This window comes from Balaenoptera ricei, chromosome 9, assembly GCF_028023285.1.
Source record: "Balaenoptera ricei isolate mBalRic1 chromosome 9, mBalRic1.hap2, whole genome shotgun sequence".
Classification (NCBI taxonomy): Eukaryota; Metazoa; Chordata; class Mammalia; order Artiodactyla; family Balaenopteridae; genus Balaenoptera; species Balaenoptera ricei.
This window is the reverse complement of record NC_082647.1, coordinates 96997225-97141403: the sequence shown is the minus strand read 5'-3', so window position 1 is coordinate 97141403 and position 144179 is coordinate 96997225.

Below are 144179 nucleotides of genomic sequence, written 5' to 3'. Positions count from 1 at the left end.
TGAGACCAAGACTTCATTTGAGAAGAAAGTGATGTGAGGAAGCAGTCACCGTCTGGAATCCATGCTTTGGAGGCAGTGGTTGCAACTGCGTTCTGCTTTGCAGGGGCAGAAACAGCTTGAGCCTGCGGCATCCAGTGCACGGTGTTATCCGTGCAAGCTGCCTGTGTGTGTGTGTGTGTGTGTGTGTGTGTGGCCCTGGGGCACATGGCATTTTAGGGAGCCGTCCTCTGGTGTGTTCTGTGTGTTGTTTCCAGTTGGGTAGCCTCCAAGCTCAGTTTTCTAGCTCTACTGGAGATTTTATGAGCTACCTAATGACTACTAGTAAATTCATTTTTCAAAACTAACTGGAGTGGATTCTGCTGTTTGCAACAAATTACAAGACTTTCCAAAATTCTGCAGAGGCATGCTATCCCCTACCTTTCAAACAAGAAGATTTTCTTCAGCAGGTCAAATAGGCGATGTTGATGTGTTTCATTCACAAAGCTCTGTCGAGTAGACCTCAGTAGGGTAGCTGTTTATTTGATAAAATGTGAGGTAGTGCTAACTCAATAAATTGTTTAATGCCTTCTATACCTTTCAGGCCTCCTGTCCCTTTCTATGCTCATCTATTACATAATGCTTTCATTCAGTAAATATTTGTTGAGACCCAACTATGTGCCCATCACTGTAATAGGTGCTGTACCTACAGCAGTGCCTGCTACAGACAAGGTCTCTATCCTCACACAGTTTACAGTGGAATGGAGGAAGCAGGCAATTAACAAGTAAGCCAATAAACAGTGAAACTGATTTAAAATGTGGTAACTGCTTTAAAGAAAATCAAGTAATAAAGTGGAGTGAAATTGCAGATGGAGGAGACATCTACTTTGGAAGGATGGTCAGAGAAGGCAGAGGACATTTAAAGTTAAACTTGAATTTTACATTAATAAATAAATCTGTTGTTCCCATTTGCTCCAAACGAGGTATTATAATGGGAAAGCTAATTCAAAACAAATCTTGGCCTAGTTTTCTTTATAAATGAAGTATCCTTGCTATAGTGTATAATTCCCCCCAAAGGCAATCTTTAGTGCCAGTGAGCATAACCCACCAGGTAAGTAGGACTAGTTAGAAAGCCCTGTGTTTCAAAGTGACAATTTTGTCCAGCTATAGCTTTCAAGTCAATTGAGGTAATTGCTAGATCCGAGATGTAATAACTATGGCTTTTCTCGTAAACCCCCAAACACATGCAGATGCCCAAATATATAGGATAACATTCTGTCACAGGGGTATGACTGCCTTGGATACTGACTGCCTACTATATACCAGCCACTGTGCTAAGTGCTGGGAAAATAAAGACAAGTCCTGACTTTATGCAGTTTCCGCATTCAGAGTTTCCATCAACATCTAGTACGTGATTATTGCCGGAAGGGGGGGATATACCAGGCTCCCCCGGCAGGCAAGTTCCTTATGTGAAATGGATATACAGTGGCCCGTGGTTTCCACAGCTTCTGCATCCACGGGAATTTGATCCATGGTTGGTTGAATCTGCAGATACGGAACATGCTGATAGCGAGGGCCGGCTGTATATCCAGACTCAAGTTCAAAACCTTAGAGGTTATTGTTTATACCTCTCTTTACTTCACTTTTCACATCCAGTGCATCAGCAACCTCTGCTGACGCCACCTTTAGAGCCGCGTGGAACCACGCCACTGCCTCTACTTTCTCCTCCACCACTCATTCAAATTGCCGTCATCTCTTACACAGACCGCTGCTCTTCCTGCTTCAGCGGGTCTAATGGTGAATGTTCAACAGCCGCCTCTCTGGGGTGAAGGCGGAAGCCCTGCGGTGTAGCCTTTGCCAATTTCCGTGGTGTGAGTAGCCCCACCACTCCCACCATGGCCAGTGGCAAGCTTCCGACACGACCCCACGGTGCCCTGGTAGGTAGCATTTTCATCATACTGAGAAAAAGGTACAAGGACCCTCGAGACTGTAGATAATGGTGAAATCTAGTAAAATAATTAGGGAGGGATGAGTTTTTATTATTTATGAGCATTACTTTAATATAATCTAATTGTGAGTTGTATATATTTACATATATATATATAATTGGATTTTTGAAGAAGTGATTCACGAGATTCCTGAATATTTGACAGCCAGCCCTTGTGCCACTAATTCTCGTCTCAGGCACCTGTGGTCAGTGATTCCCACACTGCAGCCGGAGGGACCTCTGAAGAGGGTAAATGGGGACACATCCCCCCAGCCCCCCACCTCCATGCTTAAACTAAAATGCAAACTCCCACCGTGACCTCCAAGGCCCTTTGAGGTCTAGCTGTTCCTCGGAGCTCTCAGATCACGCCTCCTAAACATTCTTCCTCTTGCTCTATCCCCTCCAGTCACATTGACCTTCCTTCCGTGTCCTCAGACCCACCGACAATGTTTCTTCCTCAGGAACTTGACACTTGGTATTCCCCGCGCCTGGGGAGGCTTTTCCTTCTGAGATCCATATCGCTTGCTCACTTCCTTCAAGAAAGTCTCTTCCCTGAGGACCCTGTAAGAAAGTCAACCTTCTCCTCCCTTGGCTCCCTCTATGCCATCTTCTGCTTTGCTTTCCTCGCTGGACTCTCAGTGCCTAGAATTTACTATCTCTTTGTTTGCTTACTTGGTATGGTCCTGTTGCCCGAAAACCGGATTCGCCTCTTGGTGGGTGTCGAGCCAAAAGACACAACCAAGCCAAAGACGGGGAGAAGGAAGGATTTATTACTTGCAGCAAGTAAGGAGAACATTATGGATCTTTCCCAAAGCAGTGTCTCCCCAAACGGCAAAACTGGGAAAATTTTAAGCTAAGGGTACATGCATATTCATGAAGGGGCTTGGGCGGTGGACGGAGTCCAAGCTTTAGTTGACTGACATCACCAGGGTCAGAAAAGCCATCAACCCTTAGGTTCCAGTTGATCTGGTGGTTGAGCGCTTCAGGCTAATCTTTACCGATGCAACAGAACTGGGAGTCTTCACAACTGATAAGTTATTTTTGCTGCTGTTACTTCTCCTGCCTGATAACAGTCATCTGTTTCTGCCTTCTTTTGTTCCCTTAAGATCGTTAATTACTGAGACCTGTTCAAGGACAAGCATTGTGGCCAGGCTTAGATCACAAAATGGCTTAGGCCAAAAATGGCTTCTCTTATGTCAAGAAATCCATGCCTGGTTCTCTCTCTCTGGGGATCCTACCGTATCTGTGTATAGTTCCACTAGAATATAAGTCTTGTGAGGGCAGGGCCTTCTTCTGTCTGGTTCAGTGGTTGTTCCCCTTGGGGCCCAGACCAGTACTTGGTCCCTGGACAGCACCATGCCTCCACATTGTACAACTCCAGGGGATCCCATTCCTGAGGTAGTCTCCGTGGATGGTGTCCCTCTGTGGAGCGCCATTCATCTGCGATAAATCAGCATTAAATACACCTTCAATGACTGTGTTCTCTGCCAGGCAATACGCTTGACTTGTATTTTGAGCTCTGACATTTCAAAAAGTCTGTCAGAGCCTTCATGCCTCCCTGGGTTGGAAAGGATGAGAAATCTTCAAGATCAGAAATCATAAGATTGAGAATAAATGTCTGTCTTAAAAGAGTCTTCTTATTCCCAGGCATATTTTCATTATAATTGCTTTATAAACTTCTGAGCCCTGAAAGCTCTGACTCTTCCTGCCTGGCTCCTAAAATTTGATCTGACACTGTCTGAAGCTCTCCCAAATTCTAGCTTTGGGCTGTTGGGCTTCTGGATTAGAGCACTTCACTTGCTTTCTCTCTTTTTTTATTTCATCCTTATTGTGAACCATCCCTACACCCCAACTCCAGCAAATTTTTTTGTGCCTTTGGCAGCTGCTTTTGGTGTCTGGTTTTAGCTTGATGTTTCTTGGGCTTTGTTTCTCATTCTACTTACAGCTTATCTCCAGTTGGCTAGAGCGTTCCTTCTAGAACGCGCACCCCACTTTGCTCCAGCCGCCTCCTCCTTCTACTTTAGGGATCTCTGGGCAGGGATTTCCTTATAACCTGCTCACTTCTGCCCTCTCCTGGCAGCTATGTTGTCATTTGAGTGGACTTGACTGTAGGTCTTGATCAATTCTACCATTGATTTACATATTGACTCTAGGTCTTCATGAAGGCATCGTGCTGCATGTAATGGGCAACATTTATGCAGTTTCTGGCTTTGCGCAGCTTGATGAAGAGTACGGAAGAAACTTGGGAGAGCAGACAAGTCAATGCTCTCTCCAAGGGGCTATGGAAGATGATCCACTGGGATGCTGGGAAAGAACCTCTTTTTAAAATTCTGTTTCATTGTTTTAATTTCTATATTTGTGCATGATCCAAGTATCTTTATTGACAAGGATGTGTGACCAGAAGAGTTTGGAGATCACGGCTCTAGATAACAATCCTACTTGTACTTTAGGACTATTAAAGACTGTCATATACACACACACGTGTGTTATGTAAAATAAATCGCATTCACTCTTCCCCCATAACTGAATCACTTTTCTTGCTGCTGCCTGAGCAGTCATCGCATCCTTCATGCGTCTCAAATTGTGAAATTCTAACTAGACACAGCTCAGTTAAGGTATAGCCAGGCCTGAGGAGTGAGGGATTACTCTATCACATTGCCGAGGTGCTCTTTCCAGAGATACATTCCTTATGAAAAAATTACCCTTTTAGAAAAGTGAGCTTCTGCAGATGTTAAAATCTTTCTAATGATTCCAAGCGAAATAATGTGCCATATTATGGGATCAACTAAAACGGCCTTCCTTTGAATCATACTTAAAATAATTTTGGTATTGTGTGTTTTCAACTTTAACTTATCACAAATCTCTTAACATGTATTAGGCACTTGCTGTTTTTCTTTTGTGCTGGATTGTTGTTGGTCAGCTTGATATCATTTCTATTTCTTGGCAGGGTGGTTGGTGGGGGGGGGCTGCTGAGAAGGACTGGGTTAGATGCTGCCAAGGAGAGGAATTTCTATGGCATTTGGAAGGAGAAGTAGTAGGAGAAGCCATAGTGCATTGGTGATGGCTGTGGACAGAAGTGGAGGCAGTTGGCAGGCGTGAGGTGGTGGCAGCTTCGGGGCGCTGCAGGCGGCTTCCCTGCTCTTCCTGAGATTCTTGCAACTCCTAACGTCCCTGCCCTCCTGGATTTCCTGAAAGCCAGCTGAAGATCTGCAGTCTTCCTACCCTTCCAAATATCGTGTAGGCTTCTAATACCCTAGATTAAATCCCTTCCTACCTGAAATGTCTCTAGTGGTTTCTGTTTTCTTAACTGAACCCTGATCCATGGACTGTTTGGTCTTGGAAATGTGCCTGAGAGGATAAAGGGAGATCTGAGTTAGTGGAGAGATTCTCCATTTTTCATGGAGGAAACCACTGAATATTTTAAAGATATCAGTTGCCTTCCTAATTAGTCTACAGTTTCGTTGAAATTCCAATCAAAATTCCAGTAGGGGTTTGGTTTTCGTTTTGGGGTGTTTTTTTGGTAACAAAATAGAGCATATATATATGTGTATATATTTATATGTATGTATACATGTATGTGTGTGTATATATATCTGCTCTATATGTATATATATATAGATATACAGATATCTGTTTCTCAGCTCTATTTTGTTACTTTAGTCTACTTGCAAGTACCACCTTTTTCTTTTTTACTATGACTTTGTAAAACGTTTTAAAATGTGTTAGCATGAACTCTCCTTCTTAAGCTTTTCTTTGAAGCATTGCCTTTGCCAATTGTGGGCCTTTGTGCTTTCTTACATATTTTAGACACAGTTTATCAGGTTCCCTGCTTTCTCCTCCATTCCCTCCCAAAACACTCTCTCTATATAAACTTGGCATAGGATAATGGAAGCTTTCCAAAGTAGTGGGGACAGAGTGGGGTCTCATATCACATATAGAAGCAATCTTCAGTGGATTAAAGACCTAAATATGACAAAATAAAACGATAAAGCAGGGGAGGTGGAGCGGGAAGGTAGGAGAGTTTTTATGAGCTTTGAATAAGGAAGGTTTTCTTTTAAAAAACCTAAAAGCACAAAATTTTACTGCATCACAATTCAAGAGTTAAGTTTGAAGGTCATCATAGACAGAGGTAGCAGCAAAGTGACAAACTGGGAGATGTGTTTTACGTGTGCAATATCCCAAACTGCTAAAGGATTATCAGCCAAGGAATGCCTAAAAGAGCAAAAAAACACCCAAACAACACAAAACAAAAACAAAGCAAGGCAAGAAAAGCATCAGAAAATTGGGCAAAGATTATAAATAAGCCAATCTCAGCAGGGGAAACCCAAATGGCCAAGAAGAATACAGAGAATTGCTCAATTTCCATCAGCCATCAGAGAAAAGCAAATTAGAGCAGGGAGTCATCACTTTGCCCTCATGAGAAGGGCAGATGTTAGAAATGTACAGCCAAGCATCACTGAGTTTGTGGCGGGGGGGAGGCTGGGAACCCTTGCGTGCTGCTGGTGTTACTGAATGCAGGTTCGTGTGCCCTACGCACAGTGAGGCCAAACAAACCGAAACATTGGAGTTTGGAGAAGAGAACAGTTTATTGCAGGGCTGAGCAATGAGACTGGGTGGCTTGTGCTCAAAAAAAACTCTGTACTCCCCGGAAAGGTTTCAGCAAAGAATTTTTAAAGGCAAGGTGAGGGAAGGGTGCCCCAGGGTATGTGACCAGATCCTGCACAATTCTGATTGGTTGATGATCACTCCTTAGGCAGCAGAAGGTCTGGGGACTACGTGCTCATCATCATCAGGTAGTTAATTTCTTCCATTTGGTGGTGGTTTTAGCGTCTGAAAAACTCAGGAAATATGCCTGAGATGCTATTATCTGGGTACTTCAGAGAGGAACTACCCCAGAGGATATAGGGGAAGGGTCAGTCCTGGGAAGGCCCCATAGGCTCCTGCTCGGCTACACAGGTGAGGCACCCAGTTGGGGGAAGCATTCTGATGCTTCCAGGTCCCAAAGTAGACTGTGTGAGACTGTCTGTTATAGTGTGTTTGTGTTTTCTGGGGATTAGAAGCAACCGAAGGGCCCACCATTAAACTAGAGAATAAATAAACTGTGCCAGGTGTCCTGTGGAATATTAAGCTGTAGGTAAAAGCAATGAGATAAATGTATATTCAGGAACATGAATAACACTTAAAAAACATCCTAGTAAGTGGAAAAGATGAGAAACAGAATAAGATTTAGCACTACACCATTCTAGAATCGGGCTGACACATTTTTTTTAACATGCACCCTGTATGGAAAAATTCTAAGTACAGGATTGGAATGGTCTCTGATCGCCTGCTTTTCTCAAAGGATTAAGAATATATTTTTTTGCTGGATTTTAAACTTTGTGTGCCACTAGCTCTTGGCCCGATGCATAGAACAGGGCAGGCTGTTAGTAATATCAGGTTGGCCAAAAGCCCAAAAGAACTTTTTGGCCAACCCAATAGTTAAACACGACTTTGACTTAATGCCCCCCCTTAAATTATCTCGTAACATTTAGACCTGCATAAGTGATGTCCATGGTTCTGCAAAGACACAGAATTGGGAACTATGGTGTTGCTTCCACATTTGTGTGATTGGCTGAGTTCCTGAAAGTTACCAGAAATGATGTGTGAGATTAAGGATAGTTGGAGGATATTTTTCATTTTTGTTGAGTTGTTAATCCTCCAGTTCAGGAGCTGACAAACCATGGTCTGCAGGCTGAGTCTGACCTGCTGCCTGGTTTTATGCAACTGTGAGCTGAGAATTGTGTTTACATTTTTAATGTAAAATCCTCGATTTTGCCTCTTGGCCTGCAGACCCTGAACAATTTACCTGACCCTTTACAGAAAGTGTTTAGCAACCCTTGCTGTAGTTCATTCATTCACTGGATGAGTCTTTACTGAGAAGTATTGTGTATCAGCCATTGTTCTAGGTGAGGATAAAACAGTGAACAAGAAAGGCAAAACTTCCTTCTTTCATGTGCTTAAATCCTAGTAGAGGGAGATAGATTATAAAGGTAAAAAATATAGCTTGTCAGATGAGAAGAAGTAAAGCAGAGTGGCGGAACAGGGGACGCTGAAAGGAGATAATTTCTAAAAAGCATGGCTAGTATTTAGAAAACATTGCTGTCTGTAGTTGTGACTAAATGTTTTATATTATCTGTGGATACAACATAAGCAGTTTGTTTGGGGAGTCTCTGGTTGCTTTTTCACTTTTTCATTTCTGAGAGTCCACTAAAATAAATTTATGAGTGCACAGTCACCCCTCTAGCCTGCCTGTGCAACACCATCTTCTTATTACAAAACCTCTATCAGCCGTTTTCTATTTTTTTCATTTACCTACAGATAAACATCTATGCTTGCCAACTGCTTACTCATCATGGAACTGCTTTTGATGACTTTTCTGCCCTTACCTCCTTCCCTTAAAAAAAAGTCTTAAAAACCCTTACTTTAATTTTATTGCACAAGCAAAATATAGCAGGGAAGCTAAATAGCACACAGAAATGACGAAAACAATTAACATTTCAGAATATTACCTTAGAAATTGTTTTTAAAAATATGTGTACACATACACGTATATGTGTATGTGTACACATATATGTATATATGCATTTGTCATGGGATCATACTTCAGACTCCATAGCATGTCTTTTTTCACTAAATGCTTGTCATGGCTATCGTTCCATAACAATAAATAGATTTCAACCACATCATTTTACTGACTGCTGCATCAGATAGGAATTGCATTCAACCATAAGGTAAAGCACACGTAATTAAAGTGACTTCAGGAGGTAAGCAGTGTTTTTTGGTCTTTTATTTTTGTTTTGTTTCCTGGTGAAACAGGAAATCTGGAGGTAGGCAGTTGGTGGCATTAGTTCAGTGGCAGCTAGCACAAAGATGTCAAGGCAAGTTCTCTGGATCTCTTGTCCTTTTACCTCCTAGTCTCAAAGTAGTGGCTGCAGCTCCCTCCATTTTATCCACAGTCCAGATTGGAGGAAGGAGAAAGGGGAAAGGGAACTTTGTTAGTTTCCTATGACTGCTGTAATGGATTACCACAAACTTAGAGGCTTAAAACAATGCAAGTTTATAATCTTACAGTTCTAGAAGTCAGAAGTCTGAAATCAGTTTCACTGTGCTAAAAGCAAGATGTTTGCCTGGCTGTGTTCCTTCTGGAGGCTCTCAGGAGAATCCATTCCTTGCCTTTTCCAGTTACTAGGGACTGTCCACATGCCTTAGCTGATTGCCCCTTCCAACATCTTCAAGTGAGCAGCATTGCATCTTCAGGTCTCTTTCTCTGACTACAACCCTTGCTTCAGTCATCACATCTTCCCCGATTCTGACCCTCCTGTCTCTCTCTTATAAGGACCTTTGTGATTGTGTTGGACTTCCCTGGATAATCCAGGGTAATTTCTGCATCTCAAGAACCGTAACTTAATCACATCTGTAGTGTCCCTTTTGCCATGTTAGGTCACATACTCAGGGATTCCAGGGATTAGGATACGGATATTTTTGAGTGTGTATGTGGGTTGGGTTGGGGCGGGGGGAGGATTATTCTGCTTACCATAGAAACCAACTTGAATAGGGTAATATTTCTATCAAGAAAATGGAGAGTTCCCAGAAAACGCTGTGGGACTTGTGCCGATGTTTTATTGCTCAAAACACTCTTCAGTGAGGGCTTTGGTTGACTCCAAGGGGAGCCCTGTCAGAATTACCCTGCACAGGGCCAAAATGACCTGATCTTTATACCCACACTTGAGCAGTCATTGTGTGCGGACTACCCCAGGAAGCATGTGCCCTTGGGGGAGGCAGTGCTCTGCAACTTCAACATGCCCTGAAGTGACTGACAGCTGGACGCTGTCTGCAGACATCTCTCCCAGGGCTGGGCAATAACGCCTTTCCTGGAGGGGGATCTGGAGGGTGCCTCACAGTGTTCCCCGCAGTCATAATTTCCTAGCTGGGGTAGGTCTCTATGCATTACTGTGGAAAGGTGTCCACATGTAACATGAGATAAATAAAACAATGTCAGAGAGGTTTTCCAATAGTAACTGAGATGACAACCATGGGGCCCAGGAATGCTAAACTCCTGGATTAGCCCTGCCACTCATTCTTACTTTGAAGTTCCTGAAGAAGCAAGAATCTCAAAGAACAAGTGGAAAGTGTCACAAACGATACCACTCTATTATCACTGCTCATGATTCATCTTCTAATGAAGAGCTTTCTGGTAAACTGGGCTGGATTATGAGGCTTATATTGAAGGTAGGTGGGGGTCTCTCCCTTCTCAAAAGCCTAAATCTTACCACCTGTGACCCCAACAGGCACATGATAAGCTGTTCAACAACACTAATTATCAGGGAAATGCAAATCAAAGCTACAATGCAGCATCACCTGACACCTGTCAGAATGGCCATCATCAAAAAGATAAAAAATGAGCGTTGGCGAGGGTGTAGAGAAAAGGGAACCCTCATGCACTGTAGGTAAGAATGTAAATTGGTGCAGCCACTATGGAGAACAGTATGGAGGTTTCTCCCGAAACTAAAAATTAGAACTACCATATGATCCAACACTTTCAGTTCTGAATATTTACCCAAAGAAAATAAAAGCACTAATTCAAAAAGATATATTCACCCCTATGTTCATTGCAGCATTACTTACAGTAGTCAAGATATGGGAGCATCTAAGTGTCCTTCGATAGGTGAATGGATAAAGAAGATGTGCTATGTACAGGCAGGCCTCAGAGATACTGCGGGTTCGGTTGCAGACCACCACGATAAAGTGAATATGCAATAAACTAAGTCACATGAATTTTTTGGTTTCCCATTATATATACAAGTTACACTATACTGTGGTCTGTTAGGTGGGCAAGAGCATTATTGCTTCCAAAAAAAAGGCTAACCGTCACCTGAATCTTCAGAGAGTTGTGATCTTTTTGCACCAATAACATCAAAGATCACTGATCACAGATCACCATAACAAATGTAATAATAATAGTTTGAAATATTGCAAGGATTACCAAAATTGACAAAGAGACACCAAGTAAGCCAACACTGTTGGAAAGATGGTGCAGTAGACGTGCTTGACACAGAGTTGCCACAAACCTTCAGGTTGTATAAAGAAAAAAAACCACAATATCTGCAAAGTGCGATAAAGTGAAGTGTACAATAAGATGAGGTATGCCTAATATACAACGGCATATAATTCAACCATAAAAAATAATGAAATCTTGCTGGGCGACAACAGGAATGGACCTAGTGAGTATTATCCTAAGTGAAATAAGTCAGAGAAAGACAGATACTGTATAATCTCACATGGGGAATCTCAAAAACAAACCAAGGAACAAACAATGCGAAACAGAAACTGGTTTATAGATACAGAGATCAAACATTTGGTTGCCTTAGGGGAGGGGTTGGGTGAATTAGGTGAAGGGGATCAAGAGGTACAAACTTACAGTTAAAAAATAAGTCATGCTGTCTTGTCTCAGGTAATAGAGAGGCCTAAAGAGAGGGAGAGAGACAGGGAAATGGCTGGTCAGTGGAGTAGTCAGAACACACACAACATTTATTAAGTTCACCATCTTATATGAGCATGATTTGTGGCACCCCAAAACAATTACAATAGTAACATCACAGATCACAGATCACCATAACAAATATAATAATAATGAAAAAGTTTGAAATATTATGAGAATTACCAAATGTGACACAGAGACATGAAGTGAGCAAATGCTGTTGGAAAAAGAGCACCGATAGACTTGCTTGATGTCTTCAATTTGTAAAAACTGGCAATAAACCAAAACACAATAAAACAAGGTATGCCTATATATAAGTATAAAATGATTATTCTTTAAAGGACTTAATTTTCAAAACAAATCATTATGACACCTAAATATTTTATCATGCAAATATATTACATGAGTAATATATAACTGTAGTCTCACTGGAAAAGATTCAAACTGTATAGAAGAATATAGAATAAACACGAAAATTTGCTTTCACCTCAATCCCACCAGCACTCCCTTTCATGAAGGCATCCACTTTTAATAGCTTTGTGGGTGTGCTTTCAATCTTTTTTTCTGTGCATTTGCACATATAACAACATATACCATTTTACGTAGTAGAGTTAAGTTCTAAGTATTCTGTAAATTTTTTGCCTTTAACAATATGTTTTGGACAAATTTCACTTCAGTACATATAGGTCTATACTTCAGTCTTTTGGTGACTTCATACTATTCAGTAATACTGTGATTTATTTGACTGTTCCCCTGTTGATGAAACATAGGTTGTCTCCAATTTTATTACTATTTAAAACAATATTTCAGTGAGTATCATTGCAGATGCATCTTCCATACAAATATGGAAGTTTTTCTGCAGCGCATATTTGTAGAAGAATTGGCTAGTCAAAGGATATATGAATATATGTGTTTTAATTTTGATAGATTTTGCCAGTACTCTTTACAGAAGTTGAACCATTTTATAAATTTCCAACAGTGTGTGACAGTGCTTGTTTCTTTACATCTTTACCAACACAGGTATTATCAATCTTTTTGTTTATATCTGATGGCCAAAGAAAGGATATTTTATCCTTTCATGTGCTTATAGATTATTTATAGTTTTATGAATCACCTGTTATATCCTTTGACCATTTTCTGTTGGACTCGATCTTTTTCATATTGATTGGAAAAATCTTTATATGCATTCCAGATATTAATCCTTTATCTTTTATATATATTGCAAATGTTTTCTGTCACTTGTATTTTCATTTTATTTGTAGCAAAAAAAGTATTTGTCATTTTCATTTGTAATTTACAAGTTAATTTTTAAGAGATCAGATCTCTCCATCTTTTACATTATGGATTCTGAATTTTATGTCTCATTTCATAAGGCTTATATAAATATTCTCCTTTATTTTCTTCCAATACTAATATAGGTTGTTCTAAAAAATAAAAAATAAAAAAAAGACAACAGGCCCAAAATGGAGTCTCTAAGCCCCAGGCCCTCACCAAACTGAAACTTAATTGCAGTTTCAGCTCTCCCACGAATGGAATCTTAGAGTCAATCAGGAATCCCCTGGTCAGCACTAGTTAGGTAATCTGCCTGATAGATGCCCACCATCCCCTAAAGGAAAGTAACTTTGTGGTAACCAACCCGTTTTTTGCCTAGTATAACTTCTTGTGCCCACTCCCTTCTGCCTATAGAAGTCTTTCATTTTGTACAGCTCCTTGGAGCTCCTCTCTATCTGCTAGATTGGGTGCTGTCTGATTTGAATCAATTTTTGTTCAAATAAATTCTTAAATCTTTTAGTAAAAAAAAAAAAAGTCATGGGAAGTGATATATAGCATAAGGAGTGTAGTCAATAATACTGTAATAATTTTGTATGACAGGTGGTTACTTGACTTATTGTGGTAATCATTTTGTAATGTGTATGATTGTCAGATCACTATGTAGTACAACTAAATAACATATTTATATCGACTATACGTCAATAAAAAAATTTTAACAAGAGGTGATATTCCAACATAAGCAATAGATAATTGCCCCAAAATTAACATTTTGAATAATCCATTTATAATCTGTTACAATTTTGTTTAAATAATCCAGTTAGTTTTAAAAAGCAATGTTAATAGTATATAGTCAATTATTTTCAAAAACATACTTTGTAGAAAAGGTACTACCTTTTTATAAATAAAAATGGATATATACAGATAATGTCCTGTGACATATGAATGCAAGTGGATGTCGTTGGTGAACCTTGCAGGAGCTGTTTTGGTGACACTGATGGGACTTGAAGTTAGGTTAGAGCATCTTGAGAAGTGAGTGAAGATGAGAACATAATAGTTCCATAGGTGATTTCTAGGGTCCCTAAAGTTTATAGCACCTTTTTCTTTATTTGTTTCTTGTTTAATTTCTCTTTGAAGTGTGTTGCTTTTCTTTCCTTTGATGTCTCAGTGCTTCTATTATTATCAGCCACCTTTAACCTTGTGTATTAACTTTCAAAAAGAATAATTAAAGGAAAAAAGAAGAGCTGGAAAGACTGTCCAAAAAATTTCCATAAGCGAACAAGAGTTATAAGAAAAAGACTAAGATTGAAAGGGGTTCACAAAGGTATGTCTCTAATAATAATAGAGCAATATAGGAGAGAACCCTTCGGACACTCCTCTTATGTGCAAGGCACTTAGTAAATCACTTTAAATATGATAACTCATACATCCCTACCACAGCCCTAGGAATTAGTTATCATTACCCTCATCTTCTAGATTTAAAGGAATTGGGGCAGGGAGAGGTTGAGTGAATTGCCCAAGGTCATCTGGATAAATAGTGATGAAGCTGGAGTATAAAGTCAGGCGTCTTCAGTCTTTATAACTAAATGAGTATGAGTTCGGTGAGTAGAATCAAGGGATTTCAGAGTGGTGGAAGATATAGAAAAAGCAAGGGCTTTTTCTAACAAGAGCTGAACCACATTGAGGTGAAATGAATGGGAGGATGGAAGCAAATGTCCAGTTGGAGAATGGGTTACCAGTCCCTCTTCCTGCAGATATCCCCAGGCTTTACTAGTCATTCTCTTAGAGACCCCCCATAAGGCTGTTGAGGGCAGGGATGGAAATATTCACACCTCCTTGAGAGGCTGATCACCTCTCATCATACTTAGTCCTCAGTGTATAGTTGCACCAAACTACTTCTTGCACACAGATAGCAGGGTGGGTTACTTGACATAGTATGACTCAGCTTTGAGGTCTTAGCCCCAGCTGTGGGATGACAGGGGGAAGAATCCCACGTGATAACATGTCACAAAGCTATTTTTCTCTTTTGGTACAATGTCTATCCTTCAATAATAGTAGCTTTTATAACATTTATGACTGTAACCTCACAACTGAGAAGAGGACATAGTTCTAAGGATGCAGTAGTCAAATAAGATATGTTTCTGCTCTTCTTGATGGGCAACTTGGCCATATCAGAGTGATTGTTTTTGGCTTGTCTGGCACTGTACTTTCAGAGGGGCTTAGAGATGTTCAGATGAAGGTAAAGGAATTCACAGTGTTGTCATACAAAAAATGGTGGGGGGGAACCAAGGATGATTCACTTGGTACAGAGATGATTTGAAGGGAGCATGATATCCATCTTCAAATATTTCAAGAGTTAACCCTATGAAAAAGGAAGAAAAGGAATACTGATGGGCAGAAACTTCAGGAAGATACATTTTGCCTCATTATAAGCAAGTAATTTCTCACAAAGCCTTTGAAAATTGTAACAGGCTGCCTTAAGGAGCCGTGGGCTGCTCAGCCTTGGAGGTGGTCGACATGACCAAATACTCGCTTGGTAAGTGATAAATAAGTTGTAGATAAATGACTAGTAAGTTGTAGAGGGTAATGAAGCATATGGAGGATGCCTGATAAAATAAGCTTTCAAATGTATCTATTGAATAGATGAATAAATTAATGGAGCTGGAGAGTATAACCGAGAGTCTATGATTCCATACAATTCTCCGTCTTTTGGGAAATCAGTCATGTTTCAGTGAGCATGGATGGTTTGGGATCCAGATGGGGGACAGGTCAGAGTGGGGACACGGGGCGTGGGTTGGGATGGCGTGGTGGGTAGGGGGGTATGAGGCATGAGAATGAGGAGAGTGCTTTCAGCCAAACTGTCAGCTTCTATTTTTATCTTGAATCACTCCGAGCTCTTGGTAGCATAATTACTTTATGAATATCAGGAAAACACACCTTTATCTCTAAAGCAAATCAACGTCGAAGGACAGGGCACAGGGAACTTTAGTCACCCAGGGACAGCAGAACACACATTCTGGCAAGAGAATCAACATTCTTATTAAATAAAACCAAATTTATTAACACTGATATTTACTTTGGACTTTTTTTCCTCTTTTTTTAAATGAAGAAACAAGGAATTTACATGTATACTTCTACCTGTGACCTTCAGCTAACTGTATCTTTCAGCTTTTCTCTGTGGCTTCTCCTCAAACTGTTCTAGGACTCTATGGGAATTTAGAAATCCTGATGTTGCTGATTAAAAGTAGTTTTACAAAAGCCTTGTTGATAAAAGTGTGAAGGCTATGGAGTAAATAGTAGTTCTGAATTGTCAAAATATGTCAGCAGAAGCGCTATAATAATATGTTTTGAACTGTAAAGCTGGTGGGTCAACTCTCACCACATTAATAGATCTTTTTTCTTCCCAGGGATTTTCTTTGACATTAAATTTTCATGGTGACAGAGCACCAGCATTGCCAAATGTATTCTTCATGGCTGAAAAAAAATATAAACCAAATGCTATAAAACAAACCATGGAAATCGTTTAACTCTACCCACCCAGAGCTGACATTCAGATAAAATGAATCAGTCAACTTGAAGGATATATATTTTTGTAGAGTTGGCTACAATGAATGTAGAACTATGAGTCTTTTTTTTTTCTGTAAGATCAAGATCAAGGAGATAAAGAGTTAAGCAAGAAGATCTTTGTGGTTTATAATTCTATAAAGGAAATAAGAACAGCTCCCAAACCAGCGTGAAGATGAAATTAAATAGAAATGATGATAAAGGTCTCCTTTCTGACACACTCTCCAGACTGAGGTGTCATCAGTAGGCGTGCTTTTCCTAGTTCTTCATCCCTCATTCCAGTTGCTGGTAGGGTTATTCTGGCTACCTACAATACAGTTGCTTTATCAGAGAAAAATGATCAAAGAAGGTTGGAACTGAAAGGACTTGTAAGATCTGATAGCCCAACTTCATTTTACCCAAGAGAAAAAAAAAAAATGATGCTCATGAAGTTTGAGTGGTTATCCCTGCCCACACAGGAAGCTGGTGGCATTCACGTGGGTAACAGCTATCACTTCAGCAGAGTCATATTTTAAAAACTTGAAATATGTTAGGTAACTTAATCCTCCCAACAATCTTACAAAGTAGGAAAGTCTTGATCATTTTACAGGTCAGAAGAGTCTGTGTTACTCGTTTCAGGTAAAAGCCAGGAAGTAGCCAAGCAAACACTCACAGGCATCTATGATAGAGAAATTCATGGGTTTTTTGAAGTAGATGAATTTACGTTGTGATTCTTGTATCAGCACTTACCAGCTATGAGATTTGGGGCAGTCTACTAAACCTAAGCCTCTGTCCCCTCATCTGTAAAAGAGGGTAATGTAGGATAGTTGTAAAGATTAAATGAGATCATATGTGTCTTAGCATAGTGCCTGGCACTTAGTAAATACTGAGTAAACAGTAGCTATGATTATTATTATCATTATTTTTATATCTCAGTCCTCTGGAGTCTAGGACTTGCCAGTAAACTGCATATCTTATTGTCAGATTTCTTCCAAACACTTCTATAAATGTGATGCTTGTAAAGCCTTCAGTCATATTTTTCAGTATCGGAGCTGAATTAGGTAAAAGTACATAGCCTCCCCAACCAAAGTAATTAAAAAAATTTTTTTAGTCTTCTTTCTTGTTCTTAGTTTTTTAATGTAATTAAAGGTATACATAGTTTCCAGACTTGTTAAACGCATTTTATTCTTCTCTTACCTCTTTTACCCTCTTATTCTATCCATACCTGAAAATGGCTCCTGTCAATGACTCTCTCCTCACTGCCCCCTTCTCCCACACTCCCTATATAGAAATATATAATTATATAAACATAGAATTCTATTGTATTACCCAAAGCCACCTTAGGTAAAAATGTAAATACATGGTCATCAAATTTCAGCATCTAGAGTTGCCTGGAAGTCATGTCATCCAATGATTTTTGGGGGAGAGTGTGAGTTGAGGGGTGTGGATGAGGATTTATGATTTTAAGTTATACTCCAACCAGCATCATTCCATCATGACAGCATGATTTATCTTACACACAGTTTTAAAGTTTCCTGAATAGCCAGTAATTCTCTCCCTGCCACTCCCATCAAGCCAATAGCTGTGTAGATTTAGAAATGTTAGTCCAGGCATTGATCTTTTGGGGAATAACAGTAGTAAGAGTGTTGGTTCACCTGGATGTGGGGTTCTGTATTATAAAACTATTTCAGGTAAGGAAAGGTGATTAAAGGCAGCAGCGTTTTTCTGGGATCAGTTGTCTTAAAATTTAGGTGCCTTACTATTCCTATGGATTCTGAATCTCGTGAAGGTTGTAACTGTATCCAAAGTTATTCCAAAATACATAAGTCTCTATTATGGGAGCTCTTTGCTAAGGGTAGGATAGAAGCCGGTTTAAGAGCTTGGAAGTAGAGTATGGGGAGAAGAATGATGTTGAAAAACACCTGGAAAGTGTCTTTAGATTTTAAATTTCATGAGGGATAATTTATTATGCTGAATTACTCTAATATTCCTTTCAACTCTATAACTGGATGATGTTGATCATTGATTCCTTTATGCTGCTTCTTGTATCCAAAAGAGTTGGTTAGTGGAGCCAACCACTCTTTATCTATGATTTAAATAGAGAAAACCACAATAATATGGAATCGACAGTAGATCATGGTTTTATCTTCCAAGATATTGAGACTCAAATTCATTTATTTATTTCATCCATCTATTCAACAAATATTAGTTGAGCACACACTGTGTTCCACCAAAACTTGACAGGTTCTGTAGAAGTGACTTAAACCAACCCAAGCAAGAGAACACTCCTTTATTTTTAAAGAGGGACAGTCTTTTCTAATAATCATAATACTTGGGCATGCTTGCCCTGAGGCACCCCAAATTTATCAGAAGGTTGCTTTGAGAATGTGGAATCAGAACAGTGACTGTTGTCTGCTTTTTTTTTGTTTGTTTATTTCCTCGTACTATGGTATCACCTGCAATACATACCTCTGCTATAGCAGCAATGATTATATTCATTCAGTACCCATTCTACACAATTTGTCAAGTGAATGTTATGAGCCCAACACTATATGAGGTGCTGGAAAAAAGGCTACCATTTATTGAGCACTTAATGTGTACCACTCACTTTTACAGATCCAGCAGTTTATGTGTAGAAGAGTTGTGTACCAATAACTCACCCAAGATTACGTACCTTTCCTTACCTGTCTCTTCCACCACTTGATGATGTCACCTGCCTTCTCTTTAGTGCCTCTCCTTACCCTCTGGGGTCAATCCTGAGATATCAGTAAATTGTCAATTAGTCAGCAATACCTAACATCACAGTGCTTACCTTTATGCTCTCCATTTCCCCAAAATTAAAGACTTGAAACTAATGATAAATAGAGCTGGGTTTGGTCTAAAATAAGGCCAGTATTACAGCTGGAGCACCAGTAAGCCATGGTCTTTATGTTCTGTCTCACAGTGGCAGTAGACTTGGAGTGAAGCAGCCAGCCATTCTTTCTGTCTCCCTCCTCCCTCTCCTTTTCTCTCCTCTCTTTCCCCAGAAACACGTATCTGTGAGACGGCTGGGAAAGATTAGACTTAGAGGTATGGCCTGGGAAAGAAATGTTTTTCTCTTTGTCAGGTCTTGGGTGGATAGGACATGGTGATTTCCCTTATCAAGCAACCCTTCTTAAAGAGCTCGGTGACTGCACTTAAACCTATTCTGTGGGTGGAACCTGGGAGGGTCTTGGGAAGTGGGCCAGGTGGTGGGAGGTCTAAACACTACAAGGTAGGTCAATGTGAGACTCGACTTTCCTAATGAGGAGAAACACTGGTCCATGTATGAAACATACAGGTCCTATTGACCTGGCAAATAAAAGCACAAGATTGACATGAAGGATATAAGAGGATGAGAATATAGAAAATCAAATGTAAGGTGGAAAAAGTGTAAAGAAATACAATCAGGTTAAGACAATCACTTTTAACATCCATATGGGAGGATATTACATAATTAATAAGAATAATGTGAAATCATGTTCATTGTCTTGTTAATGCAGACACAAAGTATTGATAAGAAAAAAGTTACAAAAGAGTAGAGAGTGTACAACTGCAAAATAGAAGAAAAATTATGTTTCTATAGAAGGATGGTCCTAACATGTTATTAGTGGTTTTCATTGGGTGATGAGATGACAGATGACTTAATTTCTTCTTTATGCATATTTGTATTTCCTGTAATACATTTATATTTGTATTTTTTAAATGTTTTTAAACAGTAGAACCTGAAAAATAAAAATTTTGTTCCAGTGCTTCTATACTAAAAGCAGGAAGCAGTTTATAACTGTTAAATTTGGCCACCAAGTACATGGGTTATTTTGGTCTCATGACAGATGTTTATAGAACAGGGTGTCCCAGCCTCTCCTAAGTCAGACCTGCCGACTTTGTGCTTTGCACACTGCAGTCTGCTGTGGACATGAGGAAAGTCGAAGCTGAAAAGGAATTTAATACCCCTAGTTCTGTCGGGGCTAGGGAAGAGGCAGAACCAGCAAGGGACTACTTTGGTTGTCAACAAATTCTCAGCATTTTCTCTAGCTCTCGCAGTGTCTGGAGCTGCGAATGTCTTGTAACATCCATTTCCAGCTCTGCTGTACTTCTTCCCCATCATGCTGTGCTAAGTACCATCAACAGTGAGAGAGCTAACAGCAGGAGAAGGCAGGTGTATTTTTTTAAAAAAGTCCCAAGCCCTCTAGTAGCACAGCAGTCTGAGGCCACTTATCCTGACCGGTGCTGCTCAGTACCTGCGTGTGCCAGGATTCTCCGCAGCTTAATACACGGCATCTTTATGGGATAGAAGCATTTGTCTTCATAGTCATAAGCTGAGTGATCAAGAAAAGTTAAAATGTTGGTAATAATATTCGCCGATTTATTGAAAACCTTCCATCGTCAGGATGATTATCAGGGCTTTATAGTACAAGTAGTATATATATAATATGTGTAATTATATATGTGTGTGTGTGTGTGTATATATATATATATATATATATACACACAGTTGACCCTTAAACAACACAGGCGTTAGAGACACCAACCCTCTGCCCAGTTGAAAATCCACTTATAATTAACAGTCTTCCCTCTGTATCAATGGATTCAACCAGCCTCAGATCATGTGCTACTGTAGTATTTACTAACGAAAAAAATGCATGTATCAACCCACGAATGTTTGAACCCACGCAGTTCAAACCTGTGTTGTGCAAAAGTCAACTGTGTATATATATATATATAAATCTAAATACCCACACACATACATACATATTTTTTTTTTCAGTTAATGTGTATATGTCCTGTTTAAGAAGGCAAGCAACCGTGTAATGTTTTTAAATAATTTCCATTCAGAATGGTTTTTTTTCTTTTTTACTTTTCCACTTAAAAGAGAACCACATCAGCCACTTGGAATAACAATAAAAACGAAGATCTTTTCCTTGTGTTCTCTTTTCCTGCTACTCGTTTTATAATAATAAAGCAAGCAGTAAGTTGTGGTTGGAGAGGTGAAAAGAAATGGGACACTATCTGAGTCTTTCTGCTGAGTGGAGAGAAATTACCAACTGTTCTGGGTCCCAAAGCATCAAACACATAAGATTCTATCCACCCATTCCTTTTCCTTTCTTATTCCCGCTGCCCTTGAGGACACAACCGTGGTCCTGGTGGCAGCTGGCAGTCGAAGGGGCTGCTGGGGGTGTCGTTCAAGGCCTCTGCCAGCATCTCACAGCCGCTTGCATGTATCCTGTTCCGAGCAGACGTTCCACCCTCGCCCTTTCATCACCCAACTCTCTCATTTCCTCATTGCCTTGGTCTCATCTGTCCCAGCAGCCAAAGCAGGACCTTTCGATTAGGATTCTTTTGTGGTCTTCAACACAGAAAAACACAAATTTCAATTCCTCTCTTTCCAGTGGTCGTCATTGAGTCTTACCATCCACCTCCACAAGGCCGCGGTAACTGCCGTCGGCATTACCTTGGGGTTCCGTTGTGTCTGTTTCCTCCCTGCACCAGTTCAAACCATTGAAACCATTACTGCCTCTCCCTTTATCCTTTGTTTCCTTGCCTCCAACCCACTTCCCCACTATTCTCCATTCTTAGGCCGAAGTTTTCTCCAGCCCACGCATCCCGCCACTGTCTCATACTTTATGGGACTCTACAGTAGAACCCAAATTCCTATGTGGGACCTCAGGTTCTATTCCCAGTCTCTTCACCTGCTCCAGCCCTTCCTCTGTGTCCTCTAGGTTCAGCCCGAATAGATGTGCCTGGTCCAGAAGGAACATGCTCCATTCCTCTGTGCCTTTGCTCATGCCAGTCCCTCTGTCCGGAATAATCCCTCGTCCTTTTTACCCTGTACAGCCCTTCTGGTCTGTCAAGCCTCGGCTCGGTTGTTACTTCCTCCTTGAAATCATAAACTTGGCCCCCAAATTTATAATTAGTCAAGTGCTTATCTTTGCTCTCAGAGCATTTTGTCCATATCTCTGGTGTAGCTTTTCTCATCATTGACTAATCTTTCCGTGGTTTTCATCTGTAAGATGGAGATAATCATAGTATTTACCTCCTAGGGCTGTTGTAAGGATTAAATCAGTTGATATACATAAAGTTGTAAAAGCAGTGGCCAGTCCATAGCTGTTATAGCGCATGTTGGTAATTGCTGTTAGCATCGTGGTCATCCTCACTCAGACTGTGACAGCCCTGAGAATAGGGGCAGGTCTTATTCACACACATACACCCAGTACCCAGCCCAGCAACTGCGTATGGAATTGAACTGAATTATTTAGTGCCCTCACTATGCCACCTCATGCACAGAGAAGTTGGAGGGAACAGAAATAGGTTGAAATTCAGGAGACTTTTTTTCCTGCTAGAGCAAAGCATTTTGACAGATATTTGGGTGGGAATAAAACTAAGAGATTTGGAGAAAGCCCTGGATGCTATAACACCCTCACCTGTTAGCTCAGACCTTTGCAGTCTGCTGCCAGACAGGACATCAGTGAAGAGCCCTGGAATCCGTCAGTACCTGTGCTTGGAAGTCTCCCACTGTCCTGGGCTTGTCCTACTTCATTGTTTGGAAAGAGGATGCAGCCACACTGAACCTCTGTGCCCCCGGCTGTTGGACGATTTGTATTCTTTGTGCTGATGGGGTAGCCGGGCAAAGCAGGGCTAGATAAACTCTCAGCCTGGTGAGCTTCCACTGTGGGGATTTGTCAGGCTGCTTTGTAGAGACTTTCCCCAGGGGCAGTGAAATATGAATCAAAATAACCTTCTCACTGTAGGTCCCTATTCATTCCACCACTCAAATACCATATAGAATGAAGGTTCCTTAGCTGTATATTCAAGGCCCTCCTTCATTAATATACCCTTGGCTCCAGCCACCCTGTCCTCCAGGCCTGTGCCTTCCTGTCTCCACATCACAGCCCACCCCTGAAATGCCCTTCCCCTATCTGCATGTGCCTATACCTTCCTGATCTTTCAAGGTCATCGAAAATGTGAATTCCCTTTACCAGGTGGGCCAATCTTAGGATGCCCAGCACATCCACAGTCCCTTCTACAGGGATTCCACCGATAACTCTACTTTGGAGGGAAGTAGCCCAAGTGGTCCCTTAATCATAACTTCCTGGTTGTGTAACTTGTGACCCTTCTCCCTCTGCTACTGCTGACTGGTGAGGTAGCGGGGAGCCCTGGCCAGCAGATAACTAGGTGAACAGATGAGAGCTTTGCCCAACAGGGATCTGAATACACTGGGCCAATCATATTCTCTCTTAGGCAATTTTAATGTAAACTAGAGAAACGGAAACACAGTGGTAGAAGGCAGACCAAGAGACCTTGAGGCAGTAGGTCCTGGAGAAACTGCCAGCCAACAAAAGCCATAATTAAGCAAAAGCCAAAAGATAAGTGCAGTAAGGCATGAGGAAATTAGTCGATTGTAGCAGGAATCATAGGGAGACATTCAGGAACCCAGGACCCTAAGAATAATTACCTTGTCACCTGTGCTCTGGTAGATCCATACCCCCAACCTGTTTCCAGCCTACTTTCCTGACCCCATAGGTCCCACTGAGGACCAGCTTCATAATTTACAGGGCCTGGTGAAAAATGAAAATGCTACATTCCTTGTTCAAAAATGTTTAAGAATTTCAAGACAGCAGCCCTACTTTTAGTAAACCAAGTGAGTCTCTGTTCCTCGCAACTATAATAGTTTGGCTGAAATATTCCTTGATCCCCTTCAATTGTAACTAATCTGGCTTTGAAGTGGGTTTCTTTATAACTGTATTTGTATCCTTGAAGCACTTAGCACTCTCCATACTGCGCTGGTGGTTATTGGGATGTCTTATCTCCCCTCCTAGAATGCCTGGTTTATCTTTCTTGCCTCACAGCCTGTTTATATCCAGCTCACTTTGTTATACCAACCAACTAGCAAAGGGATCATCTTGTCTCCTGTTTGAAGCAAGTTACCAGGAGTAGTTACATGACCAAGGTTAAGACTGAACTGTCCAGTTCTTGGGATCATTCCTTGCACAAAATATGCCCCTGGTGTTAGAATTATCACAGCTGGGCGTGTCCCTCTGATAAGGGAGGAATAACATTCTAGTGATCACAGAATCCCTGCTCATAGACATTAGTTTCAGTAATTACCAAAAGAGGCTTTGGGGGCTCTTGAGTTGGCAAAGTAGGCTTATAGGTTATATCACATGTATTAAGCACTTAACTTTGTGTCATTAACTGTACTAATTTACCTACATCAGCTTCCTTAACTTGATTCTCACTATGAACACAACACAGAAAGTGCAATTGTGCCCATAGGACAATAATAGAAAGAACTAAGGCTTTGATTACACGGACCAGGGTGATTAAAAAAAAAAAAATAGCAGAAGGCACAACCAAGAGCATTTGTCCGCACTCTTAGCCTCTACCTCTGTTGCTTCATCAATGTGCAGTTTCACTCAGCCTACAAGAGTGGCCCCGGGCAAATTAGTGTCTACTGCTCCCTTCTCTCCCTCACTTGAGACATTTGTCCCACCTCTTTGGGAATTGCTACCGTTCCCACAGGTATCCATTCCCAGCACGCTCCCCCATCACGCCTGTTATTAAAGAAAAAACATTCTCTGCTAAACTAGGGATTCCTAGTATTTGCATTTTTTAAAAAAAGAGTCCAGAATATTAATCTGAAGCATAATGCTTCTAAACCTTTCCTACAGTAGTGATCTGAAAGGCAGAGGAAGATGGTCAGCCACTCCAAATGGAAGTTTTCTTCAAGTCTTGCAGATTATTTGTAAAATCCATGAAAATTTTGTGTTCTTCTCCATAATGTGTTTATGTTGGTATTAAAATAACAATTACTTTCATCAGACTTGATTGATGTAGAACTCTTACTAAATTATTTAACTCTCCATCCCCACCCACCCCAACTCTTAGTCAAAATGGAGCTCTTAAAACATGTGTCATATCTATTATGTGGTTCTTATATCCACTGGCTCACTTCAGAATCCTGCAGTCTTGTTAACTGAAAAGTAATAAGTTAATAAATTGTTAAAGGCAGAATTTGGGCACAAGAGAGGGAGTGAATGATGGAGGAGAAGGATGTCTTCCCTGTGGGCAATTCACACTGCTGTCCCATTTCCTGGAGATGCCTTTCTGGGTGTCAGAGTCATACGTCGAGAAGCAAGAGCCTTCTGTCTGGGCTGTTGAGCACACACCTGACATATGGCTTGGGGTGGAGTTGTCATGCTGATTAGGACCACTTACAATCAGAACATGTCTAAAAGAAGGAACTTGAAACCATGACAGGACAATGATAGCAAACAATATTAGAGCACTAAAAAATAAGCTAGACATTTGGTAAGTGATTTTTTTTCAATATATATCATTTTATTCAATACATACAGCAGCCTTTTGAGGTATAGTTATCATCTAAATTTTACAGATGGGAAAATTATGGCTCAGAGAGATTGAATAGCTTGTCTAAGGTCCTATAGTCCTATAGGTCCTATAGTAGCTGGTAGATGACTTGACAAGATTGTTGATTATCTGCTCAATTGCCACTCCCTCTTTCTTTGCTGACTGAGCCATGATTGGGTTCATCCTATTCTAAGGAGTCATGTCTTTCTAGAGAGGCTGGGTCCATCTCTGGGCCCATTGGGAGTAAGGGAGATGATGAGCCTTAAAAGTTTAAGCCAGTCGTGGTCATTGCATCAACCTTGTCAGATGACAAGCAGAGGCTTTATCCTTTCCTCCAGTGAGCAGATAGAGTGATAGCTGATCCCTCTAAACCAACCAGGGACTAGGCAGAGTTGAGGCTGGTTGCAGTTTTTGAAAGTTTCTGTCTACATCTGATTCTCTTCTCTTCGTAAAGGATAGTTTTCAAAATCTTTTGACCGAGAGCCTAGTATGTTCACTGGGGCACCTTCGCCTGGTAGCCTTGAACTTGAATCCTAATCCACATCACAGTTAGACCACAGGAAACCCCACTCAATTTTGCAGTGGTTTTCCTCTTAGCTGTTTAGCCTAATACCCTATACAGCTCCAGAATTTGACAAAAGTCGTAGGGAGAGAAACTGGCCTGTGCATTAGGCTCAGTTCTCTGAACTTCTGTTACCACCTGGACATCAACCCTGCAAGTCTTTGATTTTGTCTTTCTGTTGGCTTCATGAGACCACCAAAGGTCTCTGGTTTCTCTGTTCCCCAGCAGTGACCCAGTGTTCGGGCAAAGTCCAGGCTCTCAGCCTCTTACCTTGAGCCCCGATTTGGCAGATACCCCCAAAACAAAAGAGGCTGCAGAAATCAGCGCGTCTCTCCACAGTTCTCCTTGCTCTAGAACCCTGTGCCCTCCAGTCCGTGTTGCATCAGCACCTTTCTGATGCCTTTAAATGTTAGAGGGTTTAAAATTTTTACCCAGTTCAGTTTTTCTCAGTGGGAGCCTTGGTCAGCCACAAGCTTAGCCATGTTTTTCCTCAGAAAATAAAGCAGATGATGTAAACTGACAGTCTTTTCTTATAATTTTTTATCCTACACATTTTCAGTTTTCAGAAAAGTTGAATCAATATCATTACACGCATCGCACACATTCAAAAATTATTACCACTTGGCTATATTTGCTCTATCATCTAATTTCTGCTGAACCATTTTAAAGCAGTTTGCAATCTTATGGCACTTCCATCACAAATAATTCACTATATATCTTCTAAAAATAAGAATATTTCCTTATACCATGGTACCATATTATACCTTAAAAACTAACAATGATTTCCTTATATCATCTACTAACTAGTCCATAGTCAAAGTTTCCATTGTCCTCAAAATACTATCTATAGCCGTTTCTTCCAGCTAAGATAAAATTATGCATTAGCTATAATGTTTGTTTTAATCTAGACTCTTTTTTTCATGACATTAACAGGGTGAAGATGCCAGAGCAGTAGATTCAGATTAAATACTTTTGGTGAGGACAGTGCACGGATGATCTGTGTAGGCATCCTGCATCAACTCAGCAGACACATGTTGTCCATTGCTTCACTGTTAGTGATGCTAATGTCATCACTAGGTTAAGGTGGTGACAGTCAGATCTTTCCACTGTAGAAATATTTTCCCTTTGTCACTGCCAAGTCATCCAGCACTGTGCAAGTGTCCTGTTCCCCACCAATCTTTCACTTACTGGATTTAGTATTTATTGATGATTCTTGCCTGAGTAAATTATTTATTGAAGATTGCAACATGGGAAATTTTTCAATTCTGTCATTCACCCTTCATTCATTACCTGGCATTCGTTTCTGTTTCATACTTGTTTTATAAACTTCCCCTCATCAATTGAGGATAAGCTATAGTTCCTCCCACTTATGGAGGATAAATTCTAGTATTTTTCTGAATAAGGAGATGATATGTCACCCTTAATGCTGATAAATAAGTTTATTTCTTTTTTGAGTATAAGCATGGACTTGTGGACCTTTATTTGTTCGATATGTTCAAGAATTACAGTCATAGTTCTTCTTGATGTTTAAATTATGCCAAATATTACCCGTGGTAGTTCCTCTCACCTGGCTTGTGTGTCATATTTGAGTACTTCTGTGCTTTCTGGCAGAGTAAGATGTTCTATTCTCACCTCTCAACACTCAAGTTATTTCTTCAAGAAGTCTTGGCTCCTTTAACTGGGGAATAGTATGATTAGGGAAACCAAGGTAATCAGACTAGTAATGCTCATTCCTATAAGGATGACATTGCATCAAGGCCCTTTCCATAGACAGAGATACGTTGTATGGTTGACCCTTGAACAATGCAGGGGTTTGGGTACCAACCATCCATGCGGTATAACTTTATAGTTGGCCTTCCATATCCATGGTTCCACATCCACAGATTCAACCAACTGTGGATTGTTTAGTACTGTAGTATGTATTTAGTGAAAAAATCCACATATAAGTGGATCCTACAAGTTCTAACCCATGTTGTTCAAGGGTCTGCTATGTGTGTGTGTGTATTAACATATATATGTTATATTTGTATCTCTTTTTGTTTCCACTGAAAATCTTGGTTGCTAGCAATATATTTCCTAATTTTTCTGTCCTACAAATATATAAAATAATTTCATAATTATAGTACTGTTACCATTAAATCTTGGGATATATTCCACTAAAAATGAACAGTCAAAAGTCAATTGAAATGATTCCTTTTAATGGGTGAATATATTACCAACTTGATATATTCTTAGGTTCATTTGGTTTCAGTTTGTTTTCACTTTTTATAGTTTAATTTTTTTTAAGGTTTATTTTGTTTTTGAATGTGCAAATGTATCCATTGCCTCCTATGCATTCCACTGATGAGGGAGAGATTGTCACGTAGGATTAGGGGAATAGCCAGACACACAATACCTGATACCAGACAGATAAGATAGCAGCCACATACATTCACAGCCCAGGGGAGGACACTGCATGTCCTTCAGGGCCGCATAGGGGTTGCACTCAGGAACAGAGTGAACAACCAGTAGCTGGGGGGGCAAGCTTTATAGTATCAAGAGGGTGAGGTGCCCCTGGTTCCTGTGGGAGGATATAATTGACTTGTTTGAATAATTCTGTTAGCTGGCAGAGAGCTGGAACCCCCTACTCAGAGATAATCAGGAACTGTGCCTGGTCTCTTCACTGTGGAGAGTTGTTCAGCTGAAGGACCTTATCCACAGGAGCAGAGTCTGGGAGGAAGGGGGACTTGAGTTCAAGGCCCTCCTGATTTTGCCAGATGTCAAGGCAGCACATCATATCAAGCCTTAATTTAGGTCTTAGACAACAGTAGAACATTTATGTGGCTCAAAAGTCAAAACTAAAAATGGAAACTTCAGAAAAGTATTGTTTCAGTTCTTACCCCTTCCACTCTATTTTCCATGTAGATGGCCTATTTTCTTTGTTTTTGATTTATTTTTCTAGTGTTTCATTTTGAAAATAATAAGCACATCAGCAAATTTCTCTTTCTACTATGTATCATCTATCTATCTATCATCTGTCTTTTCCCTTCCTTTCTCACACAAAATAAGCATACTATATACATTGCTCTGCATCGTGCTGCTTTTAGCAAGAACACTTCATATTACTACACAGAAGTCTTTGTCATATATATATATATATATATATATATATATATATATATTTTTTTTTTTTTTTTTACAGCTACATGTATGGAAGTAACCATAGTTTATTTAACCAGTCCTTTATTTTAATAGATGTTTGAGATATTTACAATCTTTTGATATTACAAATACTTCCATAATAAATAACATTGTACATATGTTATTTTGTTTTTTGGGGGGTATATCTTCCTGAAAGATACTAAAAGTGGGATTGCTGAGTCAAAATGTAAATTCATGTAAAATTTTGTTAGTTATTGCCAAGTCCCTGTTCATGTGAAGTTGTGCTATTTTCCACTTCCCAACAGTAATTTATGCCTCCCTATTCCCTCACTGACAGTATATTTTCAAACTTTTGGAGTTTTTGCCAGTATGAGAAATGTTACATCAGTGAAGTTTTATTTGTATTTCTCATCTGAATGGGATTCATGGATCTTTTCGTGCATTTAATTCATATTTAGATTTATTTTTCTCTGAAATGTTTGTTATGGTCTTTTGCTTAACATTTTCATAGATTTCTTGCCTTCTAGATTTTTAAGAGCTCTTTATATATTGGAAGATTAGTCCTTTTTTATAATATAAGTAGCAAATATTTACTCCCAGTTGGACATTTTCTTTAAATTTGATTATGATGTTCTTTGCTATACAAAATAATTTTAATTTTAATATATTTGAGTTAAAATTTTTTCCTTTATTGTTTCTGGATCTTCCCCACTCCCAGGTAATAAATGAATTCACCTATTTTTTCTACAAGTACTTGCACGGTTTCATATTTTGGCAGTTAGATCTTTGCATAAACTCCATTTGGAGTTTATCCTGGTATATGGTGTAAAGTATGAATTCAATCTTAACTTTTTCCAAATGGTTAATTGTTCCAGTAGTTATAATGAAAATGTCTATTTTCTCAAATGATTTGATATATCACCTTTATCAAATAAATTTCTACATGTACTTTTAATGCAGTGTTTATCAAATGTATCCATCAGTGTTATACTCATTTGATTAAATGTGTTGGAAGTTTTCTTTCTTTGCGTCTGCTCTGGAAGAGTTCAAATAGCATTGGGTGTGTCTAGTCTCTGGAGGTTGGGTAGAATCTTTGTGAACATACATATGAGCCTGATGGTTTCTGAGGGTTTGTAGCACCTTGATAACTTTCACTATTTCTTCTCTAGAATTTTTTCTTTTTAGCCTTTACTGCACTCAGTTTTGATGAACTCTATTTTCCTAGAAAATTATCCATTTCATCTAGGTTTTTCAATTTATTTCTGTAGAACTGTTCTAAATAACCTTTTATGGCTTTTCATATTTCCTTTCTTTCAATAATATTTTTCCTTTTATCATTCCTTATTTTGCATAATTGTGCTTTTTCCTTTTATTTCTTTTGTATAGCCAACTAATAGTCTGCCTATTTTGTTGATTTTTACAAAGAACAGTCTTTTTAAAAAGTAATTCTACCCCTTTCTATATTTTAACTTAATTTCTCAAGTCAGTCATTTTCAAAACAAAGAAACAAACACCTGCAAATAAGCAATTGTAGAGTGTACCCTTAATTGTAACTGTAAAGATGACTACATCTATTAGACAGATCACTCATTTTCCCCCAAAGCTCAGCCTTTACGATTTTCTCCATCTATATGTTGAACTTCAAAAGCCTGCAGGTCCATGTAACTGAACCATAGACTGTTCCATTTTTCAAGCCTCATCCAGCTTTTACTGACTTCTCAATGGTGATAGGTTTAATTAGTCTTTATTTGTTCATCTCCTTGCTTCACAGGACAATAAGGCAGCAACTCCAGGGACCACGGGCTTAGCCAGGGGTGCTTTTGATAATGGAGGAAAAAGCCACACGCCAAGAATAGAAATTCTGCTTCCTACACTAATGGAGGAATGTCGTCCTTCCTAACCCCAAATCTGAGGCAGTTCTTTGGGGATTCTTAACAGTAAAGTTCTTATGGGCTCTAGAAGAAATAGGCCTGGGGCTGAGAGGTGTATCTTGGACAAATGGGCAATGTGTTCTCACTGGTTTCCCCATTTGCCTTTCCTCTTCCTCCCTCTATACAGGCCCTTCTCTTTTTGCCCACCTTCAATGCACCAGATTATTTGAAATCCAAACCCAGTGAAGCCCTGTTTTTAGATTTCTTCCTGGTAAAGTTTAGTAATCTTTTCTTTTAAAAGTTTTTATTATGGACCTTTTTGCTTATCTTTTCTTCTAGGAATTATATGGTTTCAGGTCTTACATTCAAGTTTTTAATCCATTATGAGTTAATTTTTGTATGTGGTGTTAGATAGTAGTCTAGTTTCATTCTTTTGCATGTGACCATCCAGTTTTAACAACACCATTTAAGACACTATCCTTTCCCCATCGTGTGTTATTGCCTCTTTTGTCGTAAATTAATTATAGGTTGCTGTGGGTAGAATGAACATTTTAACAATATTAATTCTTCCGATCCATGAGCACTTTATCAAGCTAAAAAGCAATAGGTAGGTAGGTAGATAAAAAATAGAATACTACTCAGCCATAAAAAAAGAATAAAGTTTTGCCATTTGTGACAACATGAATGGACTTTGAGGGTATTATACTAAGTTAAATAAGTCAGAAAAAGACAAATACCACATGATTTTAGTTATATGCGGAATCTAAAAAACAATACAAACAAAACAAAACCCAGACTTACAGATACAAAGAACAGATTGGTAGTTGTTGCAGGGGAAGGGGAGAGGGGGGATTGGGGGGCAAAGTGGGTGAAGGGGATTAAGAAATATAAACTTACAGTCATAAAATATGTCATGAGGATGTAATGTACAGCATGGGAAATATAGTCAGTAATGGTGTATTAACTGTAAGATGACAGATGGTAACTAAATTTATTGTGGTGACCATTTTGCATGGCATAAAAATGTTAAATCACTATGTCATACACCTGAGACTAATATAATACTGTATGTCAGTTATACCTCAATAAAAAAGAAAATGCAGACTAATTTCGAATTTAGTCTAAAATGGCCCAAAGTCTGGATAATGAAATCACTTATAAATTCTGCAACTTTCAGACACTTGTAAACATGCAAACCAAGTCAACAAATTATTGCCTTGTTTCACAAATAAATGAGAACATTTTTATTATGTACTATTAATAATTTTTAAATGGCTGCCTTGAAAATGCTAGAAGTACCTGAAAGTAATTTATTCTAAGCTCTAAACTAATAACATTTATTGTTTGTTTTTCTGGTCTTATAAGTCATATAATTTCATGCTGGAATTTGGAAAATAAGAAACTTAGCAAAAAGAAAAGAATAACTAAAAGGTAACAGTAGGCAAAGGTTCATGAAATGACAAAAAAAGAAAAAAAATTGGGACCATTCTACTTCTCTATGAACAAGAAAAATGTGAATGGGCAAACAAGTGGTAGTCTATTTAGCAGCAAAAATGAACTAGAATTATATATATTAATGTCTATAAATCTCAAAAGTATGTTAAGTGAAGAACAGGATTCCGAATAGTATATACAGTATTACACCATTTATAAAGCTTAAAACATGCAAAAATAATACTATGTATTATTTATGGATGTATACATATGTTGTGAAGTTTAAAATATTTGTGGAAATGATAAAGTGCATATTCAAGGTACTGGTTACTTGTTGGGAGGAATATATAGGAAAGGGATAGAAAAGGGATGCAGAGAGAGTCTATTGTGATTATAATTTAGTAAGCTGAGCAGTGGGTACATGAGCCTGAATATATTATTCTTGGTACTTTTTTATATATCTGAAATATTTTTCTTAAAAATAGGTGAAAAAATTGTTTTAGGATGAACTGACTCATAGATTAATCGTGAGTTATTGCAGACCCTGAGAGCAATTTGGGTAATGAAAAGTTCATTCAGCTATGAATATGAAGACCCAAGCTCTGGTCCAGTTTTGCCACTAATTAGCTGAGTGATTCTAAGTGAACCACAAATCACTATAGCTCTCGGTGCTGCATTCTTTTCCGAGATGAGGGACTTGAACCAGGAGATCTCCAAGTCTTTTCCAACTCCAAAGAGGAATTAAATCATCTTTCAACCTCCCGTTTCTTCAAATAGATGCTGTCTTTCTCAAGGACAGGAAACATGTCTTAACCACTTTACATTTTCAGTCTTTTCCAATATCCATAAACTCTCAATACATTTTTAAGGCCTTACATAATAATATATAGCTTATAGTGACTGAATAAACAAACAACTACAACAAAAACAACAAAATTCTCTCTTTTCATCATTAGCTCCTCCTAAGCCAAAGGTGGTACCAAAGTGACCAGGCTCAGTTTTGGGTTGCATGCGTGAAGCAGCATCCCAGAGAGAAACTGTTTTCTCATTCAGCAAGGCACCTTTCTCCTTAGCTAGCCATGCCGATCAAGTGTGCTTTTGATTGCCAGAGACAAGAGAGGAAGGGTCCTTATGTCAACCAATCCCTACAACCAGAAGAGAATTTCACAAGGATGCCTCTTTGGTGATGGGTCCGTGGGACTATCTTCTTAAGGATGGAAAGTTCAAAGTGTCAATCTGATTTTCTCTCCTTATAGAGCACACAGAAACACATCATTTGGGTAACCTACATACATCTTCTTTTTCACTTGATCTCTCTGCTTCTCCCCTCTGCCCACACTGCTCCCGCCCCCCGGGTATTGCTTGAGAGTCACTTTGGATCTCACTTTGTTCTGGAGTTTCTCCGTGCATCTTCTGTTTTGTTGGAAGCCTTGTTGAGAAATAGCAGGAAGATTTAACCAGGAATTGGAGGTGATAAAAGAGTGTGTCCAAATATGAGAAAATCAAGGCTGGGGTCTCATCTAGTCCCCTTTTATGAGGTGGGTGAGCTTTTAAGCCTAGGATGTAATTACGCTTTGAAAAGAGACCATGCTGGGAAGAAATGCACAATCCTCCCACAGACCACTTATACTGGACAATACTTAGAGATTATACCTAAATATGGGGAGGAATTCAATTGAATGGAATCAATGCCAGAAAATGTATAACCTAATTTGTCCTATTGTACATGGAGCACCAAGGGATAAAGCCAGAGAGTACTGAAATGATTAATCATTGAACTTTAAGAATGTGCTTAGGTGCCATTAGGTGAAAACAGACTCAGAAGCTTAATATTGCTGAAGCTACTCTGTAGATGGTGGGAGAGAGTTTATCAACTCATCCTCTCAGCTTGCTGGCCAGAGGAGAAGATTTAAAGGAGCTTTCTAACTCTGGGTGACCTAGTTTTCTCTTGTCATTTTGGGGAAATGAGTCCTCTTCTCCCTTAGGAAAACCAGTAGATTTCTCATGTGACTGGAAGGAACTTACAGGAATACACATTTTGCAGTAAATTAGATTGCATTTGGTTCGTGAAAAACACCAAAGAAGCTAACTGTATGGGAACACACAATAGTTTGCAACCTAGAGTTGAAAGTCAATTAACTTTAACCCTCTGCCCCCTGGTTACACAATGAAAGCATGTCCAAAAGACAAAAAGTGGGACATGTTCAGCAAATATTTCATGATTTGGAGCCTGATTCTTTGTTTTCATAGACAAAAGCTGGCTAAAACCTTGGAGGAAAGTTACTAAGCGAACATCAACGTAAATGTAGAATTAAACTTACTCATGGGGCAGATAGACATGAACCAGTGTGACAAATCAGAGATAAAGGTAGGTCATTGGAGAGGATGGAGAGTTTGGGAACAAGTGACATTGGTCTGAAAACTGTGGACCAAGTGAATCTGGGGTAGAGATTTGAAGAAGTTTGAAGTCTAATTGGAGAGGCTGCAGGGAGAAGGGACTTGACGTAGCTGTGTTGGGCACTGGGATGTGTGACCCACATCCCCCTTCAATGAAGACTCATTGTCCCAGCTCCTGGGAGTGCTGTGGGCCAGCAGCCCTCAGGCGTCAGCTTCTTGAGGGATTGTCCCATCTGTAAAGAGCTGCCGCCTCCAAGGTTATGCCCCTCCCCAAGGTGGCCCGCATCCAATGACTGATCAGTGTGGGGATCTCGGTTAGCGAATCAGCTGCCACACCATGTGAAACCTTAAAGATATAAATGGCACCTTTTGCACTGCAATCCAGAGGTGGTTAAAGACTTCTGCACAGTGGCAAGTTCATAGAGCAGTGGGTCTGGTTTGCTTGGAGCTGAGGAGGAGGATGTGGGCCAGAAGGCCACATCTGGAGGCCCAGCAGTGGCCTAGGAGCTTTCTCAGTGACTCTCCACTCATAATGGGGAATGAGTCTGGGGTGCCCTGTGCTCAGAGGGTCCAGAGGGCAGACTTAGGGTGACAGAGATAGGGCAGTCATTTGCTTGCTGGCCAGTCTCGCTCCACATCTTGGAACAAGTCAGTGTTTTATGACAAGGGTGCTAATTTTAGCTTGACTGAGTATCTGTGGTTGTTTATTAATTCAGCATCCAATAGAATTAAGGAAGGAAACAGTGAGTCAGACGCCATTTATGTGCATCCTCAGCAGTTAGTTTCTTGGAACCAGAGACAGAGAAACAGATAGGTTTTACCGGCTTCTCATGAATTTTTGGAGACAATTTTTATCTGGTTTGCAATCACTTTTAGGTCTAATATTTCAAAGCTGTGATGCCTGGGACCTGTTCACTGCCCAGGGTGATGCAGGCTTTGAGAGGGAGTTGCCTTCAAATTCGAACTCTTCTCTATCAGTGAAGAATCTAAATTGCTTCTGCTCAGCAAACCTGAATTCTACCCTCACTGCCTGGGAACCTGCAGATGTAGTGTGTTGTTGTTCATGGCTCTGGGTCTTTCTGTTAGGAGAGCCTCTTTGGCCAGCTTTTATCCCTTTCGTGTGCAGCTGCATGATGTTAATAATAAATTGCAAAACTAGTCCCTTGGAAGCCAGCCACAGCCAGCTCTAAACTACAACTCTGTTTGCTGCTACCTTCATTTCCACCTGGTTTCCCCTCTTAACTGGTCCTGTGATGAGATCAAGAGTGACTTTAGGAAGACACAGGATGATGAAAAAAAAAAATTGAAGGATTTTTGCGGCTCTCTCGCTTCTGCAGGAAGTTTAGTAAACAGAGGAATCTTTCTTTGGTTTACATCTAGCTTTTCTTGAGTTCTATTTAATTTAGTCAACATACTGTATTCATCAAGGGGAAGAAAAGGAAGCAACTTCCCAAGACTTGGGCAAGTGGAGGTTTAGTGTCTAAGGAGGAATGGGGAAACCACGAATAAGATTTTTTAAGGGAGGGACCAGTGGGTGTGGTAAACATTAGTGCTGCTCTCCAGTATTGCTGGTTCTCCTCTACTTCTGGGCACTTGGGAGGACTGCACTTTCCTACTCTTTGGCCTTCGTGGACATATGATTTGCTTTAGTGAATGACACGTGAGAAAAAGTCATGTGTGTTGCTTCTGGGTGGAATCATTCAAGGGCCAATGCTTCCTTTTCCATGCCTTCTTTTCCCTTGCTATGACAAACACTTGAAATTTCATGATGAAATAGAGGTATCCTTAGATGATTTGGGGTTACTCTGTACCTGGACCCAAGCTCACTACTAATCACCATTGGACATGCAGTGGGAATGATAAATATTTGTTAAGCCATTGAGTTTTAGTCTTTTAAATTTTTACGTATTACTGCAGCTAACCTAGCCTATCCTAGCTAAGCCAACTATTGTGACAATGATCTGCCTCAAAGAAAAGATCTCTGATATTTTGAATCACAAAATAGAAAAATTTTTTTGGCTCTGCAATCAGCAAGTCTTGCCCTCTCTGAAATGTTTGTGCCTCACTGTTATATGACAAAGGAGAGCCAAAGATCACCAGATGGTTGAGAATGCCTTCAATTTGAGAGGCTTTGTACATACAAAGCCAACAGGAAAAAAAAAGAACTCCGAAAAAAACTCAGATAAATCATGGAGCAGGAGAAAAAATATATACATATATCATTTGTATCTTCAGAAATATAAGAAAGATTGCATCCATGAAACAAAACAAAGTTATATAAAAAAATAAGAAAATTTAAAAGAACACTTATAAGTTAAAGACACGATAGCAGAATTTTTCTAAAAAATTCGATAGAATGATTAGAAGAGAACTCTCCCAGAATGAAGGAGAAAATTTAAATAGAGACCATAGGAGTAAAAAGGTCAGTCCCTGAGATCCAGTCTTTAATTAATATGTGTTTCTGGAAGCCTGAACAGAAAGAGAGAACAGGGGAGGAAATTATCAAAGAAATAACACAAGAAAAATTCTTAGAGTAATGGGTTGGTGAAGTAGCCAGCACAGTGAATAAAAGAAATACTCCAAGGCACATCAGAATGAAATTTCACAACACCAAGAATAAAACATTCTAAACTTTCAAAAAGTAGGATAAACAACAAGGTCCTACTGTATAGCACAGGGAACTGTATCCAACCTCCTGGGATAAACCATAATGGAAAAGAATATTTTAAAAAGAATGTATATATGTGTAAAACTAAGTCACTTTGCTGCACAGCAGAGATTGGCACAATATTGTAAATAAACTATACTTCAATTTAAAAGAACTTTTTAAAAGAAGACGCACACACACACATGCACAAAGGATGGCAATCAGAATATTGAGACTTATCAACAGCAATAGGAAACTAAAAACAATAGCACCATGCCCTTAAAATTCTGAGGACAAATAATTTTTAACCTAAAATCCTATACCCAATCAGATAACCAAGTGTTAGTAGAATTATTAAACACAGTGTCTAAAAAATTATACTTTTACACATTTCTTAGAAAACTCCACATGTGCCACCAAAAGCTACTCCACCCCAATGATAGTAGCTAGTATTTATATATTTGCTCATTTGATCTTGAGAACATCTGAGTGAGGTAAGTACTGTTCTTTTCCCAATGATTTTACAGATGGGAAAATTGAGGCATAGATAGGCAATGTCTCCAAGGTGGCACAACTACTAATACAGAGCTGGAATCTGAACTTGGGCAGTTTAATGCCAGAGACCATGTTTTAGGTCACTATTTTACATGACCTTCAAGACAAAGACATTTAACCCAGAAAACAACGTACCCAACACAAGAGAGATGAAAGAAATTTTTAGAATAATAGCTGTACAGCAGACCTAAAGAAAAAATAGTGAAGATTGGAATGGAAGAATGAAGGAGTCTAAGAGGAATAACTCCAGAGGGGGGAAAAAAAAGTGATAGTTTATCTGACATGTTTGTTCACAGTAAAACTTTATTGAGGTGATGGCCTGGGGTGATTTAATCTATGCAAGTGAAAATATGAGGTATTTCTTAACTCCAAGAAAAACCAAAATGAACAGAAAGATAAGTACAGTTTACTATCTACTTCAGATATTAAATCATTTACATATTTACAGTATATTCTGAATATTGATTTAAGCAAAAATTATGGTAAAAATACACTTGGAGACAGGACTTCCAACTATCGTGAACGGATTAGAAAATTCTTTCCCCAAAAAGCAAGTATAAAACTGGAAAAAAAAGTTGTCAAAAAATGATCACTTAAGGGCTCTGGAAGTTAACCAAAGGCAAACAACAAATTGAGAAGCATGTATTCATGAAAATCGCTAGCACTTTGAATAAGAACAGTGGGAGTTTGCAGCCTTCTTGCCTGGGGCTGCTCGCATCCCCTCCAGCTCAGTTGGTGAGAAATGTACCCGTAGCTTTTCTGGAGTAGAACTGGCTATGAAAACCAGCAGCTTCACAGCCAGAGGGGACTGACTTGATTGCGAGCAAAGAGCAAAAATCCATGCCCAGAGTCCTTGTCAGTATAAGTAGCAAACTTGGTAGGAAACAAACAGGAAAAAATCCACAGCTCTGCTAGGCTAAGGTGTGCCCTGGGTAGAGTGAATGGCAAACCAGCCAGAAGTGTATAGAGATACTAGAAATGAAAGCACTATAAATGTATTAGAGAAAATCTCCCTCAAGATTGTTTTGGCTATTTGGGGTCTTTTGTGTTTCCATACAAATTAGAGTTTTTTGTTCCAGTTCTGTGAAAAATGCCATTGGTACTTTGACAGGGATTGCATTGAATCTGTAGATTGCCTTGGCTAGTATGGTCATTTTTACAATGTTGATTCTTCCAATCCAAGAACATGGTTTATCTCTCCATCTGTTTGTGTCATCTTTAGTTTCTTTTATCAGCATCTTACAGTTTTCAGAGTACAGATCTTTTGCCTCCTTGGGTAGGTTTATTCCTAGGTATTTTACTCTGTTTGATGTGAAGGTAAATAGGATTGTTTCCCCAATTTCTTTTTCTGATATTTCATTGTTAGTGTATGGAAATGGAACAGACTTCTGTATATTAATTATGTATCCTGCAACTTTACTGAATTCATTGATGAGCTCTAGCAGTTTTCTGGTAGCGTCTTTAGGATTTTCTATGTATAGTATCATGTCATCTGCAAACAGTGACAGTTTTACTTCTTCCCTTCCAATTTGGATTCCTTTTATTTTTTTTCTTCTCTTGATTGCCGTGGCTAGGACTTCCAAAACTATGTTGAATAAATAGAGTGGACATCCTTGTATTGTTCCTGATCTTAGAGGGAATGCTTTCAGCTTTTCACCTTTAAGTATGATGTTAGCTGTGAATTTGCCATATATGGCCTTTCTTATTTTGAGGTATGTTCCCTCTCTGGCCACTTTTTGGAGAATTTTTATCATAAATGGATGTTGAATTTTATTGAAAGCTTTTTTGGCATCTGTCAAGATGATCATATGATTTTTATTCTTCAATTTGTTAATGTGGTGTATCATGTTGATTGATTTGTGGATATTGTAACATCCTTGCATCCCTGGGATAAATCCTACTTGATCATGGTGTATGATCCTTTTAATGTGTTGGTGAATTTGGTTTGCTAGTATTTTGTTGAGGATTTTTGCACCTATGTTCATCGGTGATATCCGCTTGTAATTTTATTTTTGTGTGTGATATCCTTGCTTTTGGTGTCAGGGTGATGCTGGCCTTATATAATGAGTTCAGAAGCATTCCTTCCTCTGTAAATTTTTTTTTTTTTTTTTTTTTGGAATAGTTTGAAAGGATAGGTGTTAACTCTTATCTGAATTTTCAGTAGAGTTCACCTGTAAAGCCATCTGGTCCTGGACATTTTTTGCTTGGGAGTTTTTAAATTACTGATTCAGTTTCATTACTGGTAATTGGTCTGTTTGTATCTTCTATTTCTTTCTGTTTCGGGTTTGGGAAGTGTCTTTCTGTATTTTCTTGTACCTCACTGAGTTTCTTTTAAACAGCTGTTTTGAATTCTTTGTCAAGCAAATCATAGATCTCCATGTCTTTGGATTCCGTTTAAAAGATTGTTGTGATTCTTTGGTGGTGTCAAGTCACCTTGATTTTTCATGTTTCCTGAAGTTTTGCATTGCATTTTAAGTAGCAGTCAGTCAACCCCTGCAGTCTTTACTAACTGCATTTGGGGGAGGGAGACCTTTTATCAACCCTGCTAGGGATTTTGAGGCTATCTCAGACCTTCTATGGGTATACCCACTCCACGCTTCTTGCTCCCTCTTGTGGCAGAATTCTTAAGGTTGTAGGCCTTCTCCGGCTTCTGCAACACACCAGGCCCTGGGCTCACAGCCTCTCTTTTGTTTTCTCACGCGTGACCCTGAAGCTCAAGTTTGTGCTCTCTCCCTGGCCTACAGATTAGCCAGCTTTCTGTGTGTGCTCACTGGCAACCTGCCAAAGCCCACTCAGGCCATTGTCAGGAGCACACGTGAGGAGCTGGCCACGGGGTGGGTGTATGGGTGTGGGCCAGACATGCGGAGCGCTGTGCCCACGGGCCAGTTGGGGTGGATCTGTGGGTGAGGCGCTCCCAGTAGCTGTGGGCTGGCTTCTTGATGGGATCCACAAGGCAGTTAGGAACTGTGTCACTTTCATGTCCTCTCAGAGTTCTATCTGCTGTGCCCCCCACCACTTCCCACCCTCCAAATCATAGAGCTCTTTATTTAGTACTCCAGATGGGGTGAGAGATACATGAGCCCTTTGGAGGTGTCCTGCACGGCTGGGGAAGCAGGGTGTCATTCACATACTCTCTCCTTCACCTGTGGGATAAATCAAGGACCAAGGAAGATCTTCCTAGGCCCTGAACTGCGCCACCTTGGAGTGACGTGGGTAACATCAAACTATTCTTCCTACCCTTTCCAGTGCGTCCAAACCCTTTTTTTTTTCTTTCCCCACCCTCGCTCCAGTGGAGTGCTGGAATTTCTCCTCTGGAAACCTGCACTTCCACATAGGCTGTCTCAACAGCGAGTGATTGTCTTAAGCATGTTCACCAGGGGCTCCCAGATCATGACCAAGAGAAGCCAATTCATGGGCTGCCACAGGGTCCACTGCTAGAACCAAGGTCTATCAGCCCATTGGAGGGTGGGACTCCTCCCAGGCCCCTTGGCTTGTGCTGCTAGATCCCACAGCTCCCTCAAAGGCACTTTTGTCTGTGGATGGATACTAAATTTTTTTTTGTCAAGGGGTGGGATGAAAATGAGAGATGTCTGGTATGCTGGTATGATGCTGCCATCACCCCCTCCCCTCTTCCTAATGTCTCCTTATCCTAGTGCATAATTCTACACTGACAGCTTTTTTCTTTTGGTACCTTACACATATTTTGAGGGTATAAACACAAACAATGCTAAAAGGAAACAATGCATTGTTTTCAATGTATTCACTGAAAACATCAATTCATGATATTATGTATAAAATAGATAACTAATGAGAACCTACTGTATAGCTCAGGGAACTCTACTCAGTGCTCTGTGGTGACCTAAATGGGAAGGAAATCCAAAAAAGAGGGGATATATGTATACATATAGCTGATTCACTTTGCTGTATAGTAGAAACTAACACAATATTGTAAAGCAACTATACTCCAATGAGAAAAATAGAAAACATCAATTCAAAAGCAGAATGGAAATCGCCGTGATGGTAGTGGTGAGGTGAGGGTGGGGAAGTCTTACTGGAGCATGCAAAGTTTCCAGGCTCTCACTTGAACCCCTGCTTGATGCTAAAATGCAAGTAGAAAGCCACTTGTACATCAAGCAAAGGCTTACTCTATGTGTGTGTGTGTGTGTGTGTGTGTGTGTGTGTAAACATGATTTTTGGAGCACATGCGCACCATTGAGAAATAGTTAGAAATCATGTCCATAGGCAATGTGTGACTGATTATTGAGGGTTTGCGTAGTAGCCCAGAGAGTTTTAGGCTTTGAATGTCAGCATGGGATTCCATTAGAGGTTACTGAATATGGTAGTGAAAAGATAAATTTTGAGGCTAGGAATACTGGTCTGGGAGTGGCGGGGTTGAAGCTGGAGGGTGTGTGAGACCAGTGGCTGCAGTAATCCAAGGATGAAGCGATGAAGATAAGGACAAGGGGACGGTCGTGGATAGAAAGAGAAAGGAGTGGATCCAGAGACATTTCGAGAGGAGAATCTATTGGACATTGAGGCAGTTAAATGCCAGAGATTCAGAAGAAAGGAGCATCCGTGATGACTCTGAGGGTTCAGTTTTGGATGACTAGGGAATGGCGGTAACAGGGAGAATGGCGGTAACTGGGAGAATGGCGGTAACTGGGAGAATGGTGGCAGAAAGTTCTCCAGGGTTGGAGTGTAGGACCCAGACAATTAAAGCACATAATTCAATTCACCAGATACTAGAATGCCCGCTATACAAAACAAATACATATATTACATTGGGAAGAAAAAGGGGGCTCAACCCCATAGAAGAGAAAGAAAAACAAACATTAGAAGCTGAAAGATAGGTTTCAGGGCAGTTCAGGGTCGGGATGGGGGGGATGGTTCGATTAAATTCAATGCTCTTACCATCCCTTTAGAAATTACCTAGTACAGCCTAGCAGTTATTCCTGATTGAGGCTGGTCCCACGTCTCCACATGGTGGCAAAATGTTTCTACTTGGATGTCCTTTCTCTTCCATGGGGCTGGGTGAAACAAACAACCTCCTGGGGTTTTTTTTCTGTTTTTGTTTGACTTTGAGAAAAAGGACACGCTCAGGGAACATTTGGTGCCCGCAGAACCTAAAGCATTTGCAGGGGTTGGGACAGGATCACAACCCAGATTCTAAGAGGCACGAATGGCCACTCAGCATCGGGAGGCGCTCCTGAATCCCGTGACGGCTCCGCAGCCGCCTTTTCTGTGCACAGCCTCGACCTGGCGGGCTGCCTGCGGGTCAGGAGGGACTTCCAGGAAGCCTGTTCCTTTCTCAGCTCCACAGCACACGGGTCAGTTTGGAGGAGAAAACAAAAAGAGGGGGAGGGGATTACGGGAGAGACTGTGCTGAGAGGAAATGGCACTACGTATAAAAAGAGAATTAGAAGAAAGAAAGAATTGTGTGGATTGGCCATAATTAAATGGAAGGTGTTAAATACTACAGGACCTTGAAAAAATGAGCTTGCTTCTCCATAGCACAGCCTTTCTCTCTGGTTTCCTGTTCGGACCACCCCTCCCCCGCGCGTGCCTAGATTGTGTCGGTGGCTTCGGAAGAAGCAAGGTGCTTCTTCACTCAGATCCAGGGTGGCTCATAGTTTTCAGCTTGCATGACAGCTCTGATTGATTTGTGGTGAATACTTGGAATGCTGTGTCGAGACAGATTTCAAATCCAAGTCCAGGTGCCGCAGGGAAGAACCTTGCAATCAGTGAGCCGTGTCTGCTGTGGACGTGGGTAGATCCATCGGCACCTTGCTTGCCCTGCGTTTGCTTTAGACAATTCTCTGCGCAGAGCACGCCTCTCCTTTCCGATTCTGTTACCTTCGTAACTCGCATCCCATTGCCCCCATCCTTTTCTTTCCTTCAGAAGCCTTTGTGGTGACTCCCGGTGATGAGTTCACTGATCTTCAAGCATCTTCCCACAGATTTCTCAGTCACCAAAACATATGACACCACCCCACCACTGCCAGGAGTGCTCAGGTTTTACGCTCCCACCAGCTGGGTGGCATGATTTTGAGCTCTGACCATTTGGCCTCAGCTTTGAGGGAGCGGTGGGCCAGTAGGAAAAGGGGGGCAGCTGAGACCTGGGACGTTCGGTCTCTAGGAAATTACTCAGATGTAGGATGGCCCCAGTGGGAAGGGCTGGCCGTGCAAATGCCCTCGTCCCAGAGGATTCCAGGACCTCAGCTCTTTCCATGCTGGAATTGATACCAGATGTGTCCAATCTGGTGATCCAGTGGAGAGGTCCGTCAGGCTGCAGGAGGCCCTCAGCTAGCAGCCAGTGACAAGGGATCACAATCTAGCTCTAGGGAGAAGGGAGTCCCAGTAACGTTGACTGATGTGCTGAGCACAATTCGAGTTCCGGCAGGTGTAGGAATGAAACCAGAAACATCAGTCAGGAGGACACTGGGAGGAAGGAGAGGTTGTAGTTCTCTGAGACTGGGGGTGCCCTGGGAATGAAGTGTACGTCAAGGGTAGCGAAATTAATCTCCGCCCTCCCACCGGTCGATGAGAACTGAGCTCCTAACACAGCCCAGGGCTTGCTCAGAAATAAATCAAGTACTACTTAAAGCAGAGCTTGCAGGTTGGAGTACCTCTTTTCAGGGGGCTGGGAAGGGCAGGCCAATAGCCGTATCACATCTAATCTTGTAAGTTGACATCACCTTTCTACCTGCTGGGGGTAGAAATCTCCTATTTTCTACACTAGGGATTCTCAACCTTGGCTACACACTGGAATCATGTGAAGAGCTTTAAAAAAAAAAAAAAATAGGGTGCCTGGATTCCACTCCCAGAGTGAGGTGTGGGATCTGGGCGTTAGGATTTTTCAAAGCTCTCCAGGTAACTCACATGTGCATCTAAGGTTGAGAACTACTGGTCTACACCACTTTCCAGGTCACCACCCAATTTTTCACTTCATTACACTGCTGGGAGCAGAATCTGTGACACTTCCCCCCTCATCTGCACACTCCTCCCAACAGATCATAAACTCTAAGATAGGTGCTTGAGCCTTGTACTTACCTTGCGTCTTTCCCAAGTCCAAGGTGTTTGCCCCCTAGTTCTCCTGGTTGCATGCTGTTCTTACCCTGATTTCCTTCATCTTTTGCTACCTGCACCTCCAGCCAACCTACCTCTGTCCCAGCCTTCCGGACCCAACCAACTCCAGCCATGCCTGCTGCCTCAGCTTCTTCTACCTCTGGAATCACAAAAGTGATCACTTTTGTCTCCATATCATTTGCATAAAATTGCCATAATTCTCTACATATTAGTCGGTTCCCTTTTCCTCTCCATCAGTGTGCATGCAGAACAGATCAAAACCAAACTGAGTTTTCAGCACAAACATGACTTAAACAGCAGCTGAGTGGACTCAATTACCTTTCAGTTTCCTTCCAGCTCTCACATTCTTTGATACATTGCAAATAGAGTAAAAATCATCATCATCATCATCAACGATCATCAATATCATCATCTGGACTCAGGAGGAAGGCAGTATTCTAAATAAGTAAAAAAAAAAAAAAAAAAGCATACGATATTTCAAAACTGCATTTCTTTCATGTATTAAAGTGTAATTGACACTTGTTGTTAACAAACTATTACCAAATTCAGGAAGAAGTTTATGCAGTTTATATACCAATTCCTTAAGATATATAACAAATTTGAAAAATAACTCTTAGGAAGGAGGACACTAAACTATCACTATGAACAATACGATCAGACCTAGAAAACAAGAGGATTGAGTGCAAATATTTTTAGAATTAATGATAGTTGTGTGGTCAGATTAAAATGAAGAGGTAGAAATGGAAACAGGAAAATGACTAGCAACTAGATGGCTGAAACATCCTTTAAAAATCTTATTTATGCGTTTAATTGGCTTTGGACACCCCTCCTTAACAATAGAGCAAAAATAAACTTTGGCCACATCTGCATTAATGACTTTTATATTGTAAATATTGTGCTAGAAGAATGTAACTATTAAAAACCATCTTTCATGATTTTGCAATATACACAAATATCAAATCATTATGTTGTACACCTGAAAAAATATAATGTAATATGCAATTATCTCTCAATTAAAATGAAAGACATCTTTCTTTAGGCAGCATTTCTGAGGTTGAGAATAGGTTGAACTAAGGGCAGGGCTAAAATTCAGCCAGTGTGCAGTAGTCTGGCTCTCCAGTGCCCCAGCCCTATCCCTTCTCTGGGACTCCCCTCCTGGCTTCACTATTATCCAGTAACTAAAAGGTTAAAGGTCTACACAGCAGAGGCCAGCAGAACCCTGGGCTGACCCTATTACCACCTTACTGCACTGCACTCCTGACTAAGGGGACATATTGGGATGGGGCCCTTGCTTATTTGTTTTGTGTAGAATCTAACAAGTGATTCTATTCAAGGACCACAGAACTCCCACACAAGCGTCCTCTCAGTTTCTCAAGAAGATCAATTATTAAACACTGGTATTATGACTCAGCCAGAGAAAAGGGGCTCCATTCATCAGCTTGTATTCACTTTTTATTTTAGTTTAATGAGTATTTGCTCAGGATCCAGGTTTCATCTGTTTGTAAATTCACCTTATTCTTTTTTAGCACTATTTTATATGTTGAAAGTACTCTTAGGGCACTTTGTAGCTTTTAGGGCAATTTCGCTTCCCATTAAAATATAAGGACCATATTCTAGTTTTCATTTTATGAAGGCAAAAGCATACAGATGTAAGAAGTGTCTGTGATTCATATTCTTATTGTTCCATGAATTCTTGGGAAATGACAAAATGCTTTTAGGATAGCAGGTAAGAGGGGCATTTTATAGTCAGAGGAAGGCACTCCTGTATTGATGTATCGTTCATGACGGGCAGTAGTGTGCTGGTGCTTATATTGACCAAAAGAATATTGATTCCTACTTCATCCATCCTCCCTCTCTGATCTATGAAAACTGAAATTTCTCATTAGGCCACGAGGTGGCAGATTAATTGCAGGAGAAAAAAACAAAACAAAACAAAACAAACTAGTACAAAAGCAATAGAGAATTGCTAAAGTCTTCAGCTAAAGTGATATAAAGAAATATCCTGCCTCTACCTTATCAGTCCCAATGTGGTAGACCTCTCTGCTCAGAAGTTACACTTGATAAAAAGCCCAGTGGTTTGAAGGCCTTTCTTAAGTAACTGCTTTACTGTTCTTTGTTCAAAGAACAAAACAAAACACAAAACTCTCTGCCCACTTTATACTGATCTTCCCGAACACACAGCTTGTTTGAGCCCTGCCTCGCAGGGGCTTCTCACGGCAGCCCCAGATATGACTCCCGGCACTCAGGGATATTCAGCCCTCTGTCCTTGTCAGTCAGTTGGATTATTTACAATGGTGTCTTCCTTGTTAGTGCCCCTAAGTACTGTCATGGTTGATGCACTGCCCACCTTGGCGGGTCTTGGTGTCCTCTGTCATTTCCATGAATCCCACAACTGCTCCCCTGGCCTCCCTGCCTCCAGTCTCTTCCTCTTCCAACCCTCTGCCACCAGAGTAACCTTTTGAGACCTCAGAATTGACCATGTCACTCTATTGCTTAAAAGCCCACCTCACTGGGGCGGGATCAAATGCAAACTCCAAGACACAGCACACAATATCTTTCCAACCTGGCCCTCAACCAGCCTTACAGTGTGTGTAAGAATGTAACACACACACACACACACACACACACACACACACACAGACACGTGTTAATTTAACAACACAGACATATTTTGGCTGTCTGCCAAACATGCCATTTTTTTAGGTCTCTGAGTTTGCATACTCTGATCCCTCTACCCAGAATGCTCTTCCCTGCCTGTGTCTGGCAGACGCCCCGTTCTGTATGCCTTGCTTGATGCTCTCGGGTGGGCCTGTGGTGTTCCTGCCTGTCTGACGTTGGCACCCTGCGCTGAGCCTCCTCCAATGGAACTCGTACCATTGATACACAAAGGATAGGATTTTACATCTGTCTTTCCCATTTAATGGAATCTCTTTGTGCAGAGAACAGAATAAATGGTGGGTAGAATGTTATTTCACAAATAAATTTCCAGAAAACATCAAGGGAGAAGCTGCAGGGTCTTGTCTGGTGCACAGACCAGTCACTCATAAGCCTATAAGCGAGTGGATGGGAAACGATGGCTTTGGTGCAGAAAGTCACTGGTTGGAAAAATATTACTGATACCTCCTTCTACAGGGAACCTGGGGCCAGGGAGGATGAGTAGAATGTCTTCCAGACAGCCAGAGAGGGGACCGGGCTCCAGGGGTGGGGAGAGCCATGGAAGCGAGCGCCTGTATTCTACTCAGCCAAGGAGTATGGAGATTGAATTTGTTCCACAGCAAAGATGTCCCTCCCCACATTTTCCAAACACTCCTGCTTTCCATCCCTCTGTCCTGCCTTGTCTTCTCCAAGATGCAGGGCCTACATGCCTGCATCTTTCATCTTAATTAGAGAGGATTTTCCCGAGGGTTCGTAGCACTGAGGAACCTTCTTAACAGCTATCATTCGTTGTCTCTTGAGCTAACTGCAGAATGTTTTGAAATGTCTGAGGGCAAAACCTGGACAAACACGCTGAGTTAAGCTGACTAGTCATTAGAAAATCAAAACATATGCTACTGTGGGCCCCTTTTACTCTACCGAGGATCTGTAATATTTTCAGAAGTTTCCGTGGTAACAGCTGTTCACTTTAGTACTAAGTAATCCCGTGTGTGTGGTCATCGGTGGGGATATGTTTGGTTCCATGCCCATTATAATCTTAATAGAAGGAAACATCAAAAACCCAAAATTTAACAAACTGTTAACCTATTTAGTGGGCTGATTATCCCACGGTGAATTATTCAGATCCTTAGTTTTTCCCTTTTGCTGCTCATTTTAACAAAACAAATCTTGAGCGTGGAGTAAAAAAAAGAAAAGAAAACGTTTCAGACCTGACTCACCCACTTTCGACTTGGGTAACTTTGGCTAAGTTATGTAACATATCTGAGCCTTAGTTTCCCCATCTGAAAAATGGGGGTAAGACCTGCTTTGCACACCACAAGGGGAGGCTGTGAGGCTCATAAGGAGAAACTTTCTTTTTTTAATGCTCTAAAAAGTGTCTTAAGAAAACAGAAATTTCCTGGCTTGTTAGTACTACCACCAGGAGGGGGACTTAAAAAAAAAAGGAAAGGAAAGGAGATAGAATCAAAATATCTACCTGGTAGCTTATCTCGATGAGAGGAGATAAAAATTACTGTCTCCCCTGAGACGCTGGGATTATCAGTGGCTTTTTCTTCGACCTTTCAAATGTGTTTTAGGTAAAGCAAGATCAGAAGGGAAAGTTCTGAAACTGAAGGAAGAACAAAGACTTGGCATTAACCTGTATAAGATCAACCACAGAGGAAGAAATGATCTGTAAAACTGAGCCCGTCTACTCTATTCTCAGGCCGGCTTCCCCCTCTCTAACTAGGTCTCACCGCCTCTAAAAAATCATTTTATTCTGTAGAAAATGTAAATTAGTGTTTTTTGTTCACTCAGTGTTGAGCAGTTGTATGCTCTCACGCCAGTAGTTTTGTGAGTAGGGCTGTGTAGTTGTGTGGGTGACGCAGGACTCAGTCTGGAGGGTTAGAGCCGCCCTGCCCTTCCTCCTGAGCGGTGCCAGCAGTGGGGACAGAGCTGAAGGATGACCAGGAACAAGTCACGATGGGACTTCATGCCCTGCAGGAAGGCAATTCTTGGGCAAAGATCTTGAGAGACTGCCAAGTGCAGACAGGGAAGTCCAGAGTCCGCAGCTCCGCAGCCAGGACACGGAGGCCACGTGGGTGGTCCCTCCCACCGCAAACTTTGGCAGATTCTGACGATTCATCCTCACACAGCGGAATTCTTTCGGGCATGGGGATGGGGTGGTGGGAACACCCTACACTGTGTGACACAGACAGGGAGCTCGGTAGGAGTCCCAGCGGCGCTCCAGAGCTGTGGCCTGAGTGCAGGCTTTGTCCACGTCCCGCCTTCTCCACCTTTGCACCAGGAGAGGAGCCTGGAGCCATGTAGCCGGGGAAATGGGGATGAGTAATGGGTTGAGGGGTGGTCGTGTTACATTTTGCTCTTTTCCTCCCCATTGAGAAAGCTGTTTCGTGAAATACATTCTTACTTCAACGAGAAAGGGATTCCTGTGGGTTGAGTATAAATGTAGTTTGGGATTTCTTAGCAGGTTCCAGGGAAAGACTAACATCCACTGTTCAAGGGAAAACACAGATATCCCCCGCCCCAAGCTAATGGGTTCTCTGGGAATTTCCGCCATCAGAAGGCACTTCCGGGGGGAACTGTAGCCTGGAGACGGGGGTGCCCCTCACTGTGCAACATGACAAATGTGCAGACGTCGTGGTTTGTTTCTTGGTTTTATTTTTTTCCAGTAAGAAAGTCTGGATTAGAGATATGTGGAGGGAAGGGGAAGCTGAAGGTTCCCAGCAGCTTTGAGCACTGCTCATTTCCAAGTAATTAGTGGGCATCAACCTTACCTTGCAGCTCCCCATCCTGTAGGACTTAGCTTCCATCTCACCTTCTGACTGTGGGCTAGCTGACCCTCCAATCATGGCTTCCCCTTCCTGAACTATGAATGGATGAGGACAGGCTCTATCTTGGGCAGTTATATCCCCCAGTGGCTAACAGAGTAGGAGCTCAGTGTGCATTTGTGGGACGAGCGAATGAATAAACGAGTGGGTTTATTTTGTCCCTTATTGTGGTCTACTGTAATGGCCCATTTTCTTGTCCGTCTCCCCCACCAAACTGGACATTGTGTTAGGGCTGGAGCTGTCTACCTTGTTCACCAGGACTGTGTGTCCCAAAGGCAAGGGTAAGTGCCAAACCGTAGTATAAAAAGTATGGAAGGAAGGAAGGGACAGGAGGTCCTGATCCTTTAAGAGTCTGTTCTCTAGTTGGGGAGGACAGATTAGCACCTGGAATAACCTGAGAATGACAGTGGGCTACACTGACAGCTGTGACAGTTCAGAGGGTGGCAGATGCCCACAGAAGGAAAGATGGTGCGAGTTGGAAATGGGTTTCCTGGGGCTGAGAGGACCAGAGGGCTCTGCCCCAGGAAAGACTGGCCAGGGGACCGACTATGTGCGCAGAGTTTTGTGGGGAAAATACTGGGAGTTTGGAGGTTTCTGAAAGGAAGGGATGCTTTGCTAACTGATCTGAGTTACCTGGGCTTAGGTCGTAGACAGGGAATGATTGGAGGTGAGTGAGAGTTCTAGGTCCCTTTCCCCCAGCCTCACTGCCTGGAGCTGGGCTGCCATCAAAGCAGGTGGAATCCGGTCTCCCAGACAAGCATGTCTTGGCAGACAAGGCAACCACAGCGACACCTTTTCTAGTCAACTTGCTTCCAGCTCTCTCATCTTTAGGCAGGTTCACTGCCTAAAGGTTCACTCAAACCAGAAGTAACAGCATTTTAGTGGCAGGAGAATTCACTAGACTTGTAGTTGGATCAGCAGACAGAATCCTCTGAGTGATGGAGTGCAAACCCAAAGGGAAACTGAGATCATAGAACATACGTGTTGGTCTCTGCCCTTGGTTCCTGGCACAGAATTCCCGACCCTTGTCACTTCCTGAGCGATAAGAATACTAGGAGCATCTCTTGTTCTAATATTTGGTCTTTGACCGTGTTCCTGACACAGGGCTCCTAAATCCCTTGTAAATTCCTGACTCATGCAACGCTGAGGATTCCTCTTTGATCCATATGTACTAAAGTTTCACCAATGAAACAGTGTCTCTAATTCCCTTTATGTTATGTTAGTCACCCCCCACCCCAGTACATATTCACATGGAGAGTGACAAGGTAACCATGTCCTTTGGAGAATTGACCTCAAATGCTAACTAACCCCCTTGCGGAGTTTATTTTTGACTAGATGATATCTACCCATCAAATAATAACTAACTATCCCTCGGATTTGAATTAAAACTGGTGTACCTACCTATACTTTACACAGTACCTATGCTGAAATATTTAAAGATAAGTTACAGACAGCACAACACACGAGATTTGTGAACATTTCTGAGTTTAGAGAGACTTGACATTATCGTGCATTCGTGGATGGGGGTCCTCTTGGCAATGAGGAGAGGCTGGCACCTGAGTGCAGAGACACCAAAACCGGCGGACTCAACCGCCAGGGTGTCCGGAATCTCTCCCTACTCCCCAGCCCTCATTCTCCTTAGTTTCTGCCTTATCCTCTTATGTCCTGAATTATTTTAACAGCTCTTAGCCAATCTCCCTGCCTCAAATATTTTTCTCATCACTCTCCTCCCTTCCCCCAGGCAAATCCATTCTTTCATGACCATTCGTGAGTCTGACCCCTCTAAAACAATCTGATATGGAACTTGATGGTTTAAAACCTTTTCAGGGGTGTTCCCACTCCCTACAGAGTGAACTCCAAACCTCTTAACTCCTTAGCTTGGCTTAAATGCCCTCCATAAATTACCCCCCTGTAGCCTCACAACCTGCCACCTCCTTTAACCCCCTGCTTTACTGTTGACACTTGGATCAGGATGGAATGTTTAGGGTTACCATCCTGCACACCACATCTTGTTCATGCCTCAGTACCTTCCCATGAGATGTTCTCTCTTTTTCAGACTCACCCCACCCCATGTAACCAACCCCTACTTACCCTGTAATAATTTCTCAGGATGCAAGAGTAATATACAAAAATCAATTGTATATCTACGAGCAGTGACTAATTGAAAATTGAATTAAAAATCACAGGTAGTTTGTAATAGCATCAAAAACAAAGTGTTTAGCAATAAATTTAACAAAATATATACAAGTCATATATTAGTAGCTATAAAACCTTGATGAGGAAAAAGAACTAAATAAATGCAGAGGTATCTTTATTTATTTATTTTTGGCTGTGTTGGGTCTTCGTTTCTGTGCGAGGGCTTTCTTTAGTTGTGGCAAGTGGGGGCCACTCTTCATTGCGGTGCGCGGGCCTCTCACTATCGCGGCCTCTCGTTGCGGAGCACAGGCTCCAGACGCGCAGGCTCAGTAGCTGTGGCGCACGGGCTTAGTTGCTCCGCGGCATGTGGGGTCTTCCCAGACCAGGGCTCGAACCCGTGTCCCCTGCATTAGCAGGCAGATTCTCAACCACTGCGCCACCAGGGAAGCCCGATGGAGAGGTATCTTGTGTTCATGGATTAGAAGACTCCGTATTGTTAAGACATTAATTTTGCTGAAATTGATTTATAGATTACATTCCCAATCAAAATCCCATCAGTCTTTTTGTATATCGTGATGAACTGATTCGAAAATGTACATGGAAAGTCAATAGTTCTTGAATAGCTAAGCAATTCTGAAAAAAGACAAAGTTAGAAGGCTCACATTACCTAATTTCAAGGTTTTTTTATAAAGGTACAGTAACGAAGACACTGTCACACTGGCCTAAGGACAAACCATAGTTCAATGGAGAAGAATAGAGGGTCCAGAAATAGACCTTCACATAAATAGTCAATTGATTTTGACAAATGTGACAAGATAATTCAATGGATCAGAAATAGTCTTTTCCACAAATAGTGCTGGAACAATTGGACATCCACATGTAAAAAAATAAAATAAAAATGCACTCTGTCCGTACCTCACACCATAGGGGAAATTAACTCAAATTGAATCATAGACTTAAATGGGACCTAAAACTAAACAACTTCTGGAAGAAAAAATAGAATATATTTATGATTTTGTGTTAGGCAAAAATTTCTCAAAGAGGACACAAAAAGCACAGACGATGAAAATTTTTAAAATGCTAAATTCAACTTTATCAAAATTAAAATATTCTACTTGAAAGCCACTGTATTAGTCAGGGTTCTCCAGAGGAACAAAACCAATAGAATATATACATAGGAAGAGATTTATTATAAGGAATTGGCGTATGCAATTTTGGAGGCTGAGAAGTCCCACAGTCTGCAATCTGCAAGCTAGCGACCCAGCCGGTGGGGTGACTCAGTACCAAGTCTGAAGGCCCGAGGGCCAGGGGAGATGATGGTGTAGGTTCCAGTCCAGCTCTGAAGGCCTGAGAGCCAAGGGCACTGAGACAGGAGAAGATCGATGTCTCAGCTCAAGCAAGAAGGCAGGAAGGAAAAGAGGAAAATTCCTCCTTCGCCTGCCTTTTCTCCTGTTCAGGCCCTCAATGGATTAGATGATGCCCACCCACGTTGCAGAGGACAGTCTATTTTACTGAGTCCACCAACTCAAATGCTCATCTCATCTGGAAACATCCTCACAGACACACCCAGAAATAATGTTTAATCTGAGCAGCCCATGGCCAGTCAAGTTGACCATCAGGCCACAGTTAAGAAAATGAAAGAACAAGACACATCAGAGTGAAAATATTTGCAACACATACATCTGAAAAAGGGCTTATGTCCAGAATACATAAAGAACTCTCAGAAAACAAACAATCCAATTAAAAATTGGGCAAAAGATTTGAACATTTTAAAGGGGATTTATATACAGTATAGCAGATAAACACATGAAAATGTACAATATCATCAGCCATCAGGAAACTGCAAATTAAAACCACAATGAAATACAACAATACACCTGTTAGAATGGGGGGAAAACTGAGAATACCACGTGTTGGTGAGGATGCAGAGCAAATGGGACTCTTATAAGCTGCTGTTAGGGAAGCAAAATGGTACAGCTACTTTGGAAAACTGATTGGCAGTTTTTTACAAAGGTAAATATATACTTACCATGAGACCCAAGCAAGTCCACTCCTAGGTATTTATCCAAGATAAATAAAAGCTGATGTTCAAACAAAAACCTGGTTATGAATGTTTATAGCAGTTTTATTCATAATGATCAAAAACGGGAAACAATCCAGATGAACTTCAACTGACAAATGGATAAACAAACTTGCAGAATACTAGTCTGCAATAAAAAGGAATGAACCCCTGACTCATATAGCAACATGGCTAGATCTCAAATGTGTATGCAGTTACGTGAATAATATATATATGATATATATGTTTTTTGGTTTTTTGATATTGAACTGCATGAGCTGCTTGTATATTTTGGAGATTAATCTGTTTTGCTACACATTTATACTACAAGTACTAGTATGTATAGAAAATGAAGCATTTATTGTAGTATTGTTTAAAATACCAAAATATCAGAAACATCATACATGTCCATCACTAGTTAAATTAATATATATTGTTTGTAATACCAAAATATTAGAAACATCATAATGATCATCAATAATTACATTAATATATGTAACATATAATCTATATAACATTATACAGCCATTAAAAGAATGCCACACGCTTATATGGAAGGATCTCTAATACATATATGCATAACACAGATGATGAATATACATGTATGTGTTTGTATAGAAAATGTCTGCAAGTATATACTAGAAGTTGTTAATAGTAGCTATCTGTTGGGGAGAAAATTGATTCCTGGAGAATAGGTTGATAGGAACTTTGTATACTATTTTCTTCCTTTTAAAATTTTATTTATGTTTACTTTTTAACTTTTCATTTTGAAAAATTTTCAGGCTTAGAAAAAAGTTGTAAGAAAACAAAAAATTCTTGTATCTTTTCAAATTTTACATCTTATATAACCACTGTACTGGAAATTAACCTTAATATAATACTATGAACTATTTGCAGACCTTCTTTGGATTTCACCAGTTGTCCCACTAGCGTCCTTTTTATGTTCCAGGATCAAGTTTTCATGTTGCCTTCATCTATTCCAATCTAGGATAGTTCCTCAGTTTTTCTTTGTCTTCCTTGACCTTGATGAATGCTATCCATTTATCATGTAGAACACACTCAGTTGGAGTTTGTCTAATGTTTCCTCCTGAAGAAATTCAGGTAATGCATTTTTGGCAAGAATATCACAGAAGCAGTTCTGTGTTCTTCTCAGTGCATCGTATCAGGAGGCACATGATGCCAATATGTCTCATTACTGGTGAGCTTGACTTTGGTCACATGGTTAAGTGAGTTTTCTGCCCTACAAAGTTGTTCTTTTCCCCTATTTTGTGGGGATATACTTTGAGGATATGCAGGGTTTTTTCTCAGTATATTTACCCCAGTAATTTATAGCATCTGTTGGTGATTCTTGTCTGCAACAGTTAATACTGTAGTGTTTGCAAATTAGTAACTTCTGTTTTTATCATTCCTTCTACACTTATGAATTGGAATTCTGCTGTGAGAGTTTTCCTTCCCCCACTTAAGTTGCTTATTTACTTATTTATGTCAGTATGGACTCATGGATATTTATTTTATTCTGTGCATTATAATCTCTTACTATTGTCATTTATTATGTTGCCCATATTATCCCAGATTTGATTATTGGGAGCCCCTTGGATTTGGCCAATGTGTCCTTTGACCTGTCCCTATCGTATTTGGAACATTTCCTCACTTTCTGACCTCACAAGATGGTCTAGGCTCATCTTATATTTGCTCTGTCCAGACCTGGGATCAGCCATTTCTCCAAGGGTTTTTGTTTGTTTGTTTGTTTTTTTAATGAGAGAATAGTCACTGAATGTGCTTGTTGGGGCTAGAGTGTCATTGCTTCTTGTCCCTTGCAACAGACAGAGCGAAGAATATAGATACACATATACACACATCTATGTCTATTTCTATATCCATCTATCTGCAAATGTTTATATTTGTGAGATCTATATGTGTACATCGAGTTCATATTAATCGCGAGTTCCTATTGATATCTCTAATTCCAATCCCACAGCACAGTTTATTCTAGTCTTCCCTCTATTCACAGTTATAATCTTTCTACTACAGTGAGAAACTTGGCTTTCATTATTCACGCAATTTATTTGACTTATTTACTCAATCCTAGAATACTCAAAATAGCTTCAGAATTGCTAATCCATACTTCCAGGAAAAACAAAATTACTACCTAGATTATGTAATGTTTGTGTACCGTTCTTTTTTACTTTAGCCTTACAAATATGGCCAAAATACTCTTTTCCAGAGTTATTTAAGTTAGTTCCTTTTTTCCCCACCCCCTTCAGTTTTTCCTTTCTAACTTTTCATTTTCAAAAAATGTCAAACTTAGAAAAAAGTTGCAAAAAATATCAAAGAATTCTTATATCTTTCTTAAATAACTACAGTATGGGAAATAATGTTATTCATTTGTAATAGAGTTAGGTTCACTTGTTGCTATTATTCATATTTTATTTGGGGTTCCCCACACCATATTTTGATGATACTTTCATTTTGATTTTATTTAGTGATTTTTTTGGCATGTGGAACATTATTATGATTCTGAAAGTCAGAACTTTACAGAAAGGTATACTCAGAGATATATAACCCCCCTTACATTGTGTTTCAGTTCCTGCATTTTATTTACTTTGTTCACATCTACCCTGTCTAGGTAACTGATCCTGATTTCAGGTTTATTCTCCCTGAATTTATTTTTGCCTACGTGAGCAAATACATTTATATTTTCTCATTTCTCCTTCTTTCTGACATCAAAGGTAGCATATTAGTACAGACACTCTTCTGCACTTTCCTTTTTCCACTTAGCAATATATCCAGGAACTCTCTCCATATCAGTTCACTGAGATCTCCCTCATTTATTTATCCAGCTGCGTAGGACTCCACTGTGTGGATATATCTTATGCATTCCACTGATCTCCCACATTTGGGCATTTAGGCTGTCTTCAGTGTTTCGTAATTAACAGTAATGCTGAGATGAATAAACTTGTGCAGATGTGTTTTTCTGTTCTTGGGACTATCTTCAGGATAAATTCCTAGAAGTAGGATTTCTGGGTCAAATGCAAGTGTATATGTAGTTTTGTTCGATCTTGCCAAATCTCCTTCCATACAGGTTGTACCAAGTTGCTGCCACCAGTGTATAAGAACGTGTTTCCCAACAGATTTTGTTGTCATGCTTTTTAAATTTTCATCATTTGGGTAGGTGAGAAACGGGGTGCCATTTGTGAAATATACCATAGCATTTTAAGTTACATGTCTCTAATAATGAGAGTTTGGACATCTTTTAATATGTTTAAAGGAATATACACATATGTTTTGTGAATTGTTTGTTCATGTCTTTTGCTCATTCTTCTATCAAGTTTTTGGTTCTTTGCCCCTCAATGTCTAAGAGGGTTTTTTTTTAAACATTAGAACTATTAACCCTTTGTCTATGATATATGTTACAAATTCTTCCTTTCTTTTCTTTTTTTTCTCCAGCTTTCTTTTTTTTTTTTTTTTTTTTTTTTTGGCCACGCTGTGCAGCTTGTAGGATCTTAGTTCCCCGACCAGGGATTGAACCCACGCCCTCAGCAGTGAAAGCGAGGAGTCTGAACAACTGGTCTGCCAGGGAATTCACAAATTCTTCCTTTTGAATTTTCTACTGCACGCATATAATACTTAAAAAATTTGTAAAGTACACAGGAACATGTTTTGTAGTGACTGAAAAGAAAAGAAGAAGAAAATGTGGCAAGTTGCAGGTTGGGAGTGATTTTACTGCAGTTGTTGGTGGTTTTACCTCTCTTGGTCCTCACGATTTTGACTTCCTTTGTCCTAGGATCCCCCCAGTGAAGCAACAGAAGTGTGCCACCTGGGAGGCTGGGTGAACGGCCAGGTCTGAGCAACTGAAGGTGAGTCCAGACCGCTGCTCCTGTCTGTCTCGGTACATGTGCCTGTGCGGTGTCACCAGTTCCAGGAAAAAAACGGGGAGTTACACGCATGACTTATTTTTCTTTCTCGTGGCCTTCGAGTGCTCCAGCAAAAATTCCAGGACTGCTGCTCTCAGAGGCCTGTCAGAGCCTCTCTTCTAAATATAAATGCAGAGACACTAAAAATAAACAGTGCTAAAGGTGAGTTTCATGGTTCCTGAAATGTCAGTACAGGGAGGGAATTAACTTGGCTCTCAAAGAGCCAGGAAGGAACACGTGGCCACCCGCATCTAACCGGGCATTCACCAATGAGGAGGGAAACTGGCTGAGGGTTGCTGAATAGCTGGAATATTTTAATTGTTGCTTAAGTTGTGCTGAGGCCAGGACAGCAGGGAAATAGTTCTTACATCATCTGATATTTTGTAACAAGGTCCTTAAGTACAGACAGTCCACAGGAAAGGAACTGAGCCGTGGTGAGCCCACTGCAGCAAACCAGGGCTGAGAGAATGCAATGATGAATCTCAAGCATCAGAGAATGAACAGGGCGTTTGGACAGTGTGGAGTATATAGAATCACGAGTCAGCCAGGAGAGACGCATACCCGGCGTGATGTCTGTCCCCCAGCACGCCGTTAATATGTGTGTGAATAAATGAATAAGAAGGTATCCTATACCGCCTTGCATAATTTTTAAGGATCCGAAGGCTGGTGTTAAAGGCTGTAAGGGTTCAGGTGAGAAAGGCAAGGCAGAAGATGAAGGGCAGTAAGACCCCAAAACAGATACTCTGAGGTAGGCCAGTGGGTGTGTCTTAGGAAAGCCTCTGCCAATACCCAACTGCACAAAATACAACAGGTGACAACAGCAGCAGATAATCCAAGGCCCACTTGGCACACAGTGCCCCATACCTGCAAACAAGATCAGGCCCTGCCAACACCTACGCCAACTGCCCTATGGGGAAGAAAGCCACTGACTGCAGGTGATAGCAGACATTTGAAAACCCAAGTTATATAATCACTTAGGCAGAGGCAATATCATCTTCCAACACATAGAATGTGGCCAGGGTACTTACATGGTCTCAATGTTACTGTACGAAATATTTTCCCTGACCACTCCTGGCCTCCCCACTCTTCAAACAAATACACCCTGTATAGACAACCGCAGACATTCTTTGAACAGGCTGTATTCACCTACTCTTCCATGCCTTTCTCTATGCTGTTCACCTTGCCCATAATACCATGTGTTCCTTTATTCAGGAGCAAATTTATTGATTTGTTCACCAATTGTGGTTGATTTTTTTATTGAAGTATAGTTGATTTACAGTGATTCAGGTGTACAGCAAAGTGATTCATTTATGTATATATATTGAATGTAGTTTCCTGTGCTGGACAGTAAGTCCTTGTTGTTTATCTATTTTATATATGGTAGCTGTGTATCTGTTAACCCCAGACTCCTAATTTATCCCTCCACCCACCCTCTCTTCCCCTTTGGTAACCGTGAGTTTGTTTTCTTTTTTTTTTGTTATTTTTAATCTTTATTGAAGTATAATTGCTTTACAATGTTGTGTTAGCTTCTGTTGTACAACAAAGTGAATCAGCTATAAGTATACCTATATCCCCATACCCCCTCCTGCTTGAGTCGTCTGTGAGTCTATTTCTGTTTTGTAAATAAGTTCATTTGTATCATTTTTTTAGATGCCACATATAAGTGATATCATATGATCTTTGTCTTTCTCTGTCTGATTTTCTCTGTCTCATTTTTTTTAGTTTGCCAGTTTGTTGATTGCCAATTATGTCCTGGGCCCTGTGCTAGGCACTGGGGATATTGTGGTGAACACAACAGACATGGTGCCTGCCCTCTTGGGAGAGAGAGCCCATAAACAAATAGAAATAAATATTTACTTACACCCTGTGATAAGTGCTAAGAAGAAATGAATCTGCTGGCAGAGAAAACACCAGATGGCACTGAGTACAGAGAGAGTGATTAGGAGAGGCCTCCCGGGTACCTATCCTGTGAAACGTTTCTTCACCACCCCACACACCCACCCCACTCAGTCACATTTCTCTGCTCCAAAGTCATTTGCTTCTACTTTTGACTTGACACCTCTCTTTTGTAGTTGGTTGTTTCTATATCCAAGAGTCTGTTTCTACGTTAGTTCTCTCAGTGCGAGGAAGAGAAGGAGGAGGGCACATGGGGTTTGGGAATCCAAAGACCTGACTATAAATTACAGTCTTCCACATGAACTCTGGGATACTTGGCGAGTCATCTAATTTCGTGATTTTAGTCCGGGTTCCTTAGAAGCAGAGCTGGAGGTATAAAGGCTTGTGTACAGGTAGTTTGTTTGGGAAGAAACCCCAAGGAGTAGAAGTGATGGATGGAAAGTGAAACAGGGAAAGAGCCAACACAAGGATGCACTGTTGAGTCGGTCACCACTGTAGGCACCGGGCCCGTGGGCCCTGGGAGGAGCCCTAGGAAATGGGTCTCGGGTGACTGAGACGAGCGCTTATCTGTTGGCCTACCCGCCACTGATTAGGGGAGACCACTTGAGGACCGCTGCCTCTCCATTCCTGTTTCACAATATATGAGCTTCCAGTAGATGCCGCCGGTCCCCCATCTGGGGTGTCAGAGACAGCTAGGGCAGGAAGCAGGAGCGCAGGCCCAAGGCCAGATGCTGCCCAGTTGTGCCTGAGTGAAGCCCAGCAGTCCCTGCGCAGAGCTGCTTGATGAGGCAGTGACTGGAGGAAGCGGGCAGATGAGAAGGATGAAAATTGAGGCATCTGATACCCTCACCTAGAAAACAGTCAGGGCAATAATAGTGCCTGCCTCTTGGGCACATGAGAGTTAAATGAGATGCTCCACGTGGAAGTGCCCTGTAACCTGCAGACATCATGCAAGTACTGGCCACCACTGCCGTTACAGCGAACTCTGATTTATACCTGCAGGAGAGCGCCTGACGCGCAATTAAACAAAAACCAAATGTGAGTCAGGTGAATAAGTACAGGGAGTGAGGGAGTGTGAATAGACGAGTGCCAGGATCTTTACCCAAGGTTCCTACCTCTATGAGATGAACACATATATTTCACTCAGGCCTGGTCCCTTCCACATTCAGTTAGATTCGAATGAAGTAAATGGTGGCAGGAGAGAGATTTTGAAAGTAGCTTATTTGAAAAATGCATTGAGGTCATGCCCTTGGGAGAAGCGAGCTGGACAAGGTTTATTTGCCTGTGAAATAGGTTTATTTGCCTATGAAATGCAACCCCATGAATGGGCTTAATTTCCTTTGGTTTTTTCTAGTGTCTGACACAAAACTCAAATAGGATTTAGTTGAGAAATCATTTGGAACTGGAAGATAGGGTTCGCTCTGTCTTAAAAGCTTATAAACCATGGACAAAGCAGAACGAGGCAAATGACATTCAGACATAAGCAATGAAGCAGGCCTAGCATGTTGCCATGGTCAGTGCTCACACATGATAATGGATTAAGTGGATTGAAGTCAGGCAGTACCAACCTGGGAAGGTTTCATTTCATTGCAACTTACTTCATTTCAATTAGCACTTGCAGACCCTGTAATAGGCAGAGCCTGGACGGTGCCGGGCAGTGGGGCTGCAGGGGTGGTGAGGGCAACAGACAAGAAAATGAACCGTGAGAGCAAGTGTCAGAAATGCGATCAGGAGAGGCACACAGACGTGTTAAGGGGTGTAGAGAATGCGTATGAACAAAGGCCACCTAACTCAGCTCGCAGGGGAAGGGAGGAAGGACCAAGACAGTTTCCCAAAAAGAAGAGAGATTCCCATAAGGCTGGATGGAGAAGCAGTTGGATGGTGCAAAGGGAAGAGGGTGTGTTACGCAGAGAGAATAGCCCGGGCGAAGCCCTGGGGGTGCGAGGGAGCGTGGTGCACTGGAGGGGTTGCGAAAGGGTCAGTGCTTTCAGGGAACTTGCGTGGATGTGGTGGGAGGTGAGGCTGCAGTTGCAGGACCTAGCGGGGGGAGGATCATAAGCAGCCTTCTATGTCAGACGGATGCGCTTGAACTTGCCTAAGGTGAAAGGCCAGCCACAGGAGGATGGTAAGCGGTAGGAGGATGTGATCCCATCGGTGCTCTTCAGGACACCTCTGGCCACGGTGGGAGAGAGTGGGAGACAGAGTGGGGCCGGCTGCATGTGGCAGCAGGGGGCTGGGTTTGGAAGTGACTGTGGCGGTCAGTCTGGGGAGAGATGGTAATGACCTGTGGCAGTAGAGTAGGGACAGTGACCGCGGTGATGGGTTTCCAGAGGGGAACCGACATGGTGGTCACCATTTGTTTGGAAATGGAAGACGGGGGGAGGAGATGGTCAGAATGAATCCCCGATTCCTGCCTTGCATGGCCAGGTGGATGTTTGTGCCATTTGGTGAAGGGGAGAAAGAGGTTCCTGGAGAGACGAGAAGGGTGTCTGGCCGAGCAGAGTGAGTGGGGCTGAAGTGTGGTCCACGCTCGCTCCTTAGGTGTCTCTGGCCAGAGCTGCACCTGCCTGCGGGGAGGGGCGCCATGCTGGATATTTCCATGTGCCTCTCCAGATCCACTTAGACTCAGTTTTTTGCTCATTCATTCATTCATTATTTGTTCATTCATCCAACAACTATCAAACGCCACCTAAGACTGGATCACTCTATCCGTTCTCAGGTGGAGCTCCCCTGTTCTTGAAGAGGCATGAGGCATGCAAGGGCCCACAGCAAGGTGGGCTGATACAAAGCCAGAGCAAGGAAAGGGCAGATGGGGCAGAGGCAAGGTGGGACCTGCAGCCGACGCGTCCCCCGGACTGCAGCCAGGCCGAATCCAGACAGTTAAGCCGCCCCTTGGCAGGCTCATATTCTCTCTTCACGTTCACGTTCACTTTGTGCTCCTACGCTCTGCCGCATGCGCAGAGTGGGCCGTGCTGGAGAGCTACCTGACACTTGACCCAGCTGCATCTCCAAAAGCCTTAGATCTTGCAAAGTGAAGCAGCAGGTCAAAGGAGCTAAGGAACCTGTGGGCTTGTTCCCCGGTCCTCTCTGTACTCGGTAACTCACCATCAAGACTGAGAAAGAGGGACCCATTGGTTCATATTCTTCCTCTGGCCCTTTCCAGGCTTTGGATGTGGGGTGCTGTGCTAATTTAGGGTTGCTGAGCTACAAGGCAGTGTTAAAGAGGCTCGAGCGTCTCAAATTTATTGCTTGACTATCTGGAATCCTTATTCCAGGAAGTTATACATCTCTGAAGCAGCATACCTGAAATTAAGCTTAAAAGAGGTCATTGTAGTTTGATGTTTTGGTGAAATCCCAAGCATCAGGGCTCTCTTACCGGAGTGATCAATTGACAAGGGGTCAGATCTTAATCTGCATTCCCAGGCATTCTCTAATGTCCCGAGAGGCAGGAGTGAGCAAATGCCTTACTCAGCCTTAGGGAGTGTTAGCCCTCTGATCTGCTTATGTGTTTCTACACTTAGCTATTGGTGCTTGTGCGGAAGTGGTGGGATCCCCCCTAACCTCTTCCTCCACCCTCCCCACTGCACCATGGTTGAATGAGAGAGAGTTTAGTGTTTGGATTAAGATCTGCTTTCCAAAACCACCTATTTTTTTCTTTTTACTCTCTTCTTCCATTTTTCTTTTCCTTCCCTGTTCCTCCCTCCCCTTCTATTCGTTAATGTATCAACCATTTGTTCATTGCTTTGTATCAGGAGTCCGAACTTAAGCTAGCTAGCACCCCTCCTACCATTAGGATTTAAGTCTGGGAATGCCTGGCTGATTTGTGGGATGGGCCCACCATGGCTCTATGTACCCGAAGGACAGGAACCTCCTAGGAAAGACTCGCTCTTTCCTAGGAAAGAGTGAGAAAGTGCAGGACACCTACTGGGTTCATTTGCAGTGGGCCAGGATTGGGGGTGGGGCTTGGGGTGGGGCTTGGTGGGATTTTAGAAGCGGCGTAGTGCCTGTCCCTCGGATGTCTTGCGACCTAGCACACAGGGACTTGTGCACGAGCCCTAAGGTGAGGGAGTAAAAAGGCAGGTGTAAACTAAACTAGCTCTTCACTCGAACATCCCGAGGTTACAGAAAGCAGCAACAGCCCAGGGCCAGGCAGCTGTCAGCATCCTTACCCTGGGCAGGTGCAGCCTTGGCATGGATGGGGGCGGGCACCAGCTTGGCGGGGATGCCTCAAAAGGCCACTTCTGGCGTCAGCAGCAGTGGAGATGTCAGCCCAGTGAGCGCAAGCAGGTGAGGGGGCAAGTGACAGGTGCCACGTGTAGCAGCAGGGCCCCCGTGCTCAGTATCTGTGCGATAATCACTGAAGAACCCCAGACTTTGGGGGATCAACTGATGGGGGAGTTGGAGCAGCCACAGAGCACATTGGGGTAAACCCAGAGAGCCCTGTTCTGCGTCGCTTATTAATTAAGATCCTGTTTCACTCCAAGCAGCAGAGTTTGGGGGACACGACTGTTACACATTCCTTAAATCCAATTTAGTTCCAAACAGGATTTGCAGGAGCTTTACATGAAAGCCTGGGATATAAAAGGACCAATTGTTTAAAAAGAAGGTGAAAGAACCATAGTCAATAAATAAAGCCTGGAAGGAAGGGACAAAGAGAGGTGTTGCACTAGAAAACCTAGTCAAGCAAATATTCGTGCTTGACTTGAAATCCCTATCTTTCAGGGGCTAATTTCTGAGAATGCAACCTCTGTGCCTAATCAAGACCTGAACAAAGGTGAAATTCAGTTTTCAGGCAGAGGTGCCTGTTTTCCCCAAATGTGTTCCTGTGCCCAAACAGGATGGTTCTACAGGTCTTCATGGTTAGAGAGCTACCTGGAGTCATTGAACTTAGTTGGAATAGATTGTAGGAAAACTCTGCTCATCGCTTCTCCGCCAGTGCCACGAACAAACATAAAATGCAGCAGACTGAGTGCCAGGCTGGGGGTCACACAAATGGCTAAGGGAGCTGGAAGCACCCCATATTCACGACCCGTGCTTGGACCTCCCCGTCTCCTTTCATCCTCACAATGCAGGGAGATGGCAAGGCTGGTGCAATGATCTCCACTGTCCAGGTGAGGAGACCATGAGGCAGAGAGGGCCGTGACCTGCCCAAGGCCACACTGAGGTGCCGAGCTGGCATTTGAACGTCGGTCTCCAATCTACCTCCTAGCTGCCTAGACCCCTGCCTGGCTCTAGGTCTGGAATGGTAACACACCCTGATTGTTTTTTTAGAAGTATTCCAGAAGATTCTGATGCTCATCCAGGTTTGGGAGCCTTACTCCCTTAAAGTGTCTCAGCCTGAAGGCTCAATGGGTAAATGGGTTAAATGGGGTTGGTAGATATAGGAACCTAATTGCAAAACGTGATTAGAGGGTAAGAAGAAGTGGTCCCTGAACAAGGAGTGCATAGCACAATGGCAATCGGGGCAGGTAGCAAAGAAATAGCAGCTCTTTTTACTTAATCCTTTTAGACGTTTTTATTATTAATGTTTAAGTAAAATCATTCCTACAGACAATACCAAGGGAGAGACTGGCCCTAGATGGACCCACTGACAACTGCAGGTGGAATTCGAATGTCCAGAGTGGGCAGAGCAGAGCAGGGCCCACACGGGTCTGGAAGAGACACACGCGTGTGCATGCACACACGCACTCACACACACACTCTGTCTTCCTCTCTATGGAAAGGCCTGGGAAATTGCCAACTGACCTGCGGTCCCCTTTGGCCCATAAGAAATTCAGAACTGCTGTAATTAGACATCTCCAAGAATTTCCAAAGCCTTCAGAGTGTTACCGAAAGAGCTGAACGCGTTCCCAAGGTGACAGAACGGAGGGCTGGCAGTGGGGGGGGGGGGGGGGGGGGGACGGGAAACCATAGAGCGTTGCAGGCGAGACAGTAGAAAGATTTGAGGGCAGAAACTAGCTTACATATTTGTGACAAAATAGAGACCTGCCCGGGAAAAGAGAAAAATGACATTAAGCACCTAACGTGTGTCTCATTCTGTGCTTTCCTGGATGCCTCATCACATGTCATCCTCAAGTAGCTCTGGAGCCAGGAGTTTTGGTTCTGTTTCACAGGTGAGGAAACTAAGGCTTAGACAGGAGAGGTAGTTTATTCACGGTGACCCAGACAGTAAAACAGAACCAGGAATTGAAATCCAGGTCTTCAAGGACACGAGGTCCGCGCCCACCTTAGTGCATACAGATGCACGTGCGCCTATGTGTATTTTAGCAAAGGCAACATCTGGTAAGTTCTAGGCTCTGTCCTAAGTGCTTGACAAATATTAACTCCTTTAATACTCACAACGACCCTAGGACATAAGTGTCATCATTAGTCCTAGGTCCCAAGTGAAGAAATTGAAGCAAAATCAATTTCACGCAGCTTGCCGAGACCCCGTATCTAGTGGCAGGGCCGGCGGCCCATCTAAGAGTCTGCTCTTCTCATTATCCCTCCAGGGTGCCTCTGCGTGAAGGGAAGGGCATTCACTGAGCGCTTACTCTACGCCAGGCCCCACTGGGACTGTTGTGAGCGCTTTAAATTTATTACCTGGTTCGGTTCACGTGGTCAGAAAGTGTAGATACTAAAGGCCTCTGAAGACCACGTAGCGTGGTGGCTAAATTCGAAGTATGGGCGCTGGCGTCGGACCCTGACATTTACTCGTTAAATGACCTTGGGTAGATGCTTTAGTCTTTCAGTCGTTCTTTCATCATCTGTAAGGTGAGAGTCATCATGGTTTCGACTTCAGATTTGCGGTAAAGATTGAGTTATTTTGCACAGAGGGCTTAGCATAGTGTCTGGCCAGTAGAAAGTGCGGGCGTTTTTTTTTTTTTTAAGGCAAGCAGGGGAGCTGGCATGTAATGGGCTGGGCTGGGGGGGTCCTGGTGAAATTCTGCGGCTGGTGCCCAAGCATCCGGGTCAGCTTTTACACAGCGCTGTAGCTGTGATTTCCATCTCCCGCAAGGTCCCTACCAGCTGTCCTTTGGCACGTCAGGCCTCACAAGGGCACTGGCCAGCCATTGCTATTTTAAGCTAGAGAGATGGATTGCGTCCAACCTAAGAAATTAGCTAAAAGCAGAAACAGGAAGTAACTAGGAGGCTTCAGGATGCCAGAGGAAGCTTGCCCACCCGGGACCAGAGAGCCTGTCCTGGATAAGTGCTCAGACTCTGCCATCCTTGAAACAGAGCCTCGGCTGCCTGTCAATTAATCAACATTCCAGGGCTATTTGACATGGCAGGAGATAATAAATGGCTCTGCAATACCAACACGATTGCTTAGCCTCAAGGCCGGGACTGTGCTTAAGGGGCCCTCACGACAACCTGGAGGAAGGAGGCCCAGGGGAGCAAGGCTGGTCGCAGCGGGCTGCTATAACCAGCCCCCGGCCTGGCACTCACTCCTCCGCCCTTTTTCAAGCCTGTGCCTCCTTTGGAAACCCTGAGGCCCTGGGGACTTGCCTGGTGGGGTCGGAATGTGTGGGCAGAGCTGGTCCACAGGAGCTGGGTCCTGGGCCACCAAAGGAATGGCTGCTTACCTCTCAATCTGTGCTGAGATGAAGAAGCACACAGAGCCAGAGAAGGAGGCTGAAGGAAATGGTACCATGGTCCCATTTCCCCATTTCCTCTTTGCCTCCTGCCTTCCATACACGTCCTGAGCTTTTGCACACATTATCTCCTTTGCTGAGAGGTACTCTTCTCCCCATTTTCCTGGTGAAGGAACTATGGCTCAGAGACGCTGAGCAATTGCCCGGATGGCACAGCAAGGAAACAGGTCTGGAAGGATGGCCAGAGAGGTGGCGCGGGCCAGAGCAGGTAGGAGCTTTTCCGTTTTCTCTTTATCACAGAGCAAAGGAGCGCCGTTGTAAGGCTCTAAGCATGGTCAGGGCAAAATCGGGCACGCATTTGGAAGAGGGGAGGCTCTGGCTGCTGGGTAGAGGATGAGTTGAATGAAGGGAGCTGAGTTTTGACTCTAGTGCCGTCGTCCAGGTGCGAAGTGATGACGGACTCACGTGGTGGTGATGGAATCAAGTGTACGGAATCCAGAGGGATTTGAAAGGCCAGGGCCTGCTTGCATTTAAGGTGACCCTGGCAGATAAATGCCTCTCCTTCTATCAAGTTCTCCAGAGAAGCAACATTCAAAAGCCACACAGTCAAGACAAAGGAAGAAATCTCACATCCCGTGCTTGCTAGAGAACAAACCTTGATGCTCCCTAGGAGTTATCTGAAAGGGGCTGGTGCTCTATTTGCAGACTTTTCAGAAATGTAGTCGAGACAGTGAGCAACTGAAGACTATTGCGTGGCTAGAAACGCTTGGAAAAGAATTAGGCAGAGAGTTCTGAGAGTCTCAGTACCTTCCAGATCCTTCCCTGTCCAGCATCGTTAAGGGCCCCGGCCACAGAAGCTGCATGTCTCATGAGGAACAGCGCCAACTACGCACCCAATTCTGTGGGTCTGTGCTTTTAATCCCTTCTATTCCCAGCATTTTACCGTCATCTATGGCAAAGTAAATGGAACTGTCAGTAATTGATTTACGAGGAAAAAATAAGAAAGTTAAATGGAGAGCTTGGCTGAGGGTCCAGTGAGTGACCCTGAAAACGACCTAGTGCCAGGCGTTGACGTGTGTAAACAGAGACCTTCTTGGAAAGCACGGAGAGAGATGCATAGCAGCTGAGCAAAGCAAGCCCAAGTATATAGCGATTTCGCATCGAGGAGCTAGAAGAATCATAGATGGAGAAGTGGGTGTGACCCCAGGCATTTTGTGGCTAAAGACTGAGAGTTAAGAAAGAGTGACTTGCCAGATTTTTCACAGAGCTAAGTCAGACTCCAGCACAGGGGCTGGGGCCTCTGGTTGCTCTCTTTGGTTGAATGAATGAGTGAATGAACAAATGAATGAAATGAGGCCACTAGACCTCCACTGGAGGCTTGGTTCAGCCACATGCATTCCTGTTCACTCATCTGGAATGCTGCTTCTTCAGGTCTTCACGTGGCTGAATTCCTGAATTGGCCTGTTCCTGAACTAACTCTGGACTGCATCCCTTGACTTCATTTTCCCTGAAACATTTATCATTATTTGAATTTTTCTGTTTTAATTTGCTTGTTTACTCATCTATCATTGGTCACAGGACCCTGAGAGCAAGGACTTTGTTCAAAGCAATGTCCCAGGGCCTATGTGTGGAATGAATGCCAGAAGCTGATAAATCAGTGAACTGAAGCTTTGTAAACACCATGATATAAAAGTCACCAGCTGGAAGATGGGCAATTCAAGCATATAGTTCACTTGGTATTTATTGTGTGAACCAACTAGTTAGACCAATTTTTTTTTGGTCAATTAATTATCCTAGAATATCTCAGGGACTGAAGCAAATGTAAGGCAGAAAATATTAATGTCAATGAAGTAACATGTGCACGTAAGTCCACTAACAAAATAAGCTGTATTAGAACACTCAGTAATATCATTGCAAAAAATAGCTCTAATATAAATGTTTAACCAAAAGTGTGAAATAAAGCAATTAATCATTTGTTACTTCACTTTTAGTAAGATAAATTTCTGCTTCTGCTGGGTTTTTCTGAGTTTCCAAACAACCACTGGCTGAAGTTTCCAGCAGCCCAAAAAATTTAAATAGAGCATTTTTTGAGTGCAAAATCATCTCAAGATGTCAGTGTGATAGTTGAGATTCAGACCCAGGCTCCTAGAAAAGAAAACCACAGCGGGAGAATTCCAATTAGTCACATCTAGGGAATTTGGTTTATTCCAAATTACCACTGCATGGGAATGAGATTAGGCCCCAGAATGTCCAGGTCCTTTGCCCTTCTGCATTCATGGGCTGGTGTTCACACCCCAGACATGAGGATGCTCCAGAGATTTCAAGCTGCAGATCATCAGGGCCAGGGTGAACTTGGCCTCTTCTAACATGTCCTCAGGAGAGGCCCAAGTGCATGTGGTACATGTTAAATGCCGTTTGGTCAAGATACTGAGGGGACCAGCAGATGCTTTGTGTTGGTCAGGTTGTGATTCAGCCAAGAAAGACCCATTTGCCAGGGGAGATCCTGGCAAAACTGAATAGCTCAGCAACCCCTCCTCCCCATAATCTTTGCAACTGCGTACAGGCCTCTGAGCTATTGTGCATGAAGCACACCTGGTTAAGAGTGTCTGAATGGAATTTCAGTCTGCTAACCTGTGTTTTCTAAGTTTCTCATTAGCAGTTTGCTCTTACCTGGAGGCTAGTTGGGATAAAACTGAAAATCAAAAAGACACAGGCTTGTGGTTCTCCTAATGTTTCACTGCTCTTCCTTCCTTTTGTCACTCTTTGGGCTGAAAGAAAGAAGGTAGGAGGGGGGAGGCAAGTTTGCATCTTGCTGCCTGGTGCTGGGCAGAAAGAAAAGAGTTTCTTGTATATGACAGAAGGTCTAGAAAACCCTAGGGTCTTTGAATGAGAGAGCAACATGCTTGGTCTTCATGCCACTTTGGTGACCTGATCCATCTCTGTGTGCCTGTTCCAAGTTGATCCACTTATTGGATGTGGCCCCAAAGTGGCAGTGATGATCAGAGCTATGTAAGCTTCTACCTACCCTAGCTTTCCTACTTACCTATGAGACACCCCTCCTCCTTCTCTCTGCTTGGGGCCCCTGCCTTGACAGATGACTCTTATATACTATTAGGGATAATTTTTCTGAATGTTCAGGTTCAGATCTTTCAGAATATTATTTTCCTAATGCTATCTCTGCTATCTTAGAAGATTTATGAGTATGAACTTATTCTTATTTCATTCATTCACACAAACCACTTTTCTACTTTGTAATCATCCCTCTCAACAATAGCTCTGAGTGTGGGGAGTTCACCAAGTTGTCATGAATAGGTAGGATTAGGCAAGTATGGATTTCTCCTCATAGGACCTCTCCCTACATCTGATGACTAGGGGATTGATACTGGAATCAAAGTTAATTAATTAAATTCATTGTTAGTACTTTAATATTGAGCATACTAGTGGTTGTTAATACTTTAATATTGAGCATACAGTAAAGTCAAAAACTGCCCAAAACCCCTTTAAAGTAGCTGATAGGGATCTGGCTTCTGTAATGGTGAATTGAATTTGCTGGGCAAAACTTCCTGCAGATAAAAATGATAAAATCTGAACAAAGTATTTAAAAAAACACTATTTGAAAGCACTGGAAAGTGGCCAAAGCAAATGGAAACCAGAGGAGGTTTAGTCTTGAAAGATCACAAGTGCAATGGATAAAAATATAAGGTTTGTTAGGGTTGGGGGGTTTTTTTGTTTTTTTGTCTGAAGGCACTACCGAATTTCCTCAGTTCCAGTGGCAGAAAACAACAGTCTTATTGGCTTGAAGCGACACAGAAAGAAGTTCAGTGTTGACAGAACAGCTGGAAATTTAGGGTGGAAGGGAGAGAAATCCTGAAAGTGATAAGCCACTGAAATGGTGAGACCAAAATCTGAGTGTAAACTCTGTCCACATCCTTAGTAACTGCTAAACCACACAAGCACAGGGAAAACCTCAAGGACTCCAGTTAAAAAATAAATAAAGACAGAATTGCACTGGGTCAATTTGTGAATTTGCTGCTTTTTTGATTTAGCACTTTATCCTACACATTTCTAATATCAGAGAATAGAACTCAAGTCAGACAGACCAGCAAAGAAACTGAAAAATCTAGTATAAACCCTACCCAAATCCTTGACTAACCACTAACCTGCACCAACTGAGGGAAGATATCTTGGAAGAAAGCTAAAAATCAGTGACTTAAAGCTGAAAGAACTGAACAGAGATATCAGCTGCTTCACAGTGTAAGGGGAGATAGTTTGAGTCTAGGCAAATAAACAACAAGTACAAAATTTGTCCTCAGAAGAACATAGCAGATTACAGAGTTGCTAAATCATATCATCCAATTATCCAGTTTTCAGCCAAAATTGTCAGACCTGCAAGTAAACAGGAAAATTTGACCTATACATAGGAAAAAAAGGTAATAAATAGAAACTGACTCTGAGTGGACCCAGATATTGGATTCAGCAGACAAAAATTCAAAGCGGCTGTTATAAATATGCTCAAAGAATCAGAAGGAAGCATGGTCTCAATGAGTGAACAGATAGGGAATCCTAACATATAAATAGAAACTATATGAAGGTAAATAAAGGGAAAATCTAAAGTTAAAAATACAATAACTGAAGTCAAAAATTCGCTAGATAGGTTCAATCACAGATTGTAACTGATAGAAGAAAGGATAAATGAACTTTAGGACAGATCAAGAAAAAATAATCTATTAAGTAATAGGGTAAAAAAATGAAGAAAAACAGAATTTCACAGAACCTTGGATCAATGTCAAATGGTCCAATGTAAGTGAAATTGAGGTCTTAGAAGGAGGTAAGAGCAAGGAAGGGAAGAAAAAAATATATATAAAGCAATAATGAATAGAACTCTCTAAATCTGATGAAAAACATTAACTTCTAGACCTAAGAATGTCAGAAAAACCCAACCAGGATAAATACAAAGAAAACCACACCTAAGTCAAAGATAAAGTGTTGATATCATCCAGAAAAAAATTATATACATAGGATCAATGAGATAATTAGCAGATGACATCTCATCAGAAACAGTGGAAGCCAGAAGTCACTAGAAAAAATATTCAAAGTGCAAAACGCACCAACATAGAATTTTATATCCAAAGATGGTAGTTGCATACTTCAAAAATGAAGATAAATGAAGACAAATATTTCAACTAAATTAAAATAGGAATATAATTTATCAATTTGTGAGATGCAGCAAAATCAATGCTTAGAGGAATGTTCATAGCATTGAATGCATATGTTACTGAAGAAAAAAGATCTAAAATCAGTAACCTATGCTTCTACCTTGGGAAAGTAGAAAAGGAGAAAAAATTAACCCTAAAGCAAGCAGAAGAAAATAAATAATGAAAATTAGAGTAAAAATCAGTTAAATTGAAAACTGTGAAACAACAGAGAAAAAGCAACAAAAGTTTGTGCAATGGAAAGATCAAAATTGACAAATCTCTAGATAGGATAACTAAGAAAAAAAAAAAAAGACACAAGTTACCAGTATTACAAATGAAATACATGAAGTTAAAACCATCAAAACTAAAGGGAAAAATAAACAAATCCAGGAGCAAGAGTTGGAGAGTTTGACATACTTCTTTCAGTAGTCAATTGAACCATTAAACAAGAAAATCAGAAAGGATAAAGAATATCTGAATGACACTGTCAACCACACTAAGACTTACAGAACACTACACTCACCTACTGCATAATACACATTGTTTTCAAGTACACACAGGATGTCCACCAATGTAGACCGTACGCTGGTCTATGAGAAATTGTTGATAGATTTTTTTAACACATACAGAATTAAATTACAAATGAATACTAATAAGATAACTGCAAAAGCCCCAAATATTTGGAAATAAAACAACAATCTCGTAAATAACCCATGTGTCATTAAAAAATCACAAAGATAATTAGAAAAATTTTTTGAACTGAACGATAAAACATCACAGATATAAAAATCTGTAGTGTGTAGCTAAAGCAGTGGTTTGAGGGAAAGTTATAGCTTTAAATACTTATATTAGGAAAAACGTCTGAAAGTAATAATCGAAGCTTCTGTCTTAAGAAGCTTTCTGCTGTTGTAGCATGAAAGTAACCATAGACAATATGTAAAAAAAAATGGACATGGCTTTGTTCCAATAATACTTTATTTACAAATACAGGTGCAGAATGGGTTTGCCCCATGGGAAATAGTTTGCTGACCTCTGGCCTAGAGTAACTAATGGTAATAAAAGAAGTTGCAGAGTCATTTAAATAGTCAGTAAAGAGAGCAATAATACTTTTTGCTATGATGCCAATGTGGATTCCATTTGCCTTCCATAGGAAGGTAGATTGTCCATCCCAAGGTCAGTGAATCAGGAGGTTACATTACCTTTCTTACTAATAATAATAGTGCTTAAAGACAGAGTACTCAGGTATTTAGTAATTTTGCCCTTCTCCCCCCAAAGTGAGAACTGATTCTTTATGTCATGCCATTAAGTTTAAATTCAAAGCCCACCATTAAAATTGTTGACATGGCTTCCTTACGTAACTTCATTGTAAAATTGATGCCTGAGTGAAATCAGGTCCTCCCACTTCCGTGGGCCTTATCCCATAGAAATGATAGGATAGCAGTTTTACCTTGTCATGCCTACTCTAAAAGAGGTCCTAGAATGAGTGTTATTTTATAAATACAAAGTAATACTGCCATTATTTGGCATATACAGAGGACTTATTAAATGTCATGCACATGATACTGAGCACGTGGTTACTCTTATAGAAGCTTAGTTGCTGCAACTATATCATATATGGTAGGAGATCTTAAATAGGAATGCACATTGAAATTTTGCAAACTACATTTGCTTTAGTCTTACTCTGGAGATTCTTATCCAGTAAATCTGGGGTGAGTTTCAAGTATCATGGTAAAATAAAAGCTCCTCAGGTGATTCTGATTTGTACCCATGGTGTATGTGTGTGTACTATAAATAAGGTAAACAAATATATTATACACACACACACACGGCTGTATAGTGGTTGCATTTCTGAAAGCTCCTTGTCAAATTTGATAACTATCAAACAAGAAGTTCTTAAAAAACATGAATTCACGTATGAACATTTAAAATTCTCTTTACGAGGCAACAAAGAAACAACTACACATTTTTCAACAAGACAGAAGCAAGTTTGCATCTCAATAAAAAATAGATGTCACATTCAAATGAGAATAATTAGAGAAGGGTTTATTTACCCCTGATTCCCCAAATGTGGACAGGATATAAAAGAAAAGAAAGAATAGTGCAGGAGCCTGGGGCTAACAGGAGCAGAGCTGGTACCATCCCTAGACCTGATGGGATGAAGGCAGGGAAAAGTGACGAGAACTTGGAAGGAGAGAGAGTCTTGTAAGGTGGGTTTATTGTGGGACACTGGTGGTGGAGGGACCCAGGACTCTAAGCATGCATCTTGATCGCCTCCCTTCTGGGGTTCCCAGTGGCAGAACTCACCTGAACACCGAGGGCCATGGAGCTGTTACTGTCACCCACAAAGCTCAGCTGAGGAGTAGAGAGCTGGGACAGTGAACCCAGTGGGGCAAACAGAAGGTGTCTGGCAAATAGAAACAAATATAACCTACTGCATCATACTTAAGTTACCTGGCCCTGCCCCACCCCACAAGCATTTTAGTTTATGTCCCCAACACCTCTCCCCTCCCTGGAAGTGATTTTAAAATGCAGCAAGTGAAAGGGTGTAAAGGATGGTAGTAAATCATCCCAGAAATCTATCAGAAGGGCCACATAATACTTGCTGATGGACAGTTAGTGTTATGTGAAAAAAATAAGAGAATCAGGGATGGGAGGAGTTATGAAAAAATGCCTCATATGTATGTAGAGAATTCCAGGAAACAGGATTTTACTATGTTTTTCTTTGAACAATTAACAGCCGATAGGTAAGGAACAGTAATAGACCCTCAGATGTCACTAAATATGGAATGAGAAAATAATCTTTCTATCACTTACTTGAATGAATGAAGGATTTTAAAATCTGTACTGCTGGGAGCATATGAGTTTGGGCTCTGCTGGCCATTTACCGTTTTACTTAAAAGAGATTCTCTTGATGCCTGTCTTAATTCCTGTCCTCTCTTCTAGGCTGAGGATTTCTCTTTACTTTACAAAACAAAGAAATGATCGACTCTTTCATTTATCTTTTATACTAATATGGATTTTCATATACTGGCTTTGTCCAAAGAAGTATCCATCTTTTTAACTAGGGTTAATCTTAATCTTGCAAAAGAAAAAAAAAAAATCCTTTAAAAAATCCTTAACTTTGTGATAGCAACCAAAAAGAGGGACACAAAGATACACAAAGGCTAGTGAACATTTCAAAATAGTCATCCTCACAAGACAACAAAGAAATGCATATCACACAATGATTTTTTTCCTTATAAAATTGGCAAATATTTCAAAAATTCATAATATTCACTGTGCTAAGGAGAAGAGGCTTGTACATCATCTTTCGGTGAGATGGAAGTTGATAGAATCTTTCTGGAAATTATTTCACAATATTTATCAGAGCTTTGTCTTAGTTAAGGTAAGTTAACTATTGTAACAAAAACACCCTCAAAAGGATAATTACTCAAACAATCAAAGTTTATTTCTTGTGCACATAATAAATACTAGGTGGGAGAACAGGTGCTGCCAGCTCTGCCCTATTTAATAAATGGTTTCCAAGTAGGTGTGGGGCATGTATCCATTCTGACGAGCTGGAAAGGGGGGGAACATGGGGGGCTTTCGAGGACCAGGCCAAGACGTAGCGCGCATCACTTCTGCTCAAATTCTATTAGCCACCATTCAGTATGAGCATATCCTATTGTAAGAGAGACTGGGAAATAGAGCCTGTGTGCCCAGAAAGAAGAGAAGAATGTCAGCTTTGATGAGTGGCTCGTCATTTCAGCAAGAAGCTTTTAAAATACATATACATTTTAACTCAGTATTCTAGGAATCTGTCTTAAGGAAAAATTCAGAAGTTGAGTTCTGCAGCAGACCTGATAGTGATCTGCCCAAATCCATTTGTCCTTTCTTAGTAATAGAAACTGTATATTTTTTGCTAGCACATTGCCATCTAGAAAATACTATCTTTCTCAGCCCATCTGACAACCACACATAGCATATGACAAAGTTCTGGCTGGTGAAATTCATGTGACGGTTCCTAAATTCAATTCCTAAAAGATAGCCTGTGGTGCACAGTTCCCTTGCTTTATGGACTCTTCCTCTGTCCTTCTGTCCAGAGTGTAGATGTAAAATCTAGACTCTAGACTCTAGATGTACATGAGGAGAAGAAGACTACTCCTAGAGCCCTCTGGAGATGGCAGAGTGTAAGAATTTTGTTGCATACAACTGAACCAATGCCTCCAAACGTCTCTTTTGGGTTTGGGATTGTTGTTATTGTGGTTTTAGGTGATAGTGAGGTTAGAAAAGGAAGGAGAGCAATGCTTCCAGGGTGAAATGAATGGAGACAGGGCTGTGTCTACAGTGTGGCTTGATCCCCTGCAAGATGGCGTTTACAGGTGGCTCCTTTAAGCTGACCTGTTGAAAATGAGGAGAAAGCAGAAAAGCTGAAAGGGATGACTTTGTGAGGACTTTGGAGATGAGTATGGGCCATGGGTGCTTCAGAAGGGTTGGAAAAGAAATGAATGGAGTGTGATGATAGAGCATAGGGAGGAACAGCGTCAGATAGGGTGGTTCCCCATAACGTGAGTCTGGGGAAACGGTTCAGACAGAGGGAGTAAATGTGCAGATTTCTGTAGGAAAGAAGCTGCAGACCCTTGTAATCAGCTGCCTACTAGCGTCTCCCTGTAGGTGCCCTAGAGGTCTACCACCCACGCGGCTGCCGAAACCTTTCACCTGTGCACAGGTATTAACTCCTTGACCCTTTCTTCTCCCACCTGAGCAACCTCCAGGTCCTAGTCATCCTTCCACCAACATATTTTCAAGTACCCACTTCTTTTCATCCCACTGACACTTTTTAACGTCTCCTTTTTAGACCCCTATAATCTCTTGTAGGAATTTAAGCAACAACTCCTACTTGATTCCCCCTACCTCCAGTTTTCTCCTGCTCCAATCCATTCTCTACATTTCAGACAGAATCATCTTATTTTAAAAAAATTGATCAACAATAGGAGAAAAAGTCTTCGGAGAAGGTGTATTTTATTTTTCAGAAAAACCTCGAATAATGAGAAAACCTTGCCAAAACATACTGAAATTCTTAAATTGATGGATACACCGTTATCCTTAATTACCTTTGTATTGAGTTACAATTAATGCTCTACTCGCCAGTGCACCAAATCAGTATTATAAAAATAGTTTCATGGCTTAATTTTTAATCTCCCTGTGTTTTGTGCCAGCCCTTAAAAGCTATTGCCTTCTTTTCTTCCATCTTAATCTTTTCAAAAACACTGAAATGCATTACTCATATCAGTCCTTGAAAATCTTTAAATATATGGCAGATGGCCACTCGTATTATTCTAAACACATTTCATAGATTTGAATGCAGTTCCCACTGGCAGTCTTTAATAAAACTGTCATTGAGGCTTATGCTATCTGAAGGGTGTCGGTTTGTGTGGAATTAGGTATTTTTTTTTAATCTTTGTAGGCTTCATCAGTAAGGTAAAGCCAGCTGGCCTATTCCTATGCCATAAAATCATCTTAAAATAAAAGACCCTTGCTTTATTCACCCCCTGAGATTGAATTGTCTTGTTTCAGTCTACCTAGTATTTCTTTTCTTCTGATTTTCTGGGCTACTTACTGCTTGACTCATTTCCTATTTACAACTCTGCAGACTTGATGCATCGATCTCGACCCTGTATTGACTTGGCTTTTTTTCCTCATCCACACCTCCCACGCATCCTCTTTGCATTTGTCTGCTTCTGGCCACCCAGGTAAATGGGCTCCAGTCCAGTCCAGTGGCTGGTCCCAGCACAGAGTGAAGCCCAGGACCCTGGGAAGTCCTTGGCTCTCACAGTCACTACCCAGGATTAGTTGATATCTAAGATCTTTTTCTGCCCTAAAATCCTTTAATGTTATTATCTATAAGAAATTATGTGAATGTAACGTTATTATTCTGACCCCAACTTCAAACTTCTTAAAGAAACTCCTAATTTCTTCAATAAATCTTTATCAAGTATCTAACCATGACTTGCATCTTGGTCTGATGGCTCTCCCAGCCTTCCCTGGCTTCTTCCCTCCTTCCTTTCATGCAGGCATTTCCCCTAATAAAATCTTTGGATGTTTAATTCCATTGTGGCATCTGTTTCTTGGAGGACCAAGAGTAACCGGTTTTGAAATGTAATTCCCTCATTTCTATTCTTTTTTTTTTTTTTCCCCCAAATTGTCTATCTAAAGCCAGGGGTGATTTTTTTTTCAGTTTTATTGAGGTATAATATACCTACAATAAAATTTGCCCTTTGTAAGTGTAAAGTTCGATGACTTTGACAAAATATATGCAGCCATGTAACCATCACCTAAACTAATAAACAAAGCATTTCCACTGACCCAGAAAGTTCTCTCAGGATTCCCATCCCAACCTGCAGCTGCAAGCAACCTTTGCTGTGCTTTCTGTCATTATAATTTTGTCTATTCTTGAATTTCATATAAATGGAATCATACCATATGTAGCTTTGTGTGTGACTTCTTTCACTTAGCACAATGAATTTCAGATCCATCATACTGTTGTGTGTATTGATATTTCATCCTCTTTTACTGCTGAGTAGTGTTCCATTGTACCACAATTTTTTAAAACCCATTTACCAGTTGTTTCCAGTTTAGGGCTATTATGAATAATGCTGCTGTGAACATTTGCATATAAGTTTTTGTGTGAATTTATATTTACACCCCACTTACACCCCACATAAATCCCTACGAGTGAGAACGCTAGATCATATCATAACTATATGAACTTTATAAGATACTGTCATGCAGTTGTACCATTTTACATTCTCATAAGCAGTGTGTGAAAACTGTGGTTGCTCCACATCTTCACTGATACTTGATAATTCAGTCTTTTAAAATTTAGCTATTCTAGAGGTTGTCTCATTATATCTCATTATGATTTTAATTTACAGTTCCTTGATCACTAGTGATGATGAGACTCTTTTACTGTAATTGTTGGCCATTTGCATATCTTTTTGTGAGTGTCTTTCCAAATGTTGTACCCATTTTTTTCATTGTTAAGAGGTATTATATATGTGTGTGTGCATATATATATGTATTCTGGATACAAGCTCTTGGCAGATAGATGTACCAACAATTTTCTCCTTGTCTGTGGCTAATTTTTATATTTTCTTAACCATGTCTTTTGGAAAGCAGAGGCTTTTCATTTTAATAAAGTCCATTTTATTAGTTTGCTTTCTTGGTTTGTGCCTTTTGTGTTTTGTTTCAGAACTTTTGCCTAGAGCCATGTCACAAAGATTTTCACCTATGTTTTCTTCTCTAAGCTTAGTTGGTTTAGCTCTTATACTTAGGTTTATGATCTACTTTAGGTTAATTTTTATGCATAACAAGAGTTAAGGGATGAGGTTCATTTTTTCTCCATACAGTTATCTAGTTGTCGTTGAATTATGTCGGCACTTCTGTTGAAAGTCAAATGACCATATAAGTGTGAGTCTATTTCTGTCCTTTCTGTCATGTTCCATTGATCTATATATTTACTTTAATGCCAATACCACACTGTCCAGATTACTATAGCTTTATAGTAACTCTGGAAACCTAGTAGTATGTATTCTTTTCTCTTCTTCTTCTTCCTCAAAATTATTCTGGCTAATATAGATCCTTCACCTTTGCAAATAAATATTTAGCATCTGTTTGTCAGTGTATTTTAATTTGCTTATATTTTTATTCAGATTGCATGAAATCTATAGATCCATTTGGGGAAAATTATCTTAACAACATCAAGTCTTCCAATCCATGAACATGATATATCTCGCCATTTTTTTTTAGGTCTTCCTTGATTACCCTTTGCAATGTGTTATAGTTTTCAGTGTCCTTATCTCACACATCTTTTGATAATTTTATTACTAGGTATTTTTTGATGTATAGAAATATGTTTGATTCCTATATATTTACCTTGTATTCTGTGACTTTGCTAAATTTACATATCAGTTCTAGGAGCTTGTGAATAGATTACTTAGACTTTGCAACATACATTATGTCATCTGCAAATAGAAACTGTTTTATTTTTTTCTTTCTAATCTCACGTATTTTTCTTCTTTTTTCTTATCTTCTTGCGCTAAGATTTCCAATGCAATGCTGAATAGAAGTGGTGAGAATGGACATCTTTGCTTCAATACTGACTTTAAGTAGAAAACAATGAAACATTCAATGTTGAGTATGAACTTAGCTGTAAGTTTTTTGATTTGGTTTATGTAGATAGCCTTAGTCAGGTTGAGGAAGTCTTCTTCTATTCCAAGATAGATGAGAATTTTTTCATAAATGAGTGTGTTAAGACTTCTTTTATTGTCCAGCATATGTTCTATTTTGGTAAGTGTACTATGTGAACTTGAGAAATGTGTATTTTCCATTGTTTTTGTGTACTATTCAATAAACATCAATAACATCAAGGTGATTAATAGTGTTGTTCACATATTTGTTAAGAGGAGTATTAAAGTCTCCAACTAAATGTATCTATTCCTCCTTTTAGTTTTATCAATTTTTGTTTCATGTATTTTGAAGCTCTTATATTAAGCATACACGTATTTGATTATTTTTTCTTCCTAATGAACTGACATTTTTATATAATGAAATGTCCCTCTTCATATCTGGTAATCTTATAGTATAGAAATCTACTTTGATATTAGTATAACCAAGTCCCTTTTTATGCTTAATGTGCATGGTTTTTCTTTTCCCATTCATTTAGTTTCAACCTATCTGGGTCTTTATATTTAAAGTGCATCTCTTATAGACAGCAAATAGTTGGGTCATGCGATTTGTCCATTCTGACAATTTCTACCTTATAGTTGGAGTGTTTAGTTCAATATCATTTAATATAATTATTGATATGCTTGAATTTGGCTCTATTGTTTTATTATTTGTTTACTTTTCATCTCTATTTTCTGTTCTTCTGTTCTCACTTTCCAGTCTTTTTTGGATTATTAGAATAGTTTTTGAATTCCATTTTAATTTTTGTATGACTTTTTGCAGTACTTCTCTGCATTATATATCTAATGACTTGTTTAAAAATTATAATATACACATTTAATTTTTTAGGTTTTCACAGTCTACTAATAGTTAATATTGTACCACTTCATGTAATAAATATACAAATATTACAATTATATAGGTCCACCTATTCCACCCCAGTCCCTTATGCCATAGCTATTGTACTACATCTACATACTTTAAACTCTATAACACTTCTTTCATTTTAAACAGTTATATGTATAATAAGGAAATTAAAAAGAAGAAAGTAAGTACCAAATAGTTTAGCATTTATCCAGATAGTTACTATTTCTGATGTTCTTCATTCTTTTCTTAGGATCTGAGATTTTATATAACATCATTTTTCTCCAGCCTGAAGTACTTTCTTTAGCATTTCTTATAATGCAGGTGTGCTTGCAACAAATTCTCTTATTTTTGTTTTATTTGAAAATTTCTTTACTTCACTTCCAATTTTGGAGGCTGTTTTAACTGGATGTAGAATTATGGGTTTTCAGGGCTTTTGTTTTGTTTTGTTTTGTTTTGTTTTGTTTTGTGTTGTTCTTTCAGGCCTTTAAAGATGTTCCACTTTCATCTGGTCGCCATAATTTCTCCTGAATATCAGCCTTGAGATGCTCTCAACCACATGATTTCTTCACAAAAACTAATCACTTTACTCTGCTTTTACAGGAAAACTAATTAACTTAACCAACTTTTTTTCCAAAGAGTTGGCAGAGATGTGAGGAGAATTTTTAGTTCCTTGCCCTTTCTGTCTATATAGCTCTGGTAAATAAAGGGTTATTTAGAAATAAGGAGCCTGTTAAACCCAACTGTCTCCAACTTGACCTTGAATTAATAATCTCTGCCCCCTGGGAAAAAGAAAGAAAGAGCCTCCTTTTCTAGCCTCAGGATATATGTTCCCTGAATGACTCTTTTGGAACTGAGATGAGAGGGAAATGTTTGCTTTGATGGCAGGCTTTTATTCCCAGGTGTATGAGAAAGCTGGTGTTGTGCATGGCAGACCTGGGGCTGGAATTAAGCCTGTAATTAGCACTCTTTCTGGAAGCACTCTCATCTCTATGCCCAGAAGAAAAGGGAAAGATGTAGCAAAGCCACAGGTCTAAGTGGGGTGTATAAACAAGAGGAGATTAACTTCTGAGGAAACAAAATGAAAAAATAAAATGAAGGAAACAAAACAGACTGTGGTTCTGCCCTTTTAAACTTGTCCCTCCCCATGTCCTGAAAAAACAATGTTTAGGGTTCAACTGTATTTGTCTTTGGTCTTCTATAATAGGTTTTTTAAGAGAATGTGTCCTGTTCCAACATGCAAAGGTGCTTTGGGCTATTAAGTGTTGAAAAAATTTTACTACAAAGTTCCTCTTGGGTGTAGTGCAGCTTGAAAAGCCATGTAGTATGGTTCAGACTACAGGCTTTGAAGCCTGTTGCTGAGTGCTATGGCTATGAATTGAATAGGAGTATGAATGTTATGTGGAATGATTCAAAAGTAGAAAGTGATTTACATTGTTCTATTTAAACAACATAATAAGTTCTCTGGAAACCATCTAAGTTGATTGCAGATAAGGAGATAGTTTTAAATGTTAAATACAAGGTTGGGGCTAAGAAGATAGCCAGAGGAAAATTCTCTATGATACTTAGATGAAAACCATCTCTCAAAACAGGAGAGCACAGAGAAGATGGATAGGGTGTGCCCTTTGGCATATGCAATAGGTAGAAACCCTCTTCCCACCCCCATATTCCAGCCCAGCTGGGGATGTCAGACAGTGCAGACTTATAGCTGTCACATGGTTATCATGCCACAATTAAACCCAAGTGACTGGACAAAGCTAGCAAGTCATCCCAAGATGGCACAGCCTTGTGGATAATTTTCAATATGATGATCCCTGAGAAGCTGCCATGTTCCCGAGAGCCCCAGCTTCTACTGAAAAGTCCTGCCATATGTAGATGGTACATTGGTACCATCACTTCCTTCCCTGAAGCTCTGTGGGCCCCTGAGTGAGTGAAATCTATGGTCAACTGTGCCCATCCCACCCCTTTACTTTTGTTATCAAGTTTAGAAAGATGGTATTAAAAGGAAATAGCACTTAGGTAACTACTTGGAAAACCAAATGCCTTTGCCTTCATCCTTTGTTGGCTTCTATCCAGCCTTGGGGTAAAATGGTCTGCTACCCAGGCAATTTAATAGATGTTGATTAGGATTTAGGAATTCAAGTCTGATGCACAATTCTAGCCGTAGCCACCTTTTATCACCATCCCCCCTCTATTAGCAGAGTTTTATTTCTTTCACTTTCTAACTATCTCAGGTCTACCACATTTTCCCAGCACATACACTTGCAACTATCAAGCCAGGGGTCTTTTGGTGTATGAGCCTCCAGCTATTGTAATTTAGGTGTTAATGATCCCGTAAGATTGATAGGTAATAAAAAAAATTAATATTAGGAAACACAGAAGTAAAGAAACAGAACATTTACCATCATGGATTTCTTTTTTTATTCTCATTTGAGATATAATTTACATATAACATTGTATTAGTTTTAGGTGTATAACATGATTTGATATATGTATATATGTATATACATATATGTGTATATATATATACACACATATATATTTCTCAATATGTATATATTGAGAAATGATTACCACAATAAGGTTAGTCAACATTCATCACCACACGCAGTTACAAACTTTGTTTTCTTGTGATGTAGTAGATCTTAAGATCTACTTAAGATTTACTATCTTAGCAACTTTCAAACATACCATACAGCACTGAAGTATTGTTAACTGTAGTCACCATTACATTACATCCCCAGGACTTAATTTTCTTATATGAAGTTCTTATTCTAATAGAAAAGCCAAAGTCATATTCATTCATTCACATCCCCTCCCTCCCTCTCCCTACTTTCCTCTCCACCCTCCTCCCACTCCCCATCCCCCTTATTCTCCTCCCTGATTCTCCCTCCCCCCTTCCCCCTTCTCTTCTTCCTCTTCTTCCTCTTCTTCTTCTTGTTTTGGTTCACATCTATCTGGTTTACTCTTAGACTACCCCATTCTGATTTTTAACCTAAGGTACTTGGAGGCTGGTGTAGACACCGAGTATTTTTTGCACACAACTTCAAGGACCTTTGGTCACCATTAGGCCATGACCTATCCTAGTCCCACAGACCTGAAAGTGGACCTCCCTCCTCTCTAACCAAGTTCTCCTCTTCTACAAAGCTCAGCCCTTCAACAATTGTTCTAAACTATGTGCTAAACCTTTAAAACAGAATTTTAGCTCATTTCAAAGTCCATATTATTAATGTTTAAAATTTACCTTTCTAAATTACTGACTGACTTGGCATCATTTATTGATGTGTTTTATTTAACACATGCATATAATGCAAGAGTCACAAGGTATGAAAAGGCTTATAGTCAAAAGCACATCTCCCTTCCAGACCTACGTCCCAGCCACTGGGTTTTCCTCCCCAGAGTCAAAAACTCTTACCAACTTCTTCAATTTTCTTTTACAGATATGCTTTGCATATACAAGTATATGATATATGCATACAAGTGTACATGTACGTTCTTTAAGTTGATTTTTAATTTAAAAAGTAATACATGCACACTATTTCCTTATACAAATTAAGACAATAAAGGCTAGGCTTAGGCGCCTTTTGACCAACTCTCCAATCCCAATCTTTTCCAGAATGTTGCCACTGTGAGTCATCCAGCATCCACATAATATAAATACTACCAATATGTTTCTCTGCACTTACTACAAATATATGTATCTACAGAAAATATGCAGCATTATTTTATTTTATTTTTAAACTAAAAGACATACTGTAAGAATCATTCTGCAACTTTCTTTGGTCAAATCTTTAAAGCACCCCTGACTCTGATGATAGAACCTCTTCTCTGTTGTCCCTGGTTTTTCTAAAAGCCAGGAGATGCCTTTATTTCCTCTTTATCCCAGGACTGACCTCCTGTTGGTCCCTCCACAAAGTTCTTGTTTCTTCTCAGACAGAGCCCTGGGAGCTGAGATGAGGGAAAGAGAGGGTCTGAGTTCAGACTGGCCACACACATCTTGTGTTCTCTCTGGTGGCTCATCTTGTAGTTTTTCTCTGGAAGAAGTGACCTTACAGAGTCCTTTTGTCATGGAAGAAAACTTCACATAGACACTAACAAGACAATTGTCCTCTCACCTGGTCATTAGCTGGAGAGTTCAAAGCCAGGAAAAAGTATCATGCAGGGCAGCTTCTCCCCCACCCCACCGTGAAGAAAAAGGGTGGGGTCACAATCCCACCACCGTGATAGGAACTCTTGACATACCAGAGAGAAAAGGCAAAATCTGATGCATGTAAATGATCAGATTCCATGCAGAGTCAGTTACTTGGCAGTAATGCCCATGTCCCTTTGACAACCTAACTTCACACTAATGATCACACAGTCTTCTGGAGAGAGGATGCTGCTTCTGAGAAATGATCACAGCTTTGCCACAGATTCATGAGACCATAAGGTGACTTACATATTTTACACTAAGAGTGTCTGAGTATTGCAAGGAACCAGGAGCTCACTAAATTTTAAAAACCACCTACTGCATTGCGAGGCAGCCTAATTGGCCCAGTTCTTTTGTTATTGAAACTTTGGATCCTATTCTGACCTCTGTGCAACATTGAATAAATTTAATCCCTCTTACTAATGATCAGAGCCAATTTTTCATATGCAAAAAATCTAGCTAATCTGAGAAAGCCTGTACTTATCTGGAATATGACCAGGCCTCCAAGGGAGCTTATTTTTATCTAAATACTGTCCAAAAGAATTTAAAGGGGCAACTTTCTTTTCATCATTAACACACTTCTTAACAATGTGGTCATTTTTGCTTATTATAAAGTTCTTCATTTGAAATGAGATTTTTGGACTAAATCTCCTTTTCTTTTGTTATGGTTTCTGTAGAAATGGAGATCAAAGTTCTCCTTGGGTAATATGATATGTTAGCCCAAGCAGGGATTCAAGAAATGACCAGTCATGACCAAAGCCCTTCCTTTCCCACATTTAATGTTATCATTGCTTATTCTCATTGCACTTATTTTAATCCTATCAGATATGTGGTTGATGAACCAGAGTTTTGGAATATTATCTCATATTCTTTCCACACTGTAGCCATTAGTATAGTCAAAAAGGTTGCCTATCTCATGCTTTTGCTTCATATATAAAATGCTTATATTTGCCCTGCCTGAAATAGACTTACCACAATCTGTATTTATCATATAAGCTGAAGACTGTGTTTTTCTAAGCAAGCCAAAATATTGGGTTCTGCCCTTACAATGAAATGCACTTTTCCCTTTAAGAGGCAAAGTCTTCAGACAAGAATGTGAATAAAATGATGCTTTATAGAGGAATGTCATCTGGTTAACTTTAGGGTGCTAAACACTCATTTAAGGTGTTTCTCTGGTTCTTGTCCAAAGCGTTTTTTTTTTTAATTGTGAATTGGGTGAACCTTGACTCATTTTGAGCTGCTTTTTGCCAGTGGTTTGTTTCTCTTAGCTATGCAGACGGTTTTAATAGCCTACTTCTCTTTAGCCAGACTGTCTTGCATGATTGCCAACTTGAAGACGTTTCAGGCTTGTCAACATGCTTCTAGGGAAGGGTTGGGCAAGAAATGTTTCTGTCATTCTTTTGTGTTCTAGAGTAAACTTCGTCCTTGCCTCTCCCCTTTGTAGCTCGTCCTAAAGTTCCTTAAAGATCCAGAGGACCTTAGAGGGAGGCATGGAGGAACCCCTTAGGCTAAATGAGGTTGTATCTTTTCTTCAAAGCCATCTAAAGTTGCTCCTAGGCTTCTAGTCTACCTCTTCCCTTCTCCTGGCATTTAGTTGAGATTTATATATAATAGGTATTCATGAAGGCTGTTTGCAAAAGGTAGGGGAGAGGGAAAGGAAGATACTTCTGCACATATGTTCCTGCCTCTCTCTTTCCCGTATTGCCTCACCTTCCTCTGCATTCTCCTTCCATGGTGTCTTGTACAGGGCAAGTGTTCAATAGATATGTACCAAAAGACTACTCCCTCATTTGATATCCCCCAACCACCATCCCAAGCCAATCCCTTCCTCAAGGATGAGAGGGAGGCAATTCTGGATGGGCTTAGTAGGTATAGCAGAGTCTAAATGTATGGACTACAATTCAAATGTGAAAAAGGATGCACCTTTCTTTATTTTCTCTAACTGATCTAGAAGTCTGCAGACTTCTAGTAGCCAGTCAACGCATGTGAGTTAAAGGAATGAATGTGCCTCATCTTGCACTGGAGCCCCTTCCCAGTGCTGGCAGGCAATGGTGATGGGATGATTAAAGCTTGCCCATTCAAGGCAACTCAGTTTTTTTGTTTTTTTGTTTGTTTGTTTTTTTGTATTAGAGTCTATTTCAGGTCAATGTAATCCCATTTGGGAAATTGCTGTCTTTCAGGGTTTCTGCCTTCTCCCCAGACGGCATGTGGGCACAGAAGGAGCTTATGGGTATTCCAGGTGATGGAGGTGAAGGGTTTCTTGTTCTCTTTTGGTTCTTCTCTGGACCACTGAGATCTCACTGCGATTTAGCTCATCTCTCCTGGTATTTGGACGTCACTTTCTCTCTTCCCTGCACCCTCTGCTGAAGTTTCAGCAGCTGGTACAATTTTTGGTTTACTGTTTTGGCCTTAGCAATAAATAGTGATTGCTCTTGAGCACAGCTCTCTCCTCCTGCTGACTGGAGGAGCTCTTTTTTAGAAATTTTTTTCTTTGATCATTTTGTAGTGTGATAAAAACACTTGAGACTTACCCTCTTGAAAATTTTTAGTCTACAAGAATGTTAACTGTAGGCACAATGTTGTACAAAAGGTCTCTAAAACTTAAGCCCCTGGAAATCACAATTCTACTCTCTGCTTCTTTGTGTTTTACTATTTTATATACCTCATATAAGTGGTGTCATGCAATACTTGTTCTTCTGTGACTGGTTTATTTCACCCAACATAATGTCCTCAGGGCTCATGATGTTGTCACATATGGCAGGATTTCCTTCTTTTTTAATGCCAAATAATATTCCATTACATGCATATACCACATTTTTTTATCCATTCGTTTGTTGGTGGACATTTAGGTTGTGTTTTTGTTTTGGCTGTTGAGAATAATGCTGCAATGAATATGGGAGTGCAAATATCTCTTCAACATCCTGATTTCAATTCTTTTGAATAGATATCCAGAATGGTATTGGGAGCACTCATATGCACATGCAAAAGAGTATAATGGGACCCTTATCTCACACTCTACACAAAAATCAACTCAAAATGGATTAAAGACTTAAACATAAAACCTAAAACCGTAGAACTCCTAGGAGAGAACACGGGAAAAACTTCATGACCTCAGTCTTGGCAATGATTTCTTGAATGTGACACCAAAAGCATAGGCACAAAAGCAAAAATAGGCAAGTGGGACTACATCAAAGTAAAAAGCTTCTGCCCAGCAAAGGAAACAATAGAGTGAAAAGACAACCTATGGAATGGAAGGAAATATTTGCAAACACATCAGCTCTTATAGACCCTACTACCCTCTGAGGCTCTTCACCCATAAGGCCCCCTCATAGCTTGCTATATTCCTCCCAGGCTCACATAGGAACCTCTCTGTCTCTTCCTTCCTACTCACTGGGCCATCAGTCTATGTAGATACTTCTCTCCACCACTGGTCTTCTACCACATCCACCCCATGTTGGATATAGCAGGAGTGAATCAATTTTGTAGGGCTTCCATAACAAATCACCACAAACTGTGTGGCTTAAAACATCAGACATTATTCTTTCACTGTTTTAGAAGATAGAAGTCCTAAATCAAGGTGTTGGCAAGGTTGGTTCCTTCTGGAGGCTGTAAGGGAGAATCTGCTCCAATGTCACTCTCCTAGCTTCTGGTGGTCGCTAGCAACCCATGGCATTCTTTGGCTTCCAGCAGTACCTGCCTCCATCATCACTTGGTATTCTCATTGTGTGTCTCTGTCTCCAAATTTCTCTTCTTATAAGGACCCTAGTCATTGGATTAGGGCCTACCCTAATCTAGTTTGACCTCATTTTAACTTGATTACATCTGTAAAAACCATATTTCCAAATAAGATCACATTCACAGAAATCAGGGGTTAGGACATCCTCCTATCTTTTTGGAGGACACAATTCAACTCATAATAAGGAGGACAGAATTGGAGCACAAGTCCAGATGTTCTTGGACTTTCCCTTAATTAGCCTGAGGTTTGTATTTGGGTTTCTATCATCTAGCACCACCTACTTCCAGGGGATGAGGGTGCAAAATTCCTTCTGCCTTAGTCTCATCCTCCAGAATATCTTAATTCCTCGGGTCCTCTTCTCCATTATGGAAGAACTGTAGTCTCCTTCATGTCTGGTAGAAACTGCTCCTCCATCATGTCCCTTTTATACAGACACTCACTTAAAGCTCAGTGCTCAAACCTCTAGGCTTTGTTCTTGATATGTCCACCCTGAAGGCCGGTCAGAGAGATTTCCCAGTGCCCTTTGCTGGGGCTTAGCCATGGCCTCCCATCCATGGAAGCCACCTGGTGGTCAGCATCATGGGAATTCTTCTGTACTTTGAGCGTATGGCCACCCCTGCCTTCTCTTAAGTACTCTTCTTTCTCTCCTTAAAGATCAGTACACCTGGATTTTCTCAGTGTAGATAGTCCTTTTTTTAAATTTTATTGAAGTATAGTTGATGTACAATATTATGCAAATTACAGGTATAAAATATAGTGATTCACAATTTTTAAAGGTTATATTTCATTTATAGTTATTATAATATATTGGCTATATTGTAGCAATATATATATATTATACAATATATCCTTGTAGCTTATTTTCTACCTAATAGTTTGTACCTCTTAATCCCCTACCCCTATATTGCCCCTCTGCCTCTCCCCACTGGTCACCAGTAGTCTGCTCTCTATGTCTATGAATCTGTTTCCTTTTTGTTATATTCACTAGTTTGTTGTATTTTTTAGATTTCATGTGTAAGTGATATCATACAGTGCTTGCCTTTCTCTGACTTATTTCACTTAACATAATGCCCTCCAAGTCCATCCATGTTGCTGCAAATGGCATTATTTCGTTCTTTTTTATGGCTGAGTAGTATTCCATTGTATATATGTACCACATCTTCTTTATCCATTCTTCTGTTGATGGACGCTTAGGTTGCTTCCATATCTTGGCTATTGAAAAGAACGCTGCTATGAGGTTCATGTATCTTATCAAATGAGTGTTTTTGTTTTTTCAGTGTAGATAGTCTTGCCAGACCTTTGAATGAAGGACTTGAGGGGTAAAGAAGTTTTGGACAAGCAGACTCAGCAGATCACAGACCCCATGGAAGAGGGGAAAGGCCAAGGTTATATTCATCTGTCCAGAAAAAGGAGAGTTTAGAGATGAGATGAGCAGGTTCTGCATGCCCAGGATGCCCAACATGAAAGTACCATGTGACCAGTTGTCTGTGTACACCTTCAAGTGGGAGAAACCCATCTGGCATGCTCCCTCTGCAAAATTATTCCAATTCCACTGGACTCTTTGGGCCATTCAGAGTGGCTCACAGTTGCCTGGTAAATGTCATGAGTACTTTATCTGTGGCCCAAGGGCCTTTAGGAAATAATACTGGTTTTTATATAAACCTCAGTTGCCTTTTACATAAAATGGGTTGGTAATATCCTCTTTGAAAAATTGTTATAATTATTAGACAAAATATATGCAAAGCAAATAATCTAGTGCCTGGTGCTTAGGAGATGCTTAATAAGTAGCAATCCCCCCCCCCTTTTTTTTGGCTGCACCACCCACGTGGCTTGCAGGGATCTTAGTTCCCCAACCAGGGATTGAACCCAGGCCCTTGGCAGTGAAAGTGCCACTGAGTCCTAACCACTGGACCGCCAGGGAATTCCCAGTAGTAATGCCTTTATTATTAGTCTAGTCTGCTTCTCTCTTCTCTCTCTTTTAAAATTATCCCTCCTTTAAATACTCCCTGCCCAAAAAAGAAAAATAAGGAAGAAAAAGAGTATTATGCACTTTAGAGTTGCAAGTTGCCACTTGCCTATGATAGGGAACTTCTAAGATTCAGAGTTTTCCTGGGCATCTCAGACCTCAGGCCAGAACTGACTCTGTAATTGGTCATCCTGGCTATATGAAATCCTAACTACAGAGATTTATGACATGTATGCCAGTCTACCATGTTGCACAGTAATTATGCATAGCACGAAACCTGTTTCAGTTTTTTTGGAAGTGTCATTTGATCATCAGATTAGTCTCAGTTCCCACGTGCTCATTCTTCACCATTTGTTGCTCACAGTGTTTTGGAGTAAAGGAAATGCCAGTCAATCACCGCACTGAGTTATATGGGAAGAGGAAGAGGAAGAGGTCCCATAGCCCCTTAGCTCTCCTACTTGTAGATGCCTTCTCTTCATCCAGGTCTGGCCAGCTTGGTCCAGACTTTTCCTGGAGAAGGGGAAGGGGATAGCATTTCATCAGGGCAGAAAGATGTGGGAATTTCATTAGAAGGGAATAGTAGAGATTCAGCTAAGAGTGGCTCCAGAGCAGCAGTTTGTTTGTTTTGATTTGTTTTCCCACCACAGATAAGTGAGCCCCTCCAGTCAGAGTAACGTTAGGTAGTCTCATCTTAGTCACTGATACCACTATTCACCCCACTGCTCAAGTCAAAACCTAGGAATCATATGTGACTTTCCTCTTTCCTTCGGATCTTAAATCCAATGTATCAGCAATTTCTATCAGTTCTACCTTCAAAATACATCCCAAATCTAAATTACTTCTACCATGTCCACCACCATCTCTTACCTAAACCACAGCCTCTACCGGGTATCTCAATCCCTGTTCTGGTATCTCTACAGGCACTTTTTCACCCAGCTTCCAGAACAACCTTTAAATGTATATTGGATAATTTTATTTCCCAATTCAAAACCTTCTGTAGTTTTGCACTGTGCTTTAATAGAAATCAAATTTCATATCTCAGTCCACAAAGCCCTGCACTGATACCTCTGAGAAACTTTCTGCCACTCTCTGCTTCCTCATGACTCCACTTCAGGAGGCTCTGGCCTTCTTGTCGTCCTTCCCATCTCCCAGACTTGTTCCCATCTCAGTTGCTATGCCCTCTGTCTGGGACGTTTTTACCTCCTTCCCTTCATTCAGATGGGACCAGCTCAAAGGGGCCTTCCCCAGCCTTACCTCTGTCATTCTCTATTCCATTACCTGGTTTTATTTTTCTTTGTAGTCCTTATCTCAGTCTCAAATTACACATATGGTATATACCTTGCTTATGTATTGACCTTGCATCTCCCCATCTAGAAGGTAAGCATGGAGTGAAAGCAAAGAGTTTCATGAAAGCAAGGAGTTTGTCTTGCTCATTGCTGTATCCTCAAGATTTTGAAGAGTCCCTGGCCATAATAGGTGCTCAAAAGTAGCTGTCAAATGAAGGGATGAATAAATGATACCTTTAAAATACCTTCTGGTACTTCACCCTTCACCCTCACCCCCTAGCCTCTGAGTCTCCACTTATTCAATCAAATCAGAATCTCTGGGGGTGGGGCTCAGACTTCAGGGATTTAAAAATATCCCAAGGTGATCCTAGGTTGAGAATGACTGAGATAAATCAGAAATTTTCAGCATTTAATGTACACATAAATCACCTGGAGATCCGTTAAAATGCAGACTCCGATTGAGGAGTAGTAGTAGGTGCAGGCCTGAGAGCCTGCATTTCTATTAAGTTCCAGATGATAGCACTGCTGTTGGTCCATAGGCTGTACTTTAAGTGGCAAGGCCTAGGTGATTCCTAAGATCCCTACACTTCTCCATTCTTTAAAGTGAACATCATCCACCTCAGCCTCTGTCTGAGGAACCTGTTAGTTGCACCCTGGAAAACTCTGGATTGGGCACTGTTGGGCACAACAGAGGAAATGTCAATTTCTTCATTTAAATTCATTGTTTTTAATGTTTAACTTTTAATTTTGAATTTATTCCAGACATACAAAATAAGTAGAAAGAATTTCCGCATATTCTTCACTGAGATTCCCCAAATGTTATATCTCACTTAACCGTAACACAGTTATCTGAATCCGAAAATTAACATTGGTACAGTGCTACTGATCTACAGACCATATTCAAGTTTTGCCAATTGTCCCCACTCATGTCCTTTTTCTGGCCTGGGATCCAATCCACCATCATGGATTGCTTTTTTTTTTTTAATTTTTATTTTATATTGGAGAATAGTTGATTAACAACGTTGTGTTAATTTCAGGTGTACAACAAAGTGATTCGGTTATACATATACACGTATTTATTCTTTTTCAATTTCTTTTCCCATTTAGGTTGTTACATGCTATTGAGCAGAGTTCCCTGTGCTATACAGTAGGTCATCGTTGGTTAATGGATTGCATTTAGTTCTCATGTTTCTTTAGTTCCTTTCATCTAAAACACTTCCTCAGTCTTTGTCTTCCATGACCTTGAAACGTTTGTAGAAGATTGGCCAGTTATTTTTATAGAGTATCCCTCAATTTGGATTTTTCTAATGTTTCTTGAGGATTAAATTCAGGTGGTGAATTTGGGGCAAGAATATCACAGGAATGATGTGTCTTCAGTGCATCATATCATAAGGCACAAAATTTGAATTTATCCCACTATTAACGATGTTAACTGTGGTCTCTCAGCAAAGATGGTGTCTTCCAGCGCTATTTTTCCCTTTGTAATGTAATAGGTACGTTGTGGAGAGACAATCTGAGACTGTAGATATCCTGTATCTCATCGCATTTTTCACCCACTAATTTTAGAATTCATTAATGACCCTTACCTAAAACAATTATTCGTGTGGTATTTGGTCAAATGGTGATTTTCAAACTCTATCTTTTCTTCATTTGGAACTGTGCTGTAAGGAAAAGCTTTCTCATCTCTGCTACGTATTTATTTTAAAATTTATTTATATAGGCATGAATCTGTGGGTTCTTATTTTATGCTCTTGGTTATAATTCCTTGCTTCCATTGGTATTATTTTTTGATCAGACTGTCCTCAGTTTAGCTAGTGGAAGCCCACTTGAGCTGCATTCTGCATCCCTGACATGTCCTCATTTTTTTCTTGTACTGTCTTACAATTTTGGACCACAAGATATTCTAAACTCATCTTGCATTTTCCCTTCCCTAACCCAGAATTAGCCGCGTTTCCAAAAAGTGTTATTTCCTTTTATTGGATACGGTATTTATAAATCAAGACTTGGGCACAAGGTGTGCTCATCAATACTGGAATGTGTTGATTATAAATATATGTATTTATAAACACATACCTATATCTACTTCTATACCTATCTTATATCTATACTGAAAGTTATGAGTTCATGCTGGTGTTTTGCTTCTGTTTGTATTACATTTTAGGATCACAACCACCACCCTTTTTATTGATTTTCATTTTTTTCTTTCTTTCCTTCCTCCCTTTCTCTCTTCCTTTCCCTCTCTTTCCTCCGCTCCCTCCCTCCCTTCATTCCTTCCTTCCTCCCTCCCTTCCTTCCTTTCACCACCTTATAGTCCTTGCCTCTTGATTTAATATGGGGCCATCTAGTCTGATGAAAGGCAGCAACTCTGGAATCTGAAGGATCCGAGTTCAGTTTCTGGCTCTAACACTTTCCAGCTGTGTGACTGTGGGCAGGCAGTCTCTGACAGTAATAGATCCTCAAGAAAACAGAATTCTTTCCTGGCTCAATCTGTGGAATTAGGCTGAAATGTATTCCTTTGAAATTCTCAGACATAAAGGCTGGTTTATCTCCCTTTCCTGACTTTAATTCAAGTCTTCCTTTTATCAAGACACACAGGCAGGCTGCCTTCCCCAGGCTGTTCTTCCCAGCACTTCTAATTGAGCAATTTAACTACTGTTTCTCCCCTTGTTCATTCTTTCTTGTCACACAGGTACATTGGCCCCCAGTTGCCTACCCACTATGGCTCTATGTGACATCAGTTTCTGCCCCTTTTTCATTTATCCCCTATATCCATATCCATTATATAATTGCCTGTCTGTCCATCTATCTATCTCTATTTACCTATCTATCTATCTATCTATCATCTATCTATCTTTCAGGGGGACAAAAGGATTGCAGCTCCAAACCTCCTATTTGAGAAGGGCAGTTCCTGTCAGGATTGGTAATATTTTTCACTTAGAAATTAAAATGACAGCATCGTGGACAAAATCAGTCTGATTCCCCAAGCATTAAATGCTAGCTACTATTCCAAGAGTATTAACTCCTCAAAGGGCAGTTATATTTAAGATTATTTAAGAACAAAGACTTTGGCAAGTCTGCAGTGGCAGGGAGCTGTGTTCTTGTTTGGGGCATTTGCATTTTAACAGACTGAGAAATAAATCCACTTTTTGAAGGGAAAAACTATTTACCATCTGCGGTTCGTTAATGTCAGGCAGGCAAAATCTGTCGTTCACACACATTTGTGATGCAGTTGGCAGATTCTCCTCTTATGGAGGGTTTCATCAGCAGTGACTGAGACTGAAACACCCTGCCTGGTGTGATATGTGATATGGTGAACCAACCACTCAGCTTCTACTTGGGGTAAAACGTTAGTATCTTGGGAGTAGTATCTGCTCATTTTTTTCTTGCGACAAAAGTCGCAAAAGTATCATTGATAGAAGAATTGGTATGGTTGTAGATAAAATAGTGAGTAATGAATATATTCACCAGATTTCCAGGTACTGGTAAAGCAGTGCAAGTGGGATCAGGCTACATTACCCAAAAGGCCTTGTACAGCAGGGAGGGCCATATGTAAGGTGTGTGTGTGGCAAGGAAAAGAATAAGAACTCAAAAAGCCACCTCATAGAAAGGACTGTGTGGGGACAGAGAAAGGAAATTTTGGCCATTGCTGTGAGTGAAAATTGCTAAATGAGGTAAAGATGGTTAAAGGGGAAGTGTAGAAAGTTTCGGATGATGTACTCTAAGCAAACCTTGTGAGCTGCCTTTTCAAGGAAACAGCATAAATATTTACATCAGTTTTCAGGTTGTTTGGTTTGGACTGGTGTTTCCTAAACATGAAACCCTAAATAGCAGCAGGATCTAACAGAATCTAGAGGTAATTTGGTATATTTGAATAGTAAGCAGGGGTGATCATCAATATAATGAATAATTATGAGGCATGGGTACTCGCCCATTAGAATGGATACTCAACCATGGCTATCAGCTATAAACAGCAGGGCACCACCCTGGTGCGTGCCAGCCTGATGTCATCTCTGATCATCAGTGCTTTTAGGCCTGAAAGTGGTTTGTAGTGATTTTTACAGGCATGGAGGTGCTGTATGAGCTCAAAAATCCATCATTGTTAGTTCCACATGAGCCTCATGAGAAACTGGCCAGGGTGGAGGGGGGTGGCAAGGGGCAGAAGCTAATGAACAATCTCACGTGGTCTGACCTGCCTTGTGCATTACGAGACAGTGCTACTATCTGGCATATATTTACAAATGGTATTTCAGATATAATAACAAGAGAAAAGGCAATCTTGTTCCATTTCTGATCATATATTGGAATGATGGAGTACAGGATAACGGAGGTAATGTTCACCAGGTGTCCATTTTCTCCCCGTTTCCTAGCATCATTGCTTTTAGGTTGGGGCCATGAGTAATTCTGGCCAATAGACTGTGAACGGCGGTGACATGGGTCACTTTTAGACCAGGGTCGTGATTAAAAGTCAATGTGCTGCTTCCATTTTTCTCTTGACATGGCAACTTATGAGGCCATATCGTGTGGTTATCAGATAGAGAAGGCAAACCCAATCTTCATCGAACTTGATGTGAGAGACAAACCTGTGTTAAACCACTGAGATTAGCACAGCATAATTTATCCTGACCAGAAATGGGTCCCTTGCGGATACTGCGTAACAAAAACCCGAGGCATTTTTTTTATTAGAAAGCAGTGAAGACACAGATATTGAGGATTAAAATGCTGTTGATTCATGTTATCCAGTAGCAAAACATTTTTTATTTGAAGTTTTCACCTGCGATAACCTGGGGAGGTGGCGCGTAAGCATAGTACGCCAGCAGTTCTGGAGGAAGGTACTAGAAAACAGAATGTACATCATGTACATTGGCTGCCATTGGCTAGTATTACAAGAAAGAGATGAGCTCAGGAAAGAAATGGCAGGCAAAATGGATGTGAATAGTGTTCAGAAATCCAGAATCTGGTAGAATTGGAAAGCCAGTATTTTTCCAGACCCCCAACGGTAAGACACAGGATGGAGAAGATTTTGGTTGGCTTCTTCTTAGGCTGTAGGATTTAGAAAGCTTCAGGAGAACGTTGCTCCCACCCTAACAAGAAAAAAAAACTGGGCAAGTTACAAAATCATAAATTTTCTTGAATCCATCAAAAATGGAGATCACAAGACAACCAACAAAACTGAACTCTGTAGAGTGACAGCTCTCCTAGGAGGGAGAGGACACGTGAATTGCTTCACCGTCGGCAGAGCAAGGTAGGAGGAGGTGGCCAGCATAGAAACAAGAAGAATGCTACTGTAAATGGTACTTTTAATATATTCATTTTCTAAATGTTTCTTGTTATATAGAAATAAATTTGATTTTTATACTAAAAAAAAAAAAGAGAAAGAGGAAATCAACTAAAATTTACTACATTCTTAAGGGCCTAGTGAGGGCTAGCATAGTAGTTCCAAAGAATCCCGGTAGTCCCAGGCACAGGCGAGTTTGCACTCACTGGCAAGCGTTTTTTCCTTGGCCCTCCACCAGAAAAGCAACTTCGCTTTACAGAAAATCAAACTGAAAAATCCTGGTTAAAAACAGACTGGCCTGCATTAACCAAGAGTGAAAAACGATGTTGCGATCACCAACCCACATCTCCTCACTCACCAGGCAAGTGCTGTAAAAAATTCTGTCTTAAGTCACAGCCAACTATTTCCTCACAATTAATTAGTCAATTCATTAATCTTTTAAGATAGGATCTTTGGCCTCAGTATGTATTTTATCTACAATAAATATCTACAAATATCTATTTATGCCTGAACATAAGCACCTCTGCCTTTGTGTTGGCTCTGAGCTTTTCAATAAATTTTAAAACTTTCATGTGTAGAAAGGTATTATTCAAGGTTTGGGACTTGAGCGATTTAGGGACTTTAAGCTCTGTGATTAGGTGTAAAGAAAGCATGAAAGCTTCACAGATGAAATGCAAAGTGGGATGATTATGTCATTGATGGAACAATGCAAAGTTTAAAACCCTTTGTTCCTTAAGCCTCTCTGAGGCCTATCTCAATTCAAGAACTTACTGAGAACCAGAAGAATAGAAAGGGCATCACAGTGCTACCACCCCACCCCCAAATTTTTCCTTCCCATTTTTAAAAAGTATTGCTTGTTTCTACGTACAAATTCATTTTTAGTATAGAAATTTGGGGAAAGGCAGAAAATGAAATAAAACCCATAATCCCATCAACCAGGTATAACTGCTGTTAACAATTGAGTGTATATCCTTCCAGACTTTTCTTTCCTGTGCATTGTATATAAGTATATTTTCAAAATTGTTTTCATTATATTATAGAACGTCTCACCTTCTCAAATTTTTGACCCTCTACATAAATCCCCATCTATCACCATCTTTAGTAATGTTTCAACTGCGTTGTCTACATCATCCACTGGGAATCTGGTCCAGTAGGCATCAAATACTTTCAAACACAACCTAACCCAGAACATCAAGTGGACGCCATTATTAAATATGTAGATTTTAAAATTTATGCTTTAAGTTTCTCCAAAATCCAATGAAGATATAGCTTTATACTAAGGTGTTTTATTTTGATATCGCCACACATTTAGTCATAGACTAGGGATTATAACTTCGAAATATAAAGAAAACATATATTTAGAAGTCTATATTTTTAAAACAGTTTAAAACAAATAGGTCACGATAAGCTCCAGACTATTCTGAGCACGATGCCATGAGGGATTCCACTGTAAAATATTTGAGGAAAGTTAAAACAGCTCTGTTGGCAAGGGAATCTATACTTGATCCACTTATAATTGAGCTCTTTTTTTTAAAGTTTTGATTTTGTTCAAACTTGAGACTCCAGGGAAAGGGAAGCCATGGAGATGTGCATGGGCTCTGCCTCCATTTTTCCTGTGAAGATTAAACAACATCCTCTTGATTCTTAGATTCTTCAACATATAGCAGTCAGTTTTCCCTGAGTCATGGTGACAGTATCCCCAGCACATGGTCAGACCTGTAACCGTCAGTGGCCTGGGAGTGTTATTTGGTTGTTGCCTTTTTTTTTAAACATCTTTATTGGAGTATAATTGCTTTAAAATGGTGTGTTAGTTTCTGCTGTATAACAAAGTGAATCAGCTATACATATACATATATCCCCATATCTCCTCCCTCTTGTGTCTCCCTCCCATCCTCCCTATCCCACCCCTCTAGGTGGTCACAAAGACCAAACTGATCTTCCAGGGCTATCCAGCTGCTTCCCACTAGCTATCTATTTTACATTTGGTAGTGTATATATGTCCATGCCACTCTCTCACTTCATCCCAGCTTACCCTTCCCCCTCCCCGTGTCCTCAAGTCCAGTCTCTATGTCTATGTCTTTATTCCTGTCCTGCCCCTAGGTTCATCAGAACCTTCTTTTTTTTTAGATTCCATATATATGTATTAGCATATGGTATTTGTTTTTCTCTTTCTGACTTCACTCTGTATGACAGACTCTAGGTCCATCCACCTCACTACAAATAACTCAATTTTCTTTCTTTTTATGGCTCAGTAATATTCCATTGTATATATGTGCCACATCTTCTTTATCCATTGATCTGTTGATGGACTCCTAGGTTGCTTCCTTGTCTTGGCTATTGTAAATAGTGCTGCAGTGAACATTGTGGTACATGACTCTTTTTGAATTATGGTTTTCTCAGGGTATATGCCCAGTAGTGGGATTGCTGGGTCGTATGGTAGTTCTATTTTTAGTTTTTTAAGGAACCTCCATACTGTTCTCCATAGTGGCTGTATCAATTTACATTCCCACCAACAGTGCAAGAGGGTTCCCTTTTCTCCACACCCTCTCCAGCATTTATTGTTTGTAGATTTTTTGATGATGGCCATTCTGACCAGTGTGAGGTGATACCTCATTGTAGTTTTGATTTGCATTTCTCTAATGATTAGTGATGTTGAGCATCCTTTCATGTGTTTGTTGGCAATCTACATATCTTCTTTGGAGAAATGTCTATTTATGTCTTCTACCCATGTTTGGACTGGGTTTTTTGTTTTTTCGATATTGAGCTGCATGAGCTGCTTGTAAGTTTTGGAGATTAATCCTGTGTCAGTAGCTTCGTTTGCAAATATCTTCTCCCATTCTGAGGGTTGTCTTTTCATCTTGTTTATGGTTTCCTTTGCTGTGCAAAAGCTTTTAAGTTTCATTAGGTCCCATTTGTTTATTTTTGTTTTTATTTCCATTTCTCTAGGAGGTGGGTCAAAAAGAATCTTGCTGTGATTTATGTCATAGAGTGTTCTGCCTATGCTTTCCTCTAAGAGTTTGATAGTGTCTGGCCTTACATATAGGTCTTTAATCCATTTTGAGTTTATTTTTGTGTATGGTGTTAGGGAGTGTTCTAATTTCATTCTTTTACATGTAGCTGTCCAATTTTCCCAGCACCACTTACTGAAGAAGCTGTCTTTCTCCATTGTATATTCTTGCCTCCTTCATCAAAGATAAGGTGACAATATTGCATGGGTTTATCTCTGGGCTTTCTATCCTGTTTCACTGATCTATATTTCTGTTTTTGTGTGAGGACCATACTGTCTTGATTACTGTAGCTTTATAGTATAGTCTGAAGTCCAGGAGCCTGATTCCTCCAGCTCCGTTTTTCTTTCTCAAAATTGCTTTGGCTATTCGGGGTCTTTTGTGTTTCCATACAAATTGTGAAATTTTTTGTTCTAGTTCTGTGAAAAATGCCATAGGTAGTTGATAGAGATTGCATTGAATCTGTAGATTGCTTTGGGTGATATAGTCATTTTCACAATGTTTATTCTTCCAATCCAAGAACATGGTATATCTCTCCATCTGTTTGTATCGTCTTTAATTTTTTTCATCAGTGTCTTATAGTTTTCTGCATACAGGTCTTTTGTCTTCTAGGTAGGTTTATTTCTAGGTATTTTACTCTTTTTGTTGCAATGGTAAATGGGAGTGTTTCCTTAACTTCTCTTTCAGATTTTTCATCATTAGTGTATAGGAATGCAAGAGCTTTCTGTGCATGAATTTTGTATCCTGCTACTTTAGCAAATTCATTGATTAGTAGTTTTCCGGTAGCATCTTTAGGATTCTCTCTATATAGTATCATGTCATCTGCAAACAGTGACAGTTTTACATCTTCTTTTCCAGTTTGGATTCCTTTTATTTCTTTTTCTTCTCTGATTGCCGTGGCTAAAACTTCCAAAACTATGTTGAATAATAGCGGTGAGAGTGGGCAACCTTGTCTTGTTCCTGATCTTAGAGGAAATGGTTTCAGTTTTTCACCATTGAGAACGATGCTTGCTGTGGGTTTGTCTTATATGGCCTTTATTATGTTGAGGTAGGTTCCCTCTATGCCTACTTTCTGGAAAGTTTTTATCATAAGTGGGTGTTGAATTTTGTCGAAAGCTTTCTCTGCATCTATTGAGATTATCATATGGTTTTTCTCCTTCAATTTGTTAATATGGTGTATCACATTGATTGATTTGCATATACTGAAGAATCCTTGCATCCCTGGGATAAACCCCACTTCATCATGGTGTATGATCTTTTTAATGTGCTGTTGGATTCTGTTTCCTAGTATTTTGTTGAGGATTTTTGCATCTATATTCATAAGTGATATTGGCCTGTAGTTTTCTTTTTTTGTGACATCTTTGTCTGGATTTGGTATCAGGGTGATGGTGGCCTCATAGAATGAGTTTGGGAGTGTTCCTCCCTCTGCTATATTTGGGAGAAGTTTGAGAAGGATAGGTGTTAGCTCTTCTCTAAATGTTTGAGAGAATTCGCCTGTGAAGCCTTCTGATCCTGGGCTTTTGTTTGTTGGAACATTTTAAATCAGAGTTTCAATTTCAGTGCTTGTGATTGGTCTGTTTATATTTTCTATTTCTTCCTTGTTCAGTCTCGGAAGGTTGTGTTTTTCTAAGAATTTGTCCATTTCTTCTAGGTTGTCCATTTTATTGGAATATAGTTGCTTGTAGTAATCTCTCATGATCCTTTGTATTTCTGCAGTGTCACTTGTTCTCCTTTTTCATTTCTAATTCTGTTGATTTGAGTCTTCTTTTTTTCTTGATGAGTCTGGCTAATGGTTTATCAATTTTGTTTATCTTCTCAAAGAACCAGCTTTTAGTTTTATTGATCTTTGGTATTATTTCCTTCATTTCTTTTTTATTTGTTTCTGATCTGATATTTATGATTTCTTTCCTTCTGCTAACTTTGGAGGTTTTTTTGGTTGCTGTTCTTCTTTCTTTAATTGCTTTAAGTGTAAGGTTAGGTTGTTTATTTGAGATGTTTCTTGTTTCTTGAGGTTGGATTGTATTGCTATAAACCTCCCTCTTAGCACTGCTTTTGCTGCATCCCATAGGTTTTGGGGCACCGTGTTTTCATTGTCATTTGTTTCTGGGTATTTTTTTATTTTCTCTTTGATTTCTTCAGTGATCTCTTGGTTATTACATAGTGTATTGTTTAGCCTCCATGTGTTTGTATTTTTTACAGACTTTTTCCTGTAATTGATATCTAGTCTCATAGCATTATGGTTGGAAAAGATACTTGATACAATTTCAATTTTCTTCAATTTACCAAGGCTTGATTTGTGACCCAAGATATGATCTATCCTGGAGACTGTTCCATGAGCACTTGAGAAGAAAGTGTATGCTGTTGTTTTTGGATGGAATGTCCTATAAATATCAATTAAGACCATCTTTTCTAATGTGTCATTTAAAGCTTGTGTTTCCTTATTTATATTCATTTTGGATGATCTGTCCATTGGTGAATGTGGGGTGTTAAAGTCCCCTACTATTATTGTGTTACTCAGTGTGGTACAGGCCAATGTTTTATGCTTCTCCTCTTTAGTTGCTCTCCAACTCTCTAAATATCCTCCTGTTTGAGGTCTACCAGATTCCTGGAGTAGCTCCAGGACTTGAACCTATAAGGGTTATCTGGGGTCCCGTTACCTGAGTCTATCTCAGATGGGTAGCCAGGTCAGCTGATCAATCCTGTTGGCCAGAGAGAATATCTTTTGAGATTGGACCACCAGAGTGGTACTGACAGGCTGATTTGGGGTAGTCTTCATTCAAGTTGGATAGAGGACAATTTCAGGGCTCTGGTGACCCATGGGCTTGAGCCACCCACATGAGCCCATGGTCAGATCTTGCCTATTTATGCTCTGACTACAGAGCTGCTTCTGGACTACAGAATCTGAAGGCAGCAGGAGTGGCATCCTTTGCCCTGTGTCCCCTATCTGAGAATTGTGGTTCGGATTAGAGTGGTAGCAGTAAATGTCATGAGAGGTGGAGCAATTTTTGATATATTTTGAATGTAGAGCCTGTACATTTGTGGAGGTTTGGGAGAAGGTTGCAACAAAGATGACTCTTAGATTAGGGCAAGAAGGTGAGGATATAGAGGATTTTGTTAATGATAGACCTAGACCAGAAGACAAAGGTCTGGGGGGTTGGGGTCAGCTGTGACATTGCATTAGATTAGGAAATGTGTCAGGCCATATGATGATGACAGTTGGGATTATGGCGATGGCCCAAACTGATGTAATCAGGGAGGTAGGACATGGCAGGATTGTTCCTGGTGGTCTCCAGAGCAGGCTGTGATGACAACATAGTTAAATGATGATAGAGGTTGAGGCAGAAACTCCCAGGAGACAGAAGACCCAGTCATACTAAGGTGGTGTCAGTTTTGGTGGATTGGTGGGAGATCTTGAGCACGCTAAACTCTATGGCTCTCTGGCACCAGAGCTACCCCTAGGATACATGGGGACTCAGATAAATATGTTTTGTTTGCTCTCTTTCTATATAAACAACTTGATTTAAAAATGTTTCACAAAATTCATGAGTCCATGGGAGGTATAGTGATCTATTCATGAAGATTTCGAAGAATGGGCAGGGGAGTGGTATTTAAGTATTTTTAAATCTTCCAATCAGAGCATGTGGTGATTCTTCATAGTGTCCAGGAAATGTCTTTTCCTCTTTGGGTGCAGGAACCGTGTTCTTCACTTCTTTTTTGTCAAGTGTGCTCTTCCTGGCTAATTTCGTATTTCCCACCACAAGGAAAAGGTGATAACATAGTAATTACTCATGATGCCATGGCCCTTTGGATCCTTGAAATAATGTGAATCTTCTGTTCCCACTCCCCCCGCTGCTTGCCTGGCTTCCTCTTCCTCCTCCTTCACCTTCTCTTCAAGGTCTGTCCCCATGCCCCCCACCTGAGTCACACTGTCCTTTATGTGTCTCAAAGATCTTGGGCTTCTCTCATCGTGGGACTCATCACAGTGGACTGTCACTGCTTCTCTTCCCCTGCACGAGACTGTAGTACGCAGGCAGAGATCGGATGTGACTTATTCACAGTGACGAGCTCCAGCCCTGCCCTGTGCTGAACACATAACAGGTGAACAGATAACAGGTGAAAATGTGTTAAATGAGACAGAATGCTTTTCTTCATCCATGAAGACAGGGAGCTGGCCTAAAACAAGACTATGTCAACTTTTTTTTTTTAATTTTTATTGGAGTATAGTTGATTACAATGTTGTGTTAGTTTCAGGTGTACAGCAAAGTGAATCAGTTATACATATACCTATATCCACTCTTTTTAAGATTCTTTTCCCAATAGGCCATTACAGAGGATTGAGTAGAGTTTCCTGTGCTATACAGCGGGTCCTTAGTAGTTATCTATTTTATACATAGTAGTGTGTGTATATGTTACCTTTTAAGTGACATGCTTTTGCTGGCTACGTCACTCCACAGGCTTGGTATGGGGATTAGATGGCTGAAAACTACGTGGCATCTGCTGAACGGGCCACACGACGCTGCCCATTCATCTGTGGACGTTGAGTATTTGGGAAGTTGTATGATTCCTTTACTGTCTGTTTAACCTGAGCTTTGGGAGTTGGGAGGCTGCAGAATGAGCAGATCGGAAGAATGAGATTTGCTGTAGTATTCCATGAGTGTTCTTTGGAAAAGCAGGCTTTCTAAGTCAGTGGAAGCTGTTTCACTGCACCCCGGCTCAGTTCTTGCAGGCCTAGCATCCTTCCTGCTACTGCCGCTTCTGCCACTATTGTGGCTGGGGTGGCTCTGTGTGGCGTGGCTGTGATGTCGTGGGCATGGTGTCCTGTGCTGCAGTTTTGCAGACTTGAATGCCTGGACCATGCTGCCTGATTTTTTTCTAGCATTAATTTTTCCATTCTAACCCGATCTCAAGCATTTTGATGTGTACAGCTTTGTTTGTTTAATCGAAGACATCTTAATAACTCTTACTAGACAATTCATGGGATAAGGCACTGACTTTTACATTAGGGATGAGCCTCATAGGGAATTTTGCCTTTTCCTTTCAGTCATTCGTATTGCTGCTTTTTCCTTCGCCGAGAGAATGGAATAAGCCTCCCCAAATAAGATACTGCAATGGAAGCGGTGAGTGATCTAATCATTATTTGAAGGAAATTGCATTTTAATCTTTAAATATGTAAGACTAGAGACGATTTCGGCTCAAGGTGTTGATGGCTCGTCCCCCTCTGATGTCCAACTTAGAGGAGCTCTTTTCTCTCTGTGAATTTCAGGGGCTTTTGGAGGGCACATGATGCTAACACAGTTGGGAGTTCTTAGTAACTTTGTTCGGCGCAAGCATCCAGCAAGCTTCCGTGCACGGGCTCACCTGTGTAAGATCAGGGCACTCACAGTGTAAAGGTGTGGAGGCTTTTCACTTTCATTTTAGGCCAAGAGGAAGCATAGCCCTTGAACCAGGAAAGGGCCCCGACTTGAAGCATAATGTTAGCCCCTCAAACACAGGATACTTGATGGGAATGGAGAACGTCTGGTTGGGGCTGACACCAGAGCCCATCGTGCACCGGTGTCCTTGACCTCACACGGCATCAGTTTGGGTGTTAGTAGACGCTTCTCTGACCAAACTTCTTAATGAGGCACAAATGATTTCGAGAACTAGGCCTACTTCTTAGGTGTCCAATGAATAGCAGTCAATTTCCTTTTCTCCCTGTAAGCCTTAGGACATTGACTGGGAGCCACAGGGGTGTTTTGTGTTCTAAGAGCATGTCAATATTCTGGAAAAACACAGATCCAAGGATTGCCTGCAACAATAATAGCAGGCACTGATATATCATCCCTTGGAATTATTTTAAGTATTTTTTGTTGTAGTAACTATAGATCTCCGATGCAGGTGTTTTCCAATGAGGAAACCAAGTTGAAAGAGGTGAAGTCACCTGCCTAAGCGCACTGGGCTTTTGTGTAGTTGGGCCAGAATTTGAAGCCAGCTAGTCAATTTCCACGTTCACCCTCCTGACCATGACACCCTACTGTGTCCCCCGGCTCTCGCCCTACCAGACCTGCTTCCATTTACCCAAAACCCTGCTGCAGGATGCCAGCTAATCCATGAAGCTATGGAATGGAAAGGTGGAATGCACAGTTTTTTATCAGAGTGAAAAAAATCTTCAGGCTCTATCCACTGGGGGCCAAACATTTGCCAAGGCAGCTCTCTAACCTCGAACCTATTTGAATACTCTTCGAGATTCCCTCTATTACTAGATTCAGGAAATAAACATTTGACTCCAGCAGATTTCTCCAGGCTTCTCTGAAAAGATATATACATGCCATAAAATAAAGAAGAATGGAGTGACAAAGTAAGCTTGGGCTCCATGCTAGGTCAGAGCACTTGGTTAGTCTCCTGGGTGGGGTAAAGCACTGAACTGTCCCAAGGTCTCCAGGGGACATTTGTAGGGCTCCAGATTGATTTGATGAGGCATGGGGACGTCTCTCTCCTCCTTCCCATTCAAAGACCACAGAAACTTAAAGAGAACCACAAGCTGAATAAGAACAGGGTGAATACCTTTCCGATCAGTTGAGGGAGAGAAGCAAGGAGGGATATCAGGAAAGTCCAGAGCCTGGGCCATTATCAAGAAAGTAGAGTGGCCAGCAGAGGGGTCCTGGACGGCCTGGGGAAGAGGAAAGTCACCAGCCTTTGGGGATGGAGAATTCAAGAGGGGCATTGAGAACACTGAGGATAATTCTCACTTGCTTCAGCCTTTTACCTGGGACCTTGTTTTGAGGATGGCAGCAAATTGTCTGTGGGCAGGGGGAGCATTAACGTTCTGTGCAGTGGTAATCCATCTATTTCTTTAAAGATGCTACTGGTTTCTAAAATTCTGCCCAGTCCCCAGAAACCTCCGAAAAGGTCTCTGAATTTCAGTGTTTCAGCATCTAAATGGCATCTCTCAGACTGCCTCGTGCATCTGGAAGCAGCATGAAACTCTTTGCAGACAATATGGCTTGGTGATAGGCTTGGAAAATATGATTCCCATAACTATTTGTAGATTCCATTAACTCATTTATCCAACACGTGTATATTAAGTACAAATATGTGCCAGGCTAACACTCTCACTGAACATACAAGGAGAACAGGGCCCAGGACTTACAAAGCAGTAGTTACAGATATGTCTCTAGCATCTAACTGAGGTTCTAATACACGAATGGCTTTCTTCCGCAATTGGAACTGGCATCTGAAGTGGCAAAGTCCACCATTCCCACTGCTGTAACTGTTGAGATATATCTCCTGATGAAGCCCTCTAAGCAGCGGTCCCCAACCTTTTTGGCACCAGGGACCGGTTTCATGGAAGACAGTTTTTCCATGGACCGGGGGTGGGGTGGGGGTGGGATTGGTTCAGGCGGCAATGCAAGCAATGGGGGGAATGGTTCAGGCAGTAATGCAAGCGATGTGGGGGATGGTTCAGGCGGCAGTGCAAGCGATGGGGGGGATGGTTCAGGCGGCAGTGCGAGCGATGGGGGGGATGGTTCAGGCGGCAGTGCGAGCGATGGGGGGGATGGTTCAGGCGGCAGTGCGAGCGATGGGGGGGATGGTTCAGGCGGCAGTGCGAGCGATGGGGGGGATGGTTCAGGCGGCAGTGCGAGCGATGGGGGGGATGGTTCAGGCGGCAGTGCGAGCGATGGGGGGGATGGTTCAGGCGGCAGTGCGAGCGATGGGGGGGATGGTTCAGGCGGCAGTGCGAGCGATGCGGGGGATGGTTCAGGCAGTAATGCAAGCGATGGGGGGGATGGTTCAGGCGGCAATGCAAGCGATGGGGGGGATGGTTCAGGCGGCAGTGCGAGCGATGCGGGGGATGGTTCAGGCGGCAGTGCGAGCGATGGGGGGGATGGTTCAGGCGGCAGTGCGAGCGATGGGGGGGATGGTTCAGGCGGCAGTGCGAGCGATGGGGGGGATGGTTCAGGCGGCAGTGCGAGCGATGGGGGGGATGGTTCAGGCGGCAGTGCGAGCGATGGGGGGGATGGTTCAGGCGGCAGTGCGAGCGATGGGGGGGATGGTTCAGGCGGCAGTGCGAGCGATGGGGGGATGGTTCAGGCGGCAGTGCGAGCGATGGGGGGGATGGTTCAGGCGGCAGTGCGAGCGATGGGGGGGATGGTTCAGGCGGCAGTGCGAGCGATGGGGGGGATGGTTCAGGCGGCAGTGCGAGCGATGGGGGGGATGGTTCAGGCGGCAGTGCGAGCGATGGGGGGGATGGTTCAGGCGGCAGTGCGAGCGATGGGGGGGATGGTTCAGGCGGCAGTGCGAGCGATGGGGGGGATGGTTCAGGCGGCAGTGCGAGCGATGGGGGGGATGGTTCAGGCGGCAGTGCGAGCGATGGGGGGGATGGTTCAGGCGGCAGTGCGAGCGATGGGGGGGATGGTTCAGGCGGCAGTGCGAGCGATGGGGGGGATGGTTCAGGCGGCAGTGCGAGCGATGGGGGGGATGGTTCAGGCGGCAGTGCGAGCGATGCGGGGGATGGTTCAGGCAGTAATGCAAGCGATGGGGGGGATGGTTCAGGCGGCAATGCAAGCGATGGGGGGGATGGTTCAGGCGGCAGTGCGAGCGATGCGGGGGATGGTTCAGGCGGCAGTGCGAGCGATGGGGGGGATGGTTCAGGCGGCAGTGCGAGCGATGGGGGGGATGGTTCAGGCGGCAGTGCGAGCGATGGGGGGGATGGTTCAGGCGGCAGTGCGAGCGATGGGGGGGATGGTTCAGGCGGCAGTGCGAGCGATGGGGGGGATGGTTCAGGCGGCAGTGCGAGCGATGGGGGGGATGGTTCAGGCGGCAGTGCGAGCGATGGGGGGATGGTTCAGGCGGCAGTGCGAGCGATGGGGGGGATGGTTCAGGCGGCAGTGCGAGCGATGGGGGGGATGGTTCAGGCGGCAGTGCGAGCGATGGGGGGGATGGTTCAGGCGGCAGTGCGAGCGATGGGGGGGATGGTTCAGGCGGCAGTGCGAGCGATGGGGGGGATGGTTCAGGCGGCAATGCAAGCGATGGGGAGCGGCAGATGAAGCTTTGTTCGCTCGACTGCTGCTCACCTCCTGCTGTGCAGCCCGGTTCCTAACAGACCGCAGACCGGTACCAGTCCACAGCCCAGGGGTTGGAGACCCCTGCCTTTAAGCATCTTTTTCCCCAAGCCATTCAATCCAAATTTGGGCAACCAGACCGAGATGCACAGAGCTGTAGGTGCATTTGCCAATTTTGATCATTGGATGCTGTGATAGGAGTTGTTCCAAGCAGAGTCCCTAGAAAGATCTAAAGAGGAAATAAGGACCAGAGAGGAAGGATGTCAACTGCTGCATGGTGGTGGCAGATGTGCTTAGGGAGGGAACACCGGAAGCACTCTAAGCAAACAAATCACTCACCAAGGGGAAACAAGTCCAGAGAAAGATAAGTGCACCCCATTTGTGGCAAAGTTAGGACAAGATGTCTGTCTCTGATGCTCGCTCTACTATGCTCTGCCGCTTGCTAGCAAAACCAAAACACAAAACAAGACAACCCTTTATTTCCTCTCCACACATTTACTCTCATCATTACTGCTGGCCCATCTTGCCCTCTGTGCTTCTCCCTGCCATCAGAATCCCCTCTGCCCACCAAGGACAGGGCCCGGCAAGCCTTTGCCCTTTGGTATTCTAGGCAGAGGAGAAACTTTACTAAATAGAACCCACTTGTTTGCTGACTCAGTGTCCCCACCAGCACCAACAGAGTAGGTCCTGGCCTCCCTCTTGAAGATCCCATCTTCTCTAGTATATTCGAAGAGGATTCTCTCATGACAGCGACCTCATTCATCTTCAACCACAGTTGTGCCTCTGACGTTCACTCAATCTGTATCTTTATCTGCTGTCCCTCCACAGACCCCATTCACTTTACTGCCAGTTCCTCTTGGACCTGTAACATGAACTAGTGTTGTCATCATCCGGACCTTTAACCCCTAACAGCACGGCTAGCCCCAAGCTTTAATGAGTAATAAGACTTTAATAAACATTCAGAAATAACAGACAGGAATTGCAACTCTGAGAGTTTGAAGTGCAAATGAGGAATCGTAAGTTCACAGGTCAAAGCTCTCCGTGTACACCCTCTACTGGTCACCACCGGGCCCAGCTGCAGCTCCATCAGTCCTAGACTCTTTGCATTTCCTTCCATCAGAGACAGAGGGAAAAAAGAGGCCTCTGGTTCTTCTTTCCATGGAGTCTTTTCCTCATAATCCCAGTTTCAGTGTTCCCCAAATCTCCCCCTATTTTCTATCCCCTTCCGCCTCTCCCAGCATGATTATTGAAATGTCCTCACCATTCAGGGAGGATTGGTCTTGCCTGAGGGTCCCTAACAAAACAGTGAACCAGAAAACAATAAATTAAACATCATCCTTTTCCAAAGTCTGAGTTAAATGGTCTAGAATATTGCACAGAGGATGGCTTCAAACAGCCCAGCCAGATGGCCCTTGAGCTGGTGACCCCTCCATCAGCCGGAGTGAGGATAGGTTTCCAATGCCCCCACTGCACCCAGCTTCCAGCCTCCGTGCCAGTAAGGACATCCACACATTTTCCAAGAGCGGGGAACAATTTTCAGAGACTCTGAACATGAAATCTTCTTTAAAGATGAAACATTTTCCTATAGAAAACAATTGAGAGCTGCAGTTCCACACATGATGAAAACAGTTCCTTAGGTTATTGTGATGACACCGGAGCCACTTGGAAAGGTGGGGTCTGACTTTCTGCATTCTAGAATACTTGCTTTTCCTTTTAATAGCCAAATATCCATCGTAGCATCTTCCCAGAACAAAGGAATATTGATCCCAGAGGGGAATATTTGTCCCCCCCATTTTATAATACATCAAACAAGGAAAGCTTTGAAAGTACCGGTATATTTTTTTCCCCAAGATTTGAAAGATCCCAAAACAAATTCTTTGTTAGGGCTCAAGATCAAAGAGTTATGTTCCTTTCCCCTGGGAGTATCTGCAAGAAGGATGTTTTTCATAAGCCTATGGCCTAAGGTGAGGAGCCTGCATCAGATTCTGATAGTTGGATTGCAGAGATCGGTGGTGGGAAAGGCATGGTGAGCTCCAGGCAAAGTCTCAAATATGGGCATCCCTGCAGCAGGTGCAATGACCATGGGACAGGGCCCCGACTCCAGTGCCACCTCCCCCAAGGGCTCTGGGAAGCGATCACCCCGAATCCCACCCCTTTTGCAGTCGTTGCCTATAGACATTCCCTCCAGAGCTCTGGGGGGATGGGGGGACCTCTCTGTGTATCTGTGTCCAGGTTCTCACTCTTCGGCTACAAAATCAGATATGGCAGGAACCACATTCCTGTCACCCCCTCTCTGTGCTGAGAATGTCACCTGCAGAGCCCTAGGATGTTAAACTAGAGGGGACATTAGAGTTCCTCAAATCCAACCTTGTGGTCCATTCAGATAAATGAATTGAGGTTCCGGAAGTAAACTTACATTGCCAAGGTTGCGTTGCTGATTTATCCCAGAGCTGGGACATAACCGCGAGGGTCCTGCCTTCTTGTCAGAGGTTCTTCTCCTATAGCCAGGTTTTTTGATGATGGCGATAGGATAAAAGATCAGGGGGAAATCCTACAGATTTTATTATTCGGAAAGAAGCCCCCTAAGTGTCTCCTGTGTTGTTGTACGAGGTGTGGGGAAGACAATTATCAGTAACATATGATTCTGCTCTTAAAGCGCTCGTGGTCTAGTCCTTGAGGAAGAAGGTGATGATGACTCAAAAAATAAAAGTGCTGTGAGAAGACATCCCGGCACCAACGAGAAGCACCTTCCCAAGCTGAAAAGTACACTCCCATTCTGATTTTGACGACATCCAGAGAACTTAGGGCTTCCTGGCACACTTAAGGAATAATTCAGCTTTCGGGAAGTTGAAACACCACCTGCTTTTTTGGGTAACGTGGCGGTGATGGGCTGGGGGTTGGGGGGTGGGTCCCACTGCTCCCACTCCTTCAAGTGCTGAGTTAGTGTTTGTCCCAGCAGCCGTCAAGCGCACCAGGTGTGTTCAAGCCCAGTGACCTACACCCAGGCACTGTGCCAGCCTCGGGATGGACCTGCAGGTCTCCCCTTCTGCAAAGAACCTGTTTGTGCAGCTCCTGGTGGGGCAGCATCTCATAATAGCAGAAGCACCAGGTGGTGCTTAGTAAGGTGACACTGCATTTTCGAGGCCCAGCCTTGGCACCAGGACACAGGCAGGTGAGGACTGCCCGAGCGCCTCTCCCGAGGGAGGGCCACAGGGCCCTCTTTTTTTTAATTCAAATATAGTTGATTTACAATATTGTGCCAATCTCTGCTGTACAGAAAGCAACTAGAGATTATCATACTAAGTGAAGTAAATCAGAAAGAGAAGGACAAATACCATATGATATCACAGGGCACTCTTAACCCAGGCCTCCTGGGAGGCATATTCTTGAGCTAAGGCCAGGCCAGCAGAGGAGCAGGAGTCTGGCCAGGGGAGTCCCAGGCCAAACCACAAGCCAGGTGCACCCTGCAGACAAGACTCCACCCACACACTCGGTCAGCCAACCTCAAAGCCGTTTAGCTGCTCAGGGAGCTCTTTTACCCTGAAATCAACTCCCTAAAGAGAGTCCCTGGGTGCCTATGTGTGGCACCCATTGAGACAGGTAATGGGAATGGGGGCCAACTGAGGGGAAAGGATACAAAAAGCACAGCACAGGGATGTTAAGAGCACAACTCCGGGGCCAGATTGCCTGGGTTCAAACCCTGGCTTCAATTCCTGCCCCTGTAAACTTATGTAGGTGGGTCAGTATCTGGGCTGTAGTCTTCTCATCTGTAAAATGGTGATAATAGAGGTAACTACCTAATGGCATTGCTTTGAGTATTAAATGGATAAATACATGTGAAGTGCCTGGTCCATAATAAGTACTCAATAACATTAGCTATTATTAAAGCTTAAGACATAGTCCTTATTACCAAATTCCTTAAAATCTAATGGGAAAGATGAGAAAACCACCTGTGAAACAACAGCAAAAACATAAGACAGCATGTAATTCAGTTCTAAACTGTGTGGTTCAGACTCTACGATCAGTGAGAATTAGCACAGAATCCATTTTAGATTGTTTCTGGAGGAAGCCCACCTGTGAAAAGGGAGCAAATGAGGAAGCATTACGGCAGAGTGTGGACTTGAGGGACAGATAGCCCTGGGTTTGAAATCTGGCTCCACCAACTACCAGCTGTGAGATCTTGGGAAAGATGCTGTGATGGTTCATTTCTTGGGTCAACTTGACTGGACCACAGGGTGCCCAGATATTTGGTCAAAGATTATCCTGGGTGATTCTGTGAGAGTGTTTTTGGATGAGATTAACATTTAAAGCTGTTGACTGAGAAAAGCAGATTGCTCTCCCTAGTGTGGGTGGGCCTCATCCAATCAGTTGAAGTCCTAAATAGAACAAAAAGTCTGACTCTCCTCTCGGTAAGAGAGGCTTCTTCCACTTGACTGCCTTAGGCCTGGTGCATTAGCTTTTTTCCTGCCTTTAGGGTGAACTGAAACATTGGCTCTTCCTGGGTCTTGAGCCTGCCAGCCTTAGGACTGGAATGATCCCATTGGCTCTCCCATAAACCATGGATTTTGAGTGATTATGATTCAGACTCAGACTGGAACTAAACTCTTGGTTTCCTGGGTCTCTAGCTTGCCAACTGCGGATCTTGGGACTTCTCAGACTCCATAATCACATGAGCCAATATCTTTATAACAAATAATAAGCCTTCTCTTTCTCTCTCTCCTCTCTCCCTCTCTCTCTTTTTGGTTCTGTTTCTCTGGAGGACCCTGAACAGTAAGATGCTAATTCTAAGCCTCAGTTTTCTCACCTGTAAAATGAGGATAAATAGTACCTACTCATAGAGCTGCTACAAAGATTCAGTGGATTCTTGCAGCTGAGCATTGACATGGAGCCTGACACATTAGGGTTAATAAGTGTTAAGTATCAGGGAGTATCAATGCCCTCCAGCCAGAGACCACCAGGAACACTCCGATAGTTGAACAAGTTGGGTTCCTTACTCATTGCAGTGAAGGAGAAGACGCCACAGTGAACTGTGGACCACATCAGTAAGAGAGTGTTAGAAAAGGCACAGAAGACTTAAGTTTGTGTTCGATATTTTGGAGAGAGTTAAGAAAGTGAGGCTTTGGCCTGGATTGGATGCTCTAGGAAGCTGGAATCATTCTATGGTTAGGGATCTGTAGTGGGTTGAATTGCAGTCCCCCAAACGGTAAGTCCAATTCCTAATCCCCAGTATCTGTGAATGTTACCTTATTTGGGTAAAGGGTCTTTGCAGATATAATTAAACAAAAGGCTCTAGAGATGAGGTCATCTTGGATTAACCAGGTGGGCCCTAAATCCAGTGACAAGAATCCTTAAAGGAGAAAGGACACAGAGACAAAGAGGAGAAACATGGGGGAGAAGGCAATGTGACCATGGAGGCCGACATTGGAGTGATGCGTCTACAAGCCAAAGAGCACCAAGGACTACCGGCCACCGCGAGAAGCCAGGAGGTAGGCATGGAATGGATTCTCCCTCAGAGCCTCCGGAGGGAACCCATCCTGCCAACACCCTGACTTCAGACTTCCAGGCTCTTGAACTGTGAGACAATAAATGTCTGTTGTTTAAGCCACCCCATTCGTGGTAATTTGTTATGGCAGCCCTGGAGAACTCATACAGTATCTCAATAAATCTTCTCTAGAGGGAGGGCAGACCAGAGCGAGGCTAAAGCTGTGATGGGTAAGGAAGCAGCAGCCATTCCTATCGGCCCAGAGAGGGAGGTGCTTGGTGTCTTGAACAATGTTCAAGTTCTGTCTGTGTCCAGACGTCATTATGAAGTGCGCTTATTTCTGTCTTGATCTGTCAGGATCACAGAGTGGCCTTGTCTCATGTTGATGTTCTGTGAAATTGTTTATGTTCAGTGAGGGAACCCGAAGACGCAGCTGTGAGTGCCAGGCCGGCTCCAGGATGCCGGGGGCTACTTCCCTCTTTCTCAGGCGCTTCTAAGAGAAATCAGTAATTTTCTAAAAACCCCTATCATACCCAAATTGCCTTCTGTGGGGAGAGGGGTGCTATGAAAAGTGGTCAGTCTTCCGTTTTAGCCTTTCTTTGCTACTTATTGAGGAGTTACTATTATCTGTCAGATGAGAAAATTTATGTTTACTTCATCCCAAGGAATACATCAGTATGTGGTTCAGAACACACAGGCAGCACATTTATCCTGCGACAAATGAATTAAAGTGTGAGCGGTTCCAAGTGTCAAGAGTGTTTTCATCATTCTGATTGTTGTCAAAGGAGCTGATGGCAGTGTGTTTCCACCACAAGCCAGGTGGTTGGTGCTTATCCAAGAGGCCTGTAGCTTTGGACCACTCTCTGGGGACCGCCAGCCCAAGCCAGAAAGTTCTCTCTGCCAGCCAGAGCTGTGTGCAGAGAAGTTCCTTTGCTATCCCATAGCTGAACCATGGTCAGTGTGCATTCCTTCTGGGTCACCAGGACTGGGTGCTGCAATAGTGGAGACCCTACTTTCCCCATTGGATTCCATCCCTGCTGAGGTACACGCATGCATCTTCTTCCCAAATGCTGCGACAACCTCATTCTAGGCTTTCAGATAAAGATCTGAACCTCTGCATTTTCCTTGTGGGCTAACAAAGCCCTGGAGAGAAACTGCGGTAACAGTGGCTTTTTGTCCTTGACTCCCTTATTTTGAGCTCTTCAAAACTGAGGTCAGTTCAGGTGCTCCTAAGGAGGCTTCCTTTGCTGTACTAACCAACATGGACTTCCGAAAGGCAGTTCACAGCCCAACACATGTGCCTGCAGCCTTACCCATCCAGAAGTATGCAATAGTTTTGTCTCTCCAATGCCAAAAGTGTGTTTCCCCTTTAGTACACACTTAGTCATTTGTTATTTCTTATTCTTAACTAATATTAAGAATAATGACTTGCTATAAGTTGCAAGTAAGAGAAAATTCAACTAAAAGTGACTTGAACAAGGAAAGAAAAAATTCTTTCACATGACAAGAAGCACAGAGTTAGCCAAGTTCTAAGGTAGGTTAACTCAGCAGCTCATAATACGATGAACGACACAGATTTTTTTCTCTCTGTGAAAAAACGCCCGTCAGCACACTGACTTTCCCTTTGGACTGGCTCCCTTCATGGTGGGAAAGATGGTGGCTGCAGGTATCACACCTTCACATAGAATCCGAACAACGGGACAGTAATGGAGAACATGTCTTCCTTGGAGGCCTATCAGAAAGATAGGAAACTTTTCCCAAAGTCCCACATCCGACTGCTGGCCCTCATGCACCAGAATTGTGTCACATACCCACTCTTAAACCAAATACTGACAAAAAGGATGAACTTTGATTCATTCACTTAATCAAGAGTCACCTCCTTGGGCCAAAGAACTGCCTGGTCTCCCAGTGAAGGAGATGATCACTAGCTATTGATAACATTAAAAAATATCAGAGTCTCTTATCAAAGAAGTAAGGTGGGAAATGACACCTGGGTAGGCTACAAATAGAACCTAGCATACCTAGAGGTTTCCAGAAGAAAGCACAGGTCCAATAGTGCCTGCACACATGTCACAGAGCAGTGTGACCTAGGGCCCCCCTTGTGGAATTTCCTGCTTCCGGCTTAACTCAGAAACACACAGATTTCACCTGGACGCTGCTTGCAAACCCAACACAAAGGATGCCAGAGATGAGACAAAACAAAACAACAATCTTCTTTTTTTTTGTAGTGCAAGCTATAGAATGTGTTTCTGGAAGAAATATAAACTGGGCGTTAAGTAAACATGGATTATTTGAATTGTGTTTCCTTGAGGATTTAACATACAAGGCTGTAGCATTTTAACTTTCTTGTAGTGCATTATAGTTCATGTGCTTATTGTAGTGATATTTGATTGAAGTCTGATTTTTCCCAGGGTTCAAGGTACATACAATTTTGGAGGGAAATGAAAGAGTCATTGGAGGGAAAAAATGTCTTTGGCTCCTCCGTAGCCAGGAAGTAAAAGGATTCCAAGAATTGGTTTCATTAGGTGTAGGGAGCTGAGAGCTGAAGATAGTGAAGGGGTTTTATTAGTTTTGGTAATGATCCTGGGTCTTCTTTCTCCATGCCAGACTTCTCCTAGTGATGCTAGAGATCACTAGTGTCTGACTGTGAGATCCTTTTCAATCTTGAATAGGTGTAAGTTACCTCTTATTTGAAGACTAGCTTTTCCAAGGATGCTGAGTATGCCCAGAGCATCTACTCTGGGGTTCTTATCACCCAAAATGTTCTGCACTTACATAAAGCACTCAACATGGCTGCAACCAGATGTGTAGAAGCATTACACGTATATGGGTCCTTGCCCTTTGTTCCAGTTATCTATGCCACATAACAAACCATCCCCAAATGCAGTGGCTTAAAACATAATTTTATCTCACTCACAGTTGTGTGGGTCAGGAATTCAGGAAGGGCTCAGCAAGGTGCTTAGTCTGTGGTCCACACAGCATCAGCTGGGGCAGATAGGGCTGAAGGATCCACCTTCAATATGGCTTCCTACTCATGATTCTGGCATCTTGGTGTGTGTGTCTCTTTCTCTCTCTCTCTCTCTCTCTCTCTCTCTCCCCACACAGTACCTCATCCTCTAGGGCCTCTCCATTTGGCTTTGGACTTCTCACAGAATGGCGGTCTGAATGTACTCCTATTTCTTAAATGCTGGCTGGCTTTCAAGAGGCAGGAAGCAGAAGCTGTCAGGCCAGTTAAGCGCTAAGCCCAGAAGTGGCACAGCATCATTTATGCTGTATTCTGTTGGTCAAAAGTAATCACTGGTCCCATCTAGATTCAAGGAAGTCGAGAGATAGAGTCCAAGTCTTGATGGGATTTGACAAGACAACACTGTATGAGAGCATTTAGAAGATATAGCTGTGGCCATCTTTAGAAGGTACAGTCTGCCACCTCCTCTTTGAAAAAAAAAATTGTGACATTTCTCTCTTCCTTAACTTTATAGGGCTTTCTTGCAGTTAAACCACATGTGTTGCACTTATGAAAATCTCTAAATACACTGTGTCAGGTGTTACAAATAGTGGGTCCTCAGTAAGTCCCAACCAACTCAAAGGCTTGTAATCAAGTGATTAATTGATGAGTCAAAGAAGTTTTAATAATTGACTCTGATCCACACAATATTCTTCAGTCCTTCCCACCCTTGCTGTTAGTATATAGCAAAACTACACTGCAAAGGCCGTCATTCCTTTTAGGACAAGGTAACTGCCAAGACTTGTGGGAGTTCATATTGAGTACAAAATCTAGTCCGGGGGATGGACATGAAAAGATCAAGGGGAGTGATAAGACAGAAGATAAGGAAGATGAGAGAAAGGAAGAGATAAGAGAGTTTCCAGCTCAATGAATATATATATATATAAAATTTACAAAACAATACCTACTTTTTACATGCAATGGAATCTGGTATTCTCTATTCTCTTCCATTACAAAAAATGAATGCTAATTACAACCCACTAGCTGGATTTCATGCCTGTGAGGCTTTCCCCTCCCTTTTCCCTGAGTTACCAGTGCCTTCATATTGTCTGAATTCTGGGAGTCCTAATGAGTCATAAAGTGGGAACATAAATTAAAGCTTTCTTAATTCACGCCCTTGTCATTTTGCAAACAAGGAAACTGAGGAACAAGAGATGAGGTGATGTGCCTTTGATTCCTTTTATCCCAAGAAGTTGTTTGGTAACAGCCATGCAAAGGCTGTAAAATAAAGTCATATTCTCCTCTCCTTAGGCATTTGCCTTTTAAAGAGGTGACTTCTAGAGAAGAACAGCTTAAGCTCAAGAAAGCCTGCTTAAGGGTGGATTTCAGGCACAGCTGCATCTGAGTGAGGGAGCCAGACAAGGGAAAAACCTTGGACAGCATCTTCTCATCCCTCTCAGGCTGCACTGAACTGCCTGTCTGAATATAAGATCACTGCTCTCCCAAAATTGATGTGCTGGTTACTCGTGGCCAATTCTTGTTTCCTTCTTGATGCTTGTGCCTAGTGTAAAAGCAGCTCTGTCTTTTGTTTTCTTGTATTGTCAATAACTAGGAGCTGGAGTGATGCTCCAGAAGACAGGTCTTTTAGCCAGGAAAGGTTGCGTCCAAAAGTCAGGCAAGAGGCCGAATGGGTGAATGGTGACGCAAATCCCACCCTTCACTCTTCTGAAGTATAAGCATTTGGAGTGAGTCTACCCAACCCTTAGCTTCCTGCATGCAGATTCTGCCCACAGGGACCCCTCAAAATATAGTAAGATGTTACAATGGGCACCAATCAGCAAATGAGATGGCAGGTCATGGGCAGCTTTGTGCAGACTGACCTTCTAACGATCTGATCTATAGCTTTTTTCACTCTTGAAGGCAACTTGGCACCTCAGTGAAATGTGAGAAGTGAACAGCTTTTATCAGAAAAATTTTGTTTGCGTGCCTCCTCTGATTGATTGCACTGAAGCAAAACAAAAACAAAAAATACAAACAAAACACAAAACCTCGACCCTTAAAGGAAGTGTGATTCCACCTCAAAAATACCTAAAATACCTACCATTTGGCAAAATGGTGAATTAAGTTTCTAGTGAAGGTTTGGGTCTGTTCTGAATTAGCTAGACCAGAAGACACCTTCACTCTAGGACAGTTTCCTTTCTTTGGAAGAGACGTCATGGTACAATGAAAAGAGCTAGTGCTTTGCGGTAGGTAGCAAGTCTGCATCTTCCTAGCCAAAATAAACTCTCAGAACCCAAGTTTCCTCATCTCTGTAATGGAGCAATAATCTCTACCTTTCAGGTTTATTATGAGAATTAGAGATAACGTATGCAAAGTGCCAAGGCCAGTACCTGATAAGAAGTAGTAACAATCCTCATTATTAAGGTATTTAGAAATATCTTACCTGTTCAATAAGATTCCTTCCACTAAAACTGCAAGAAAAAGCTTCATAAAATGGAGAATTTGTTCTCTTGATGTGAGGCTTAAATTCTGTCTCCCTTTTTCAGAGCACTATCAAAAATAACATTATGCTGATAATTTTCGTAACATAAAAACACTCCAAATTTTAGATCATACAACACAATTGAGGAACCATCCAGTCTCAAAGCCAATTATGTCTGAGTAAGAGAACTCAGAAAAGTAGAGAGATTGTATATTTTATAGAACTGACTAGCTCTTTCCAGCCAGAGCTCGTATGCAGTGCAAGTGTCCTATGATTATTCTAGCAATTCAGAAGGAAAATGAATAGAATGTTTAATGCCGAAAGTTTTGGTGAATTTTTAGTTTGTTTTTGCATTAGTCTACAGAGGAGGATATTTATTTTCCAGCTTGAAAGCTGATCTTTGTCTTGCTTGGCCCTGGGTTCTTTCTTCCTTTAGGAAATTCAGACCTGCTGTGCAATGGGGGTGGAAGTGCTACACCCAACTTCTCTTGGTTCTGGGCATTAGGAAAGGCTCTTGAGGGTAGTTCTAACCTTTAGGAGCTGATATAGAACTGAAGACCCTTCAGGAAACTCCTGGAGATTTGCAAGTTCTGAAGGTCCCATTGGCTCCAGAAAGGCCTAGACCTGAAGCTCCCCCAGGCATGCCCTGATGGAGTTGGAAACACAAGGGATATCTAAGCATTTGCCTTCCACTTGCATTCAACCTCGAATATTCCAGAGTATTCCAGAGTATCTCTCGAAGCCAGAGTAGAACTGGTCTCCCACTGCCTTGGCCTGAACACTGCCCTGTGTCCTAAGCGTGGTTCAGACCTGGCTGTCCAAATATCTCCGTACCTTTTTCTAGGGGATGGAGGACATGGCAAAGAGCCAAGCCTGGGTGAGCTGCCAGAGCTCTTGTTATGTAAGAAACCTGTTTGACTGGCTCATGCTAGAGTAGTGGTTTCAAAATGCTGTGTCATTCCCCTGTTATAAGTGACTTGTAATTTAGTGGTTTCTGAAAGTGAAATTAGAATATGCAGAAGACACAGTCTCAGATCTGCAGAGGTCGTTTTCTTGGTTCCTGATCAACATGCTCTGGAACCTTGTCTTACACAAAGTGGCTCCTCTGTCTCACTTTATGAGTGGCTGTAAGTGGCTGTCCTCAGGCTGGTTTACATTTCTCCACGGTGGACAGCGTGACCAGTAAACCCAAACTGCTAAATACGGCTCTTTTTTTTCAGATCAACCTTTTCATAGGGATATAGCGAACTCCCCAAACTCATTGAATTAATCGGAGTGAGCAGTGAATGGATAATAGCTAACAATAGAAACTAACATTTATCGAGCACTGAATAGTGTCAGGCGCCATTCTAAGTGCTTTACATATTTATTCTCATTCAGCCTGGCAACCACTCATTAGACAGATATTATTACTACCCCCGTTTTAAGATGAGGATGCCGAAGCGTGGAGTAGTTAAGTCAGGCATCCAAAATCATACAGCTGGGAAGTGGTCAGCTAGGAGTTGAACCCAAGAAGACTGTACTCAGAGTCTCTTAACTGTTAACACCATACTGCCTATCCTAGAGTTAGGGACCTAGGATCCAGCCCCAGTTCTTGATATGTTTGTGAGATCAACAACATAGGCAATCACCTAGTCATCCTAGCCAGAAACCTGAGAGTGGGACCAGATTCCACGCTCTCCTTCTCTCCCTCTCACCCTTCACAACCAGTAAATCATCAAGCCCTGTTATTCTGGGTTCAAAAGGCACTTCCTATCAGTCCCCATCTAGTCACACATCATTACAATCCATCGTCCAAACTCTTTTCTAATATTCATATGGGTCAGGTTACTTCCTGTCTAATTAACTATAGAAGAAATTTGTCATTTTTGACTGAACCCCTTTCTGTGTTGAAGAAACTGCCATTGCTTGAGTCTTAATGAGGGGCCATTTACTTGTTCTCTTGGTCCCCTGGATGCTAGGGCTTGGGTGCTAGACCTGGATTTGGCTAATCAGCTGCTTCTCCCTGAAACTGAGTTTAATTGGTACAAAGGAGTAGGGAATGTTTAGGATTTGTACGTGTGGTAGAAGTGGCAACCAGCCTCCAGGAGAGGTGGTGGTAGTACTTGTGTTAACATTAGAAACAGATTCTGCTTATCTCAGCTGCCCAGCCTCCATTCCTATCCATTTCCTAAACCCAGTTCTCTGGTCTTCTCATGATCTGTAGGAGCTACCAAATATTCAACTAATATAGCATTTTTCCTTTTAAATTAACCAGAGTGTGTTTCTGGGTTTTGCAACCAAGAACCCTGATGAAAGAACTTGGTTCCAGGAGTGGGTTGCAACCAACAAACATAGAATGTGAGACTGGTTCTCTGTCTTAGTTGTTGAAGACAACTACAGATCCCATCGCTAACCAGAGATGGTTTAACTGGCAGCCGAGGTCCTGTGGGAGAGGAGCTGCTAACTGAATTAATATCTGTGGTCACCAGGAGTCACGTATCCATTGAAGGCATGGCTTTGGGGAAACCAAATTGCTGCCACCATAAAATGGTTTAAAGGACATGAGAAATTTGCGGATGATGGAATCATTTAAGGACTGAGAAGCTTAAAGAAAGGGAATGACAAATGACTGAACTATGGGCTCATGCCTTGAACTGAAACTAGGGACTTTCTGTGACTGTGCAAAAAGAAATTCTTATCCCTTGCAACTCTAGAGCAGAGGGCCTGCAAACTAAAAGCATGATTTGATCCTCTGGATTGCCGAATTACCTTGCCATTTGAATGGCAAGATCTTGCCAGATCTTTTGTGTGAAATTTAGGGCATCAACTCTCATTTCTGTACCTGCAACACTTAGCAAAGAGCTTGGCCCTCACCCAGTAAATCCTTGTGAAATGAATTAATAGATGATCAAATTTTTTTTAAAAGGTACTGATGAACCTAGTGGCAGGGCAGGAATAAAGACGTAGACATGCATCTACAAATGGAGTTGAGGACTCGGTGGGGAGGGGGAAGCTGGGGCAAAGTTAGAGTGGCATGTACATATATACACTACCGAATGTAAAATAGCTAGCTGGTGGGAAGCAGCAGCATAGCACAGGGAGATCGGCTGGGTGCTTTGCGATGACCTAGAGACGTGGGACAGGGAGGGTGGGGAGGGAGGCTCAAGAGGGAGGAGATATGGGGATATATGTATACATATGACTGATTTACTTTGTTGTACAACAGAAACTAATACAGTATTGTGAAGCAATTATACTCCAATAAAGATCTATTTTAAAAAAAGTAAAAGAGCTTATGTTAACATTCTTCTTGCTTTTAAATTAGCAAAGCAGTAATGATGCAATGACTATTATGATCATGCACCGTATATTTTGCCTTCAGTGGCATTAAAAATTAGTGACTCTTCTGGTCCCATCACAGTTATCTCCAAAACAGAAAAAAAAAAAAAAAAAAAATAGGGATGTGCCTTTTATTGTAGCCCCAAAGCAGAGCTCCATCCTGCTGCAATTGTCTCCTCGTTGAGAATTGTAAGCGTTTAGTAAACTGTCACAGAATGATTTGGCCATGACTTTTAAGAAATGAACGGTGAGGGCTGCAACATTTCAAAAGACAGTGAGGTCTTCCTGTGGCTACATACAGAGGATGGCTTAGTAATCCCCAGACAGAGGGGTGGTCTAGTCACGAGCTCTCAGAGTGTACGTCCTCCACGATCCAGATGGGCAAACAACAGAGGGAAGGTCAGTCAAAAGGGCAGACCCTCTCTTTCTTTTCATTGATGGAAAAATGAGCCCAGTCTCTTTACTGGAACCTCACTTCCTGGCTCCTGACAGGTGACAAGAGTTTATGTGGCCCCTTTCCAGACTTGGAGTATCTGGGCAGGCACACCTTGGACACGTGTTCTTACTCTGAATGCTGGTGAGGCTCTGACCCCTTGCCCTTACCAGGTTGCTGTAGCGTTACTCCAGACCCCTCACACTGTCAAAGTCCCTGTCCTGTCCTAATCTGCAAGTCTGGGCATCTCATTCAGGACACACTTAGTAGGTGCTTTCCGTGCCAGGTCTGGATTTAAGTCCTACACTGCCCATTTCCTAGCATGACCTAGTATGACCATGGGCAAGTTACTTAGCTTTTCTGTTCCTCTGGTTCCTCATCCATAAAACAGACATAATGATACCTCCTGCTGGAAGTATGGTGAGAGTTCAATATTATAATTTATGGAAAGTATGTAGCACAGTGTCTGGTTCATGGTCAGACCTCACTGTTACGATTTTTGATACTGATAAGGTGGTTTGACTACCTTCCGTCTTTGTTTTCACACCTCCACACTCCTCAGACCTCCCCTGTATGCGGGAAAGCTGTGTGACCCTAAAGTTCTTCCATAGGGTGTGTGCTGTCAGGCTGGTGGATAGCAGAGACCTTCCCCCAGCCTGGGTTCTTTCCAGAAAACTGCAACTATTGTTCCTGAAGGATAGGAAAGGAGTCGGGTCTTCTCTATAACAGGTCGACTCTCACCTGAACTGATTGAGCTCTGCTTCTCTTTGGTGCTTATTCCACTGATTTTCCCAAAGACAGCTTTTCCTTTGAAGGTCTCTCCTTAAGGGCACATTAAATCCTGTGAATAATTGTTCCTTTCTTTGCTGTGGCTGCTGGAAAGAACAGGACCCTCTCTGACAAACAGAACTTAGGGTCTGTCTGCTTTTTGCTGAAAGATCTTACCCTTACATTGTTTCTGATTGAATGAGCAATTCCACTTCTAAAATTTATCCTACAGAAATATACACAAAACTGTAAAAATATACATGGGTAAGACTGTTTCATTAGAACACAGAATGAGTTGGGAATTATTTCCTCTTTACTTTTCTGGAAGGGCTTGAGTACAATTGATATTATTTCTTCATTAAATATTTGGTAGAATTAACCAGTGAAGACATGGGGTGCTGCAGTTTTCTTTGTTGGAATAGTTTAACTACAAGGTCAATTTCTTTGACATAGATGGAGGTATTCAAGTTTTTCATTTCTTCTTAAGTGAACTTTGGTAGTTGTGTCTATCAAAGAACTTGTGTGTTTCATTTAAGTTGTCAAATGTATTGAGATAATGAATAATATTCCCTTTTTATCTTTTTGATAACTAGGATCTGTAGTTATGTTTCCACTTTCATTTCCGATGTTGGTGATTTGAATCTTCTCTTTTTCTTCTGATCAGTCTGTCTAGAAGCTTATCGACTTTATTGACCTTCTCTAAGAATATGCTTTTGGTTTCATTGATTATATCATATTACTTTTCTGTTTGCTAAGTCATTGATTAATGCTCTAATCATTTTTATTTCCTTTCTTCTGCTTACTTGAAGCTTAATCTGCTCCTCTTCTAATGTCTTAAGGTTGAAGCTGAAGTCAGTGATTTGATTCCTTTCTTCTTTTCTAATATGGGTGTCTAGCCCTATAACTTTCACATTAAGTTCCGTTCAGATGCATCTCACAGATTTTGATATGTTGTATTTTCATCTTTATTCAGTTCAAAATACTTTGTAATTTCACTTTTGATTTCTCCTTTGTCCCATGAGTTATGTAGTAGTGTGTTAGTTTTTAATATTTGGGGCTTTTCCACATAGATTTCTAATGATTTCTAATTTAATTCCAGTGTGGTCAGAGTATATATTTAGTATAATCTGGATCATTTTAAATCTATGAAGACCTTTTTTATGGCCTAGAACTTGTTCTACCTTGATAAATTTTGTGTGTGTGTACTTGAAAAGAATGTGTAATCTGTTGTTGTGGGTGATGGTTTATAAAAAGATCAATTAAGTCAGTTGGGTGTTAGTGTTCTATCAGCTTTTTCAGGGGATTTTGAAATCTCTTGCTGTATTGTAAATTAGTCTGTTACTCCTTTCAGTTCTATCAGTTTTTGCTTTATGCATTTCTGAAGCTCTGTTTTAGGGTGCATAAGTATTTACAATTGTTATATCCTCTTGATGACCCTTTTATCATTATGAAATGACCCTCTTTATCCTAGCACTATTCTTTTCTTTTTAAAATCGACTTTGTCTGCTGTTAATATAGCCACTCTAGCTTGAATTGAATTAATGTTAGTATGGTATATCTAATTCCATCCTTATACTTATAACCCATTTTATATTTTTATGCTTAACATGGGTTTCCTCTAGGCAGCATATAGATGGATCTTGCTTTCGTATCCAATCTGACAATCTCAGCCTTTTAATTAGAGTGTTTAGATCATTTACATTTAATTTGGTTATTGATATAATTGGGTTTAAATCTATCATCTTGCTATTTATTTTCGATTTTCCCATCTGTTCTTTATCCCCTTTTCCAATTTTTCTGTATTCTTTTAGATTGAGTATTTTTATGAATCCATTCATCTCTGTTGTTGGTTTGCTATCTATAATTACTTGTATTAATTTTTTGTTGTTGTTGTTTAAGGGTTTATAGTATCCATATTTAACTTCCTTCCACAGTCTACCTTCTAGTGATACTGTACCACTTCACTCACATTATGAGAACCTTATAAGAGTTTCTATTTCTCCTCTCTTGGCTTTCTTGTTCTCGTCATACATTTACTTCTATATGTTAGAAACCGTATGATCTATTTTTATTATTTTTGCTTTAAGCAGTCAGAAATCTCCCAAACAAATTTAAATAATGAAAAGTCTTTTCTATTTATTCACCTAGTTACCATTTCCAGTGTTCATGATTTATTGGTGTAGATCCAGATTTCCATTTGGCATTCTTGTCTTTCTGCCTGAAGGACTTCCTTTAAAATATCTTCTAGTGAAACACTGCTGGAGATAAATTCTTCCAGCTTTTGTATATCTGAAGCAAAGGCTTTATTTTACCTTTTTAATTTTTGAAAGATAGTTTTGCTGAGTACAGAAGTCTAGCTTGTCAGGGTTTTTCTTTCAGTACTTTAAGGGTACTTATCTGTTGTCTTCTCCCATGCATTATTTCCAAGGCATCTGCTGTCATTTTTTTATTTTATTTTATTTTATTTTATTTATTTCTTTATTTATGGCTGCGTTGGGTCTTCGTTTCTGTGCGAGGGCTTTCTCTAGTTGTGGCAAGTGGGGGCCACTCTTCATCGCGGTGCACGGGCCTCTCACTGTCGCGACCTCTCTTGTTGTGAAGCACAGGCTCCAGATGTGCAGGCCTAGCAATTGTGGCTCACGGGCCTAGTTGCTCTGCGGCATGTGAGATATTCCCAGACCAGGGCTCGAACCCATGTCCCCTGCATTGGCAGGCAGATTCTCAACCACTGCACCACCAGGGAAGCCCATCTGCTGTCATTTTTAACCTTGCCCCTCTCTCTATATATATATTTGTCTTTTGCTCTGGATGGCTTTAAGATTTTCTCTTAATCACGGGATTTAATGATATAAGGTTAAAATGCCTTGGTGTAATTTTCATCATGTTTCTTATACTTGAGGATCATGGAGCTTTTTGGATCCTTGAATTTATAGTATTTATCAAATTTTGAAAACGTTTAACAGTATTTCCTCAAATACGGTTTCCTCAAATTTTCTTTTCTGCTCTCCCCCCTAAATCTGGGGACTCCAATTACAGTGATGTTAAGTCTACTGAAGTTTTCCCATTTCTCTGTTTATTATTCTTTTCTTTGCATGTTTTATTTTGGATTGTTTCTGAAGATTTGTTTTTTGGTTTTTTCATAAATTTATAATTTTATTTTTGGCTGCGTTGCTGCATGCAGGCTTTCTCTAGTTGCGAGCAGGGGCTACTCTTCATTGCAGTGTGCAGGCTTCTCATTGTGGTGGCTTCTCTTGTTGCAGAGCACGGGCTCTAGGTGCACGGGCTCTAAGCGTACGGGCTTCAGTAGTTGTGGCTCACAGGCTCGGTTGCTCCGAGGCATGTGGGATCTTCCCGGACCAGGGCTCAAGCCCATGTCCCCTGCATTGGCAGGCAGATTCTTAACCACTGTGCCAACAGGGAAGCCCTGTAAAGATTTGTTTTTAAACTTACTAGTCTTTTCCTCTGCAATGTCTGATCTGCTGTTAATTCCATCCTGTGCACTTTTAATCTCAGTCATTGTAATTTTCATCCTTTGAAGCTACATTTGTATTTTTTTATGTCTTATTTAACGTGTTCAATCATTCCTCTAGATTTTTGAATTTATAGAATATAGCTATAATAGCTGTTTAAATATCCCTCTCTACCAATTCTATCATCTGTATCAATTCTAAGTTGATTTCAGTCCATTGAATTTTCTCATCATTATGGGTCATATTTTTCTGCTTCTTTTTATGCCTAGTGTAGCTGGCACAATTGCAAGATGACTCCAATGACCAACACCATTTTATAATCCCCTTGCCTGATGAAAGAATATCACTCTTGTGATTACATTACATATCGAAAGAGACGAAATTTAAGTCCCAAATCAATTGAATTAACCGAGAGATAAATTGTCTTTTGTGGGCCTGACCTATTTAGGTGTGCCCTTAGAAGGAATCTAGAGGGCACAGACAGAGGAAGTCAGAGAAGTGTGTTTCTGATGGCCTTGAAGAAGTTGAAATCTCCATGAATTCTATAGCTGCAAGGAAATGAATTCTGCCAATAGACAAATGAACGTGAAAGAGGACCCTGAGCCCCACATGAGCCCACAGCCCTGGCCAACAAATTACTAATTTGTAAGATGGTGAGCAAAGAAGTCAACTGAGCCCTGCCCAAACTTCTGACCTACATTACTGTGAGGTAATAAATGGGTGTTGTCTTAAGCCAGAAAGCTTGCAGTCATTTGCTGTGCAGCAATAGAAAATTAATACACCTGCCAGGTAATGTTAATTTTAACTTGTTTAATCTGTATTCCTATAAATATTCTTGATCTTTGTTCTAAGACACAGTTTGGTTACTTGACAACAGTTTGATCCTTTCAGGGGTTGCTTTTAAGCTTTCTTAGGTGGAAGCAGAGTAGTGTTTAGTCCAGGACTGGTTTTTTTTCCTCACTTCTGAGGCAGATGTCTCCACTCTCCCAGCTCCAAGTCCTCAACTCAGGGAGCAGCTGGGTTCTTTCTGGCTTCCCTTTCACTGCACCATTGCCTAAAACTCTTCGACAGTTATCCGGGGTAATTGTATAGCTTATTTCATTTGTTTCCCATCTCTTAGAGGTGGGAACTGCCTTTTATTTTTTGATACCCAATATCTTGATGTTACATTATATTTTTTTCTAGCTTTTTACTTTTTTTCAGGCATTATAATTTTAGTAACTGCTCTAGGATTGCAATATACATCCTTAAGTTCTCATAGCCCACTTGCATTAATATGGTACCAGTCAAATAAAATACAGAAACCATGGAGCCATTTGTTCCATATGCCCTCCATGATTTATTATACATAACTATTATACATAATACATCTCCATTTGTTATAAATTACACAAGACACCATTCTATTTTTTTCTTTAGTTAGGTGATCATATAAACCAATTAATAGGAAAAAAGCAAAGAAAAATTATTCTTTTACATTTACAGTTTTTATGTTATTCATTCTTTTGTGACTACCCTCAGCCTGAGGAACTTCCTTTAGCATGTGGAAGTCTGCTGGTGATGATACTTTTAGTCTTAGTTCATCTAAAAATATCTTTATTCTTGAAAGGATATTTTCTCTGGTTATAGAATCTGAGCTGACAATTTTTTTTCTTTCAGCACTTTAGAGATATCGTTCCACTCTCTTCCATTCTCCATGGTTTCTGATGAAAACTTAGCCATTAATTAAATTATTGTTCCCTTGTAAAGAATGTGTTGTTTTTCTTTTGATGCTTTGAAGACTTGCTCTCCTATCTTTGGTTTTCACCACTTTGACCATGGTATACCTCGGTGTGGGATTGTTTATGCTTATTTATGCTTATTCCTCTGAGCATGTTCTATCTATAAATGTCTGTCTTTTATCAAACTGGGGGAAATTTTTTTGTCATTTTTATTGAACTTTTTTCTCTCTTCTTCTGGGATTCCTATTACACATATGTTGGAATACTTGATATTTATATAAAAGGTTCTGTTCTTTTTTTCCCCAGTCTTTTTTCTTTCATTCTTCACATTGGAAAATTGCTATTGTTCGAGTTCACTTATTCTGTCATCTCCATCAAGCTGTCAAGACCGCTCAGTAAATTTTTTTTTCAAATATTGTATTTTTCAAAAAACACTGAAGTTTTTCATTCAAATATTGTCCATTTGGTTTTTGGGTTTTGTTTTGCTTTTGCTTTTGAAATTTTCCATTTTTTTCATTTATTGAGCTCATACTTTGTTTTATCTCATTGAAAATCATTATAATATCTGTTTAAAAGTCCTTGTCTGCTCACCCTAATATCTAGTTCCTCTCAAGTTCTGATTCAGTTGATTTTCTTTTCTCTTGAGGATGTATTCCATTTTCTCAGTTAGTTTTGTTGGAAAATTTTGGATTTATCCTGGACTTTGTGAATGGTTGTGTAAATTCTTGATTTTGTTGTTTTTCTCTAATAAGTGGTTTTCTTTTGCTTATGAAACTCTGTTTCTTGAACAGCAACTCCAGTCTCAGTTGGGATCATTTATCTTTAGCTAAGATACCTTGAGTCTGTTTCATGCATGTGTGGTTCAGGAATTAGTCAGAGAAACTAGTAGAATTTGGGAAAGTCCTCTCCATCTCTTTCTCTTCAGGGAATCTCCAACTCTCTCCATCATCTGTGGATTACCCTATCAGAGAGACCATGGATTTTCTCCTGACACCTTCACCAACATGTGCTGGCCATGCACCCAGGCTAAAAGCCACAGATACAAGGAGCTTACCATACAGCTCCCCTCCTCCAAGTATTTATTTCTCACCAGTTTCTGTCTGCTTCTCTTCTCCCTCCAGTGCCTTCAGGTCATTGCTTTTTGCTTTATGTCCAGGTTTTATAGTTGTTTACTGCAGGGGAGTTTTCCAAGAGGGTCTTATTCCATCATTACCTGAATCAGAAATCCCTCTCAGTTACCTTTTAAATTCAAGCATCTTGTCATTTGAAGGCAAAACACTTTCTTACAGAAACTTGTTCAACTAGTTCACACGATGAAAAGCATCTGCTGAGAAGGCTGCTTTCTGCAGCCATTGTTCATCTTCAAAGCACTTAACAAAATCTGGCCAATTTATCTTGAAAGTACTTCTAAATTTCACCTATCAGCTCAAGAACTCTACTGAAAACTCTTCCTCTGGTAAGCCACTAAATTTCTATGTATAGCAGAATATGTGGTCTTTGTCCAGATTTTCCTACAGTTTCAAATATTCTCGAGTTAATTAGCCTTTATATATCAAAGCCATTTTGTAGCATCATCCAAAACTTTCTTTCATTTTATCTCTAAAAGTGTTTGACAGCAGTACTTCTCTGTGAAGAAGGCAGTGTGTTGTGACAATGCGAGGAAATTTTAACAAGATACCAAAGCACTCATAAAACCACCCATTGAGGGGCTTCCCTGGTGGTGCAGTGGTTAGGAGTCCTCCTGCCAGTGCGGGGGACACGGGTTCGAGCCCTGGTCCAAGAAGATCCCACATGCCGCGGAGCAACTGAGCCCCTGTGCCACAACTACTGAAGCCCACGCGCCTAGAGCCTGTGCTCTGCAACAAGAGAAGCCACCACAATGAGAAGCCCGCGCACCGCAACAAAGAGGAGTCCCCACTTGCCACAACTAGAGAAAGCCCACAGGCAGCAACGAAGACCCAATGCAGCCAAAAATACATAAATAAATAAATTTATTAAAAAAAGGAAAAGATCAAAACGAAACGTTGACAAGGCTCCATCAGTTCAGAAATCAACACTGTTCTTCCAAGATAGACCTTTTGTTTATAGATATGAAGGCCAAATATTATCTATGTCCTGACCTTTGATTGTTATGGGCAATTCTTTGTGTTCTTGAATTTCACAGTTATTTGCAAATCTTACCAATGTTGCAGTATCACATTTATTGGTGAAATCTGTAGACTCAGTCTACATAAAGAAGCCATGTGGTCTTTCAGTTTGTTTCATGAAACCTCTTCAAGATCATGTAACATGTCATCAATACAGTCAGCCCTCCACACCTATGGGTCCCACAGCTGTGGATTCAACCAACTGCAAATCAAAAACATTTGGAAAAATTTCCAGACAGTTCCAAAAAGCATAACTTCAATTTGTCACATGCCAGCAACTATTTACATGGCATTAACATTGTATTTATAACTATTAACACAGCATTTCCTTTATATTAGGTATTATAAGTAATCTAAAGATGATTTAAAGTATTTGGAAGGTTGTGCCTAGGTTGTATGCAAATATTACACCATTTTATATAAGGGACTTGAGCATTTGTGGATATTGATATCCATGGGGAGGTCCTGGAACCAATCCCCCATGGATACCAAGGGACAACTGTACTTCAACTTATCACACTGTTTGACAGTGTGAAACCTTTTCAATTTCTCGTACTGCATTTTGTCCCAGCAATTTTCTTACAATAATTGTACCTGATCATATTATTAGGGTCTCACCAACCATGTAACTTCCTGTTTGGGGCAGTAAGTTCTGCTATGAAATAACTCGTTTTCTGGTCCTTTTTACTGAATATGCCTGCTTTTAGCAAGACGTTTAATGTTGATTTTGAGATTCTAATCGCTGTTTAATCAGCACCTTTGCTTCTCAAATGGCTGTGACTTGTATTTAAGTGGTTTATTTCTTTTCAATTTTGTTGGAGCCGTTGCTACATTTGTAAGTTCTTTGATATAGCAGGGGTTTGCAAACTACAGTCCATGAGCCAAATCCCACTAGAAGCCAGTGTTTGCATGGCCCTCAGAGCTAAGACTGGTTCTTAAATTTTTAAAGAGTTGTAAACAAACACAAACAAAGAAGAATATGTGACAGAGACTGTATGTGGCCTGCAAAGCCTAAAATATTTACTATCTTTAGTTGGGATCTGTTTTGAACCACAGTAAGAATATGGAACTCTTCCTTCCATTTCCTCTACTGACCAATGACATACACTTTGTAAGACAGTTGGGAGGGTTAGGAGTATTGCCTGTGCCAATGCAACAGAGTTTTTCTGTCTCACAGCAAATGAAAAGCATCACAGAAGTGAAAAGGGAATAAAGCCCGTGGATGGCCGAGTGGTCAGGCTTAGCCGAATTCTCATTAATGTCTCATTTGGATGAGCAGAGAGCTTTGTGTAACCTTTGTGTGGTGCTTCTGTGGAGTCAGAATGAAAAACTCTATGATTTCCAAGCAGAAGTCCCCTGACATCTGACATCACAAAAGGTGTCAATTGAGTGAAGAGTTGATAAAGCTAGAAAATAGCAAAGGGTTTCAGGGGTTGAAGATGTAAGGTTAAATTTTGGGATTCAGAGTTAGGAAATCCAGTTGATATTTGGGTTACATGGCTGAGGGTGCAGGAAGGAGCTGACTGCCAAGAGCTGGCTCTTCCAGCTTATGATGCCTTTAGCGTTCATTCTAGGTCGTTAAGCTAAGGCCAGGAGAATAAGAACGGAAGCAGGGATTCAGGACAGTAAGTCTGCCTAGGTATGATAGATGTTCTTGGTGACCTGCTTAGATCCCATTTACTGGGCAAATGCACAATTTCCCCAGCTGCTGCATCCTTCTTCAGAGAACTGCTGTGGTACCCCCGCTACCCAGAAATGACTGGGAGGTCACACGCTCGCTCAGGGTGATCCGCAGATATTAGCTGAGGGATACAGGGATAAAGCGCCCTCCCCCAGGCTCAGTGTTGGACAATTCTGTGGTGCCGCTCTTGCTCCAGACCTTCCCGTGGGATCAGCCCGAGGCTAGACTTTAGCTGAAACCACACCTTACGCAGCGTCCTCCTCTGTGCTTTTATGCTGCCCTCACTCCCGTACACACTTCACCAGAGGTCACTCCCTCAGTAAATCCCTTGTGCACGAATCCCTCCTGAAGGCTCTGCTGTGAGGAAACCCAGCCTAAGAACCAGGTTTAAAGAAAGTACATATGCCGATAGCATCTATTGCTCTGCATTTTTCAGACACCGTGCTGACCTCGGGTAGAGTACAGGGGTAAGAACCCCACCAAGAACTGATTTATACCATGAATATTAAACATTAGAGTCTCTTAACCCTAAGAGAAAAATTTAGGAGAATTAAGAGGATCTGGGGGCAAGTCCATAACAATTATAAAGACAAAGGGGGTGTGCAATGGTGATTATCGCCTACTTTTCAAGATTAGTTTCTGAAGGACTAGTACAGACCATTTTCAAACAAAATATTGATCTGTTTGCATTACTGGCCCTATGGGATAGTTTTATGGTTTTAGTATGTCTCAGTCCTATCCAGTTTTTTTAGAGTGTTAAGGCACACTGTATAATCAAATAGATACTGACACCTATGTTTGATGCTTCTGTCATAAAAGAAAATACAAACAGGGCTATATAATGTCATCTGCCATGGGATACCCAAAGAGTTCCCAGGAAGCTTTAATATAAAGATTAAAATGAATCTAAGAAATTAAAAATCAATTATACTTCAATTTTTAAAAACCCAGAAACTAACACAACATTGTAAATCAACTATACTTCAACTTAAAAAAAAAAAAAAAAGAAATTCGCACATTGGGAGGATGTCTATTCCTGGAGGAGAATATATCAAATCTGAAATCATAGCTTTTTAATCCTCTGCCCAAGCCAATAGCCAAGGAAAAAGAATCAATAGAAGAAGGATTTTTAAACTCTCTTGGAAAGATCTTTGGGGGACATTCCTCTGTTAATTATTAACTTTGATAGCCTCCTCTTTGAGTGGTATGCCATCATTGTTTTGTAATTTTTCTCATCATTTTTTTAACCAGATGGGAATTTCTTCCATCTTTGGGCTCGAAGTATAGCAAGTGTAGGCAATTGCCTCAAACCCCAAGACTGACTCAACAGCTTTTCCCACCACCCACTGCTGGCAACTGGGCTGTCACTGGCCCTAGGGAAAAAAGAGAGGGTTCCACCAGTTGATAATCTACACACACGCACACACACACACACGGGCGCGCGCACACACACACACACACACGATCGTCAACAAGACAAAGCCAGCTGGGCTTCCAGTTCCATCATGTACCCATCTGCCATTTAATACTTATTCATCAGGTCTAACTTCAGCTACATAGAAATGCTAGAGAGGTACAGGATCAATCACAGTTGCTGGCCCCAAATTAAACACCTCCCGAGGAATGACCCCAATCCTTACCACTTACTACTAGCTTTTTATATTTTCCTTTTGGTAAGAACACTGAAGTCAGTAAACTTGGGTCTGGAATTGCCACCAACTCTCTGTGAGCCAGGGCCCTTTACCTCTCTGTGCCTCAGTTTCCTCAGCTTCAAAAAAGAGAGATTGATTTTGATCACTGTTTCTGCATCAAGAAACAACGGTTTAGGGGTCCCATCCAAGATGGCGGCATAGGAAGACCCTGGACTCACCTCCTCCCACAGACACCCCAAATCTACACCTACATATAGAACAATTCCTCCTGAAAGAGAACTTAGGGCTGATTGAATAGCTTCTGCACAACTGACAATAGAGGAACCACACAGAGATGGGTAGGGTAGACAGAGGCATGGTATCTAGGGGAACCCCACCCCCAACTTGGACGGGTATCACTGAGGGGCCCATGCACAGACTCACCCACCCTGAGGGCGAAAGCAAAATAACAGTAGTTTAAAGGGCACCTAGACTGTACGAGAAGGAAATACATCTGCCAACAGGGCAGGGAACTGCTGGAACTCTCTCCAGGAGTGGAATCTGTATATATATGGGATATAAAAAAACAAATCAAACAGAACAGAAACAGACTGATAGATACAGAGAACAAACTGGTGATCACTGGTTGTGGAGGCGTGGTGGTACAGGGAGGGATGGATAAAATAAGTGAAGACGATTAAGAGGTACAGACTTACAGTTATAAAATAAATAAATCATGAGGATATAATGTATAGCATAGGGAATATAGTTAATAATATTTTAATAACTTTGTACAGTGACAGATGGTAACTAGAATTATCTCAGTGATCATCTCATAAAGTATAAAAATATCAAATTACTTGTCATATACCTAAAACTAATATTGTAAGTCAATTATGCTTCAATAAAAAGAAAGAAAGTAAGAAACACTGGTAGCGAGGAGATGACTTTCACACAAAAAGATTATATGATTATAAAAATCAGAGATCACCACAAACTATAGCCCCCTACTTGAGGAATTCCCAGTATATTGAGCATAATAAAGGCTTTCATCGATAAATAAATATGTTTGAAATTGTTGAAACAAAGAAGTGTTGACCGTGGAAACTTTTTGGGGGGAACACGTACTAAAAATTCCATGCAGTCTCTCTTTGGCAGAACTTATTCCTTTTCAACTTTCTGGGTCAGTGATTGTAGCTGGTCTGGTTAAACACCAGTCTGGTTGTTGCTATAAAGTTATTTTTTTTAGACGTGATTAACATTTAAAGCAGGAGACCTTGAGTACAGCTGACTCCCTTCCCACAGCGCGGGTGAGCCTCATCCAGTCAGCTGAAGGCCATGAAAGAGAGTCTGAGCTTTCCAGAAGAAGGGATTTAGCCTCAAGACTGCCAGCTGAAACTTCTCTGAGTTTCCAGCCTGAGTGGCCTCCCCTGAATAGCTTGTACTTAAAATTGTATCAGCTCCTACCTGAATTTCCAGACTGCCAGCTTGCCCTATGGATTTCAGACTTGCCAGCTCCCACAATTGTGTGAGCCAATTCCTTAAAGCCAACCATTCAATTTCAATCTTAGTCTCTCTCTCTCTTTCTCTCTTTTTCACTCCATATTTATATATGTGTATGTGTGTGTGTGTATGTATATATGGGGGGGCCTGTGTGTGTGTGTGTGTGTGTGTATATATATGTACATATGTGTGTATATTTCTATGTACATATTCCTATTGGACCTGTCTCTCTGGAGAACCCTAATATGGGGGCATTGTGTTTTGATTAAACCAAATACCTGTATATAGTTGTATAAATTTCCATTTTCTGATTTTTGTTTTCTCGTGTAATCTGAACCCTCGTGAGAGTTTTTTAGAAAAGAAATAATTCGCTTCTGGAGGAAATGAGGAACAGTGTGATAATGCAGAAAGAGTACCATATTAAAAGACAAGATAAAGACAAAATAATTAAAAGGTCAAGGGGGGATAGTGACCCCTTGATCACTCAGGGCCTTGGTTGTGCCACCAACAGAAGTATTACAGTGGTGCCCTACTTGTCTGAGACAGTGACCTGTTGAAGTGATTTGTGTTGGTCCTTTCAAGTTCTGAAAGCTGTGTTTTTCTGACTTAATGGCTAGTGTGCTCAAGAAATTAAATCTGGATGGTCTCCTGACAAGCCTTTTAACAGCTCCACCAGGACCAGGTCTGTTTAAAGGAGAGGATTTCATTGTTAACCCGAGTTCCTGGCACAGTTTCTGGTTCTAGTTGGCCCTCACTGAATGCCTTTCCGTGCTAATGAACAGTTTATAAAAGCTACTTAATGGTGATCTTGGCTTCATATACTGTGTAGTTACTTTGGAATCCCTAGAGAACTCTTATTCTGGCATAGATATCCCATCTAAATAGTCTCTTGACAGAAGCAATTGGTACAAATAGGATGGAATCCTTTATGATTCCTAAATGAGCAAGATTTTTATCCTCTCAAGGACCCAATTTTCCCATCTATGAAATACTAACAATAAGAATTTCTACCCTTTAAAATTATTATAAATTTTGAATATAATAATGCATTTTAAGTCCTTAGCACAATGCTTGACACAACAGAAGTGCTCACGAGTTATTATGAACAGAATAAGCAACAGTTTCTTAGATTTTCATTACAGATTTTAACTGAATATAGTTGTGTTTGGAAATACATTGTTTGCCCTAAATATAAAGTAAAGCAATGTAATAACAGGTAGCCATGTATGAATCTCAGTCCAGAAATTCAAATGAGCACAAAATATACCTTCATTTTCTATACTGTTCCATTTAATTTCTCTTTCTGGCTTACATTCTGTAGGTTGGTGGAAACTTTCTCTTACCAATTTAGAGCCTCCATTTCCGAAGGTTTGTCTTAAGTTCCAGGGGCCTCCAGTGGAGCCAAGGCATTGGGTGGGCTGACGGAGGTGGTGGCATCTTGCCCGCGAGCCCTATCTCCACACACATCCACAGAGACACCTGTAGTTACGGTCGTGGGCATGGCCTTCACAGGTCAGGGTTGAGATGCCCCGTTCCTGTCCTCACAGGCCCCTTTAGGTCCAGCTGTCTTCTGTTCTACTTCCTGACATGAGTGTGGGGCATTGGCATCTTTCTGCTCTTTCCTTGCCCCTCTGGGGCATGCAGATCTCAGCAAAGATGTCTATGGCTGCCTTTCTGCCCAGACACACCATTTCCACATTTTTCCTGGGGTCTTGCCACCTCGCAGGGACTCTGCCTGGTAAATAAAGTTTCCTCTGCTTCTGGATCCCTCGGGGTGAGGTGGGGTGTTCCTACTTAGCTTTGATAAATTTCCCCAGGAGCACTTAATATCACCTCCTTTATGGGTTCAGTTTTTTACATATGTAAGACGCGTAGCTTTTGTCGGAATACTGCTGAGGTTTTGCTTGAATAGGAGAGGGGAAATACTTAGATTAAAAAAAATTAAAAATCCCAAACAAGTGTTTTCCTGCCACATAAGCAACATGTCAATGACAGTCAACTGTAATTCAACATTTATGAAAGAAAAATTATTTCAGGTAAATATTTCAGTTAGAAACATGATCTGAGGAGGTAAGTTTTTGCAAGAGTATAAATTTCTAACTGGCAGAGGGGATAAAATGCTTTATGTAGGGGATGATGCTAGATCTCAAAGCCTTACCCGGTAGAAAGCAGGGCTGGTTGGTGCTGTCACACCCCCTCAGTATTTGTTAGACTCTGGTTGCAAGTAACAGAAAGCCAGCCTGAAATAGCTTATACCAAAAGAAGGTTAAGATGTCTGCTGCAAAGCAAGGGCGGAAACAGCTGGAGCCAGGAACAGGAACGCTGTCCGTAGCTCTCCATCTCATCTGTTTCTTTCTTTCCTCTCTCTCTTCAGACCATCTACATCTATTTCTTCCATCCCTATAACAGCAAAAATAACCCACAGAATTTTACGTGTTACTGGTAGGTTCAGCAATCTGGAAAGAGACTGATGTGAGTCTCAAACCAAAGTCTAAATTCCCTGGGAAAAACGCTATTGACCCAGGCTGGATCTGGTGTCCACCTCTGGACCAATCAGTTGTAGCCAGTGTCTAAACTACATTTGAACTAACATGGCTACTCCGAAATCAACCATGTGGATAAACAGGAAGAAGGGATAGCTTCTAGAAGGAGAAGGCAATACACAGAAAAGGAAGTGGGTGAGTTCTGGGCACACAAAATAATGGAATCCAGTCAATAACCCAGTGGTAAAATCCTTCTCTAAGTCCAACCTGCCTTCATATCTGCTCAAGGACTTTCTTCCATCCCTGGTGAGGACAAGTGTGGGGAGAAATGAAAAGTAGAAAGTGCTCCTCATGAGAAAGTTTAGGAGATCTGAATCACTGTTTGGTAGTGAACTTTTTAAAGAGTAACATTCTTTCCCATAGTAGAGGAGAGAGGGAAACAAGAAAGAGATAGATCCCACCAACTTGAGTAAGGGACAAGCTAAAATTTTTCTCTCTTGATATGTTGTCAGAAAAACCTTTCGCCATGGTGACTTTGAAGATTAATAATATTGGAGAGGGGGATGGAAAATAACTTGGAGAGTTCCTGACCCAGTACAGTAATATTTGCTTTATTGTTTCTTCATGAAAACACTGTTTGTTACATTGTGAGCTATGCTCCCTTGGGACAGAGGGATAAAGAATGCAATGGCAATGGATCACTGCCTGCTCAGGGCTAATTGTACAAGTCAGAATATGGGAGATCAAAGCAGAAAGTCATAAAAGGGAAGACAGGGCTATGTCCCTCCCACCCCCCACAAACACACAGAAAACAATGTTAGTAATTACCCCATTCTTAGGAAAATGGAAATGAATTGAGATTTCATTGTTCATGCTTACACAAAAGATTAAGAAAAGATAGAGGAGAAACAAATAACTCTGGTTGCCTGTGGGAATACTGGATGGCCAGGCTACAATGGGGAGAAGGAGACTTTTCATTGTATACTCATATTTTTTACATTTTGACCCATATGATAACTAATAAAAAATAAAATGCATTAAAACATTTAAAATGGTAGAATCATTAATAGATAGCTGGAAAAAAGAATGAATGGGGAGGGCTTCCCTGGTGGTGCAGTGGTTAAGAATCCGCCTGCCAATGCAGGAGACACAGGTTCGAGCCCTGGTCTGGGAAGATCCCACATGCCACGGAGCAACTAAGCCCATGTGCCACAACTACTGAGCCTGTGCTCTAGAGCCTTTGAGCCACAGCTACTGAAGCCTGTGCGGCTGGAGCCTGTGCTCCACAACAAGAGAAGCCACAGCAATGAGAAGCCCACGCAATGAAGCGTAGCCCCCGCTCGCCGCAACTAGAGAAAAGCCCTCACGCAGCAGTGAAGACCCAATGCAGCCAAAAATAAATAAATAAATTTATATTTTAAAAAAAATGAATGGGGAACAAGTTTCTGGCCAGACTTTATGTGTAAATTTTATAATAAAAAGTTTTATAATAAAAATGAGGTTATTTTCCTATAAGGGAAAAGAATCTGAAAAAGAATTTATATATATATCTATATTTATGTAGATATATATACCTATATTACTGAATCATTGTGCTGTACACCTGAAACTAATAGTTGATATTGTAAATCAACTGTACTTCAATTTTTTAAAAAAGAGGTTATTTTGAAAATGCAGAATTTGAATATGAGGATAGTGCAAGTTAAAAGCATAGTCCAAATATATCTTTCCAGAAACACTTTGGTAGGCATGTTAATTGTCAGTTCTGTGTTAAGGGCAATGGAATATGAACAGAAGTGCTGCACCTGTATCCAGCAGAGCCTTTCAAGAACACTGCAAAGTTCAATCACTGTTCTTTTACTTGTGCAGTAAGATCAGTATGTCCAGAGAGGGTCCGTATCTTCCCCCCGGGGACCTGGAATGGATGAAATAAGAATCAGAGGAGCAGCTGACCCAGCAAGGACAAGTAGCCCAAGCAAGAAGGAAACCTATGTTTCTGAAAGCCGCGGAGCCACTGAGGGGCTGCTTGGTGCTATACAGCCGCTTAGCAACAGCTGACTAATAATACCCAAGACTGCTTTTCTCATGTGTTGACCAGCTCACAACTGGCTGATTGAATTCTCTAGGTCTGGACAAGTGTACTGCTGACATCTGAGAGTCCTACAGAACGGTTTTGACCTGGAACATTTCAGGGCAGGCGTTACCAGTCAGCTGTGCTACAAAAGAACACGACTTCTGCCAAACATGTGGTTTTGTGCAAGCTGGTCTCCTGGTTGGGGCCCCAGAAAAGGTGAGTTTGCACGTTGTACTCCCTGACAACCGAGTGAACTGGCTTGTTGGATGGAGTTATTTAGGCCAATCCATTTTGCTTTGTAGAGTCGCTGTCATCTATCCTTTGGATGCCAGTTTTCCAATTTTAGTTGTTTCTAGATGGCCTTTGTGTCTGTAGTGATAAAGCTATGCCTTTATATGGAAAAAAAAGTAGGTTCTGCCTTTCTCTTTGTAATGAGGACCATGTGAAAAGGAAAATGTCATTTCGAACGCCTCCCAGCTTCTGCACCCTGCCTGACTCCCGTGTGGTCAGAACCGATGCCCGGTGAAGGGGGCCATTAGCCGTGTGGTCATCAAGACAGGCCTCTCCATCCCCCCAACATGGAGAATCATCTTTGCCCATCCGTGCCACAGACACAGAAACATACACTACAGAATCAAAGATTTACAGACAGCCTTCTGTGTGCCAGGCACTGTACTATAAGCCAGAGCTCACAGATGAACAAAACACAGGGGAATAAAATGTAAGTTTCTCCCGCCGAAGGACATACTCTGTCAGGGCACGTAACAAATAGCCACGTTTTGGCACGGTGGCGCTAAAGCCTATTTATTTATGTGATTTGCTGTTTAAGATACTTATTTAAAA